At 38.1% G+C, this 141,315-nt stretch overlaps 2 protein-coding genes, 2 long non-coding RNA genes and 1 pseudogene across 11 annotated transcripts; 4 read left to right on the forward strand and 1 right to left on the reverse strand.

The window, feature by feature from the left end:
- The first annotated feature begins 11,973 nt into the window (after positions 1–11,973).
- On the forward strand, positions 11,974–12,468 carry LOC118357208 (10 kDa heat shock protein, mitochondrial). The gene has a single exon (XM_035728624.1). The coding sequence runs from the start codon at positions 12,023–12,025 to the stop codon at positions 12,329–12,331; it is 309 nt and encodes a 102-aa protein (XP_035584517.1). The 5' UTR covers positions 11,974–12,022; the 3' UTR covers positions 12,332–12,468.
- Positions 12,469–35,860: 23,392 nt separating this feature from the next.
- On the forward strand, positions 35,861–50,232 carry LOC113927658. The gene is made up of 4 exons (XR_003521697.1): positions 35,861–35,916; positions 36,021–36,082; positions 45,105–45,211; positions 49,998–50,232. It is a non-coding gene; the product is annotated as an uncharacterized LOC113927658 (long non-coding RNA).
- Positions 50,233–66,514: 16,282 nt separating this feature from the next.
- On the reverse strand, positions 66,515–90,430 carry LOC113927657. 2 transcript variants are annotated; one of them, XR_003521695.2, is made up of 3 exons: positions 90,311–90,430; positions 87,801–87,962; positions 66,515–67,815 (listed from the first exon to the last, which is right to left on the reverse strand). It is a non-coding gene; the product is annotated as an uncharacterized LOC113927657 (long non-coding RNA). The 2 variants fall into 2 exon arrangements; XR_003521696.2 differs by lacking the exon at positions 87,801–87,962 and having other exon boundaries at positions 90,311–90,411.
- Positions 89,237–89,386, forward strand: LOC113928195 (annotated as a pseudogene).
- Positions 90,398–121,346, forward strand: HMGN3 (high mobility group nucleosomal binding domain 3). 7 transcript variants are annotated; one of them, XM_027603649.2, is made up of 7 exons: positions 90,398–90,801; positions 109,212–109,262; positions 115,857–115,886; positions 118,783–118,833; positions 120,209–120,322; positions 120,443–120,542; positions 120,863–121,346. In XM_027603649.2, the coding sequence occupies exons 1-7, from the start codon at positions 90,559–90,561 to the stop codon at positions 120,874–120,876; spliced, it is 603 nt and encodes a 200-aa protein (XP_027459450.1). In that variant the 5' UTR covers positions 90,398–90,558; the 3' UTR covers positions 120,877–121,346. The 7 variants fall into 7 exon arrangements, with proteins under 7 accessions (XP_027459450.1, XP_027459451.1, XP_027459449.1 ...); XM_027603650.2 differs by having other exon boundaries at positions 120,443–120,536; XM_027603648.2 differs by having other exon boundaries at positions 120,443–120,529.
- The last annotated feature ends 19,969 nt before the right edge of the window (positions 121,347–141,315 follow it).

Below are 141,315 nucleotides of genomic sequence, written 5' to 3' on the forward strand. Positions count from 1 at the left end.
GCTGCAGGTTCAGGCCATTTTCTACACCAACTCCCAAATACCTGAAAGTGGTTCTTAAACCTTTCCATGCACAAAAATCACCTGGGATCTTGTTGAAATGCTGACTCCTGGTTTCACACTTAAAACTAGTTTGCCCAGGGATTCAATTGCAGATGATCCTCGGATCCTATTTTAACAAGCAGTGCTTTACTTTTCCCTTTTCTGCCTCCCTAATAGAGCCTATCCACATGGATTTCTTCCTCAGACTCTAGAGTGGTACATTGACCACTGACTTAGCCCTGAATAGTTTATCTTTTTGCACTATTTCATGTGGTTCTATCTCAGTTCTAAACTCTACTGAACACTGCTGGGAGGAACCCCATGGTATAGTAATATGCAATGATAATATTGCATGGCAATTTCATGGAACAAAGACCTCTTGATGGCAGAAGGATGGAGTTATTTATAGCCTTGAAGAGGACTGGAGAAAGAGGCCATGGGAGAAAGCAGTCTTTCAACAAAGGAAGCCCAGCGTGGGGGAAGGGGTGCAGCGTCCTCCTTCAGCACCACTTTGGGTGTGGGAACATGGAGGCAATGTATTAGCAGTGTGGGGCCCCACAGAGCCCGGGCTCCTGGCTAAATTTATCCTCTTTACTTGCTGTTACCTGTAGACTTTAGAGTACCCAACTAGAAAAGGACATTTTATTACATGATCTCTAAAATCCCTTCCGATGCTACAGAGGCTGGGAATTTACTCCTATCTAGGAAAAGTACCAGAAAGATTGGTACACTAAGGAAGTACTTTCTGGCTGTGAAAACTGTCAGTTTTCCTTTGTTCTCAGCTCTCTTTTCCTAATTTCAAATTATTTGCTCATTAGATTTTTTTCCTACATATTTTCTCCCGTTTTTAATTTCTTATGAGAGGCAATGCCATTTGATGTTATACGTAGTTATCCCCGAGACTTTTAACACACGGATATTCTTTCCTGCCACTTCTTGTGAGAAATGCTTCTTTGAAGATTTTTGCATCTGAGAATCTTCCTGAGACATTCTGTTTTATTATCCTGTCTTCTTTTTGCCAATATCTGTAAAACCATTTTCCACTTCATCTCACAATTTATTTCTCTTTTCCATTGCTCTATAAAATGTGCATTTCATCATATAGCCACATTATATAAGTCTCCAGGCTCCTTCCAGCCCTAAAAGAATGTGTATAGTTTCATAAATAAGCTTTTTATAAAGTGGATTCTTCTTATTAGTCTAGTTTGATAAGTAACATTTAAGTATCTTTTACAATACAGATAATGGGGAAGAAGATTACTCTTCAAATTTTCCTTATAATTTCTGCTATGAGTATTTAAGAACTGTTTCTCTTTTCTATCTTTTGTAACAATATATTTTAAATGTTTATTTAGTTTTCTTTGATGCTAAGTATTATCACTTTTTTATTAAGGCAAAATAAAAAAAGTTACAGACAAATTTAAAAGGAAATATATCAATTACAATTCCCTCAGTTTACCACAGAAATTTTCACTCCTGCGTGTTATTGACATGAACATTTTAACAAAATTATATTCATCGCATATGTCTTCTTGTAATCTTATCAGTTATCTCAATCATAATTTTTAATGATTACATAATGTTTCATTGAGTTAGTGTGACATAGTTCCCTTTTTGCACATTTAGGTTTGTTAAGCTATTATTTTTTTGATACTGCTATCATCATCTTCATGCAAATAGGTTTTCATTATTTTAAGATGGTATCTTCAGGAACAGGATAGCTAAGTCAAAAGATAGGAACACTTTGGAGTTTCCTGATAAAAATTATCATATTGCTTTCCAAAATGGGTTGTATAAATTTGCATTTCCACCCTCAGTATAAATGTACTAGTTAAACATAACATTATTCTAAGCAGCTACTCATCTTTTAAAAGATTGTGGTCAAATACATGTAAGATAAAAAAAATGGTTAAAAGGGTACATTTTAAGTGTACAACTCAGTGGTATTAAGTACATTTATAATATTGTACAACCATCACCACTATCCATTTCCAGAACTTTTTTAAAAATCATCCTACACAGAAACTCTGTACCTATTAAACAATTTTTCATTCTTCCCTCCTCCCAGTCCCTGGTAACTTGTATTCTACTTTCTGTGTCTGAGACCTAATCCAGGTACCTCATTTAAGTGGAATCATGCGATATTTTTTCTTTCGTGCTTGGCTTATTTCACTCAGCAAAATGTTTAAGGTTCATCCATATTGTAGCATGTATCAGAATTTCATACCTTTTAAAGGCTACATAATATTCCATTGTATTTACATACTACATTGTGTTTATTCTTCCATCTGTCAAGTATTTGGGTTGCTTCACCTTTTGGGTATTGTGAATAATGCTGCTTTGAACACTGGTGTATAGTGTCTGAGTTCTTAACTTTCAATTCTTTTGAATATATATTGAGAAGTAGAATTGAGGGATTATATGGTAGTTTTATGCTTAACTTTTGAGGGGTACTATTCTCTTAATGGTTAAAAAAAGTTCTGTTTTACTTGGTATTTTATAAGATTGTTTTTTTCACCTATATTGCTTTACATTGCATCTTCTAGGAATTCTATAATTCAGCCTCTGTCCATTTATTAATCCCCCCCCCCCCCGTTTTTCTGAAACTCTGAGTGAGCTCTATGGTGGGCATCTATTCCTTATGCCTGTAGAATCCTTTCCTTTCATACCTGGATTTTCCTTTGGGAACTACCCCTCTTCTGCAAGCTACACTGGTGGGGCATCCAGCATGTCCCTATTCCCTGGCCCATTATATGGCCCCTGCGATTTGAACTTTAAGAATGAAACAAAAATAGAAAATGATGAAAGCTACATTAGGATTCTTACAGCTTCTGAGAAGATTGCTCAGCCATTAGAGTTTGTTACCCTTATTTACACACTTCCCCCATTTTCCAGCTTAGTTTTACAAGCTGCATCATAAAACTTAATTCCAATTTTTTACTATAAAATTGTTAACTAGAACTGGTTTCTATTGTTTATAACTTGACTATATAGTCCTTAGTCAAATTTTATGTAAAATTTTTGCCAGTTCATTTACTCCTTTTAAATTTTAGTTTTGCTATTTATATTATATATTTAGTTTTATTATTTTTACTGTTTAGAAGATTTCAATTTTGGAAATCTTGTAGAATTTTGTGGAATTTTGTAGAATTTTGTAGAATTTTGTAGAATTAAGTTTTTAGATCTTTTTATATGACCTTTTCCCAATGCCTTCAAAGCTAAAATACTAGCTTCCCTTTGTCAGTCAATAATACAATCAAAAGAGAAAGAGATTAATCTGAATCGTTCTAATGTATGCCCATTTTCTATTATTTCTAAGTTATTTTTTTCCCACATTTTCTAGTAGCAAGTGACTTTAGATTTTTTTTTTAAAGATTTTTATTTATTTATTTGACAGAGAGAGCGAGAGAGTATAAGCAGGGGGAACAGTAGAGGGAGAGGGAGAAGCAAACTCCCTGAAGGGAGCCCAATGCGGGGCTCGATTCCAGGACCCTGGGATCATGACCTGAGCCGAAGGCAGATGCTTAACCATCTGAGCCACCCAGGCGCCCCTAGATTTTTTTTTTTTTAATAGTTCCAGCTATCCAGGCTGTCAATGTGTTTGACTTTAGGGTGAAATAGCTACTTTTCTCTTTTGGAGGAATCCATTCCAAAGCTCTTAAGATAGTGATATTCTATATCTATTTTAGGAAGGTAGGAAGTAGTGGAAGCATGTTCATAGCTGTTCTCTTCCTAGTCTTATTTCTTCTTTCTTTCTAGTACAGTGAAGACGAGAATCATATAGGAGGCAAGAGAGTGGCTCTGGATTATAATCTGGGAGATGGAAGCAACGGCGGATGCTGGAAGAGTGCCCTAATCAAGAGCAAGGGCTACATGGGAGAATGTAGAACAGGAGAGCATCAACTAAGGGTAAATGACAAAAATAACAGAGGCTCATTCCTGGGATCATGCTAAGGGTCTAACCTCAGAGTCTAAAACATACGTAATAGCAGTAATATAAAATTTTCTTATCATATGAAATTTTACACTGAAGCTAAATATCTACAGCAGGTAAGCAGAGTGGCTGTTGAAGTCAAGCCTATCTGCTCTCTTCTTATCCTGCAGTGATCCCTGCGATACCCTTGGGACTCTGGGATTCTACAGGACATGATTTGAAAATGAATGGTTTAAAGGAAAAGAGGCATCATACATCATGACAATTTGTGTCAGGAGAAAATGGCTGACAGTAGCTTAAATAACACCTCTCTCTCTCTCTCTGAAGGAGTGTTCATTGGAATAGGGATCAAAGGCACTGAGCCTCAATAGAGGAATTTCATAAATCAGAGTGAGTGGAAGAACTGGCAGGGGAGGGAGGTGGTGGCAGGCATGGAACTAATTCAACTGTTTTCAAAGCATAAATGTGTCCTGTCACCTACTCCCCGGAAGTGCTGGCCACAGACAATTTATTGTGAGTCATCATCATCACAAGACGCCTGATACCTTAGAAGCCCTCAGTGCACTCTTCACACAAATGGATACCAATTCTACCAGATAGCCTACCTCATGTATATACCCAATAATAAATACACATTTGAATTGATTCCCGAGGAAGACTGGGAGAGAAGAATAAACTTTGAATACAATTATGGCAAATTAGAAGAGTTTAAGATTTTCTCCAAGTCAATCAAACCAGGCTAACATATTTAAAGGGAAAATGGCAAGTGGTGATTATTTAACATCTGAGAGCCTGACAGAGGGTTTTGTTTGTACTCTCAGCCAAAGAACTGAATGTTCCATAATGTCACTGAAGAATGAAATGTCATCTGGTGGAATTAATGGCTGATAAATTTAGAGCAAGTCAAAGAAACTATTACTTTGTACCACATTTAGCCAACCTGTGATACCCACTGCCTCAGGAGGTTATAGAGTTGAGCACTGTCATTGGATTTAAAGCAGAATGAATAACGTTATGATTAATAAATGCCAGTTCCAGCTCTTCAAACCAAGATAAAAGGGGTGATTAAAGTACATATTTGAGAGCACAGGCCAATTGCTGTAGGGGTCAGAAGCAGGGATCTTTCTCTTGTAAACACGGATATGGAACTAACTGTACCGAACCCAGGAAGCATTTAACCTCTCTGCTCTAACTAGGTTCTGCCACAGCCCTCCAAAAGCAGAGTTCTATGTGCTTGCCCAGGACAAGGGCTGCTATAGGCTTAAGTATTTAAGATGGTCAGTGCAATGCCTGTGCTGAGCTTCTGCAGCCCATGAGATACAACCAACAAGCGAACACAAGCCAAGACTTTTTCTCTTGCCACCCTTATCTACCTCCACCAGCCTCAAACTGGAATTCCATCCTGCAGACCAAAATAAATGATGGGTCTCCCCCTTCTCCATCAGCTGAGTACTTGTTTCCTCCTAGTCCATTCTGTGCTCTTATCTTTAACAAATGAAGATTCTCTATTTTTGAGCATCTGCTCATGGTTTCTATGCATCCTCCCATCCTGATAATCTGGATTGGATCAGGAAGAAATATGAAGAATCTCTGAACACTTTCCTTTACACAGGTGTTCAAAAATCAAAAGTCAAAAAAATCCGAGTAGGTAATGTGTGTACAGCACCCCAAGGACAAGAATATTAACTTCCTAAAATAAAATCAACATTTATTTTTACTGTATTAGAAGTACACTACAAAATCTAAACAAACAATGGTATTTTGTGTTATAGATGAAATTCAAAACAAAAAATTTAAAAATTTCTAATTCTAATTCTTCTGGATTAGAACTATAAAACTTACTTTTTTTCTAAATAAGATGTATTGTCTTGCATTTCTCTTTGAAATGGACAGTTCAGAATTTGGCCTTAAATCCCTTAATTGGGAACAATATTTAGTTTTATTCCATTGCATAATGGAGAACAGATGTACCCAAATGTAGTTACTTCCAAACATAGTTTGGTTTTATATTTAGAATAACTACTCTCAAGACATTTAAAGAAATCTAATTTTCCAACACCATCATATTCAGCATTCAGTATATGATCCTGCTATATGATTTTATTTGATAACTCTTCATTCATTCTACCAGTATTAATCATGAGAGATGAAGTGAACATTAATTTTCAAAAAGTTTGAAGGAGAGAATCCTGTTTGGAATTGGGTCTTCAGCTCTTACTGGGAAATGCTTATAATGTCCAATTCTGAAAACCAATTTTAGTTTAAAGTATACTTGATTATTGCTTGCCAAAGAAAGAGTTTTCCTAAAATTAAGATAATCAAAACATGTATTTTAAAATTTATAAGCTCTTTTACATTTGTATTAATAGATAACTTTTCATGGTAGCATTACTTATTTGATTCAAAATAGGACTCCATTGAAATTTCTATTGTTTTTCTCAGTTCATTACAATTTCCATCATACATTGTCTTTGGTTTGTTCATAATGTTTTAAATTGCATTCTTTTGACAAAGACATACTTTGCATCTTGCAAATATGTAAGAGAAGCCTTTTAAATTTTTATTTGAATTCCAGTTAACATACAGTATAATATTAGTTTCAGGTGTACAATATAGTGATTCAACACTTCTGTACAACACCCAGTGTTCTTCACAAGTATACTCCTTAATCCCCATTACCCCACCTCCATTCTGGTAATCAGTTTGTTCTCTATAGTTAAGAGTCTGTTTCTTGGTTTGCCTCTTTTTCCCCCCTTTGCCCATTTATTTTGTTTCTTAAATTTCTTAAATCCACATGAGTGAAATCATATGGTATTTGTCTTTCTTAGCATAATACTCTCTAACTGGCAAGATTTCATTCTTTTTATGGCTGAATAATATTCCATTGTGTATGTATGTGTGTATATATATATATACACACACATACAAAAACACTGACTATATAATCAGTGTGTGTGTGTGTATATATATATATGCTGATTTAGCTATTGTAGATAATGCTGCTATAAACATTGGGATGCATAGATCCCTTTGAATTAGTATTTTTATATTCTTTGGTAAATACCTAGTAGTGCAATTGCTGGATCATAGGGTAGTTCTATTTTTAACTTTTTGAGGAAACTCCATACCATTTTCCACAAGGGCTACACCAGTTTGCATTTCCACCAACATGCAATAGGGTTCCCCTTTCTCCACATCCTCACCAGTTTCTTGTGTTGTTGATTTTAGCCATTCTAACCCATGTGAGGGGATAGCTCATTATAGTTTTGATTTGCATTTCCCTGATGATCAATGATGTTGAGCATCTCTTCATGTGTCTGTTGGTCATATGCATGTCTTCTTTGGAAAAATATCTATTCAGGTCTTCAGCCCATTTTTAACTGGGTTATTTGTCTTTTGGGCATTGAGTTTGATAAATTTTTTTAGATTTTGGATACTAACCTTGTATCAGTTATGTCATTTGCAAATATCTTCTCCCATTCTGGAAGCTGCCTTTTAGTTTTGTTGTTTCCTTCACTGTGCAGAATCTTTTTATTTTGATAAAGTCCCAATAGTTTATTTTTGCTTTTGTTTCCCTTGCCTCAGGAGACATATCTAGAAAGAGGCTGTTATGGCTGATATCAAAGAGGTTACTGCCTGTGTTCTCCTCTAGGATTTTTATGGTTTCAAGTCTCATATTTAGATCTTTAATCCATTTTGAATTTATTTTTTATAAACACCTAAGAGTTGTCTTTAATTCAACAAAGAACTCTGCTCTCTCCTACTTTAATTATATTGCCCTCCAAGTCTCTATCTCATTTTCTACTTTTGCTAGAGACATAAGACATAAAACATATCTTATCTCCAGAAAAACAATAGCACAACTATAAGAAAAATGAGAACGGACACTTACCCTCAGTGTCAGGCTCATAAAATAAGAAGTGAGTGCAAAAAACTGGAGAGGGTACCAGAATAAAGGGCAATTACACAGCTTCAGCCAATCGCTGCCTTAAGTGCTGAGAGCCAGTGTTGCTAGAACATCTGAGTATTTCCGACAAGGGCAGATGCCTAGATTTTCTCCCAAGTTTTAAATATAGCTAATTACAATTTTAAAAATACAATGCATATCACTACACACTTAAAAGAAGGGCTATAACTCAAAAGATAAACAGTAACAAGGGTTGGTAAGGATGTGGAGAAACTGGAACCCTCATTACACTCATAACACTGCTGGTCAGAATATAAGATAGTATAATTCCTTGGAAAACTATATAGTTGTTTCTTAAAAAGTTAAAGTTAACATATGACTTAGTAATCCTACTCCTCGAAATTTATCCAACAGAAATAAAATCATAATCCACACAAAGACGTTTTGCAAGAGTTTATATCAGCATTATTTATTATAGCCCCAAACGGAGAACTCAAACGTCCATCAACTGGTGAATTAATAAAGTGTAGTATCCATGTAATGGAATATTACTCAACCATAAAAAGGAATTATCTACTAATATATACTATAGCATGAATGAAATGCAAATCACTATGCTAAGTGAAAGAAACCAGATGCAAAAGACTACACTTTTTTATGTCTTCATTTATATGAAGTGTCCAGAATAGGAAAATCTATACATACAGAAAGTAGATCAGTAATTGCCTAGGGCTTCAGGGATTAGGGGAGCTGGAGAAAAATGGGGAATGACTAATAATGGGTAGGGAATTTCTTTTGAGGATGATAAGGACATTCTAAAATTGATTGTGCTGATCACTGAACAACTCTGTGTATATAATGAAAACCATTGAATTCTAGGCTTTGAAGGGGTGAACAGTGTGGTATGTGAATCATAGCTATAAAATTGTTTTCTTAGAAAGCAAGAAAATGGGAAGCAAAGTTTTAGAACAGGGAAGAGAAAGCAGAAAAGAGTGGGAAACAGCAGAAGTGAGAAACCAAAGCTGGGCATTATATATTGTGCCCTGGTGAGCAGAAGGCAAAGTCTGTCATTGGTGGAATAAATGGCTGATGGGCTTATCCCTAAGTCCACCCAGAGCTGAACGTTTGATTGATATTGGGAGTTAATGCTTGATGGCATCAATAAGGAGAAGGAGCAGCATCAATACTGGCGACCACCATGACTAACCAGCGCCGTCCCTGGCTTTCTGAATGCCTGATCTCACAGAGAGGGAGGAAACCCCAATGATTATGAAAATTAAATGTCCCATTATTTACGTGAGTGGGATCTCACTGTAGATTAAATTTGATTTAGAGGAATGCTGCAATAAAGCTGGCTGAAAAGGCATTGTGATTATCTTATTGATATTCATTCTCTTCCTCACCCTTTGTGTACAGCATGGGGGTCGGCAGAGACTGATCCCCAAGAACAACCCCTGATCAGTCTGAGTCAGCATAAACCCATCTCTTTTGCCACAGTACAGACCTACCTCATATAAAATGTTCTGCTTTGTGATAGAATAGTATATAGTTTTTGAAATGTCAAACCATTTTCAGACAATTTCTTTTACCTACATGAGGCTTTTCCTTTTTATCCTAAAACACACTAAAAATAGAATAATATAAATAATATTTTCAAGATTATGGTTCAGGAGAAGACATGCTCATCAATGTACTCAACACAAACTTTTTCTAGTCAGACAATATCATATGGATCTAATTTGAATTACGTGCAATGTTTAGATAAACCCAAAACAATTGACTTTGCTTATGTGTGCCAAATGAGGGGGATAAAGGGTTTGCCGCTTCAACAACTCTTAGTCTGTTGTGAACATGTACTATTTCCATGTGTTTCAAAGCATTCTTTTGCTTAGTTATTACTTTATCCTAAAAGTGTTTTTCTATTATAGAACTTTTAAGTGCTTTTGGAGTGCAAGATGAACTGAGTCCCAAAAGATTGGATGATTGGATAAAGTGATAAAGGATAAACCCTTACTATATCCCATTTTGTGTATAAATTTGTATTTACTTTCAAATTACTGGAGTTTTGAAAATTATGTAGTTATTTGCATTGTTCAATTGTTATTGGGAATTGGGATAAAATGCATCACAATTTTTCTTTTAAAATTAATGGAAATTTGTTTTCCACTTAATGACTTTTCACTTAACATCAGGGGTTTCAGGAAAGAATTAGTCATAAACAAGGGACAGGTATAAGTGTTTCCCGTAACAAAGTCAATCTGAGCATGACATTTCTTTGGCTATAAAATGTGGTTCAGTGTTTTCATTGAGTTTCATTGGGAATAGTTCAGGAAACTCATTTGATGGTTAGAAAAGGGACTGGCTCTTCCAACCTGAATGTGGATAGTGAAATGTGTAGCTCTGCAAGTAGCTGGCAGCCATTTTGTGACTGTGTCAGGGAGACAGATAGCTTTGGACTGAAGCTGACATCATGAAAGGCAGAGTGGAGAAACAAATAATCCATGGCTTTGAGGATATAATTTATATGCTGACTCAAATGAAGCAGAAAAGTCACCATATTTCTGGAGTTTTTATCTATGTCTCTTTAAGGCAAACTGATCTGAGTTTTGTATAAATTACAACAGAAAGTGTCACAAATTTGGTCTTCCCTTTCTAGAAGTATGGCAGACTACATATGCAGAGAAATCCCTTCAGAAACAAGAAAAATAATACAAAGTAAAATATTTTTAAAAATCTCTCTCAGAGCATAGCTGAGCTAAGCAGGAAGTTAAGAAATGGAAACAGAGGAAACAAACAATGAGCAAGTGTGGTTCCATGAGGATCAGTTGAGCACTGGAGCTGGCCTCATCCCTGAGGGTATCTGCTCATTCTAATAGTCTCATCTGAGTTGTTAACTGGCCACATGTTTGGTGGAACAGAAGCCAAAACCAGGGTCCAGAGCAGAGTAGAAGGTGGGATCAGAGACACTTGCATCAAACCAGAACCACTTGGAGAGCAACACCTAGGTTGGGGGAATAAGAAAATAAATGTGACCTACAGAGGGAAAGATGTTTGTCTCAACCTTCTCTCTGGATAGAGGAGAAATAAAGAAAAAAAGTCCCCTTTGAGATTTCTTAACCACACAAGTCATAGTTACATGGATTTGCCCTGAAATTTATACTGCCTGGAAACAAACTGAAATTTTAGTTTAAAAGGATCCAAAGTTGTAACTTTAGGTACTACAGTTATGGAAAAATGCACTTTAAATGCTGGCCTCTAAGAATTCCCCCAGATAGAAATCCAAGGATTAGGAAATCGCAATAAAAAATTAACACATGAGGTTAAAAGATTAACACATCAGGAAATAAGCACCCAAAGTCAGCGTATATAACAAGAGAAGCAGCTGTACTCTAATAAAAATACTGTTTCAAGACTTTTGAAATGTAGCCAAAAGTTTTGGGTTTCTTTTAATCTTTATTTGTCAGAGAGAGAGAGGGAACACAAGCAGGGGGAGTGGGAGAGGGAGAAGCAGGCTTCCTGCTGAGCGGGGAGCCCAATGCGGGGCTCGATCCCAGCACCCTGGGATCATGACCTGAGCCAAAGGGAGACGCTTAACCAACTGAGCCACCCAGGTGTCCCTGTAGCCAAAAGTTTTTAGAGGGAAATTTAAAGTCTAAAATGCTTATATTAGGAGGGAAAAAAAGCAAAACTCAAAGTCAATTGCATAAGCATTTAAGACATTAGAAAATGAGCAAAACAGACCCAGAAAATGTAGAAAGAATAAATTAAGAATGGAAAAGTATGAAGTAAAAAAAAGATGAGAGGATAGACAAAACCAAAAGTGTTTTTTTGAGGGGAAAGAAAAAAATTAATGAAGTTGACAAACCTCAGGTAAGATTGGTTAGGGAAACAAAAGAGGACAAAATATTAGCAATTGAAAAGGGCATAACTGAAGAGGTAGCAGAGATTGAAATAAAATATAAATAACTCTAATACAACTGAAAAATCAGGTGAAATAAATTAAATACTTTTAAAAGTCACCAAAAAAACCTCAAGATTGGTCCAGAAATAAAAATCAGAATGATTATTAGTTCAAAATTCTCCCTTGCTTCTTGCAGAAGCGGCAGCTCCAGAGCAGAGTACCAACTGCGGCGGTCGGCGTCATGGCAGGGCAGGCGTTTAGAAAGTTTCTTCCCCTCTTTGACCGAGTTTTAGTTGAAAGGAGCGCAGCTGAAACTGTAACCAAAGGAGGTATTATGCTTCCAGAAAAATCTCAAGGAAAAGTGTTGCAAGCAACAGTAGTAGCTGTTGGATCGGGCTCTAAAGGAAAGGGTGGAGAGATTCAACCAGTTAGTGTGAAAGTTGGAGATAAAGTTCTTCTCCCAGAATATGGAGGCACCAAAGTAGTTCTAGATGACAAGGATTATTTCTTATTTAGAGATGGTGACATTCTCGGAAAGTATGTGGACTGAAATCATTATTAAAATGGCATGAAGTGAAGCTGCCCATTCCAGTGAAGTGAAATCTTTCATCATGTAAATAATTTTCATGTCTCTCTTTTATAATAAACTAATGGTATCCAAACTAATGAAAAAAAAAAAAAAAAAAATTCTCCCTCAAAGAAAATAGCAAGACCAGGTGATTTTATAGCAGAGTTCAACAAAATATTCAAAACAGAGATAACTCCAAACCTAAAGTTGCAATTAATAAAATAAAAGGAAGACTCTCCAATTCAGTTTATATATCTAATTTCTCTTGTTATCAAAAAATAAAAGAAAAGAAGGGGGAAAAACAGGCCAATCTTTTATTAATGCAGGAGCAAAAAAAGTTTCTAAAAAAGAAAAAGTGCAAATTTAATTTAGCAATGCATAAAAAGATCATCTGTCATCATGGAGTTGGATATTTTCTAGGAATACAAGTTGACTTAATGTTAGAAAATCTATTAAATAATGTATTACATTAACATATAAAAGAAAATTTATATAATTTCAAATAATGCAGAATAAGTAGTTGATAACCTTTAATAATCATTTTTAAAATAAATTTTTAGTGTGTAAGGCATAAAAAGGAATTTCTTTAACCTGAACACAGTGTATATAAAAAAGTTATAGCAAACATTATTATCAATGGTGAACCGTTATAGTTATTCCCAAAATAACTATTTTTTTTCAACTTTGGACTGAATTTCATAGTTCATGGACCAAGGGGAGAAAAAAATCTCTAAAGATTGAAAATAAAGTCAATTGTCATTACTCAGAGATAAGATTATTAAAATGGAAAACCCAAAGGCATTTACCCAATTATAATTAACCATAGATTTTAGCAAAGTTACCAGTTATAAGATCAATAACCAAAAATCAGTGGCATTTTTGTATACCAGCAACAAGCTGCTAGAAAAATGACAACTTAAGAATATACTACCCATAACGGCAAAAAATTTTAAAGTACCTAGGTAAAGATTCTAACAGAAGTATGCAAAAATAAATGTTTTTGTTTTGGCTTTTGCCATTTGCAGTTCATTCCTTAAAACAAATCAAACAAAACCTATGCTATGATTTAAGTGGGGTTAAAGAAGGGTGTGAAAGTGAAGTCTTAGACTGTCAACGTTTTGTTTTTTTTTTTAAGCTCCACCTTCCATCGGACATCCACAATTACTAGGGTCATAAATCTTTTGCAGATTCTGCAATGCAAATCTGTGTGCTTCTAAACTTCTCCACTGATGGTCTAGCTTTCTTGGATCTGCTACATCAGTTACCACACCCCCAACAACCCAGGTTTCACTGCCTTCTCCTTTCTTTTTCTCCCACCTTTACTATTGTTTGAGAGAGCTTCTGAAGAATATAGAGGTGAGTGTGTGTGTTCAATTCACAGTGGCTTGGTTGTTTTGGGGGTTTTTTTTGGTTTGGGTTTTTGTGTTGTTTTTAGTTTTTAGTTTGTTTGTTTTTTTTTACCAAAGGGCCACTCCAACTTTCTATAAGCACATCCTTGTGGGAAATAGGAATTCAGTTGGAAATCAGACCAATCAGGTATTTATTGGCAACTGAGGAAAGATGATGCTGTTTTTGCAGCAAGACAGGCTGTTCCTAGGAACCCTAACTGTGGACAGCAATTACCTTAACCGGTTTGGCCAACATTCCAAATGCATTTAAACCTAGATTGAGGGTATTACCTGTGAATGAGTTGGGGTCAAATCTGACAAATGGGCTATAGGGGGTTCCAAGGTGTTGCTCTTTGGGGCCTGGTTAAATGTTGCCTTCCCCTCAGGGGTAGGGTGAGAGAATCCAAGGCTGTAACAACTCCCTTAAAAGCATGAGGTTGACTAGTACATGGCGATGCTTTTGTGAGGTGTATAAATAAGGCATGACAGCAGTGATTTGCCCCTTTCCTTTCTCCCTGACCCGGAGAAAAGGTATAATGCAATGACATGCCTTTTAGATGTCCCCGCCTTTGCAACTGATGTTTAATATGCACTGTTTGCTACCCCTCTTCTTTTTTAGGTTTTTCATATTACACATGTACCTTAAGGGTGATTGCTCACAAGTGACACAGTTTCAGAAACACTTTTTAATGATGATTTTAAAAGATAAGTTATAAGAACTTTACTAATTTAGGCTGTGGATCCTTATCTATAGCTGAACAAAATTACACTGTAATTTCCTTCAAAACTTGTAATTCAGCACAGAATCAAATCTCTCCTTTCATCCTCAGATCGTCTGCCTGGTTTCCAGATCCCTTGAGATCAATCTAATCCTCGAAGATTTTCTTCCCTTTAACTCCTTCCTTCTCAGGATCTCAAATCATGAACCTTTTTCTCAGAATCTGTTATTGGGAGTCCTGCAACAAACATTGGACAACATTTTAAACATTAGGCAATTGATCTAAAGACCATTATCTAGGTCTAGGAGGTTAGGATTTTGTTTCTAAATTTATCACAAGATAAAATATAAAAATATTAATATATATCATTGTTCCCAGTTCTTTATAACCTGAGTACTGAAATACTATAAAAAAGAATAAAATAAATGGGAAAGGGGGAAGAGAAGAATGTGAATAATATAAAAGAATATAAAATGACTCTTCTAGAGGAAAATGTAGACAGACTTTTTCAAGAAGCTCCTATCCAAAAAGTGATGTAAAAAAAATCATGAACTATATAGACCCGACTTAATGGAAATACTGACAAAATAGTAAATAAAAATAAAAGGAAGGCATTATTATCCCAGTCAGAGAGATGAGATATAGAAAGTTTATTCCATAGAAGTCATTATTTTAATTATGCTTTATAAAAGCCTTTTTAATGTTCAGAAAAAAATGTCATGCTGCTATATTTATACCTTTAAAAAACATCGGCTTGGCATTTTTTATTGAGCTTGCATTTGTTTCCATTATATCCTCCCTGAAGTCTTTTCCAACTTCCAAAACAAAATTAATTACTCTCTGCTTAAGTTCTCATAGGCCTTTGAACTGAATTTTCTTGTAGGACTTATAGTTAACTGTTTGGTATTGTTCTTCCCTTCTCAGGTTGCCGTGCCTTCCTCTAGGAAAAATATTATGACTGACTGTTAACCTCAGTGCAAAGGTACATAATATGACTAGAAGACCGTTTTCTTTATCCTTTTTTTATTATTGGCTTTTTAATGTGAACATTTAACTGGACATTTAACTTGTATAGTTTATGTCTATTCACCCTCATTTAAAAGTACATTTATCATTTCTTTCATTTAATTAAGATACAATCTCTTACTAAAGTTCTAATTATATTGCACCAAAAGCCATAAAATAAAATGGCAATGGTACTTATTTTCATTTGGTGGTCTTTCTCAAAAACAGAATTCTTTATTAGTATATTACTGTAACAAAGTTCAGTGTCCCAGTAGAATAACAAAAAAAGTCACCTGTACCTTACTATAAGTTCCTTCCACCTGGGGCTTAGCCAATGACAATGGCCTATTTCATTGACCAGTTTTCTACATGTGAAGTATATCTGGTCTGAAAGCATAGGAGAAAAATCTATGCCAAACTTTCAAGTCACAGTTGCTTTTCTTGCACCTCAAAAATTGTCTAAATGGGAGGAATGAGAATGGTAAATTTTTTAATTGCATTTCATGAGAGAAAGAGAGAGAGAGAGAAAGAGAAGGTAAATGACGATGACATTTAAGTCTATTAATGAAGTGTTACACTACAGATCTTAAGGTTTCTTGTCTGGTTCTGGTTTCAACACCTCTGTCATTAACTATATGCTTTGTCCGTGACATTCTACTCTTTCTTAGACAAAAAAATATAAAGGTGTAAGACTAGATGAGAGCCAACATTCTTTCTAATACTTCTGCAGCACTACCACCTTGTAACAAAGCTTTTCCTATTTGTGTAACCAAAGCACTTTGGATGGGGTTCAATCCCTACCCACCCCATATAAAATTCCAGACTACACCAAAGTATTATTATAGGGAAGCTCTAGCGTGTGTGTGTAATCACACTCCATGCCCACAGGGTTGGAAACACAGCTATATCTCATGATATAAAGCAGCTTTGAGCTGGTGATAGGTTAACATTAAAAGGATCAAGGCTTGCTTTGACATGGGCTGACATTCAAAAATTAGATTTAATGTTAACAGCTGGAATGCTCAAGAAAATAAAGAGTAAGTAAGGGAGAGACAAATGGAGTTAAATTAGAGCAAGTGGGTGTTCAAGGCATGATGGAATTATTTTCAACTCAGTTTAGAAAGGTTTCATTGAATAGCTAAAAAAGGTAGAGTTGGCATAAATTCTCAACTATGATTACAAAATATAGAAAAAAAATGCCTTAGGTGGAAATTTTCATCTTTCAAGGTAAGTATTATGCCATTGGAAATTTTTTTTAAGAGAAATGACTAATCCTAGAGCTTTTTTAGCACTTTTCAGCTACATAGCACTTGAAAAACATGCTAATACTTAAAAATCAAGAAGACCTGTTAAGTCTCAGGAGGCAGATTTATTTTCCTCTCATATTTGCCAGAAAATTAACTTACAAGTCTGAGCAGCAGAGGTTATGGTTGATTAAAAAGCTTTTGATGGCTGAGAGGGGGGTGCACTCTGAGGTATATTTGGTGAGCTGTAAGTAGCTGATAAGAACCAGGATGTAAGTATCTCCAAAGTATCCACAAATTCTTTTCCACCTACATGTCTGCACTCAGTAGACCCCCTCCATTAGAGTCACAATGGGGTTTTGGAGTTGGGGTTACGGCTTATTGAAAATGCAAATTTCTGACCCCCACTCCAGACCTCCTGAAACAGCAACTCAGGTGATGCATAGGAACAAGGACCCCAAGTGGTTCTCATGCTTAACAAAGTGAGAAGCACTAGCCTGTTTCTTGACCATTCTCAAGGTTCTCTAGAGTAGATCACTCATTTTCACCGAAAAAAACACTTGTCCTACACTTGGCTGGATGATGGGTATTACCAGAGTTTGAGGTCTTCACTCTAGAAGGTCTAGTAAGTGAGACAAACATAAGAACAAAGATGTGCCCATGTTCATTCTAGTTGAAATGCCTCCATTACCCCCTCATTGTGTAGCCCTGCTAAATTCCTGCCTTTTTATTCTCAAGACTCAATTGTCATATCTCCATCTCCTAACCCCCTAAAGTAAGATTATATTCTCGTTTGGGCCATTAGTTGTACTATTAAATTTACAAGTTGTAGAAGTGCTATTACGGCATTACTGAAACTGTGTCCCCTATAAGACTGCTCATGTGATGGCAAAGAGAATTTCTTCGTTTATCCCTACTTCCTTCCAGAGTGCCTGGGACAGAGTAAATGCTCAATAATTATTGTGTGCTCATAGGGTTCATATAGTTTGGGAAGGCAGCTGAACTTAGAAAAAATATGAATTATGGAGAAATATGAAATTAAAGCACAATAGAATAGTCTTTGAGAGTTACAGAGACCTACGTTGCCTATAGCAGACACTTCACTGCATGCACTGGCAAATTCATTCCTTCTGTGATAAAGGGTGAACCTGGAAATCTCAAGAACTAGAGCAGATAGAAGCTTTATTTCCTTCTCGTTAATAGTTGATTTCTTGGTGCAGGCAGTTAAACATTTGCTAATTAACTCCATGCTTTTAATGATGTTTAAACTTCTAGCCATTACCCTCTTAAAGTCTCTGATAAAGACAAAGATTGTGAGTTTCCATAATAATCCTTTGATGCACATGAGCTATGTGCAAACATAAGCATATGTTTTCTAGAATTGGAAGACTCTAATATTTTTAATTCCAGACTCTAAACCCCCTAGTTTTACACAGTCCTCTACCTACAGGCTTTATAATCTACAGTTTATATTTTATGCTAGTAATTATCATTAGAAATTCTGCTAAATCATTTTTCAGTGACTCTAAGATACACATTTCTCCCCACATTTTCACATGCCAGAAATCAGGATTTTAAAACTGATGTCTTATTTTTAATTAAATATAGCTTTATTCTTATCAGTAGTAGCCCTAAGCAACAAAGGATCTCGAACATTATATCTAAAGCTTGCCAAATATATAGCAAAATATATCTTTAGCACACAAAGCATTTGCTTGTAAGAGAAATGAAGAAAAATATTCAACAAATTTTGTATCTTAAGAATATAGGAAACATAACAATTTCAGAAGTGATTCTATGAAATAGACCACAAAATTTAATGTATATTTTTCTTTTCCCTTCTTACCTGAAGCTATGACTTCGCGAATTCAGAAATTAAAGAATTACTGGAAATTTTTTCCAAATTAAATACATAGACAATTTTTCTTTGGGCCCATGTTAAAAGTACTTGAAAGAGACGGGTGTCCCTAGAAACTAGGAAGTGAGGTGAACTTCGGTAGTTAAACTAGTTAAAATTAACACATAATGGATAGAAGTCACAAATCCTAAGAAATGGTTTAACTCATCCTGTCTGGAAAACTTTGGCAATAGAGAAGTTCAATCAAAGTGACCAGAAAGTAATCACAGAAAGGAAGGACCAGAGCAAAGATGGCCAAAACCAAATGTTTCCATAACTAGATACCATCTTAGGAGGGGAGATTGCAAGGATTCTAGAAAAGGGAAGCCCCAAAGGCAAAAATTTGGTGAATTTCTTGCTCATGGAACAGACACTCTGAGTCTGGCAGACCCGAATATTTTAATCCTGAAAATGTTATCCTTTTGTGGGACCAGGGTAATTCACAAGGCTTCACCATAGCCTCCAAAACTCATGTGCTCGGATGTTTTTCTCACCAAGAATATTCATATCATTGCCACATTAAAAAAAAATCAATAAACATTTTATCAATAATGGTTTTTAGGCAAAAATAATGTACATACCAATGTTAGTACAATGCATCTGATTTAAGGAACATCAAAATGTGAAATGACAACTAGAATGAGGCAGATATGGTAAGCAGAGATTGCTACCTGCTTTGCTCAACATCCAATTTTCCCTTTCTGTTTAGTAGCAAAAATAGTAATTCGGGACAGCAATGCATGCATGCTTTTAAAGACTGAAATTTTGAGACTCTCTTGCACCAGTTACAATCATAAATTCTAGTGAATGTGATATAAGTGAAATCCAGTAAAGATTTGCTTCCCTTCCTCCTTTGTTTTCCTTCCTCCCTCTTGTGCTCCCTGGAATATGGACATAATAGCTGGGGTTTTAGCATCTTGGGCTTTCAATTTTGAAGATGGGAGCTACATACTGAAAATGATGGAACAGAGAGATAAGAGAGTAGGTCCTTGATGAAACCTTTAGGCCATACCAGCACTGGACTGGGTAGCTGCAGATTTCTTTATTATGAGAGAAACAAATTTCTATCTTGTTAAAAGTACTGTATTTGGTAGTTATCTGCTATATGCTGCCAAATCTAACTGGTGTATGTGATGATTCTACTTCCCTGATACCTGATATTAGAAAGGGGTATCTAGGAAAGTGGACATATGTATTACAGTCACTAGAAAGGAATATCTCTCATAATAGAAGAAGCAATTGTTCGGTGGTTTGTGCATTAGTTTCTTTTACCGTGTCTGTTATTGTGTATCATTTCCTGAGAGGCTCATCAATTCTTGAGTGCACTGAAAAAATGGTTTAGGGAGTTCTGCAAAACTGAGGGTTACCTACAAGGTCTTGCCTAATTGGTTAACTGGCCTCTCATTCCCTTCCATCTTCATATTATCAAATTTCTAAACCTGTACAGCTGCTATTATATTTGTATGTAGAATTACATATACTGTGTTCAATATGTAAAATTCTGTACTTCAAGAAAAAGACAGGTGACTTATTTTTCATTATATGAAGGCAAAAACTTACAGAATTCTAAGATAAGCCATCCACTGCTTAAAACAGTACCAGGCACACAATTGCACATCAGTTTATGCTGTGTAACAAACCATATTAAAACTCAGTGTTTTCAAAAACAATTATTTATTTCTCCTTTATGCATTGTTGGGTTGGCTGGGTTTCAGCTGATTTAGGCTGGGCCTAGTTCTAAGCTGAAGGTTTGGTCTAGGCCTGGTCCATGTGTCTCTCCTTGTTGGCTCAAACACTACTTCTGAACTATTTTTACTCACAACACTCTGACACCAAATGTGTGGGTTTTTCCCCACACCAACAACCAGTTCTCCAACTCTCTAGCTGGGTGTCCTACAATTCAATTCAATTCTGATTCTAACTACCTGGAATTAGCACAGACCCAAAGGTTAAGGGTTCAGTCCCACAAGACTGTCCCTAATCAGACACCAATGGAAAGCTTCACATTGCCTCCTATACAGGACAAAGACCAAATATATATTAATTACACTTACCTAAAGTACATTTTTCTCATGACAAAGTCAGGAGTAAAGGCCCCATGTCAAACCTTTGTCTACATCACATCTACTAATATCCCATTTATTGAAGTCATCTGGCTAACCCCAAAGACAACAGGCAGAAAGTATAGTACTCTGCCTACCTGAGTCCATGCCGAGAGTGTAGATGTGCAATACTAGTTCAAGGGGGTAAAGAATTGAGCACAATTATTCAATCCACCACAGTTCTCAATAAAAACTTGTTAGAAATAAAAGAATATGGTGGAAATTATAGCTGAAATGTGTGATAGCTGTCCAACTGAATCAGACATTGCAAATGTCAGATAAATCCCAGGAGATGAGTACAAAAATTCTGAGAACTGTTAAATGTAGAAGTAATCAGGGGCATAGCCATGTTTGGATATTTATGGTTTATTAACCAGAACCCAGCAGGAATGGTGAGGTGAACAAATGAAGACAAAGGAGACATTTGAAAGTCAACAGGGTACTCCAGTGGAGAAGTATACTGACATCTCAAAACAGTAAGTATTGATTTGTTGGTTCCAAATGAATCTGGGCTAGCTACCATCTTAATCCTCTCCTTATCAAAACTTTGTCATTACTTACTGAGAAATATTTTTCCCTATAGAAACACACCTCTGATTTTATGATACTCAAAAACTTGATTCACTTTATGGAATTTATTTTGACAGAATGTATCTACTTTGTTTGAAATAGTATAGTAATGAACCAGATAGAAAACGGAGTCTCCCAAAGTGGTTAAGTAACATCTAGAGAATGATTTAGGCACTAGGAGGAATAGAGATCTATGAATAATCACCACTTGCAGAGAGGAAATATAGCATTGTAATGGAGAACAGAGGCACTGGAGGCATTTATCTTGGATTCACATCCCAGCTCAATCATCTTCAGAAAAAGGGAGTGAATACCTAGTTCATAAGCTGTTAAGGAGAATTTGATAAATTACATAGAAAGTGATGAGAAATGATAAGCACTTAATACACATTAGCTATTTTTGTAGGCAGATGTTTCTATCTTCTCAGCATTTGGTAAATCAGAAAGAGAAGGTAACTTAAAAATTAATGTTGCATATAGGTTGAAATGCTTCTCTAGTGAAGAGATGAGCTTTGACCAATTATACACACACACAGACACACACACACACACAAGTTTTGACATATATATACAGACACAACATATATATAATACAACTATATGTACATGTATCCATACATGTATATCTAGAAATATTTTCAGAATATAAATACACATTTCTTAAATTCTTCTGGCTTTCTCTTTTGGGGAGGAACTTTCCAAAGATAAATAACTTGGCAAGCCTTATAAAAAGTAACTTAGAAAATAATTCTTTGTGTCTCTTGATCAGGTACATTTTAAAATTGATATTGATGAAATTATATGAAAACAAGTAAATAAAAGTTATGCTGATGCTCTCAGTGTTTTAAATGTTATTTTTTTTATAAAATAGTCTATATGTTACCTCTTCTAAGAAGCCTTTCCAGATTTCCTAAATAAACTTCATTCTCCCTCATAATTCCTATGAAATTTGGTTGTGTGCTCATTCAAGCCCTGTTAGTATTAATATTTTAGAAATATATATCCCCCACTAGATTATGAGTTCTGATACATAGGACATCCATATAATAATTGTTATAAGTGACATTTAAATTTTCTTATATAGCTTACAAACGGCCCCTAAATACATTTCTCATTTTTTCTTTCTCACAAAAGCCCTGTAATAGTTTTGCATTCTTGTTAGTACCACATATTAATACTCAGCATGTAATAGACTTTCAAAACTATTTGAGGTTTAATTAAAATTAAAACTGGATTGTGTAGGTTAAATTAAACTGTTAACAATTCCCTGAGTTTTTATTTCCTCTAAAGCAATTAAGAGAGGGAAAGAAGATTTTGAATGCTTTCACTTTTTTATTTGTATGTAACCAAAATGTTCCTTAGATAAAAAATTAAGTATTCATTTGACAATTAAAATTGCATCAAAAAGAGGTACCTGGGTGGTTCAGATGGTTAAGTGTCTGCCTTAGGCTCAGGTCATGATCTCTAGGTCCTGGGATTGAGCCTCACATCAGGCTCCCGGCTCAGCGGGGAGTCTGCTTCTCCCTTTCCCCCTGCCTCTCCCCCTGCTCAATCTCTCTCTCTGTATCTCTCTGTCTCAAATGAATAAATAAAATCTTTAAAAAAATAAAACTGCATAGAATGGCAACATCTAAACCAAGCAGTGAATAGTGTGTTTATGTATGTAGTCAGAACATCTCCTCTTTTCCCTGCTCCTTTCTGATTACCTCGGTCCTGGTCTGCACGGTATAAACTCCCACATCCAGTGTGTACATTATGAGAGAAAGAGTTAAGCCAGCCTTCAAGCAAGTGATTCTGTTGGTAACTCAGGAACAAGTCAGTTTTCCCCATTCAATAATTTTTCCTTTAGAAGACACAGCTTCCTATAACCCTTTGGGGTTCATTTAAATTCTGACATTTCTCTATTGGAAAATGAACCGAAGCCATCAACCTACATTTCACTTCACAGATACCCTTCAATCACTATTAAGTATGGCTGAATTATAATCTCATAAGATAACTATCCCACATGACAAAAGCTTTCTCACCCATTATCCACTCAAAGTCATCTGGTTTCTCTGCCAAGATTTTGCTATTTTCATGAGCAATTTAAAAGTCACTTACAACTCAGAAAATAGTTCACCTCTTACTTAGTTTTAAGTCAGCTGTAAGCAGATTCTATGCTATGTCAAAAACCATTTCTTATTTTCACTGGACTCAGATTGCCAAAACTTCTCTGAAACATAAAAACCATTCAAAATGAAATGGAATAGGAGGGAGGCAGATATCCAGAACTAGATTTTTTTCCCCCTTATCAAAAACAAAGATTGATTAGAGCCCTAGAAGCTAAATATTATTAGAACAAGAGGTAAGACCTCTGGAAAAAGAATAAAAACAGAGTAGAGTTGAGTACCAGAAAAAGATGCAATGAATTAAGAAATGATGAATGGAATTTGCATATAGAGTACATGCAAGAAAAAGAAAACTGAAATTCCAGCTGTAATTCAGACTTTTTTTCCTGTGGACATTGAGGATATATTAAATAAAATTAAAATTCTGCCAACAGTAGTGGCTACATTGCTATAGGCTTCTGATGGGCCAAATCCCAAGTTAGGGCATGAAGATAACAATGAACAGGACACATCCTGGTCACAGCCTGATGGAGACAAATGTGTATGCTACATAATACTACAGAAATCAGAGTGACAAAAATGCTCAAATTGAGGAAATAGAAATATTTTTTTAAAGTGCTAGCAGAGCATAAAAGTGGGAATACTTAATTCAAATTAGGATTAAAGGATCAGGAAAATCAGCATGTAAGAGTTAAAGTTTCATTTGGCCCTTGAAATGAGTAGGAATTCATTTGGTAGGAAAAGGGGGGATGGAAGCATGTGCACATTTAGGAAGCAGCAAGTGGTCCCACATGACTGAATGTGAAGCCAGGAAAACAGGATAAAATACCGAAAAGTAGGTTGAGACTCCATTGAACTAGCAAAAGGTTTAGTACAGTCGTACCTATGCTCTAGAAAGGCCATGTCTGGTAGCATTATGAAGAAATTAGTGGAAGAGAAAGACACTAATAAAGAGATTGAAGCCATTGTAATATTCTAAAATCCAGTAGTGACATTGGGATAAAGGAGGCAATGACTATAGAAGACATTAGAACATGTTTCAATTAGGTTTAATAATTCATGAGCTATAGAAGGTAAAGAGGAAGGAGAAAGTGAAGCTAGGAAGATATTTTATACTTTAATAGAGCTTTGATGGAAAATGAAGTAGCTGTTGGATACATTAATTGGGAATTTAAAAATAGGAAGAAAATAAGGCCTTGAAAAGAGGGGCACAGTACACTAGCAAAAGCAGTCTACAGATCTAATGCAATCCCCATCAAGAAACCAATGTCATTTTTCTCAAAACTAAAACACTAAAATTTGCATGGAACCACAAAAGACCCCAAATAGCCAAAAGCAATCTTAAGAAAGAAGAACAGGGGCGCCTGGGTGGCTCAGTTGGTTAAGCGACTGCCTTCGGCTCAGGTCATGATCCTGGAGTCCCGGGATTGAGTCCTGGGATCGAGTCCCTGCCAAGCAGGGAGCCCGCTTCTCCCTCTGACCCTCCCCTCTCTCATGTGCTCTCTCTCTCTCTCATTCTCTCAAATAAATAAATAAAATCTTTAAAAAAAAAAAAGAAAGAAGAACAAAACCAGAGGTATCACAATTCCAGATTTCAAATTATACTACAAAGCTGTAGTAATTAATATAACATGGTACTGGCACAGACATATAGATCAATAGACTAGAGAGCTCAGGAATAAACTCATATTTTAGGGTAAATTAATCTATGACAAAGGAGGCAAGAATATACAATGGGGGAAAGACAGTCTCTTCAACAAATGGTGTTGGGGAAAATTGGACAGCTACAGGCAAAAGAGTGAAAGTGACACACTTTCTTACACCATCCACAAAAAATAAACTGAAAATGGACTAAACACCTAAATGAGATCTGAAACTGCAAAACTCTTGAAAGTATAGGCAGTAATCTCATAAAAGATGGCCTTAGCAATATTTTTCTTGATCTGTCTCCTAAGGCAAAGGAAATGGGAACAAAAATAAACTATTGGGACTACATCAATTAAGAAGCTTTGCACAGCAAAGGAAACCATCAACAAAACAAAATGTTAAGCAACCGAGGAGGAGAAGATATTTGCAAATGATATATCTAATAAGGGGTTAATATCCAAAATATATATAGAACTCCTACAACTCAACACCAAATAAACCCCAGATAATCTGATTTAAAAATGTGCAGAAGATCTGAATACGCATTTTTTCAAAGACAACATACAGATGGTCAACAGTCACATGAAAAGATGCTCAACATTACTAATCATCAGGGAAATGCAAATTAAAACCACAATAAGATACCACCTCACACCAGCCAGAATAACTAGTATCAAAAAGACAAGAAATAACACATGTTGGCAAAGACGTAGAGAAAAGGGAACCCTTGTACACTGTTGGAAATGTAAATTTGTGCAGCCATTATGTAAAACAGTATGGAGGTCCCCCAAAAAGTTAAAAATAGAATTATCAGATGATCAGTAATTCCACTACTGGGTGTTTACCTAAAGAAAACAAAAACACTGATTTGAAAAGATAAGCACCCTTAATGTTTATTGCAGCATTGTTTATAATAGTCAAGATATGGAAACAACCTAAGTGTCCATCAATAGATGAATGGATAAGGAAGATGTGGTATACATCAACTTAATAGAGACTGCCATAAACCTAGGATGTTATATATGAACCTCATGGTAACCACAAACCCTAATCTTTAATACACAAAAAATAAAGCCAAACATAAAACTACAGAAATTCAGTCACAGAGCAAGAAACAGAAAAACCACAAGAACAAGTAGAAAACAGTGAAAATGGCAAAAAGTACATACCTATCAATAATTACTTTAAATGTAAATGGTCTCAATGTTCCAATCAAAAGACATGGGGGGGGGGTGGGAACAGGAAGACTTGATTAAAAAAAAAAGAGAGAGATCCATTTATATGCTGCTTACAAAAGACTCACTTCAGACCTAAAGACCCATACAGACTTAAAGTGAAGGGATGGAAAAACATTTACCATGCAAATAGAAGGGAAAGGGGGGTGAAGCCAGGTAGCAACTGTTAATCAGACAAAACAGACTTTAAAACAAAGACCAACAAGAGACAAAAAAGGGCATTACATAATGATAAAAGGTTTAATCAACAAGAGGATATAACAATGGTAAATATCTACACACCCAACACTGGAGCACCTAAATACATAAAGCAAATATTAACAGACATAAAGAATAAAATTTATGTTAATACAATAACAGTAGGGGACTTTAACACCCCACTTATATCATTGAATAGATCATCCAGGCAGAAAAATCAACAAGGAAACAATGTTTTTGAATTACACATTAGACCAGATGGACATAACAAATATATACAGAACATCCCATCAAAAATAACAGAATACACATTCTTTTCAATTATGCATAGAACACTCCAGAATAGATCCCATGTTAAGCTGCAAAAGAAGTATCAATAAATTTATGGAGACTGGAATTATACTATGCATTTTTTCTGACCACAACAGTTTGAAACTAGAAATCAATTACAAGAAAAAACTCAAAAATATGTGGAGGCTAAACAACATAATACTTAAAACAAGTAGGTCAATGAGAAATAAATTTAAAAAAAAATACATGGAAACCAATGAAAATGAAAACACAATAGTCCAAAGTATTTGGGATGCAGCCAAAGAAGCTCTAAAGAAGGAAATATATAGTGATATAGGTCTACCTCAAAACAAGAAAAAGCTCAAATAAACAATCTAACCTTACACCTAAAGGAACTAGTGAAGAAAGCCCAAGGTGACTAAAGCAACTAATAAAGATCAGAGCAGAAATAAATGACAGAGACTAAAAAGAAAGAAAGTGAAACCAAAAGCTGGTTCTTTGAAAAGATAAACAAAATTGATAAACCCTTAGCCAGACTCATCAAGAAAAAAAAGAGAAGACCCAAATAAATAAAATCAGGAAAAAGGAGAAGTTGTATGCCAATAAGAAAAATTGTATGCCAATAAACTGGACAAACTAGAAGAAATAGATAAATTCCAGAAATCTATAATCTTCCAAAACTGAATCAGAAAGAAATAGAAAATCTGAGCAGACAAACTACTAGTAACAAAATTGAAACTAATAAACTACAAAAAAAAAAAAAGTCTAGAACCAAATAGATTCACAGCTGAATTCTACCAAATATTTAAAGAAGAGTTAATATCTATTCTCCTCAAACTGTTCTGGGGTGAGGAGGGAAATACACACTCTGAGGCCAGCATTACCTGGGTACCAAAAATACACAAAGACACCATGAAAAAAGAAAACTACAGGCCAATATCCCTGATGAGCATAGATGCAGAGATACTCAACAAAATATTAGCAAACCACATTCAGCAATACATTTAAAGGATAATTAACCACAATTAAGTGGAATTTATTCTGGGGATGCAAAGAAAATTCAGTATTCACAAATCGATGTGATATACATCAATAAGATGAAGGATCAAAATCATATGATCATCTCAATATATGCAGAAAAAGCATTTGACAAAATTCAATATCAGTTCTTGATAAAAACTCTCAAAGTGGTTTTAGAAAAACTATATACCCTGACATAAAAAAGGCTATATATAAAAAAAAAACCCACAGCTAACACCATGCTCAATGGTGAAAAACAGAGCTTTTCCTCTAAGATCAGGAACAAGACAAAGAGGTCTATTCTCACACTTTTATTCAACATAGTACTGGAAGTACTAGCCACAACAATCAGACAAGAAGAAATAAAAGGCATCCATATTGATAAAGAAATTAAACTGTCATTATTTGCAGATATATTATACATAGAAAACCCCAAAGACTCTACCAGAAAACCATTAGATGTAATATATGAATTCAGTAAAGTTGTAGGATGCAAAATTAATACCCAGAAATCAGTAGTGTTTCTATACACTAATAATGAAGTAGCAGAAAGAAATATTAGGGAAAAAAATCAGTTTACAATTGCACCAAAAAGAATAAAATAATCAGAATAAATTTAACCAAGGAGGTGAAAGACCTATAACATGAAATTGAAGATGACACAAACAAATGGAAAGATATTCCATGCTCATGGGTTGGAAGAATATTGTTAAGATGCCCATACTTCTCAAAACAATCTAACAATTCAATGTAATCCCTATCAAAATACCAAAGCAGTTTTCACAGAACTAGAGCAAATAAATCCTAAAATTTGTATGGAACCACAAAAGACCTCAAATAGCCAAAGCAATCTCATAAAGAACAAGCTAGAAGTATCACAATGCCTATTTCCCCTCATTATGGAGTTCTAGGAAATCTGTCCCTCATGGAAAAAAAATTAAAACATCTCATTTAATCTACCAGAGGCTCCACCTTCTCTGCCACACTGAGTGTTTCTAGGAGGCAGTAGTTCCTACCCAGGGCAGGCCACCACCAGGTGAGGGAAGCTCCCTCAGGGGCCTACCACAGGAAATTAACCAAGCTGAAGCGTCAGGGCCTCTCACTTATCCAGGCCCTTCCGATGGTCCTGGGAGGGGGCCCTGGAGGTTCTGTATGTGGAATTTTGTACTCTTTTAATCTTAAAGAAGGAACCCAGCATTTTATAAATTCAAGTCCAACAACACCCTGTATCAGCCTTCACCCACACCCCCACTGCTGCTCTGAGAGCATCTTTTCCATGTTGGGGAAGGAAGCAGCAGCCTCCTGCCTCTCAATCCAGTTTTTGGTTGTGCCACACCATGGCAGCCCCGGGCTTCTCAATTACAACTCTAATGACAGGGGTGGGATTTAATGGTGAACAAGTGCAGGAAGCACATATTGGCCTCCTCTAAGATGGTTAAGTCATTCCATACAAGGTACAATACGATGTTGTGTCTCCCTAATCAACTTGGGCTCTGTATGGAGCCAGGCACCAGTTCCAGTTTTCTCTTCCCAAAGGGTTCCTCTCAGAGGCCTCTGCTCTTCTCACTGCCAACTAGTCTTTGCCTAGACCACCTCAGGAATCAGCCACATTGTAGTGACTTTGAAACTCAAAGTGTCAATATCTCTTTCCTATTCCTCCCCAAAGGCTCCTTGGCCTCTATGCAGATTTGACCAACTCTTTTCCCCTCATAAACCTTCAAGCATAATAATTTTGAAGGGCGGACAGCCAGAAGCCATCTGCCTTCAGAGCTAAGGTTCCAAGTCTTAGAAGCCTAAGGGGGAAAATTGTCTCTATCTACCTTTCCTTCACAAAAATCAATGTCCATTTATGCCAATAAAATGAAATAGGATATTAAAAGGTCTTTTTCTCCCTAGAACAAAGAAAGGCAGCTCCTATAACATCTTTCTAGCTCTAAGTATGTATGTGCTACAACATTTTAAGTACACTGATCTCATTCTCTCTCTCTCTCTCTCTCTCTCTCTCTCTCACACACACACACACACACACACACACATATACACACACTCCCTCCCTCCTTGCACTTTAAAATTCTGCCTCACTGAATTCTTTCCAAAATGACTACATGGATATAAGTAAATTTAATCAGAAGCTTCACCCTATATAAACTAGGGTTACCCACTACCAAGAGCAAGCCTATAGAATCCTGGGACTTGTAAGATTCCTTTGAAGTTCCAAGATACTGCCTTGATTGTATCAAAGACACAGTAGAAATCTCTGGCTTTAAGTACCTGGACACAATCCTTTTGTTGCTGCTATAGATGAAAATGAACTTTAATGAGAACCTGAACATGACCACCTGCATTTAAACCTTGGGAGAAATGTAAGGCATATTCAGGATTTACCTTTATATCAGAAAGGATAGATGTCTCATATTAACTTGTCTTCTAATACAATTAACTTAAATGATGTAAGAGGTCATATTTCATTGAAAACTGATTTTTTCACTCTTGATTTTTCTGGAAAAAGTCCAGAATCTTACCATATTTGATTTAAAAAAATGTTTTTAGGGGTACTTTTAATTTCTCTTTCTCGACATTTAAAAAGCCATGTGGGAATTGACTTTATGAACTATTTTTTAAAAGTTAAGGATAAGCAAACTCTTAAATATTAAAAAGAAACAGTAAAAATCTCAAGAAATTTTAAAAATGAGTAGTTAAGGGGAGACTAACTCTAGAAATTATTAAACATGTTTAAAGTTAGAATAAATCCGTGTGGCACTAACAAAAGACTATCACTAATACATATGAGCTATTGTTTCCAGTGATAATATTATAGGGACTTCCCATAGCCGCCCCCCCCCCCCCCCGCCCCCCATAGCATTAGTAACTTGAGGCTTCTGGACTTCTCTGGTCAGAATTCTCAGCTTAGAGGATTGCATGTGTGCTTTTATACAAGAATATATGTTGAATGACCGGTCCTGACCCAGTTCTTCAGGCTACTGTCTATAGGCTCTTCCTTCTGCTAGTCCATACAGCTCCTAGTGTGAGATTATTTTGCAATTCTCCTGGGGAAATTCATTTTTTTTAAGGACCCTCTTTTGCTTCTATACCAGTCCCTCAGCTCTGTTATCTTGTGATTGATCTGTTTGCTTCTGCTTTATGTTTTCCAGAAACCTCTTGCTCCTCTGGCCTACAGGTCGTGTCCTCCTGGATTTCCAGAGTTTCTGTGTATTTTAAAATACATACTGTCATTTCAATGGGATTTGGGGTGAAGGTGAGGCTTTCAAACGTGAGTTCATTCAGTCTACTTTCTTGAACACTTATGTTAGTCAAATCACCTCCCCAGACACACACACACACACACACCCCCACACACATTGAGTTCTTTCTTTGCTATTCTGTTTTTCTCTGGATAGCTTTTGACATTTTATATCTAATTCTTTAATTAGCTTTTTTTGGCCCCAAATGCCTATTGTCCCAGTATCCTTTATAAAATTATTTGCATTTCTTTTTTTGAAGGAAACTCATGTGCATTTTTATGTTAAACACATGTCTAAAATACAGTAATTGAAAAGGAATTTGCAAATAAATGTGTTTCTGTTTGAAAAAGGAATTTTATGTATAGATCACTACGTATTATATATTATATATACTTGTTTTGGATAGAAATTTATGGAAGGCTATAAATCAAACTGTTAATTGGAGTGTGGAAATGGGAGGAAATCAGAGATAAGGAAGGAATTTCCCCAGGGAAAAGCTCCAGATTGGAGACCATGTGAACTAAGAGAAAAAACAGCCTATAGGTAGTTGGCAGAAGAAAGGGCTAGGACCAGCTGACTCCAGTATTTGCTCAAAAATAAAAACCACAACCACAAGTGCACATATTTGCAAAATGAATATTACTACAAAACAATAGCTAACATGTATTAAACTCTTACTATATATATGTCAGGCACTTACATAAAGTTGTAAGACCTTTATATGTGCTGATTCATTTAATCCCCATAACTCTAGGAGACTGATGCTACTCTTATCACAATTTTAGAGTTACAGAAACAGGCACAGAGTGGTTAGGTCAAGTTTCCAAAGTCACACAGCTGTACGTGGTAAAGTAAGGATTTGACCCTGATTAATCTGGTATTAGAGTCTACCCCTAACCTGTGCTCTACTGCAGAGCCTAAAAGACCATCTCCCCAGTAGACAGCCTGTCTCCTACCCTTCTTATAACTGCCATCACTCCTGAAAGCAGAACCTGTATACCAGTCATGGAAATGGAAAGCCTCATTTTGCAGGGGAAAAAAGAAAATCACCCTGAACATAAATATTATCTAAACATTCATCTAAAAGTATAATCTAGAAATGAAGAGTCACCAAATATTTGAGAAAAACCTACAGCAGAGAAAGCGTGAACTCCAACAAGAATTAACTCCCAAGAAAAGAGTGAACATAGAAAATAAGTGTAATTTGTATTTTCAGAGAGATACAAGAGATTGTGTTCACAAAATCTACACATAAGTCCGTTCTTGGAAATTAAAAACATGATTACCAAAATTAAAACCTGATTAACTATATAACAGAATGAACAAAACAAAAGATCCAATTAGTGAATTGAAAGACTAAGGCATTCTCTCAAAATGCTATGTAAACGCAAGGGTATAAAAATATAAGAAAAAACATTGCGATAGAGTCAGAAGTTCTGTGATAGGCAGAACGATGATCCGTAAAAGATGTCCACATCTCCAGAACCTGTGAATACATACTTTACATGGCAAGAGGGAATTTGCAGATGTGATTAAACTAAATGAAAGGTTTTGAGATGAGATTTTCCTGGATTATGCATGTGGGCCACATGTCATCACAAGGATCCTTATAAGTAAAAGAACAAGGAAGGAGTGTCAGAAGCTTAAAACAAAAATTATTTTACAATTCTGTAGTTCAGGAAACTAAAATGGGGCTCACGGAGCTAAAAAAAAAAAAAAATCAAGGAATCAGCAGAACTGCATTCCTTTCTGGAAGATTCTCTAGGGGAAAATCCATTTCTCTGCCCTTTCCAGCTTCCAGAGCCCCCCCCCCCACCCCATTCCTTGGCTCTTGGCCTCTTTTCATCTTCAAAGCCAACAACAGTGGGTGGAGTTGTTCTCAGACCCTAGCATACTGACTTCCTCTTCAGCTCCCCCTTCCCCATGTGGGAACCCTGGGCCCACCCCGGTAATCCAAAATAATCTCATTATAAGGCCAGCTGATTAGTAAGCTTAAGTCCATCTGATATCTTAATTCTTTCTTGCCACATAATATATTCATAGGTTCTGGAGATTAGAACATGAACCTCCTTGGGGAGCCACTATTCTGCATACTCAAGCCCCACTCCCAACTTCAAGTGCCTCTTGCCTTTATAGTGTAGGTCATTTCAGCCATGCCAAACTTCTACCTTTAAACTTTCACATTCTAATATACCCTTGGAAGACAGGAGTAGATTAGTGTAAGGAGACATACTTACATGTTCTGTCTAGTGCATCATTCAAGGTTATTACAGTCTTTTATAGTCTTTGAGCTAGCTATTCAATTCTGTAAGTTGTAGAAAGCTAAAAAACTGATTAGTAATGCAAAGGAGTCTTATTTATAGAAATGCAAATACTGTCTAGAGGAATGCAATTGATTGTTGCCTTATGGATATTGACCAATTTTGCCAGTTTGCATCCATTTGTCAATTCTTAGCATAACTATATATTTGTTTTCTCTTTGGATTTTCCTTCGAACCAGCTATAGTATTTTATGAATTCTATTATAAATGAATTAAATAAAATTTGACACTTTCAATTGACTCGAGTTCCAAAATAGCTACATCAGACAGATTCTGCCAATGCAATTCTTGTCTAGGTAGGGAAACAGATTCTTTGTGCTTCCCATTCTGCCATCTTCCTAGAATCCTCTGCATTGTTTTTAGCAATTACATTTTGCTGGTACATTTTTGTCTATTTCACCATTTTCCATGTTTCTATGGCACATTGTTCCAAGGGAACTCCTTTTGAACAGGGTCATATTTTCCTCTCCAATCTAAGCATAGAGGAATTTAACCCCAAATATATTATATATTCCTGCAATCTTATGTTTTCTATATAATATTCTTTCTTTTTTGCAGTTCTGTTTGGTTTTCTCCCTTATCTTTTGTTAAGCAGTTGGAATTTTTTCATTTCATTTGTTCTCTAATGGACGAGCACATTTTCTGTGAAGAGCCAGGTAATAAATACTTCTCTGAACCATACGGTGTCACAACTTCTCAACTCTGTTGTAATGTGAAAACAGCCACAGACAATACATAGATGAACATAGCTGTATACCAAAACTATTTTAAAAAAATCGGGAAGTGGGCCACATTTGGCCTATAAGCTTTGGTTATGAACCCCTGCTCTAGTGTTTTCTAAGTTATAGAAACTACTTGAGAGCCATCTAGTGAGTAGACTTCCTCTGATTTTCTTCTATCACCTCCTAATACAATATTAGATCTGTATTGGTCTTTCATCTCTCAATCTCTTTCTCATGTTTTAGATCTGTTAACTCCCCAGAAAATTTTGTTAATGATAGTAATGCATGGACACAGTAACAAATCAAATAGTACAGGAAAACCCTTAATCTCAAATCATATCAGTTCCCACCTACAGATCCTATTTGAACTTTTTTATGTTCAGTTAGCCACTGTATAGTAGTTTTTGATGTAGTGTTCAATGATTCCTTAGTTAAGTATAACACCCAGTGCTCGTCACAGCACACGCCCTCCTCAGTACCCATCACCCTGGTACCCCCTCCCCCAACCCTCCTCCCCTCTGTTTATTTGAACTTTTAATTCTCCTAGGCATTAACTCTATGCTAAATATGTTTGTACCTCTATTTATTGTCTTGCTAATATGAAAGACAGAGGCTTAGTCCATTTTTGTCCTTGTCTTTATTACAATTCTTTCATCTTTTCCCCAAATTTTATTTTATATCTGTGACATTCTCCTTAGATCTACTAATGGTCATTGTAATCCAATCAACTTTGATAATATTTCTTCATTCCACACTTTGTAACATAGAATACTAACACTTATCCCTTCCTTCCGCTTTCCTCACTCTCATCTCTAAATTCCAAAAGTTAGGTACACTATGGGTTTTTCTTTTACCTGATTAATACAGTTAAATTTATATTTCATCCGAAACTCAACCAAGCCTTCCATGCTTCATTCATAGGTTGATTCTAAAACGTGAAAATCCACAAAGATGTATATCTTTGTGTATGTGTGTGTATTATTATGTAATGCCAAGCCAAGCATGGTGATGGTATTATCTTTCAATATTGTGACTCCTAAATCATTTGTAATAGTGATCTTAAAATCAAAGAAATGGATTTTCTTACATTAATTGATTAAAATAGAGGTTTATTTTCCTTTTTGTTTAATGCTCGGGCTATGGCTTTCTTATTCACCTTTTCCATTATATCTCTATCACATCATGCTTTCTTCATACTTTCCATCACACCATATATTCTCATGAGTCCCTTGTCATTTTCCTGAGGTCATCCTTCCTGAGGATCTGTCCGTCCATCTTCCTGCTCCACTCTGTACTGATTGCTCTTTCGGCCTGTTGCATAGTTGTTTTCCTTGCTGCTCTTCTGGACGAAGGTTTCTGTTCTCTGAATCCCATGTTGTTTTCCTCCTGCCTGGTTTGCCCTTACTTCTAATAGAGCACATCCTCCAGAGCAATTACATTTTAACTACTAAAATTCTCTCGTGTTCTCTGGTTGCTCTTTTTCCTAACAATCTTTTATATATTTTTCTTTGCACTATCCCGTATATCAATTAGAAGTTTTCTTTCAAGTTCTGTGTCCTTCAATTTTTTCTGCTGCTTCTCAGGTCAGTTGGCACATTGACTTGTTTATTCATATCAGTCCTCCCTTTCATTTAGTTTCTTTTCCTCAAATATCTCATGATCTTTTGTTGTTCCTTCACATCTATGAATGAGAAACTGATTATTTTTAGCTCGTGTGGGTTCTCCCTCCCTGGATGACAGAGTTGATTGCAGGGCTTATATAACCGGGTGCAGCCTATCCACTGGGAGGCTTCACTTTAGGGCACCTGGGTGTGGAGCAGGCAGGCAAGCTGGAGTTCCCCATTACTAAAATAAGGTAGGCTTTTCTCTGGTAGCAGCCTTTAGTGTTTCTGCCTCCTGAACAGGCTGCCTTATTCCTTTAGTTCGGCTACATTTCTTGCTCATCTATGCCTTCCCCAGGAACATGCTCCTAGGAAGTATATTACTTTCTTTGGAATGTATCTTGGACATTCTAGACTCAGGTTAGTACTGCTTTTCTAGTTGTTCGGGCTCATGTTCTAATTATTAGCCTTTTTATTGCACTAGTACTCAGTCTAGTTCTTGATATTTGTTCACTATTTTTGGAGTATCAGTGGATCTGGTCTTCTCAGTGTTTTCTTCATGCACATATTTTGTGTTTCCTTGACTCTTGTCCATCCAAGCCCACTGATTTCTTTCTTCTGGGTGTTGCAAACCTTGCAATTCTAGTCTGCTGATGGTGACTTTTCTTGCTTGCCAGTGTTGATAGCACTATGCCTACACAAATTCTGTGACTATAAGGGATTGGGATATATATTTAAGTACCGCTTAGTACCCCAATTTGTTCATTCTACTTGAGGCCATTTAGGCTAGTCATTTGCTGGGATAGTTTTAATCTCTTGCTTCAAGCCACAATATTATTAGCCTGCCCTAAAAATGTTACACTGACTTTTTAAGTATATACCTTAATTATATTTTAATCAATTAACATAGGAACTTCTTGTTGTAAAAATTCAACTAATACTGGTAATACAAAGTCCTCCTTGACATCCCACTCCTATGCTAGAGATAATCACTTATCAACTTTCAGTGTTTGCTTGCAAAACTCTTTCTATATATTTATAAAGCTAATAAGAACACCTAGAAAGTTTTAAAATATAAATGTTATGTTAATTTGTTTTGCAATTGTTTAATGATATATCTTAGAGCTTTCCCAAGATCAATAAATATGTATCTACCTCATTCCCTTTAGTTCTACTTCCACAAACATCCCTATACACTTCTACTTAAACATATGGGTATTTAACTGGTCAAGAACTGACACTGCTGGGGCGCCTGGGTGGCTCAGTTGTTAAGCGTCTGCCTTCAGCTCAGGTCATGATCCTAGGGTCCTGGGATCGAGCCCTGCATCGGGCTCCCTGCTCGGCGGGAAGCCTGCTTCTCCCTCTCCCGCTTCCCCTGCTTGTGTTCCCTCTCTCGCTGTGTCTATGTCAAATAAATAAATAAAATCTTAAAAAAAAAAAAAGAACTGACATTGCTGGTGGTAAGGGTATGCATATAAGGTGAAATTTTATTTTACTTGAGTATTCCATTTAGAAAATAAACTAAGAGAATATTAAAAAATAGATGGAGATTACAAGAGGTTAAGAAGTGGTGCTGCACTTATAAAGAGTAAATTTATTCTGAGAATCCAAGCATTTCATTATTTTCCTCTATATTTAGAAAAAATGATTTGACATACTAAAAAGAAAGAAAATCTCCACAAAGGATTTTTATATCTACAGGAAAACTATCTTTGAGGGAGAAGGGATTATATTATCATAGATGTAAAAGTTTCTCAGGAGGATACAGGAATGTGCTGTCTTTTTATGTAGTATAAAATATACAAAATACCGTATGTTTGGGCAACTATATGTAACATTGTATAAAAAGACCAGAACAATGGTGGCTTCCCAGGAGGAAAGAGAATAAAGAAGAATATATAGGAGCTGCAATGTATAATGTTTAATTTCTCAAGGTGGTAAGTTTATGGGCTTTCCTCTATACTTTTTGTGGTCAAACTAAATACAGGTACGTCAAGGATTAGATTTATTCTACTTAATTCCAGTGTGGGAAGATGGACGATCCCATTCACAGGGAAAAGAACATGCTTACCAAAATATAGAAGTCTATAACTCTGGTGCTAAGAAACATGTATCAAGCTAGAAAATACCCAACGAAAGAGGAACACCCAGGTGTAGGAAAAAAAAAAACCTTGACAAGAAACTGTTATAAACTGCTTCATGAAGATTGCCTACAAGTCAGTAGATGGTCCTTATTTATGAGGCTATCATACTTTCTAGAAACTTTAGTGTCTGAATCTTTATATTTATACATGGCTATTGTTATAGGTGTAGTTGTATATTATATGTGTAATTAATAAGCCAACATCAAAGCCCATGATGCACAGATACCCTTAAAATGAGGCTGAATATCTTAGTTTTCCTTTTTAGCACTTTGGGTCCTCTTAGACTCTCATTCAGCAATTGCTGTTTCTTCAACATTACAGACTTCAACCTACTCAACTCCTGATATCTGTAGGCCACATTTTTTTTTAAACCTTTAGCAAAGACCCACAGTGGTAGAAGAGGGTCTTTTTCTTAACAGAAAAAAAGCTCCACTTCCTGCCCAGTGGAGCTTAATCCATCAGTCAGTTCTTGAAAAAGGAACTGACTATAACAGTATTAACACAAATTCCCAAGAACTCAAGGCCTCCCCAGAGAAGAGGCCAACACAATTTCTGGATTGCTTCCAGCACAAATTTTTCAGCCATAGAATATTTTAGAGAATTTTACATGACACACAAGAGAACCACATCTCCCTCACATTTGACCTCCGAGACTCATGTTGTGACATATTATTTATACTTTTCTATTATGTATACTAGAAATGAAAAATCTCAAAATGGAAATTTGGGAACTTGCTGGTCTTATAAAAGCAGAAAACAAAACTGTGGCTAGGTTCTGGTATTGAACTGAGTGACAAAGAAGTTGCCTCTTACGAACTTCAGAAGAGAGATGGTATTTTTATGTGAGTGACTTTTAAGAACCAGCAAATTCTAAGAAGATTGGGCACCCAAATTCCCAATTTTAAGAATATTTTAGGAGAGTAATTTTAAGATTAAAATATAAGTCCACAAACACGTAGCTAAGAACATGAACCCCTAAGATGAGCCAAGAATAAAAAATTACTGATGTTTGACTTAGTTAGCTCTTCTTTCTGACAAGAGATTAAAGCCGCCTGTGAGATTTCTTTGAGTCTGACTCATTTAATTCATTTAGACATTGCCAGCAGAGCAAGCTACAACAAAGCAGATCTATTTTAACAAGCTCATTCCTGGCTGTTCTAATAAAAATAATTGAATTGCTGATTTTGATTGTTTTTAAAGGTACTCAGCATTTGAGTATGTGGCTTCATACAACCAAATAAACAGAGAAATATTTATTACATCATCTTCCCCACAGAATTAACTGCAGGTACCCACACTTTAGATTAGTGTAGTATTGAAATACCTTCCTTGAGTTCAGTTTATTGTAATTGCGCTTTTAAATTAAAACACTTAGGATCTTATTTGGAGCCAGCCCCTGTTCTGAGCACACAGATCTGCGTGCATAAGTGACTACATTGGTGCTAAGCGCATCTATAGTCAGTGGATTTCTCAAGAGGCATCCGTGGCAGCGAAGAGGGAGTCTGTCAACGCGGGTAGCATGGAGAGCTGCAGCAGCAAGCTGGCGACCACAGACATGGCTTTATTCCACCCGAACACGGTTTAAAAAAAAAACAAAAAAACTGAACATTAAAAAAAAAAAACCCAGAGATTCCACATAAAAATTCAGACTTGCAATTCCCTTGAAAATTTATGAGAACTGGCAACAGGGAGCCTCATCCCAAATCAGCAGGAGCTGAGTAGCAGAGTCTCTTCCACCCCGCAGTCTATGCATGTGGACTTCACCAGGCCAGCCTCGCCTGTGGTCCCCATCTGGCCTCTAACACTAGAGCACGGGCCCACGAAGGCAGAGAGTAGAGCAGAAAACAGAATTAAAGGACATATACTCATCCCACAGTTGGCACAAAGAGGATCTTTATATTTGTATATTAGCTAGCTCGCTGGTAAGGCAGACTGTGTGCATCCACTAAATGGCAGCTCTACACAGGTAAATCAAGTAAGCTCGCTCAAGTCACACGTTACACTATACTATAGAGTGGATGTACCCTGTATCTTGTCAAGGGTGCGAGGGAGGAGGTTATCTTGAAAATTGTACCAATTACCTAGAACTTTAGATAGATATTACCTAATTTGAACCTCATGATAAAGTCAGGAGGTAGGTATTTTACACAGATTAAAAAGTCAAGTCAGGCAGTAAAGCAACATACTTGATGTTAAACAATTACTGAGTGGTAGGACCACTGTTCAAATCCAGATCTTGTGACCAAAAAAAAAAACAAACAAACCTGTTTTATCAATTTTACCATATTTTTCCTAGACCTATTCCCCTATAGCTACAAAATAAGAAAGTATTATTCATTTGACTCTCAGATGTATGCACTAATGATATTTGTATGATGTTTGTGATTCTCTGGGGGAATATTGGCTCATAATACAAATATTTCAAGCTTAAAAATGTAGAACTTTAAACAGAACCTTCTTACCAACCTCCCAGTGAGCAGTTATCCTTTCTTTATATTAGTTGGCAGCAGCTGTAACAGAAACCCAATTAACAGTGGCTCAAACACATTAAAAATGTATTTCTCCCCACATGTAGTCTAGGAGGAAGTCTACAGCTGGTCTTGGGGTTGCAAGTAATCAGGTCCTAGGCTTTTTACTTATTCCATTGCCCTAGAGTGATGCTTTCATCCTTCCTGGTATAAGATGGCTTGTCACCACTTTTCCAACCTAGGCACAAGATGGAGAGGGCGGAAGAAAATCTTACCCTTCCGTTGAGAAATAGGACCCTGAGGCTGCACACATTATTTTCACTCAAAGCTCTTTAATAAGAACTTAAGCCATATAGCCACACCTCGATGTAAGGGAGTCTAGGAAACCTAGTCATTAGCTAGAGGGCCATGTATCGAGCTAAAATAGGTGTATGGTAGGAGGAGGGAACCAATACTGTGGGGCAGCCACATATCTTGGGCACAACCTTTAAAACTTCCATAAGGTACTACAGCAAATCACACTTCCCCCTCCTGAAGGGGGCACCCCTGTTTCTTACAACCTGACTTGGCCTGTCCTTCCAGTTGTGTTTCACTGTTAAAGTCCTGAGCCTATTGAAAAGTTCTCCCTAGGTTAGATCTCATATACCTATTTAACTGCATCACTTTCACACCATTGTAAATCAAAAAATTGTAAGTTGAACCACTGTAAGTCATGGACCATCTGTATATTTATGTATATTTTAGTGTTGCCAGATAAAATATAGAATTTCTACTCTAATTTGAATTTCAGCTAAATTATGAATAAAATTTTAATAAGTATGTCTCAAATATTGCATGGGACATACTTACACTAAAATTTTAACTTATTATTTAGCTGAAATCTAAATTTAACTGAACGTCCTGGTTGTTGTTTTGGACTAAATCTGGCACTCCTCATATATTCGTATTGGGGTTACCAGATATCTTTATCTACAGAAATATAAATATAGATATACATATCTCTATGATGTAAGTCATGTCTATTTTAAGCAACTTAACTTCCTGCAGAAACTTCCAAGATGAACTATGTGAAATTATCCTAGGTAAACATAATGATTAGTGATTTAAAATTATTTGTATAAACCAATTAAGTACTGTAGGCCAGTTACCAAAAATGATTATTTTATTTGAATTAAACCATTATGATTGGAAATAGTGGGCTATCAGACTAGTTTTCTCTGAGGCCACTGATAGTTCAATGATAAAACATTAGCATATATCACAGAGGGGTTCATACAAAAATGGGATTAAAAAAAAAATCATTAAGCTACTGGGGAAACAAAGAGGAAAGAAAACCATTTCTCTGTTTTACCCTGCTTAAAATTAACATCTTTCATGCTAAGAGGGGATTCTAGAAAATGACTGCTGCTATCTACCTGTCTACTCCCAACTCCAGGCAACATGCCGATTTTTTGACCTGCTACTCTGACCGACGCAGAGCTGAGTTTTAGCATGGCTTTGGGCTCTGAGGACATCCAGGGAGAGACCCAAAGTGAGGTTTTCCTCTGGGGCTGGGCAAGGATGAGAGACCTGCATCAGACTGCCCAGGACAAGGATGAGAAAGAAGTTTTGGGAAAAGATTGTACCCCAGGGATCTTCTTACCATGGAGAAAAGATCATTCTATGCCCCCACATCAAGAGGTCAGATTCCCTGGTTCCCGAAGCAACTGCCCTCGGCTCAGGTCATGATCCTGGAGTCCCAGGATCGAGTCCCACATCGGGCTCCCCACTCAGTGGGGAGTCTGCTTCTCCCTCTGACCCTCTCCCCTCTCATGTTCTCTCTCACTCTCTCTCAAATAAATAAAATCTTAAAAAAAAATCTTAAAAAAAAAAAGGGCGCCTGGGTGGCTCAGTCGGTTAAGAGGTCAGATTCCCCCCACTAACTAAGTCAACCGAGTGCTGAATGGCTGTGCCAGGTCCTACCATTCCAGAGGCTGGAGGTAAGAAGAGATTGGGATCCCGGTGGCTTCTCTGGGTAGCTGACCTGGACGCTGGCAACCTGGCAACCCTTGCACTGCCAGCCTGTGCAAGCCGGCCACCACCCATCACTCGCCATACTGCCGCAAGCTGGGGTAATGGAGTAGTCAGCCCAGAACAAGTCCGGGATGTAAAAACCCAGCTAAAGCGCCCAGCAGCCAAAGAGAGGAAGAGCAGTCTGGACAAATGCAACTTTCCTGGTGAAAAAGAACTGCTATAGGAGATAGATGAAGAAAAAGGTGTTCAAGAAGATTCAGATGAAGCCATAATTTCCCTATGAAACAATTCAGCACATGAATTGAAGATGATCATTATAGAGTCTAAAAAGAATGACCCAGAAGACTACAGAAGAAATAGTTCAAAGCACAAGCATGTGAAATTGGGAAAGGGCAGGTAGGACAATCTGAGGATAGATTTATAACATCTAGTAGGAACTCCTGGAAGATAAATTATTTGATTAATAGGAAAAAAATTATTGAGCTGAAGAAAGATAAGAGTCTGCAGATTGAAAGAAATTGCTGAGTATTAGGCAGGACTGGTGAGAAAAGGACATGTACCTGGGCATAGTCAGGTGAATTCTTGATACCCCCCCACCAAAACTGTAAAAATTTCCAAGCATAAAAAGTTATCTACATGAAAAATGATAGTACAAAGATAACAAATTGTTATTGTTAGAATAGAACAGACATAATGGAAAAGTAGAATATTCACATTAACAAGGGAGGAAATAGCATAAGGAGTGAGTTGATCAAACCAGCAAAAAGGAAAAAAGAAAACATTTAAAAAAAATAGACAAAGGATAAAATGAAATACATTAAGTATCAATGGACTGATGTCTTCCATTAGAAGTCAGAGCTTGTCATATTTGTTAAAATACAAAACCCAACTGCAAACAACTTGAAGCGATACAGAAAGGTTAAAGATAAAGAGATACACAAAAATATCAAACTAATGCAAATGAAAGTTAAGAGTGAGGATATTAACATCAGAAAAGGTTGATTTGCCATATGGTAAAATTTGCATTTTTGAAATTAATTTTAATAATAAATTGGAAAGCAAATTGAAGGAAGGAGCAAAACTAGATAGAGGAAAAGATACTAAGCAACCATAACTTCAGATTAATTTTGGCCTGTATCAATTTAAAATGGAGAACATTTGTTTTAAAATTTTGGTAGTTCAAAGAAACAAGCAAAATCAAATAGTATTTGATTTGGTGTGGTCCTCAGCAGCTTTAACATCACCTGAGAACTTGTTAGAAATTAGATTTTAGGGCCCCACCCTGGACTCATAAAAACTCTGGCCTCTGGGGGATTCTGATGACATTGAAGTTAAGTAGTCATCAAGATCACTAAGCTGCTTTTTTTTTTTGAAAAAAATTTGTTATTTATCAGAGAGAAAAAGAAAGAGCACAAGCAGGGGGAGCTGCAGGCAGAGGGAGAAGCAGGCTCCCTGCTGAGCATTCCCTCCGCCGATGAGGGACTCTATCCCAGGACCCTGGGATCATGACCCGAGCCGAAGGCAGACGCTGAACCAACTGAACCACCCAGGCTCTCCTTAAGTTGCTTTCTATGACAATTAACTTTTAAGAACAAAAATGTTTAATATTTAATTATGTAACACCCTGTAGCATCAGTTCAAAACTTCAGTGAAAGTCAAATTCTCATAATATGCCAGCTAAAAAATATAAGCAAAAATTGGAAATTAAGGAGAATTGATAAAACTACAATTAGATAGACTTAAATAGAGGTCTTCCAGAACTGGATACACTTACTAGACACATCAGTAATTTTATCTGATATATGTAGAACCTTAAATCCCTTTTAGTAGAGAATATATATTTTCTCCTATAGGTTCATGAAACATTTACAAAATCAATCATGTATTTGGCCAAAGAGAAAAGCTTCACAAGTTTCAAAAAATATATATAGAAAAAAATATTTTCAAGTTATCTTCCTTGACTACACCCCAATAAAGTTAAATTATAAAAGCTTCAGCTTTCGAAAAGTTAATCTATGAATCAAAAATATAAAAAGTGAACAAACTATTGGGAGAGCAATTAGGGAACAGTAAACTCTAACATGCTGAGTAAATTCATTGCCTTAAATGTCTATTTTTAAAGAAAAAAAGCAGAAAAACAAAGAAACCTTGTATTCATTTACCAGAAATTAGGAAATGGATTAGAAATGGAAAAGAATTAAAGTAAAAGCTGAAATAAACTAGAAGACAAAACAAACCAAAATAAAGCAGATAGAGGATAAATAAATCCAAAAGTCAAAAAAAAATTCAGACCTATAAAGTAGATAAACTCTGTGAACTTGATTAAAGGAGAGAGTGGACATGGTAAGCACACACAAGAGGGCACTTGGAAAAATACACAGGATTAAAAATAAGGAGACAAACCACAGATACAGGCATGATTAAAAGAACTATAAGAGATTACTGCTTGCAAGTTGATAACTACAAATTTGAAAACACAGAGGAAGTGAATGATTTCCTAACAAAATATAAGTTACTTAAATTGCCAATCACCGCAGAAGATATCGGGCTGGTGATTAAGAATCTATCCTGGAAAAAGGCCCAAAGACCAAATGGGTTTAATCTTTAAATAACAGATGATTCCGATGTTTAAACATTCCCAGGCCATGGAAAAAAGTGAGGGGGATCCTAATTAATTTTATGAAGTCAGATTAATTTTAATTGCAAAGCCTGATGATTTTTTTTAAAGAACTGCTAGACCCATCTCATTTAAAATTGCAGCTACAAACATTTTGACTAAAATATTAGCAAATAAAATGCAACTTGCTTCTGTCTTAGGTCCAGGTTCCCTGGATAGACTCTGACGTAGAAATATGCCTGCCAAAGGTGTTTTGGAAAGTGCTCTCAAAAACACCACCTTTAAGAAAGTGAGCAATGCAACCCAGGTAAGGAGGGAAGTTGAACTGCAATTCTTTTACAACAGTGGCTTCAGCCTAACCCACAGAGAGCTCTGCACCAGCCATGGAGGGGAGACTGCTCCCAGAGGAGAGACTCAGCTGCAAGCCATCAGCAACCCCAAACACTCCTGACCGCTGAGGGGGAAAGGGCCTCCCGTTGATAACGGCACCTGAGCAGCACACCACAGTGTCCATTAAACTCCCGGAACTTGAGTTTCAAAGGATACTGTATGAACAAGTAGAGTGTATTCCTGATTCCAAGTGTGGCGTGATATTAAGAAATCTATCATCCTTACTCTTTGCATCAATAAACTTTTTAAGTTTATTAAGATGACATAATTATTAGATGCCGAAAAGACATTTGATAATTTCGTTAATTCATCAGCCATTTAGGACACATCTAGTTTTACATATTGCAAATAAGTGAACATATCATCTTCAGATTTATGTGCATGTAATCTTTTTTGTTTCTTGGCTCTCCCTCTACATCTCCACCCACATCAACCCCAGTACAGTAAGCAGAAAATAACTATTATATACTGGCTCTGAGTAGAGATACAGATTTAAATTTGTCTCAGATTTGTTTCAGGAACAAGCATCCTTGCACTATCAGGTTCCCTTTTACATAGGCATGTGTTGGAGAATTTTTAATTTAATTAAAAATGTCTATCTCCAGAGCCACTCTCTAGCTGTGCATTGAGCACACCACCGGTATTCCCTGGAGATAATCAACTCTGCCAGGATATAAATAAAAATAAGTAAAAGCTAGAAAAATCTTCAATGTGTGACCATATGTCCAAACAGAAAGCACGCATCTGAGTGGAACTATAGGTGTAGAAGTAAACTATCACCTAGTTGTCAGAGAATTAAATGAGATCCATTTAGAAATCCCCAGCCAATCCACCTTTATCAATGACAAATATTCCCCCAACGAACACCCCCTCCCCTGCCCATAAGAGATAAAAAGTAGTCTTAAATACGAAAAAAAAAAAATGTATAGAATCTAGGTTCTTGCAGATATACAATACACATTAAAAATTCATCTGGATCCTTACCTTTGCAGATTCCATCTGGTGGCTTTACAGATGGAAAATCTCAATCACTGGAAGGGCTTCTAAGACTGAAAAGCACATCTGGCCCCAAAGATTGCTAGAACCATAGCTTGTCACCTATAGAAGTCACTAACTCTGGAAGCTTACCCACTCTAGGCACAGCTCGGAGGCACATTCTCTGAAAGAGGAAATGGGGCTCCGGCTTTGTGTTTGGCTCCTTGATATCTGTTTGCACCCGCTCCAGCCCAGGTATGGATCCTTAGCACCACTGGTTGTAATTAGGGAGCAGATCTCCTTTCACCTGTTTCCCAGACACAAACCGGGACAATCTGAAACCAAAAGAATTTCTAGAGGCTGCTTGCTCCCAGAATAAGTTTGTTTTCTAGCTTTGACTCCAACTAAACATTCTGTGGTCTCTTCAGGGTGAAGCTTATTTTCTCTTTATAGACGGAGCTTCATGGAAATCCTAATGATAATAGAAGCTTTCTTGATAAATACTGAATCAGGGCCCAATTGAATTTCAAGTTTAATGTCTGCCAAGTTAAGTCATTCTAATAGATTGATCTCAAAATAGACGCAAGATGCCCAGTGTGATCTCAGTACTTCAAGTCTGGTGACAAACACTCCTTTTCCTCTGGATAGTGGCTGAAGGAGCGCCACTAAGAGTTTCTTCTACAGTTTTCCTTTTTTCAATGTTGTTAATTCTAACTAATCCCCCTGCAAATCAGCACATTCTATTTTATATATATACAGCTAAATTCATATGTGTTGGGAAATTTTTAGCACATTGCTGATAACTCGATCCTTTTCCTAGTATTGATACTACATGAAATAGAAAAAGAACAGACCTAAACTGAGTCTAAAATATATAATGTTTGGGATAAATTTTTCTTTGAAGAAATTTTAAAGATCAGGAAGAAAAACAGGTCTTCCTTTTTTTATTTGGTTGTTTGCTTGTTTTTACATAAAAGAAAGAGCTAGCCAGAGTAGACAGGAAGCATTTATTTCAAGCAGTTGAGGTCACCATCCTATTGGACACAGAGGACTGGATTGGTTGAGTCCTTTGGACCCTTTCCCAGCTCTTTATTACATGGCTCATGTGACAAAAGATACTTCTTCACATATTATTCTTCCACTGACAGTGAGAACATTTGTGAAAAAATGTAAATAATTCTAAAGTGCTACAGATCTCCAACTCTTTATAAGAAACAGATTTTTTTTTGGACTTGAGATAATTAATTTCATATTTTCCATCCATTTTGCTTCTACTTTCCCAAGCCTTTCTTTCTTTTCATTTTAATTCCCCACAAATTCTTTGCTGGAAAACTGCAATTACATTTAGCTACAGAGAGATAGATGGTGCATGCATACATTTTTATGTTTTAATGATTCTTTCAGCCCTTTGTTAAATCAGAGGAATACATCTATATTCAACTGGTATAAAACCAAGGTCAGTTTAGTTAAGTTGTAATGTTAAAACAACCCAAAGCACATTATATTGAATACTTCTTGCTAACAACATGATTACCTTGTCTCTATCTTATTCCTTAAAACAAACAAACACAAACCAAAGGAAAAAAAGGAAAACCACCCCACCTCACTTTGCCAATCAGAATAATGTTGTGGCATTGAATTAAGGTAGAAGAATCTAGACGGAGGTTTAGCAATAGTGATTGGCAAGCTTCTCAAAGGCAATTTGATGCTAAAGAGAATAATTGCCACGTGGTCTGGCTTCCATCTGTAGTCCTGCCCTAGGAGGGATTCTGCGGCTATACCCGTACAACCATAGTGAACCAGGGAGTGATATCATATTACCAGCCCTGATCACTCAAAACTTAACCAGTGGTTGTGTTTTATTTCTTTGCCCAAATTGACTACTTTTCTTCATCTGTGCAGATGTTTCCCCATGTTCTTTTCATTCAGTGCTCATTCCTTTCATCTACCCTACACATGTAAAGGATTTTTTCTTCTCAGCAGCACTGGAATTTGTACAGGGGAGGAACTCATGCACAGCATTCTGCATAGAACTGGGAATGGAGAGAAGCGACATTCTGTTTTACTCAGTTGTATGTTAACTAAAGGTGGGTTTGTGGGAATGCTTAAGATTATGGTTGAGGGTACTGAAATAAAAGAGACCTTACCCAGACGATAGATGAGCCAGAAATCAAGATTCCAAGAGAGAATCATGTCATACTTTGAAGTGAGACCACGAGGGTAGAACATAACTAAAGTCTGGGGCAAAAGAAAAAGGAATGCATGGAGTATGGTTGATAGGAATCACAGGGTCCATTAAATACCTTTGAATAAGGCACATCCTTTTGCCAGATACTGACTGCCCATTAATGCTACAGCTGAGTACCACCAGGAGTGATCCATAATTAAGGAGTCCTAAGCCTCAGGGAGAAATATAGATACTTGAGTTTCTCTGTAACATTTTCCTGAGGATTTGTCATGAAACGAACGTGCTACGGGGTCCTCCCGCCACTCCTAGTTTATGATGTACAAACAAACCTTTGTATGGCTTCCAAGGTGCCTATCTCAAGTCATGTCGCTTAATTAAACGAACGTGCTACAGGGTCCTCCCGCCACTCCTAGTTTATGATGTACAAACAAACCTTTGTATGGCTTCCAAGGTGCCTATCTCAAGTCATGTCGCTTAATTGGCAACACAATAGAAACCTTCCAAGGGAAGAGAGGAATGAAGAGAAAATATGCCCTCTCTGTGTCCCTTTTTTGTATGGTTTTCCTTTAGGGTGATAACTCCACTATAAAGACGCTGAGATTTTGCTGCTTTCCTTTCACTTTGCTGGAAGATTTCTCTTGCAATGTCTTCACACAGCCGTGGCCTGGAAAGTGCGCCATGTATTCTTACCTGCTTTTCCCTATCTTCTAAGAGACATGGATATAGGGAACCATGTCTTTGACTGAAAATCAGAAGAACTAATTACCACTCCTAGTTCTATTATTTTCTAGATGTGTAACTTCGAACAAGCCACTTTACAACTCTAATCTCCATTTATAAAATGGAAGAGTTACTAATTCTCTAGTTTTTCAACTTTTTTTTTTAGTACAAGAATCCTTATTTGCAAGTAGAATTTTTATTCAAAAACCCTAACAAACAAAACAGATCAAAGTAGAATCGCTGAATTTGATGTGGGGAAACAGTGGGTGGTATGTGGAACTCTATCCACTTCTGCTGTTAGCCCCTCTGAGTCACTTAGCTCAGGAGACTGAAAACCCATTTTAAAAGCACAAATCTAGAAGAGCCTTTCCAGATCTCTCCACTTGGATGCAGAGCATCTGGCTCAATTTCAATTAGTGTGTATAATGTCAGAGAAAGGAAAGTCAGGAAGTAAAAAACCTTGAAAAATATTTTTAAAAAACATGTTGTTTTTTGTTCTAACAGCAGAAAATAGACTTCAGATCTCTGTAGGAGTATTTGTTAAATAGGCTTGATTTCCAATGTTACATCTCCTGATCACTGTCTAGGTTCGGATCTGTGAGGCTAGCTTTGGAGCACAGACTCTCCCTCAATGCTGAAGGCAGGGATACCCTCTCCCTACAGACTGGGCTTGCCCTGGTGCCCAAGCCCTCCTCAGTAGAGGAGAGACCCATACAAATGAACTTACCCTCACCCCCACCTGCCATTCCATCTTGCATCACCAGGAACTGTCATCCAGAATCCAGTGACCTAACTCTGCGGTGTCCCTGTGTCTCCACAGGTCCTCTCTGTGGCCAGCTAAACAAAGGGCCAGGAACAATATAAGAAAGCTCTGGTACAAAGAAAATAACTTAAAAGGTAATAATTACTCTCATTTCTTGAGCACTAATTGTATGCCAGGTATTGTGCTAAGAGCTTTATTACTATGCACATAATAGCAACAATCCTGCAAGGTAGGTTTTAATATACCCTCCTCACAGGTGAAGAAACTGAGACTCAGAGTTTTTAAAGACACAAATGCAGTATCTAGCACACCACAATGAGCCCTGAGCCTTGCGGTCTCCTTTCTCTGCCCCTGGAGCTATGCTTGGGACACCAGCCTGCTTAGCGAAGACCCAGAGATCCTGACAGACCCTTGCAGCTCTGGATGACTGGTCTCCTGGTCTTTTCCTTGGTGCAGCTGACAAGTTGGTCACAGGGAGACCATCAACCAAAATACAGGCTGTTTATTCATAAAATGATCCGTTTAAAATACCACTAGCTGTTCAGAAAATATCTTAGGTCACTGACTATGATGGAAGGTAATTTACATTATGGAAGCAATCATTTAATCACTGCCATTAGCCAAATGATTACCTATTCAGCTAATTATCTTTTAATTATGTAATTAAAAATTAAACATTTTATTATTCTAGCCAATGCTAAATTCTTTTTTATAATTTCCCAATAAAAAGTATAATTTACTGTATGGTACAATGTAATTTCCTACAGGAATTAAGTTTCATTTTATTTTAATTATAGGGTAACTCTTCTCATAACTACCATGACCTATACCTAACCAATGAGAGAACTTGGCCTTTCAGGAAAATGTAGTTCGTAAAGGCAGTCAGGTTTTTTCAGACGTATTAAGAAAGTGCTGACTTTCCATACAAAAAGATGATACTATCAACCTACCAGTTTCTCAACTAGCTGCAGTTCGAACTCCCTGTGGAGCTAAAACTACAATAACAACAACAAAAACCACCTCTTGCCCAGAGGGCACACCCTGGGATTCTGATTTAATTGGCCTAAGGTGGCACTCACCATGTTCTTAAAAAATCTCTCCAGGTGTGATCCCGATGTGCGGTCAGGGTTGGGAACGAAGCACCAAGAAAATAATTTTAGCCTGTGCTCCCTGTAGCGGTGTTTTGTTTGTTGGGAGGGGGAGGCCGGAGAGGCTTATTGGTAACCAGTCAAGAACCATTATGTTGGGCATGTGGGAGCAGTAAGGCAGAGTCTCAAGGATGAATGCAAAAAAGCCAGACAACCAATCTGACTGAAGGTTTATCACCTACAGAGTTAGGAGTTTGCAATGATAGAAAGGTGAGACACAGGCTACAGGCCAAGATTCTAGATAGTCATACTCAGTATGCCAAATACTCGAGGATCACTTTTCAGGGTCTTGCAGAAGGGTCAGATAGTTTATCTGCTGTGGGACTATGCACCTTGGATCCAAAAGTAAAAGCTACCTGAGTTAATGGACTCCTTATAAAATTCTTGGCCAAAGGAAACCTATGAGTAGATTCAATAGCCATAGTTCAGAACACCGTGATTCCACTCAATTCCTTTCAGTATACGAATACGTATTTCATACCTGCCAGGCCCTGGAGATGATGATTCCATGGTGACAAAGCTGAATGACAGGTAGTTTCTGCCCCAGGGGCTCACAATCTGGTGGTATCCTATATTTTCTGACATTACCTGGAAAAATGATGGAGGAGCCTTGACTACACTGGGTTCAGTCCTGAGTGAGACAATCATGGTTAGGAGGCTGTATTCAGGCACCAAAGAGTTTTCTTTGTCTTTTTTTGAGAGAGAGAGAGCATGTGTGGGTGCACAAGAAGGTGGGGAGGGGCATAGGGAGAGGGAGGGAGAGAATCTCAAGCAAACTCTGTGATCAGCACGATGCCCCATGTGGGGCTCGATCTTATGACCCTAAGATCATGACTTGGGCCAAAACTGAGAGTTGGGTACTTAACCGACTGAGCTACCCAGGCAACCCCCAAAGATGTTTCTAAGAGGAAAGCTCAATGATCACAGTATTCCATATCCTAAACAGTGAAGGTAACCAACCCCAGCAGCTCCAAAAGCATGTGTGCATGAAACCTGAGCACAGAGCTCAAAAGGAGGCATACATGAGTTTGTTCTTTTTTAAAATAGCTTTTTGAGGTATAATTGACACACAGTCAACTGTACATATTTGAAATGTACAATTTGGTAAGTCTGATGCTCCTGAGAAACCATCACCACATTTAAGATAATAAACATATCCATCAGGACGCCTGGGTGGCTCAGTTGGTTAAGCGTCTGCCTTCAGCTCAGGTCATGAGCCCAGGGTCCTGGGATCCAGCCCCGCATCGGGCTCCCTGCTCAGTGGAGAGCCTGCTTCTCCCTCTGCCTGCTGCTCCCTCTGCTTGTTCTCTCTCTCTCTTTAAAACCTTTTAAAAAAACAAACAAACATAGTCATCATCCCCAAAATTTCCTCTTTGCACCTTTGTAATCCCTTCCTCTACCCCACTCTGCATTCTGAAGCAACCATTTATTTACTTTCTATCTATAGATGAGTTTGTATTTTTTTAGAATCTCATGTAAATGGACTGATACAGTATGTACTCTTTTTTTGTCTAGGTTATCAGTCAGCATAATTATTTTGAGATTCACCAATGTTGATGGGGGGATGAATAGTTCATTTCTTTGTATTGCTGAATAGTAGTTCCTTGTATGTGTAGATCACGATTTATTTATTTATTCACCTGTTGATGGGTACTTTGGATACTACAAATAAAGCCACTGTAAACATTCATGTTCACATCTTTGTATGGACATATGCTTTCTTTGGCCTTGGATAAATAAGAGGAAAAATTACCAGGTCTGTGGTAGATGGAGATTTAACTTTCTTAAAAGACTGACAAACTATTTTCTAAAAGTGGTTATACCATTTTATGCTCCCAACTGCTTAGGGGAGTTCCAGTTTCTCTATACCTTAACGACACGACATATGGTCAATCTTTTTAATTTTAGCCATCTTCATAGGTGTGCACTGGCATCTCATTGCGGTTTTAATGTGTATTTCCCTAAGGACCAATGATGTTGAGTGTCTTTTCATGAGCTTAGTAGCTATCACCAATCTTCTTTGGTGAAACATCTATTCAAATCTTTCACCATTTTTTATTAGGTTGTTGTTTTCTTACTATTGAGTTTTAAGAGTTCCACATATATATTCTCGACACACATCCTTTATCAGGAATATGATTTACAAATATTTTCTCCCAGCTTGTGGATTTCAATTTCAATTTCTAATTTCAATGAAGTCTAATTTACCAACTTTTTATTTATGGATCATAATTTTGGTGTCATACCACAGTTTTGATTAGTGAAGCTTTAGAATAAATCTTGTCATCAGGTAATATTAGCCCTCCACCTTTGTTCTTTTTAAATTGTTTTGGCAATTTCTAGATCCTTCACTTTGATTTGAGATCTTATTCTTTTTAACATAAAGGTTTAGTGTTATGAATTTTCCCTTTACATATTGCTTTAAAGGTACTCCCCAAATTTTGACATGTTGTGTTTTCATTTTCATTCAGTTCAAAACACAGTGTCATGTTCTTTTTGATTTCTTCAACCTATAGATTATTGATGCCAGACAAATAGCTGCAGATTTTTCACACATCTTTCTGTTATTGATTTCTAATTTAATTCCATTGTAATCAGAGAACATACTTTATGTGACCTGCCTAGTTTTCAATTTATCGAGACATTTTTATTACTCAGAATATGGTCCACTTTGGTAAATGTTCTGTGTACAACTTGAAAAGAATATACATTCTGCTTTTGTTGGATGTCATGATCTATAAATTTCCCTGTATATGTTTTATTGTCCATTTATTATTAGGTTTTAGGACCAGTTAAAAAGCTAATTAAGATTTTTTGCCATCTCTTTTAGAAAAATGTGATATAATGATTTACAAAAAATATATATATTTGGTCAGCCCCAACGGAGGGGCTGGTTGCCAGGAGGACCATGGGATTAGCAGGTTGGAACTTTTAGTCCCACTCCCTAATTTCTGGGGAGGAGAGAGGTATTGGAGGGTGAATCAGCCAATGATCAGTGACTTGGTCAATCATGACTATGTAATGAGGTCTCCATAAAAAACAAAGAAAACAGTTTTTTTTTATCTTTTTTTTTTTTTTTTTTAGGCAGCTTCCATGCATGGGGAGCCAGTCCACTTCAATGTGCCATCAAGCTCAGCCTCAAGCTTTGCAAGGACAGAAGCTCTTTTACTAGGGATCTCACCTTATGTCTTTTTATCTGGCTGTTGATTCATCTCTTTCAGCCTGTCCTTTAATAAACTGGTAAATGTAAGTACGTACTTTCCTGAGTTCTGTGAGCCACTCGCACAAATTACTCAAACCTAAGGAGGAGGTCATTGAGGTAGCAGCCTGGGGTTTGTGCCTGGCATGCAAAGCATAAAGGGTGCAGTCTTATAGGACTGAATTCTTAACCTGTGGAATCTGATGCTATCTCCAGGTAGATAGTGTCAGAATTGAGTTGACTTCTTGGACACCCTGCTGGTGTCTGAGAATTGCTTGGTGTTGAGGGGGAAAGCCCTCTACCACATTAGAATTGGGTCCAGGAACCTAAAAGAAAAAAAAAAAAAAGAATTTCTACATTATGGACTCAAGACCCAGAGCAGTGTAAGTACAAAACAATGCATATTCTTATCCACCATTCTATGCACCCCCCCATAGTTAATTATGAAGAAAAAGTTAGAGATACCTTAAATGAAAAAAAAATTATGTAACAGTTTTTTAAAATTTTATTTCACGTTTAATTTTTTTTAATTTCCTTGGGGCACCTGGGTGGCTCAGTTGGTTAAGCAGACTCTTGATTTTGGCTCAGGTCATGATCTCAGGGTCATGAGATCAAGCCCCTCATTGTACTCTGGGTTCAGTGTGGAATTCTGCTTATCCCTCTCCCCGCCTCTCCCCTTCCCCTCTGCTCAAGCAGGCTCTCTCTGTCTCTCTCTCTCTCTCTCTCAAATAAATAAATAAAATCTTTTAAAAAATTTCCTCTTGCACAAGGAAAGAGTGAAAGAATACATTCCAAATTATGTTGCATTTATCTCTAGGTGATACAATTTTGGATGATTCTAATTTTCTTCTTTGTGATTTTTTTCTCTCTCTTCTTTTTTAACAAAGAGCATATATCTTACAATCAGAAGAAAATTTCAAAGTATTTTAAAGAAAAAGTCCTATGTCACATAAATATGGGTTCATTAATTTTGAAATTATTTTGAAATCATTACAACCTTATTCTTCATATAATTCAAAAAAAGATTACAAATGTTGGAAGATGGTCAACTTCATCCCAAAACACAAATTAGTAACCAGAAAAGGCAGGATTTATGCAAACTATTCTTGGCTCTCAGGTGTGGTGATTTTCAAAGGTGGAATCAGAATCTACCATAGCTAGTAAGCACATTAAAAGGCACATCTCATATAAAGCTAGAGTATGCCCCCCCCCCACCCCGCCCCGTTCCCGCCGACACACACACATTCCACCTCAGGGCTGACAGTCCCTTTAGCACTCTGGCCCGACTGTGCCTAAGATGGAAAGACTGGAGTTAGTCTTACCAATATCTTCCTACTCTTTCCCTTTCCTTTCCCTAAACTCAGGCACTGCTCCAGATCACCCTGTCACCACTATCGGCTCCAAACTGCTCTCCCTAATTCGCACCCCATTTAACTCTGCTTAGTTCTCTTTGGATTGTCAATATGAACTCAAACTGACCTTTGGGTTGTGATCCAACACTTCATTAAGAAGTAATTTTCAGCAACTGCCCCTTAGTTCCAGACACCAAGACCCCCGGTCAAATGGCATCAGGTCCCACACCCAACTCCAAGCCCCACTGAAGTTTCTACCCTAAAGCCCATCCCAAGCCTGCCTCATCCCCCACAGAGGTGTCAGAAAGGTAGCCCAACACATCTCCATGACTGAGAACTCACTATCTCTAAAGAAATACCTTCCTCTTTAGATAGTTCTGTTTTTTAGAAAATTAGTTGGGATGTGGAGTTCAGATCAGTCTCCCAGTGGCTTCTACCCAGTAGTCCCACTTCTTCATTTTGGGCCCAAATAAGTCTAGTTCCTCTTCCACATGACAATGACCCAGGAATGTGAAGAGCCCTACTGGATCTTCTCTTCTAATACTGTAGATATTTTAAAGCACTCCTTATAAGACATAATCTTAAGATTTTTCCACCTTCCTGCTCTTCCCTAGAACCTGATCCATTGGTCTATAGTAGGGGTAGCCAACTCAAGCGTTTTTGGGAGCTTGTGTGAAAATGTAAATAAGTGAACTTAGGGCTAGAGAGTACAGCCCAGCTCTAAAGTGGGCAGCCATGACTCGGCTCTAAGTGATCATTCCAAGGGGTAGGTGGGCTCAGATCTGCCAGATCTCACCAGTTTTTAAGGGAACCTGAAAATCAAGATCATATGAAGTTTCTTAATTTTAAAAAATATTGACAGTGTTTCATCTTTTAGCTACCACACTCCCAATCCCTACTTCCCCCTGTCTCCCAGGACCAAACAAAGATCCAGCCTGTGGCCACCAGTTTGAGACTTCTAATCTACAGGCCTTTTTAAAGAGAGGCAGCCAGAACAAACTCAAGACCTTAAGGATGGTCTGAGCAGTACAGAGTAGAGCTATTCTAGACCAGTGGTTCTCAAACCAGGTGGAGAAGTGTGGTATGTTAGAACCCCAACCAAAAAGGCTTATTGGAACCTTGGGAAGAGGGGGCTTAACCATGTGTATTTTGAACAACAGTAACACCAGGTGATTCTAATGTCTCCTGCTCCCAGTTAAAAACCATTATTCTATTTTTTGTTCTCAATCTTACTCACTTTTTCTCAAATATGGCTGCACACTGGAATCACCTGGGGAGTTTTACTGATGCCTTGGCCCCACCACCCGCCCCCCTAACCCCAAGATTTTGACTTAATTGGTATAGAGCAGAAGGAGTGGTAAAAATTCCCCAGCTGATTATCATGTGCAATAAAGTTTGAGAACCAGTATTCTAGACACTATTCTCCAATTAAGTCAGTCTAAATCATCTTACCTCTTTTTTGCAACTACTTCATGTTGTTGACTTATATTAATTATCAGCTAGTTCCTACAAATTTTTTTCTTTCCACAATAAATTGCTAAGTTACATTTTCCCATCATGTACTTTACTACTGAAACTTTAATTCTTTTAAAATTTTATTTTATTAGATAGAACATGTGGCTATAGTCATTCAAGATTTTCTCACATCCTAATTTTTTTATGTAATATGTTTTCTATTCTTCTCAGCTTCTCATAGTTCAAACATTTAAGGAGGTGTCTTTTATCTAAGACATTAATTGAAAAGTTGAATACAATGGAGAGTCTCACTTCTCTCTTCTAGGGTCCTCTCTCCAGGCTGATATTGGGCATTAATCAGTGCATTTGGATGTACTCATTCAAATAGTTTCAGTTTGCCTATTTTACTTTTATCAAGACCATATTTATCCATTTTTCATAAAGGATTTATGGAAAATGAGCCCTCCTCCTGACTTTTTTTCTTTTTTTAATTTAAACTCAATTAATTAACATGTAATGTATTATTTGTTTCGGGAGTACAGGTCTGTGACTCATCAGTCTTATATAATACCTAGTGCTCACAACCCATACCCTCCCCAAAGTCCATCACCCAGTTACCCCATCCCTCCACCACCCTCCCCTTCAGCAACCCTCAGTTTGTTTCCTATGATTAAGAGTCTCTTATGGTTTGTCTCCCTCTCTGGTTTCATCTTGTTTCATTTTTTCCTCTCCTCCCCTAAGACCCTCTGCCTTGTTTCTTAAATTCCACATATGAGTGAAATCATATGATAATTGTCTTTCTCTGATTATTTATTTCGCTTAGCATAATACCCTCTAGTTCCATCCATCTTCCTGACTTTTTAATAGTTCCTTGTTGGTCTCCTTTGTAGGTTACTTTTTCTCTGATCATCACTCAAAAATGTTGGATTTCTTGATGGTTCCACTGGGATTCTTGCTTTTCTAATGTACATTCTTTTCTAATATATTTTCAACCACTAGTTGTACACATGGCTGACTGGTCCCATCTTCCCCCTAGGCTTCAGGATATAACTGTTTGCTAGAAATCTCCAAATAGATAACCTATAAGTTCTTCACATCAACATGTTCAGAACTGGTTCATCATCTCTCCCATGCCCAAACTTCATTCTCTCTCTCTTTTTTTTTAAGATGTTATTTATTTATTCATGAGAGACAGAGGGAGAGAGAGAAGCAGAGGGAGAAGCAGGCTCCCAAGGAGCAGGGAGCCCGATGCGGGACTCGATCCCAGGACCCTGGGATCATGACCTGAGCCGAAGGCAGATGCTTAACCATCTGAGCCACCCAGGCACCCTTTCATTCTCTTCCCATACCAACTACTGATAACATGATTTATCTAGGTACCATCCCAGAAATCTCTGAATTATTCTTGATTTATCATACTTTTGCATCATTAAATCAAACATCCTTAAAATATGCCTGTCTCACATCCTGTATTTCTCACATCTGTTCCTCTTTTCAACCCATACCACTACTACCCTAGTCCAGGCACTAACCTCTTCTTGATTGGATTTTATCAGTGTCACCTAAGCCAGCTCCTGGGCTCCTATTTTGACTTACATCATTGCCAAAGGTGCTTTTCTAATTTGCAAATCTAACAATTTTACTACAGCAACTAAAATGCTTCAGTACTTCTCTTTTGCTTCTATAATAAAGTTCAAATTCATCAACTTGGCAAAAATTCCTTCTCTGAACGTGGCCTCAACCTCCATCTCCTGCCATTTTTCACTTTGCACTTTATAAAGATATCACATTGAGTTTTATTCTCCCACTAAACATACTACCTTGTGCCCTATGCCACTGCTGAAACAGATCTCTCTATTTGGAATATCTTACTTCACTAAGGAGCTAATTCCCACTTATACTTTAGTATTCAACTTGCACTTTGTTTTCTTTAGGTTAGTAAACTCCCCACTCAGAGGTCTCTCATCATTCTGAACACACCCTTCTCATAGCAAGTACAACTTTATTTTGAATTATTCCTTTATAGATGTGTCTCTTCTACCCAACAGTTATTCATAGTCACATTTCCTGTGCTTGGCATGTAATACTCTAGAAATGGTGGTTGAATTTTTAGTGAACACCAGGTCTTCAACGTGAACAGCATTTCTCTGATCTGTGTATCTAGTAAACCTGACCCCTTTCCCCATCCCAAAATTGTTTCATTAGATAGTTCTTAGCAAACTCAAGTCCTAGTCGCCATGCTTCTTTACCTAGAGCAGGGATCAGCAAATTTTTTCTATAAAGGGACACATAGTAAATATAGCAAATTTTACACTTAGGAAAAACAGGCTTTTGCAGGCCTTATGGTCTCTGTTGCAAATTCTCAAAAAAATGCTCTTATAGCACAAAAGTAGTCATAAACAAAGGGGCATGGCTTTGTTGCAATAAAACTTTATTGACAAAAACAAGCAGTGGGCTGGATTTGGACTGTGGGCCATCGTATACCCCACTCTTGACCTAAAAGCTTCCAAACCAATTCTTTAAAATCCAACATCTCTCCCCCACAGGAGGCCAGCATACCACCACCATATTTCTAGGGAACTCAGAAATTCCAGCACGTTTTGTGAGTACTCACCACCAACATTTGCTGGACTGCTGAAAATAGCTTTTGCCATCATTGCCAGTAAGGTTGTGGGACAAAGATATTCTTGTGTGGGGTTGAGGAACATAAACATTGATTCACAAAGAGAGGTCACTGAAGATGAAGTGGAACTTGTGATCACCTTAATGCAAAATCACAGACTGCTTCTGGAACAGACAGAATGACATGAAGGATGGAAATTACATGCAGGTCCTGGCTAACGGTCTGGAAAACAAGCTCTATAAAGACCTGGAGCAACTGAAGAAGATTCAGGTGCCACTCCTAGGGCCTTCATGCCCAAGGCCAACACACCAAGACCACTCTGGCAGTGGCCATATCACAAGTGTGACCCCCAAGTCCACACACACAATAAAATGGTCTATGGACCTTGTCTATTAGTAAATAGTTTATACATCTTTTTAAAATCCTACATCAAGTCACTGGCATTGATTATGAAAAATTTCCCTTCCATTCCTTCTACTTGTTAAAAATAGAGACAGTACTTATGCATCTCCTGTAAACTGGCATTTCTACCATTTTTTTTAAAAAGATTTTATTTATTTACCTGAGAGAGAGAGAATAAGAGACAGAGAGCATGAAAGGGAGGAGGGTCAGAGGGAGAAGCAGACTCCCTGCTGAGCAAGGACCCTGATGCAGGACTTGATCCCAGGACTCCAGGATCATGACCTGAGCCAAAGGCAGGCACCCAAACAACTGAGCCACCCGAGTGCCCCTCTACCATTCTTTATAGTTTCACTTTTCAGATTGGATCGACAATGTAATTTGCATATTTTTCACAAAACATTGGGATGCAGTTTATTAGAATTAATAGACTAAAGTAACCAAGTTCTTCCACCTTGGGCTTCTCTTTCTTTTGCTAATGTGTCTCTCCTCTCTCCAGTAAGGAGACAGAAGTAAAACTGAGCTTTAATAGCATGTTTTTTCTTATTTCAACAATAGATCACTGCTGCCGTGATGCCACCCAATGGGCCTACTGCCTCTTTGTTCCTTTTTTTCAATCAAATTTTAAAAGTTATAATTAGTACGTCCCGCATTTTTGCAACCTTAACTCATTTTGATCTCTAGGTTTTTGCTAGCCCTATGTACTTGCTCTTGTTTGTGTACCCTTTCTTCATGTAACACTCCATCTTGTAAAAAGATGGAATCCCTTTACTGCTGTGGAACAGCAGACTATAGAGAATTACAACCTGCAAATAGGGTTTTCAGGTCTAGGGAAAAATATTTAGCGGTCGCAGATGAGGGTAACACACCAGAATTTGGTATCTATAGAATGTCCCATGAAGGCTGGGTTTGTTGTTTTGTTTTGTCCTATTTTTGTTCACTATTATAGTCCCAGGTCCTAGAACAGTGCCTGACACTCACTAAATATTTGTCAAATTAATGAAAATAATTATCAAAGGGAAGAGCAACATTCAGGTGAAAGATAAGCCATGGTATTTGAAACCACCTCATCAGGGATCCTAACAGGTAGGGAAAGCCTTATTATGCAGGATTTTTTTTTTTTTTCAGGATTTGGGTCAGATGCCTGTAGCACCAAGCAAGTCCGCTTGGCCAGTAAAAGGGCTTCCACACTGCTAAAGCATTCAGTATAGAAATGCAGACTGTGGGAAAGAGGAGTCCTACAGAACAAGGAATAGTTCTTTTTTTTTTTTTTAAGATTTTATTTATTCATGAGAGACAGAGAGAGAGAGAGAGAGGCAGAGGGAGAAGCAGGCTCCCAAGGAGCAGGGAGCCCAATGCGGGACTCGATCCCAGGACTCTGGGATCACGACCTGAGCCGAAGGCAGACGCTCAACCATCTGAGCCACCCAGGCGCCCACAAGGAAGGGTTCTTACAAACATGCTGTACCTGGCAGTTTACTCACTTCAGGCCCAGAGGTAGTGGCAAACCCAGTTTTTACATGTGGGCCATGTCACTGTGGTAGCAAACTTGTCTTGAAGCAGATTTCTAGATAGGCAAAAGCTCCTTAAATTCCTTCTGTCTAGCCTAGCTCATGATTCTAACATAAAAATTTGAAATAGAATTTCCTAAAAATCTATTAGTCAGAATTTCTCTTTAGAATCAAAAGCGGAAGTAAAAGCTCTTTGAGAACTTTTCCTGGAATCCCCATTTGCGCCTGAAGAGAGCAACCATACAGTATGTGGCAAACTGGATTCAAAGACGTAGCTAGCAGCTAGCGTATCTAAGATCCCTGTAGAGTAAACCCATGCCCAGTGAAATTTTGGAAGCCTGGGGAGCAGGCAAAGTGGGACCTGGTGAATCTTTAGAGTGAAATTCTAACGTTTGTATTTCTTAAGTTTTCCATTTGCTAAGTGATTTCTTTTAAGTAAGGGTATCTAGAATATAAATACAAAAAAGAAGGAAAGAGTTTCAACAGGCAAAATAACTAGTCAGGTATCATATTGTCTTGCAATCGGCCAAGACCATTTCTTGAGTTAGTTTCTAACTCAGTGACTGCTAGGAGCCAATAAAATTTTGTTAGAAGGGTGAATAAACAAATGAATAAAATAGCTAGTCAATTAAAATAATTTCACCTTATTTTATGTCAACTTATTTGTGTCAGGGTTGGTGAATTAATGTAACTCAAGGTCTTCACTGAAGGGTGTCTTGGTGCTCATTTCAGTCAAGGGCGTAATAAGTGATGGAGTCCCTTCCCAAGGTACAGCAGAATGCTGCTAAAAAAGCAGGTACAAGTGTGATGTTCCATCAACTTACAAAGCTGTTTTTCTCTATTATATTTTTAAAAGGCTTTGAGAAAGACTCTTAAGAAATCTCTTAAAAAATAATATATCATGTATCAAGTATATAATAGTTGAGGAATTTTCAGTGTAGAAAAAGAATGAAAACACAAAGTAATAAAAATCTATTATAAATTATATAATGCTTTTAAATCTATAACTTTTTAATCAAAATGTATACAGACATTTATAAAAAAGTAATTGCATGTATGTAAGAGATATACCATGGTTAAGACTGTAGACTCTGAAATTCAATGGCCTGGGTTTGACTATTATCCATCTGCTAGCTTTGTGATCTTCTGCAATTTCCTTAACATCTCTGACGCTGAGCTTCCTCATCTATAAAATAGAAGTAGCCACTATATCAACTTCATAGCATTTTTGTGAAGACTTTATTTGTTTGTTTATTTGTTTATTTATTTTTAAGTAGGCTCCAAATCTAGCGTGGAGCCCAACGCAGGGCTCGAACTTACAACCCTGAGATAAAGACCTGAGCTGAGATCAAGAGTTGGATGCTTGACCAACTGAGCCACCCAGGTACCCTGCGTTTTTGTGAAGATTAAAGGAGATAATGTATACAGTGGGCTTGGCACAGTGTAGGATATAAAGCACAGTAACCGTTAATAAATGTTATTTTTTGTTACAGACATACTTGATGTAACTACTGATTCACATTTTCTTGGGGTAATTCAATGGCTTCTCAGGCATCTGAAGCCCACAGGTCAGAAAACACTGATAAAACAAGAACTGCAATATGAGGAGCCTTTAGAAAAAATAGTAGAGCTGTCTTGCTACTGAAGAAGCTCGAGCTTGGCACTTGGAAGACTCTGGGAGAGCATTCTCTCCTCAGGAGGTGTGGTTGACAAGTGGAGCAGCCCCTGGAAGGGCCTGTCACCAGGAACAAAGAGCAAACACCATGAACTGGATTCATTCCTGGGGGCTGGTCACTCCTGCTGACAAGAGCTCTGTTGAGACATTTGGTAGTGGTCTGTCCCAGAGATGCTGCTGACTATACACACCAAAGAGGGTGGCTTACAGAAGGATGGTGAAGGAAGTCCAAATATTTGGGGTTTTCTGACCCTCTCTTTCCATCATGGCCTCTCACTTGCAAAGAAGAGCATCAGCTCTGATTCTCCATATTCTCCATGAAACGTCCAATGGCAGTGTGAAAACCCATGCTTTGTCAGGATACCGTCTTTGAGGAGGGTCAGTAATCATTTCCCACCAAGAAAGTTGGAGGCCGGAAACTGGACAAGCAAACCAGTTTAGAGGTTTGATCTAGAATCCGGTCTTTAGGCTTCTAGGGGATTATTCAAGTGTTTGCTCTCAGATGGATGTGAGAGCTTCATTTTCAAAAGCTTAGTAAAACTAGTAATGATGATGCCACTGCTTACATTTACACATAGCCACTGCATCACTTTTATTATAATAATACCTTAGCAAGAACTAATGAGAACAGCTTAGATGATATTAAATAATATAATTTTTTCACCAAGAATGGGAACAAGATTACTCAGTTCAAATCCCTGTCTACCATCATATAGCTTTTGTCTGAGGCTCAATTTTGTCATCTTAAAATGAAGCAGTAGAAGCCAAGGTCATTTCCAGCTCTCAAGGTCATTTCCAGCTCTAACATTCTGACTAGACCACACTAGGATAAAGTCACAGGTATAAAAGGCCAAGACTTGCCATCCCTGTTTCTCCTTTTATGCCTTTGGAATCTCTTCTACTTCACCTTCTTCTATGTTTCAACAGCGTCCAACACCAAGGCATCTCCCACCCTCCATACTGGTAATTTACTAAGGATTTTAGATTGTGGGACAAAACTCCATTCCCAAACCATTAGAGTGATCATATACTCTGACAGTTTGGAACCCCTCAGACTTCACTTAGCACAGTTACTTTAAAACTGGCTACACATACTTTCATAGTCCTGCCCTTGCAATACTTGAGAGTTTTCCTACAACAATGTTAGCGCATAGACAAATATTTCCTTCTTCTGACCAAGAAGGTTTGTCTTATTTTTAACAAATGATCGCTTCCACAGCTAATTATACCTTTTCTATTTCCAACTTTATTTTTTTCTCTGAATTCCTTAATAAGAAAGCATTTTGTAAACACTTCTTTAGATTTGGAGACCACTTGTTCAGTCCTTTCATTTCTTTCTTCTAGATTCAGTACAATTTTTCCCAAATAAATATACTAGTAAGTATAGGAATCAATTACTATATAAATTGTTTTATATATTATTGTTTGATATTAAATGTATGTCTATTTTCAAACATCACAAACTGAACTTGGGGCTTTTTTGGGCCCACAAATACCATTATCACATGGCAAGGTAGAAGTTATGATTAGAAACACAGGAATGGAAGTATATTGTGTGTTCCCTCCCTGCAAAACAATACTACACATCGAAATCACACAATACTTCTGACCTTAGAAGGGGTATCATAGATTATCACCTGCAAGTGGATTAGATATGTGTATGTTGGAACCAGAGATTATAGCTAGGACAAATGGATTGAAGTTAAAGTAGTATTTTTTTAAAGTATAAGTAATATTCTCATTAACTGTTATATGGAAGCTGTTTTATAGGCTCTTCAAACATAACGGATTGGGATTTAGATCTGATGGCCTTCCATTTTGAGGTTATTTTATTCTACTCCAGAACGATTTGAAGGTGGTGATGAATTCTGTTAGTGTTTGGTGAATTGTTTAATAGCTTGATTTTAGAGTGTAACATAAATAGGCTTTCTGATCTAAGAGTCTAAGCCTCAAGGAAATAAGAATGTATTTAAATGAATTCTTAAACCAAATAACAAGTAGGTATTTCGTCTATGTGATTTCATCTTAACATTTTTTGTCAACATAAACACACAGCCTGATACTTTAAGTAAATATGGTTTTGTTCACATGTTGCTTAAGAAACTGAAAATGGGGTAAGGTTTAGCTTCAGATCTGAATTTGTCTAAGGTACATTATTCAGCAACACAAAGACCTGATTTAAGTGCCTAGACCTGTTCACAGGTGGTCTGGAAAGACCAGGTCTTGACTGTTTCTTATTTCAAAAACTGTGGTATGAAAACTCAGCTTCTTGGATATACATTCTCTAAACAATAGAGAGCTTTAAACAGATACCTCAGTTAACCTATTCCATTTTGAGGTCCTGTTCTATGAAAGTTAGTATATCTCCTAGACGTTAAAATAATAGACTGACCTCACTAATTATGTAAACAACACAAATCTTAAAATAGAACCTAAATACACAAAAATTGCATAAACTTTAAGATGTCAAGAGTCAATATTCCCATCACTTCCTCCATGAAGCTCAAGTGATCACCAAAAGCCGACAGGGAATTTCCAGCATTTAATTTTTTTGACCTCCCAAAACGGCAGTTTCACACAGTCTAACCTGATATGAAGTGGAAATACAAGCAGCAGGTGAATAATTTAAACTAGTTGCTCAAAGTACATTTTTCCAGTTGAAGAAAATCATCATAGGATTGGACACATCTTCTAGACACAACATGATCTTTTCAGATCATGACCAAAAGGGGGAAAAACAGAGGTTGAAAGAAACAGTGATTTGAGGATTACCTGGGAATAAGATGAATCAGCTAAGTGAGCAGAGCTGGAGCCCCAACAGCAGGTTGCTCTGATGTAGGCAATGAAATCATGATGCAGCTTGCAAGAGGAGGTGGGACAAACCCTAAATGCAATATTCTGACAGCTGATGGCCAAAGGCTTTTCAAAATCTGGGAGAACCATAAGCAAGAGAAATAAAAGGTCTTCCTGAGGCTATTCAATCAAAGTGATGACCATTGAGGTTGGTAGGAATGCTATTCAACTTACATGTCGCTATTATTATTACTTTGAATCTTAAGCTAACATAACTTTATTATAAGGTTTTTCTAAGAATTAAATGAAATCATGTGATTGCACCCAATCACTGCTGTAAAGTGTCAATTCACTTCACACTCTCTCCTGGCTTCTCAGGGTTTGATCACAGATCTTGTTAAGTGAGGAAGAAGTCTTTATTTATTTTTTTTAATAATTCTTTATTGTTATGTTAATCACCATACATTACATCATTAGTTTTTGATGTAGAGGGAGAAGTCTTTAAAATACAGCCTACAGTGATTACTTGAATAGCCACTAGCAGGTCTGTGTCAAAGGGTGCCAGTCAAATGTAAAAACTGTAACACTCTTCTTTACAACACCATGAAAATATTTATGTTTGCTCCTCTCCTTCCTCAACCAGCATAAATTCTCAACAACAGTAACTTGGCTTCCACCCAGCACTGATCTAAACCAGTCTGATGAATGTCACCAATGACCCCTTGGGTTTCAAATCCCACGTAAACTTCAAAGTGCTGTGCAACATTGGCTTTTTCTTGGTGCCCTCTCTTCCCTCCCTCTTCTGCTGCTTCTCTTTACTGGTTGATTTCTACCTCCTTCCATCTTCCTTTTTTCTGGCTTCCCTTTTAAATGCCAATGCTCCCCAGAGCTCTTAGCTCATTTTCATGAGTTTCTCCATGGCTTTCTCCAAATTCACGACTTCCACTACTACCTATCCATATTCCTATCACCAGTATCACCATTCAGGTTGTCTGCTCCAGCCTCTGGCCTGTAAATCCAACTGCCAAATGAGTAGATCCACTAAAGACACCTCAAATTAAACATGGCTCTTAACTCCCCAACCCTCTGTGTTCCCATGGCACTCTGCTGATGACTTACCCTTGCATTTATCACACTATACTGTTGGGGTGTGAAGAACACATTATTATTATTTTACTGAAGACAGGGACTGTTTCTTATTCATATTAGAATTCCTGCATCAAAGCACTAGCACATGGTAGGCATACACTAAATATGAGTAAGCAAGTACAGGTCTTGTTACTCTGCTGACTTTAACCTGACACAGAGCATCTCCACTCTGCATGGAGTTTTTTTTTTTTCTTTCCTTGACTCCTTGGCAGGTCTGGGTTATGTTTTGGTTACTGGTTTGCTTTGTTTTCAACTTTCTGATTGTTGCTGGGTGATTTCCTTGGAACTCTCCTAGTTGCTATGCTTCACACACTCTGAGATTTCCACTGGTAGCTAAATGGTCACATTTTTTATCAGCCTCTTGAATGGAACAGAGTCTCAGAGAAGCTCAGTTGCAACAACACATGTATTTGTGGGCTCTACCGTGTAGAGAAGGAGTCCGAAGGAATCTCCTTATCTGTGCCCAGAGTCATCCTTCATGTCGTATTTCACCATCTGCTTCCTCAAAAAGGATTTTGCTTTCTCACTGTTCAACACTCCAATGTGAATGTATATTCCAATGGTACTGAATCTACAAATTTAAAAAATAAAGAGGTTCATTAACTTCAAAATAAGTTTTTCTAGCTTTTGTGGATTAAAGTATTTTTGTTGTTTTTCTTTTGAACTTTAAAACAGATATTCTATAACTGACCTTTTGTTTGTTTACCTGTTTTCAATGTCCTTCTACTGAAATCAGAACTGGGGAGAGACATCTTAGATTATTTGCCTTTTACAAACATGCTATAGTAAACCTTTATCTGGAAATGTTGGGAACTATGATATTCTGATTAATTGAATATTCCAGTTACTCCATCCAAAAATATTTCCAAATGCTTTCTCAACCCTGTTCTAGACATCAAGAGAAAATCAGAAGAATTTTAAAATACATTTAGGGGGGTGAAAAGTCTAAGACAGATGTATTAATTTGTGAACAACTTAAGACAACAGTAGCAAACCAGATAAATCCTTAAATAGGCTCCTGAAATGGACAAAAATACTACTATATCCACTAGTCAATTTATTCTCCCACTCTCCAGCATAAGTATTCAAGATTTCTTCACTCTCTTCAAAAAATTCTGATTCAATGCTGTGGCTGCCACTGTTGCAACCCCTAACTTTACCACACTCCTTCACCTTCACTCCTTCCACCTTCCCTGCTCTCATGCCCTTCTCACTTTTCAAGGCTAGCAGCATTGCATCTCTTTGACTCTCTTCTGCCTCCCTCTTCACCTTTGTTTACATTTAGATGTAATCCACATACCATAAAATTCACTATTTTAAAGCATAAAATTCAGTGGCTGTTAGTATGTTTACAAAGTCATATAAGTATCACTGCTAATTCCAGAAATTTTCCATCACCCCAAAAAGACATCTTACACTCCTCGGCAGTCATTCTTCATTCCTCTTTCCTTTAGCTCTTGGCAACCACTAATTTACTTTGTCTCTCTATGGATTTGCCTATCATGGAAATATAAATGGAAACATGTAATATATAGCCTTCTATGTCTGGTTTCTTTCACTTAGTTCATCCACGTGGTAGCATGTATCAATACATCAAGGTTCTTCCCTGTGGTGGCATGTATCTGTACTTCATCCTCTTTACGGCTGAAAAATATTCCATTGTTTGGAAATACCACACATTGTTTATCCATTGATAACAGTGGATGGATATTTGGGATGTTTTTACCTTTTGGTTACTGTGAATAATGCTGTTATGAAAATTCATGTACAAGTTTTTGTATGAACACGTTTTTAGTTCTCTTGGGTATAGATCCAGGGGTAAAATCATATTGTAACACTATATTTAACTTTTTGGGAGAGGATTCCAATTTCTCCAAATCCTCATTAACACTTGTTCTTTTCCTTTTTTATTTCTATAGCTATCCTAATGGCTGTGAAGTAGTATCTCATTGTGGTTTTGATTTGCATTTTCCTAAGGACTAATGATGTTGAGTATCTCTTCATATGCTTTTTGGCCATTCATATATCCAATTTGGAAAAATGTCCACTCAAATTTTTGCCCCTTTCTATTTATTGTTGAGTTAAATTTTTTTCATATATATATTCTGGATACTAGACCCTTGTCAGATTTATGATAAGAAAATATTTTCTCCCATACTGTGGGTTGTGTTTTCACTTTTCTTGATAGTGTGCTTTGATGCAAAAAAAGTTTTTAATTTTTTTTAAAAGATCTTATTTTTAAGTAATCTCTCCACCCAGTGTGGGGCTCAAATTTACAATGCTGAGATCACTAGCCATCACGGAAATACAAATCAAAACTTCAATGAGATACCACCCTACACCGTTAGAATGGCAAAAATTAACAAAACAGGAAACAACAAATGTTGGCGAGGATGTGGAGATAGGGGAACCCTCTTACACTGTTGGTGGGAATGCAAACTGGTACAGCCACTCTGGAAAACAGTATGGAATTTCCTCAAGATGTTAAAAATAGAGCTACCCTACGATCTAGCAATTGCACTACTAGGTATTTACCCCAAAGATACAGATGTGGTGAAAAGAAGGGGCACATGCACCCCAGTGTTCATAGCGGCAATGTCCACAATAGCCATACTGTGGAAGGAGCTGAGATGCCCTTCAACAGATGAATGGATAAAGAAGATGTGGTACATATATACAATGGAATATTACTCAGCCATCAGAAAGGATCAATACCCACCGTTTGCATCTACATGGATGGAACTGGAGGGGATTATGCTAAGTGAAGTAAATCAAGCAGAGAAAGACAATTATCATATGCTTTCACTCATATGTGGAACATAAGCAATAGCATGGAGGACCATAGGGGGAGGGAGGGAAATCTGAAGGGGGAGAACTCAGAGAGGGAGACTGAACCATGAGAGACTATGGACTCCAGGAAACAAACTGAGGATTTCAGAGGGGAGGAGGTGGGGGAGAGGGTAACAGGATGATGGGTACTAAGGAGGGCATGTGTTGCAATGAGCACTGGATGTTATATACAACTAATGAATCACTGAACACTGCATCAAAAACTAATGATGTACTATACAGTGGCTAACTGAACATAAAAAAAAAAGAGCCGCATGCTCTACCCACTGAGCCATCCAGGCATCCCAAAAAGTTTTTAATTTTGATGAGGTCCAATATAGCTATTTTATCTTTGGTTGCTTGTGTTTTTGGTGTTGTCTAAGAAGCCATTGCCTAGTCAAATGTCATAAAGATTTACACCTATGTTTTCTAAGAGTTTTATAGTTTCAGATATTACATTTAGGTCTTTGATTCATTTTGAATTTTTGCATACTGTATGAGAAAGGGGTCCATATTCATTCTTTTGCATGAGGATATCAAGTTGTCCCAGCACTGTTTGTTGAAAAGATTTCTTGCACCATTTGAATGATTTTGGCACCCTAGTCCAAAATCAGTTGACCACAGATGTATGAATTAATTTCTGGACTCTGATTCTATGACATGATCTATAGATTTATGCTTGTGCCAGTATCACATTGCTTTTTTTTTTGATGTAAGGTTTGAAATCAGGAAATATGAGTCCTCTAATTTTGTTCTTCTTTTTTAAGATTATTTTGACTCTTTGTGGTTCCCTGCAATTCCATATGAATTTTAGGATCAGCTTGTCCATGTCTGTAAAAAAGAAAAAAGTTGAAATTTTGATTGGGATTGTATTGTATCTGTAGGTTAATTTGGGTGGTATTGCCATCTTAACAATATTAAGTCTTCCAATCCAAGAGCACTGGATGTCTTTTCACTTATTTAGGCATTCTTTAATTTCTTTCAGCAATGTCAGTTTTCAGTGTACAAATCTTGTGCCTTTTTGGCTAAATTTATTCCCAAGTATTTTATTCTTGTTTATAGTTTTATAGTAAGTGAAATAATTTTCTTAATTTCATTTTTGTATTGTTTGTTCTAATATATAAAACACAACTCACTTTTGTATATTGATCTTGTATCCTGCAAACTTGCTAAACTTACTATAACAGCTTTTCTGCAAATAGAGGCAGTTTTACTTCTTTCACTCCAATTAGATCTCTCTCATTGAACAGAAGTCATAAAAGCAGACATTCTTTGCTTGTTCCTGATTTTAGGGAGAAAGCTTTCAGACTTTTGCCATTAAGTATGATACCAGCTATGGGTTTTTCATAGATATTTATTATTTTGAGGATATTCCCTTCTGCTCTTACTTTATGGAATATTTTTATCAGAAAATGCTTTTTCTTCTATTGAAATGATCATGTTGAGGGTTTTTTTCCCCTTTATTCTATAATACGGTATATTTCATTGATTTATTTTTTATGTTGAAACATCTTTGGATTCCTGGAATAAATCCCACTTGATCATGTTGTATAATTCTTTTTATATGTTGCTGGATTTGGCTTATTAGTATTCTGTTGAAGATTCACAAGGGATATTGGTCTGTAGTTTTCTTTTCATGTTATGTCCTTACCTGGCTTTTGTATCAGGGTAATAGTGGCTTCATAGAATAAGTTAGGAAATTTTCCTTTCTCTCCTATTTTTTGGAAGAGTCTGTGAAGGATTGGTGCTAATTTTTCTATAAATACTTGGTAGAATTCACCAATGGAGCCAAATGGTCCTGGGCTTTTCTTTGATATAAAGGTTTTGATTACTGATTCAACCTCCTTGCTTATTATAGATCAATAACATATTTTCTATTTCTTCTTGAGTCAGTGTTGGTAATTTGTATCTTCGTAAGAATTCGTCCATTTTTTCTAGGTAATCTAATTTGTTTACATATAATTATTTATAGCATTTAATTTTAAGCTTTTTTATTTCTATGAGGTTGGTAAAAATGTCCCCTATTTCATTCCTAATTTTAGTAACTAAATCTTCTGTCTTTATCATGATCAGTCTAGTTAAATATCTGTCAGTTTTATTGATCTCTTCAAAGAACTAACTTTTAGTTTCTTTGATTTCCTGTATCATGTTTCTATTTTCTATTTTATTTATTTCAGCTCTAGTCTTTATCACTTCCACCCTTCTGCTTTCTTTGGGTTTGATTTGCTCTTCTTTTTCTTATATATTAAGTTAGAAGTTTAGATTGTTGATCTGAAATATCCCTTCTTTTTCTCATAGCTTACAGCTATAAATTTTCCTCTGATTACTGTTGTTTTTTTTTTTTTTCGTGTCCCATAAGTTTTGGCATGTTGTGCTTTCACTTTTATTCATCTCCAAATACTTTCTAAATTCCCTTGTGGTTTCTTCTTGGAATCATTGGTTCTTCAGATGTGTGGTATTTAATTCCCACATATGTGTGAATTTTCAAAATTTCCTTTTGTTTTTTATTTCTAATTTCCTTCAATTGTAGCTGAAATAACACATTTTGTATTATTTCAATCCTTTTAAATTTATTGAAATGTGTTCAGTATGATGGCCTAACATATGGTCTATCCTGGTAAACATTCCATGCACACTTGAGAAGAATATACATTCTGTTGTTGTTGGGTTGTTTTCTATAGATGTCAGGTCTAGTTGGTTTATACTGTTGTTCAAATTCATTTCCTTGTTGATCTATTTCCCTATTCATTATGGCAAGTGAGATATCAAAGTCTTCAAGTATTATTGTCACATTGACTATATCTCTGTTCAATTTTGTCAGCTTTTGCTTCATACATATTGAGTCTCTGTTAAGTACATAGATGTCTATATTTGTTGCATCTTCCTAGCATATTGACCTTATATCACTATAAAATGTCCACCTTTCTCTCTAGTATTATAAATTAGAAAACTAATTTTTATTTTTAAGTCTATTTTGTCTAGTATTTGTATAGCCACTACAACTCTCTTTTGGTTACAAGTATCTCATTTCTATCCTTTAACTTTTAACATATTTTTGTCTTTAGACCTAAGGTGAGTCTCTTAGAAACATACTGTTGGATCATTGGGGTTTTTTTAATTTGTTTTTTTGTTTTGTTTTGTTTTTAAATCTATCTGCCACTCTGTCTTTTAACTCGAGAATTTAATCCATTTACATTTAATATAATTATTGATAAGCTAGGATTTACTATCTATAGACATCTAGATAGATAAATTTTATTCTATTCTTCTATTTTGCTGTTTGTTTTATATGTGTCTTTTGTCTTTTGTATTCTTCAATTCCTCAATTACTGCTTTCCTTTGTGTTAAATAGATACTTTCTAGTGTTCTATTTTAATTCCCTTATAGAATTTATCTTTTACTATATATCTCAGTTATTTTCTTATTGGTTTCCTTGGGGATTACCATTAATATCTTAAGGTCAGCCAATCAACAACCTTAAGTCCATCTGTAACCTTAATTCCTCTTTGCCATGTAACATAATTTACTCACAGTTTCCAGAGATAAGGATGTGGAAATTTTGAGGAAACCATTATTCTGCCTACTAAAGGCACCTAAAAGTCAGGATTTGCAGACTTCTTCATTGAATGTTGCCCACAAATACACAATCTCACACACACACACACACACACACACACACACACACACACACACACACACACACACACACAAAGATTCCACAAAATAAACAAGCAAATGACAAACTCCTGGTACTCTCCCAGTGTTTCCATATCTCAGTGTCTCACTGAATCATTTGTTATTGTGTAAACTAGACCTAGGCATTATCTTTCACAACTTCCTTTCTCTCACTCTTTAAATCCCATTCATTATCAAATCCTAGTTGACTTACCTCCCCCCAAATTTTCTGTTTCTGCATTTCTACTTCCATCATCCTAATCTAAACAATTTTTATTAATCTTTTCCTCATTATTATGTCCTAAGAAGCCTTTTTTGACATTTTTTCCTAATTGCCCTATCCACAAAATGTAAGCACCACAAATATATTGTATAGTTATGATTTATATATTTAAAAAAGTAAATATATTAAATACAGTTTTTTATTCACTATAGGATTAAGAATGGCTAAGTAAAATTTTAAAGTTAAAAGGTAAATTAGAAAGCTATCAACATTTAACTTAACTTTAAAACTGTATTTGCTGAGTAACTCTTTTTTAATGAATAAAAAAATTTATTAGCTGTTTATTACAAACCAGTTAGTCTGATTGATGATTTTGAAACACAGTATGTCATTTAAACTTTTATCTACAAGTTTTAATTTTTATCAAACTTGTATATGTACATTGTTTTAAATGTTAAATGAAGCTTACTATGGAAAATAGCAATCCTCTACTTTTATCCCCCTTCCCTTCCCCAATTTACACTAGGTAAATTTTAATGTAATTTACATGCTTATGTAAATTGCAATGTATCAAATATATGCATAAATGCAAATGAGCAATTTATATAAATACATACTAATAATAGACGTGTAATCAAGTTTTTCTTAAAAAACCATTAAATTGTATTTTCCAGGGGCACCTGGGTGGCTCAGATGGTTAAGTGTCTGCCTTCAGCTCAGGTCATGATCTGAGGGTCCTGGGATTGAGCCCAGCGTCCCACACCCTGCTCAGTGGGGAGCCTGCCTCTCCCTCTCCCTCAGCCCTGACCCCTGCTTATTTTCTCTCACTCTCTCTCTCTCTCTCTCAAATAAATAAATAAATAAATAAGTAAATAAATATATTTGTATTTTCTAGCAAAAGTATAATTAAAAACTGAATTAGGGGTGTCTGGGTGGCTCAGTCGTTAAGTATCTGCCTTCGGCTTAGGTTGTGATCCCAGGGTCCTGGGATCGAGCCCTGCACTGGGCTCCCTGCTCGAAGGGGAAGTCTGCTTCTCCCTCTCCCACTGCCCCTGCTTGTGTTCCCTCTCTCACTGTGTCTCTCTCTATCAAATAAATAAATAAAATCTTTAAAAAAAACTGAATTAATTTTTTAATTAATTTCTTAAAGTTATTTTAGTTTTGACTTTGACTTTTGCCTGATATTGGAATATAAAATTCAATTTAATTAGCTGCTAGATACCAATTCTGATAGTGTTGCCCTTTTTTTATCATTTGATAAGATGAAGGATGAGTTAACTTCTGTCAAAATAAATAACATAATATAAACTGCTTTTATGTAATTCTCAAAGCCCAACTCACACACAAAAGCATTAAGATCAAACATAAACAGCATCTAAGGTAGCCCAAAACAGCCCATACCCATGCTCAGACCATCTCTTGTAATATGTATTCAAGATCAAATAATCTTACAAGACAAAGTCCCCAATTACAGCCATCTATTCCCTGTTGTTATGTAGCCCTGATTTTGCATACATTTTGTGCATCATCCAAAAATCCAATGCCAAGGTTGCTCATGTGATACCTCAAAACAACACTAAAACCCAATGAGAGATACTAAATACTGAGGAAAAAGATTTTATCAATCAGAGTTGAGCTTTGGAGGGTCACAAACTATAATAATAATAGCTAAGATATTTTTGCCCCCAAATGAACCAATTTTTGCCCTGTTGGGGGGTGATATCACCCCTATTAAGAGTTCATGGTTGGGGAGCCTGGGTGGCTTGGTTGGATGATCAGCTAACTCTTGGTTTTGGCTCAAGTCATGATCTCAGGGTTGTGGTATCAAGCCCTGTGTCAGGCTCCCATGCTCAGTGGGGAGTCTACTTGGGATTCTCTCTCTCCCTCTCTCTTTCTCCCTCTCTCTCTATCCCTACCCCCGCTCCCAGGCATACACCTCTCTCTCTCTAAAATAAATAAATAAATCTTAAAAAAAAAAAGAGTTCATGGTCTAAACAATCAGCATTTATCACTTGTATTCCTAAAATCATCTCCTAATACCTCTCAATACCTCCTTCTTACCTCTCTGATGTTTCTTTACAATGCTGTCAGAATGATTTTCCTAAACAAACTTTAATCACCCCACCTCCTTCCATGCTTTCAGCAGCTCTCCAAATAAAGCAAAAAAACCTAACAATGCCTGCAAATTATGCATGATCTGGTCCTAGTTCACATCATCTCATATAATAACCTCCAACCCTTTCTGCACACCAGCAACACTGCCCTTTATTTCACTGAACCACCCTCTTGCCACAGAGACTTTGCATGTGCTGTTCTGCCCGAAGACTCTTCTCTGCCTTCTTTGCTTATTTAAAGGCTATTTCTTCAGACTTTTGCTTAATCATTCCTTCCTCAAGGGATCATTTTCTGTTATTCCCAATTTTATCAAATCTACCTTTAATAAACTGTAACATGACCATATCTTCCCTTCAGTGACACTCATTACAGCTGCAATTTTATTTGTTCTGTAAGTTCTATAGTCCCTAAGTTTTATGTCTTTTTTTCACCAGTATCTCCCCAATATCTAGCATAAATCTGGCACATAGTAAGTGCTCAATAGTTTACTGAACGAATGCATAATTGATGAATTGTGTTTTAAAGAACTCAAAAGGTTAAGTAGTTTGAATGAGTGAAAAAAAAAATCATTGAGACCCATACCGTAATCGTCTGCAAAGGCTTGATGAGGCAAAAGTGAAACTATAATAACAAATATAAACTATAAAAACAAGCAATATGACTCTAGACCTTGAGTCTTCTATTAAATTGTATTCCAGAAATCTTATTTTAAAGTCCAATTAAACAAATTGTGTTTGACTGAGAGTTGCCATATTGTCACCTAGGGATGTTATCAAATATAGTAAATGCTAAGACTGTTCCAAATGTAACAACTATTTGATACTTCAGATCACATCCTGAGAACCTACAGTGCCTTAGGGACATTGTTGCAAGCCACAATTATCACAGCACAACTCAGCAGTCACAGATAACACATGCTTGCTTTCAGCGATCTGTCAAAAATGCTGCACCAGTATTCTGCCTCCCAGCCTTCTGCTGTGTCTGGGCTGACGACAATACCCTGGCATACAAGCAGGCACAGAGAAGTAGCTCTTACAAGCCTTAGGGTGTGAAGGCAGCTACTAACCTCTATCCACAGAAAATGGCTTTCATGCCACTTATTGCACAAGCATTTAATACTGTCGATGATGCTGAGGATGGCATTAATGTAGTGAATAGTATGACAGGTTCTAGTCAGAAATTTGGGACTTAGTCTTATTCCCATCACTAACCAGTTGCATGACCTTGGAAAATGCATTTGACCTCATTAGACCTCTGTAGAAATTAAACCAGATGAGAGGTTGAAACACTGACACTACTAAACTCTCCTGCTAATAATTTTTAACCATGGACCTTGTATTTCAAAATGTTATGTCTAGAAAAAAATCACTTAGTGAGCAACAATTGTTTCATTTTTTTGTTTTGTTAAAAATTCTGACAAATCTCTAAGGGGGACTAGGAATGGTGGCCACACAGATGGAGGAAGCTGTGGGAGGCAGAGGGCAGTGTAGGTGATTGGGCCAGAAGGAGATGTCAATTTTATCAGGTAATTAAGAAACAATTTGATGTCCTGTTTTTACAGAACAAAGACCTATAAAACTGAGCACATTAGGGGGAAAAAAGCCCAGCAGAAGTATGATTTTGTCAAGGAATTTTGAAATATTGAAAATAGCACATGACATCTCATTATTACCTTTGTAATTATTCAAAGATCTCAGATTAGACACACTGTACAAGATGATCGCTGAAGTCCCTAGAAAAAGTGCACTCCAAAATGAATTTTTATTAAATGAACTTTGGGAATGACTGACTTCTGTAATCAAGTCAGAGAATTTTTTTAGGAGGCGGGCAGTAATCTCTTTTACATATAAAATTATACGTAAGAAGACAAAAAAATTAAATTATATAGTTCAAGGGAAAATATATTTTTCTTGCAAATATGCACTTTATAAATATTTTCTAGCAATATTTTAAATTTATTTAGATTATGCATTTTCAGTGGGGCACTGTTGCACCAAACAGGACGAAACTTGTTCCTTGGGGAGTGTTAAGAAAGAGTGGTTGAGTTTTGGGTTTTTAGGGGTATCACATGAGCAGCATTGACACTGGATTCATGGAAGGTACCAAATGTATGCCAGGTCAGTTCTACAAAACTATGTCTAATAGAAGGCTGTGAATCAAGGACTTTCTCTTGCTCAATTGTTTGATCTCAAAAATCATATTTCAAGAGGTGGCCTGAACATAGGTACGGGCTGCTGTTGATCTGGTGATGTTGTTCCTCATGCTTTCAGGTGTGAGGTGGAGTTTGAAAATTAAATAAAAATAGTTCATATTTTATAGCTTAACTTGATAAAAAGTATTTGATATGTTATCAGTTATGTCAAGGGCTAAAAAGAAAACTTTCAACAATATCTGCATGATAAATTAGCAGCTAAATTAAAAGTTACATTTTCACACCAAACAACCAGTTTACTAAAAATAATTAAGAAATTTTAAATTTTTCAATAATTTTACTTTTGCTGGAAAGTAACACTTTTGAGTGATTTCTGAAAAAAATTCAGCTACATTGCTATCATTATTATGTATTTATATGTATTGCTAGAATTTGACCCTTCTCTGGAATTTAGTTTCTTTCAGCTTTTTTTTTTTTCATTTAAGAGCTCTCTCTTTTAAAATATGAGTTTCTAAGTTTATGTAATTTTTTTTTCATTTAAGGATGGAAGTGATCATCACATTTCCTATATCCTAACTAGAACAGAATGCCATTTGTTTTAATTTTGCCATTTTGATAAAGGGAGAAATCAATAGTATACAAGGATTTTATATGTTTGATTTAAACCTTTATGGAAGGAGGGCCATGTCAGCATCTGAAATGAAGATTACTTCTTCAGTCTAAAGACACTGATATACTAGGTTACGTATTCTGAAAGGGGTCTCAGTACAGGGAAGTAGCCAAAATGAAATTCTTAGAAATGGGCTACAATGTTGGGGACAATGCTAATTCTTAGATTGTGGGACAAGAGCTCTTCAAATCCTTCCTACGTAAAGTCAGTTGATCCTCACCTTGTAATTAAATTTTTCTCATGGTTTCCTTATAGGGTCAAAAGCAAACACGAAGCTTCGTATTATTTTCTCTTTGGTCTAGCAAGAGATGTTAGTCAAAATAGTGTAAAACACCAGACTAAATTAAAGATCGAGAGATCTTTATGGATGGATGGAAGAGACAGACAGGATTTAAGGGGTTTCCCCTTGGACAGAAAGTGAGTATTCTGTGTGTGAGGAGAAACGTGTGCACAGACATTTGGGTGGTTAAAGAGAGGCACTGTGCCTGAGATGCTAGTGTACTAGTTTTCTATTGCTGCTGTAACAAATTATCATAAACAGTGGCTTAAGACGACAAACTTTATTGTCTTACAGTTCTATGGGCCAGAAGTCCAACATGTCTTCCTGGGTTAAGAATAAGGTGCTGGCTGGGCTCTGTTCTTTTCTGGAGGCTCGAGGGGAGAACCTGTTCTCCTGCGTTTTCCAGCTTCTAAAGGCCATCTGCATTCATTGGCTCATGGTCTCCTTTCTTCTCCAATTTCAGAAGTGGTGGGTTGAGTCCTCTTCACGGGGAACCTCTCTGACACTCCTTCTGTGGTCACATCTGCCTTCTGACCGTAACCAGGAAAAGTTCTCTGCTTTTAGGAATCCATGTGATTATATTGGGCCCACCCAGATAGTCAAGGATAATCTCTCCATCTCAGGGTCCTTACTGCAAAGTCTGTTCTCTGTTTTCACATATTCATAGGAATATCCTGGGAATTAGGATGTGGATATCACTGAGGGACAGTTATTCTGCCTTCCATAGTTAGTTAAACCTCAATATCTATTTTCTTCTTTTCAAAAGTAGAACCTCCATGTTATTTACTGGAGGCAGGGAACATCACTGCTCAGAAGGAGAACCATGCTTCCCAGCTTCCTTTCATATGTTTGATGTGACTAAATTCTACCATGGGATATAAGTGGAAGTGCTATATGCAGCTTCTGGAAGTTGCCTTAAAGAAAGAAAGCACTTCTTTCTTTCTCTTTTATCCTTCCTGCTGGCAAAAATGTACACATGAGGAATAAAGTTGGATCAGTCATCTTGGAAGATGACATAGAAGCTGTATAATGAGGGTGACAGGATGATGAGATAGGAGACTGCATCCCAGCTGATCACGGAGCTACCATATAAACCCTGTGATTTCATTTTTTAAGATTTAATTTATTTGAGAGAGAGAGAGCAGGGGGAGGGGGGATAGGAAGAGAGAGAACCCCAAGCAGACTCCAGGCCAGGACATAGAGCCTGATGTGGGCTTCGATCCCACAACTCTGAGATCATGACCTGAGCCAAAACCGAGAGTCAGACACTGAACTGACTGAGCCACTCAGGCGCCCCTCAACCCTGTGATTTTAATGTGAAGGAGAAAATTAACTTCCACCTTCCTAACTTCTGTTATTAGGGGATTCTGATGCTCAAATGTATTCCTATCAAATATATAGGGTGCAATGACATTGACCGTCCAAAGCATAGAAAACAAGATAAATAGATAAGGAATGAGAAATGAGGACTTGGGATTTCTCCAGGCTTTGGCCAGCTAAAGAAAGAGAAGTCATGGATGTGGCCATAGAAAACAAAACAAGAACAAAAAAACCAATCAAACAAACAAACAAAAAACCTCAAGAAGAAGGTGTAACCAAAGCGATGCAATGGAGGTATAAGGTTCAAACATAGCAGCCTTTTCACTGTGAGAGCCTCTGCTCATTGTTTTTCCCTGTAAACTTTGAAAGAGTAAATTTTAATTTTAAAAGTTAAAACCTTATCAGTTTTCCCTGGGGGAAAAAAAGGACCCAAAAATCTCAGTGGCTTAAAATAACAAAGGCTTATTTCTCATTCACTACATGTTCACTGCAGGTCAGCAGGGAACACTGCTCATTTCAATAATTCAGGGATCCAGGCTGAGAGAAGCTCATCTTACTGTATGCCTCTGTTCATGACAGCAGGAAAAAGAGAGTATGGTGAATCATACACTGACTTTTAAAAATGGTGCTCAGCATAGCACACTACTCACAGTAGCCAGGAGGTAAAAGCAACCCAAAGTCCCAAAGTCCATAGGCGGATGAACGAACAAACAAAATGTAGGATACTCACACAATGGAATATTACTCAGCCTTAAAAAGGAAGAAAATCCTGTCACATGCTATACCATGGATGAACCTCAAGGACATTATGCTAAGTAAAATAAGCAATCCACAGTGACAAATACTGCATGATTCATTCCGTGTATATGAGGTACCTACAGTAGTAAAATTTATACAGAAAGTACAATGGTGGTCACAGGGTTGGGGGGAGGGGAGGTAAAAAGGGAAGTTGTTATTTAATGGGTACAGAGTTTCTAGTTTTGCAAAATGAAAATGTTCTGGGTTTCATAAGAACATTCATGTGAGTATGCTTAACACTACAGAATAGTACACTTAAAAGTGGTGACGATGGTAAATTTTATGTTACGTGGTTTTTACCACAGTAAAAAAAAAATGGTGCTCAGGAAGGACAAACGTCACTTATGTTCACATTTAATTAGCCAAAGTAAGTTTACATAGCTAGGCCTAACTTTAAAAGTGCGAGGAGGAGAAGGGTAATCCCATTAGAAGTAAAACCAATGAACAGTACTGATTATTACCATAGTCTTCTCTTCTGGGCATGAAATAGTTCTTTCACCCTCCCTCCTGCAAACAAAATGCATTTACTCGATCCCTTTTGAGAAAAGAGAACTCGAAATCCCAGTGATGACATCAAGCTCAAAGCCCAGGATCTCTGGGTGATGCACGGTGGTCTTCATTTCAGAGAATACTAGCCTCTAAAACGGGTCCATGTGCATCTCCTCTTGATCCAGAGACCTGACCCTCCCTGTGGTGGAGCAGAATCAGGGTGACTTTAATAAATGCTCTAATGCAATAATCCCTCAATAAAAAAAGGAAGAACGGGAAACACATGGCAGTCACTGGCCTATTATAATTCTGATATTAGACTGAGCAGAAGTTTTAGGCCTCCTACCCGAAGCTGAGGAACTGTCCCTGAATGGGCTTCATGTAGGCTTCCTAGGAGGGGTTCCCCTGGTATTTATCTCCACGGTCCTTGGATCTTCCCTTTGGGAGGTTCCTCCTTTTCCATTATGCTTCTTGACCTTGTCTGAAGTAGGCAGGGAAGAATATATTTATTTGCCTTAGAGGTTGAGCAGTTTTCTCAGCATACTTCTTGTCCAAGGGTCCAAGGGTCGTTTTAAGTCTCAAACAGCCACAGTGGCATTTAATCCAGGTTGGTGCCTCTTTTAGCGGTGAAACCGTCTTCCCAACTTAAACTTGTTTGACTTCTTACCTACCCCCACGTTTCCTTTCTAGACACATGACTCTGTCATATTTCTCTGCTCTCTTGCCCCTGTGCCTGTCTCCCGCCTCCTCCCCCTGTCTCTCTCTCTGTCTCCATCTCTGTCTCTAACCCACTGTTTCTCTCTGTCCTTCTCTCCCTCCTTCCTTCCCTTCCTAATTGTAGGTTCCTTGAGCCTAGCAGTGAGCACACCGTTCCCCCTGGACCACTGTATGTTACTTTGAGCTATTTGGTCCAGTTGAAAGGAATTTCAGGCCAGCACACCCTAATCCATGCTCAGTGATTTGATCCTTGCTACAAAGCTGAGTTTGTGGTGCCTCGTGGTCCCTTGTGGCTCAAAGTATCAATTTTATCCTTTACTGTTTGGGTTGAGAAGCAGTTGCCTTTGAATCCCTGAATTTGCAGACTCTCTAGTCTTTTCTATTTATCATTGCAAACTGACCAATTCTTCTCCAAACATCTCTCTTTCTTGTAACATTGTGCCAAATGCAGTTGATAGCAGCCAATTAAATGGTAGTATTAATGCTTTCAATCTTTTCCCTAAAGTTAGGTATGCCTTCTACCTTCCAATTTACTGCAGGCAACACTTTTTCCAAATGTTTCATCACCAGAAAAATCCATTCCTCCAGTCTTCAGCAAGAGTTTCTTTGATTCTCTCTGACCAGCTCTTAAGCCAATTCCACATATTTTAGGGTTTATTTTATTATTAAAACAGTACCCCAAGCTCTTAGGTTCTATGTCATTTTGGAATAAGGTAGATAATCCTGTGATAACAAATTTCCCCAAATACCAACAGCTTAATTAAAAGGTTTATTTTCACTTATGTCCCATATCCATTGGAGAGGATTTCAAAGGGCTCCATTCACAGTGGTCACTCAGGGACACACACAGACAGTCTGCATCTCAACATCTGCGTCCATAATCATAGATTCAGATGGAAATAAAGCTGGAAATATTTTCTAAACAACACTAATAGAAGCTCCATGGCTCTGAGTTCAGACGCAGGGAACAGAACCTGTTGTATCTAATTTAAGGAGGAAGAGATACATTCAAGGAGTCAAGGGCTTGCGGACAGCTGGGAGGACTAAAGAAACAGACTCTACCTTGAACTTTCAGAAAACTCCCAAAGTCGCACCCCAGAACCAGGTCATCGAAGGAGCTCTGCTTCTTCTGAAGTCAGGACTCCACTAGCGTCAAGACTCCATGAGAATAAAAGTACTTTCTCAATCAGGAAGCCACCATTGCTCCCAGTTCCAGACCACGCCTCACCTGCTCCAGTCTATGTCTGCAGAGCGGATGCAGGGAGTCCTGCCTAGCAAAACCCACAAAGCCTGTGCCTGGGATCTCTGAGGATATTGTTGCAGGAAAAGAGAAAGCAGCAGACACAGCAGACATAGCCTAGTGTGGCCTCCTCCTAATCACCACTCCACAAATCTCATGCTAGTGCATCTAATTGGCCAAATCCAAATCACACCCAGAACCCGAGCTGCTCTGGGATGTGGTTTTTAGATTCTAGCATCGACAGTACAGGGAGGCATACTATAGCAAAGATGGAGTTGAGCCACAAGCCAACATATCCATCCCTTAACACATGGCAGTAGGCCATAGTTTGGGGCAGTACATTCTACAGCAACAATAAAACTTGTTTGTAATGTTTATCTCTGCCTATTTTAAAGTAATTTTAAGAGGTTTACACTAAACATTCATAATCAGGCCCTTAGGGATTCAGGAAAAGTTAAAATTTTTCTGTGTACACTTTTATAATCTATGGGGGAATATAATATACTTTCTTCTTTCTGTATTAGTAAACATTTATTTTTATTTATTTTTTTAATTTAAATTCAATTAATGAACATATAATGTATTACTTGTTTCAGGGTACAGGTCTGTGATTCATCAGTCTTATATAATACCCAGTGCTCATTACAACAGTGATATACTTTCTTCAAACAAAATATGTTAAGTACTATGCTGCAGGCACATGTGCATTCCTACAGTTTATTGTCTCCAATTTTCACACCAATCCTATAAGGTGGTGTATTCGTTAGGGATTATATCCAGCTGCACGTCACAGGCACCCACCTACCATGGCTTGATCAAGCAGGTGCTTATTTTCCATGCATAAAAAGTAGTGGAGTGGTACAATCCAGGGCCAGTACAGAGACCCGCAGCCCTGTCTTTCTCTTTCATCCTTGACTGGTTCCACTCATCCTCTTGGACATAAGATAAATGTTCTACTTCCAGACATTATTACCAACTTCCGGGATGGAAGAAGGAGAAGAACAAAGGCAGAAGGCAGCTGTGGGGCTGGGTCTGCCCCTGCCCTGTCATAGGTGCTATTGATACTACGACCTTGTGACGTCTGCACACATCTCATTCACCAAAACAGCGTTGCGTAGCAATCTCTCTCTGCTGGGGAAGTGGGGAACTAAAGTTTTTGTTTTGCTTTGGCCAGGTCTAATGTCAAAAATCAGAATTCTGTCAGTAAGACCGAAGACTAATGTGAATATTGGGTTAGTGACTAGCAGTGTCTGCCTTGGATCAACATCATTATTGTCATTTTAGAGCAACAAAAAAAGCAGATGTCAAAGAGGTTAAGTAATGGGATGGCAGTTCAATGACTTGGAATTTGAGTTCAAGCCGAATGGCTCCAAATTCAGGGATTTTTGATGAGGATTTATTTAAAGAATAGTTAAAACTTCAGAAAAGTTTTGACATATCCTATAAAGAAGTAAATTGGATTATTCAGAAAGCAAATTTTCAAAAAATTTGTTAAAGGTTCCAAAGACCAGAAGTGGGAGTAGGAATGAGAAAGGGGGGGAAGGATGAGATTTTCTGTGGGAATAACACAATTCCATGCCTCAAAAAAAGCAACAACAACAACTCTGTGTAAAAGCAGCCTTAAAGATTATGGCACTTTTCAGGCTAGCTTAAAGATTATGGCACTTTTCAGGCACTTTTCAGCTACCCACTGCTGGGTAAAAATGTATTGCCTTGAGAATTAGGACAGTTATTAACCAAGCTAACCTGAAAAATCTCCAGTTGCCATACGGTGTTTTCCAGAATGATTCACTTGACTTTCATTTCCCTAAGCCTGGATTTTGTTTATTTGTTTTCATTGAGGAAAGAACATGGTTCAATCTGCCCTGAAAGGCAGGACCACTGTGCATAGTGACAGGAAAGGGGCTATTGGATGTTTCTTGCAAGATCCCAAAGATTCTGAGGTTTGAGGAAATGCAGAAGACATCAGAAATGGGTGGACAAGATCCCCAGCTTCGAAGGCAGGGTGCAGTCCCGTCTGAGAGTGTACTGGCAAAGGCAGTAATCTACAAGAATGTGTAACTCCGTCTGAGAGACCTGCAACAACCCCTAACGAGTTTCTGGCACTTTGCAGCTTGTGGGTTTTCCCCTAAGGGGATGAGTGGTGTCCTTACTTTGCTGTGTCCTCACCATGAAGCCTCAGGAGTCCCTTCCCTGAACTTTCACCTCCTTGTACACGGCTGGCTCTTGGCACCAGACATGCTACCAATCTGGCAGAAAGGGATGGCTGGACAAATGTAGCCCAATCCCTGGTTCTTGCTACTGAGCATGGCTAATTCATCCCCAAAGAGTCATTTGGGAGCCACAAAGAGCAAATTAATTACACTCCGATGAGTTTAAGCAGCAGCAATAAGAAGGAGAGGTAAATAACACAGAGCTTGAACCTGAAAAGGACTGGGGGTGGGAAAACTGTGTAGAACATACATAGGGTAAAGAATCTGCGCACAGATTAAATTTGATTGAAAGTTGGGAAAAACAACAAGTTGGTTCCTGTTAGATCACAGAATGTCCTGGCCCCCTTGCTGTTAATGCAATTACAAGGTATGCTTGTACAATCACTGAAATAATACATTGAAAGGGTGTGGTTTGTGAAACTTTGAGCAGGTTAGGTTCCCTTTGAGGACATGGGGCCCGGGAATTTAATCTTGTCAGGGGCTCAAGGAGCTGCCCAGGGCACTGCCAGCGAAGATGGGAGGAGGTGCTATTCTAGGGATCTAAAAGTGTACAGTTTTTAATGACCCTCCATGCTCCTTACAAGCAGAGAAGAGGAGGGAGAAGAATGCAGAGTAAGCATGTAGTGCCAAGCAAGACTGGAACCGAAGAGAGATGGAGTACTTGTGCTTGCTCAAGAGGAGGTCCATGGTAGGGAAATTTCACCCACAGAATAATGCTCCTTCTCTGGAAGTGTGTTGAGTAGGCAGCAGGCTTTTACAGCATTCGAATCTAAGTACTGGCATTCGGCCAATGGTTGTTGAGAACTAAGGCCTAGCCTAAAACTCTCAAATTCTAGTATAAGCATCGTAGGAGAGGGGCGCCTCGGTGGCGCAGTCAGTTAACTGTCCGACTCTTGGTTTCCGCTCAGGTCACGATCTCAGGGTCGGGAGATCAAGGCCCAAATCGGGCTCTGCACCCAGCACAGAGTCCGCTTGAGATTCTCTCTCCCTCTGCCGCCCCCCCCACTTGTGTGTGCACACTCTCTCTCATAAACACATACATACATACACACTTAAAAGAATCATAGGAGAAACTTGTTTGAAGTGCAGACTCCCAGGTCTAGTCATTAAAAATTCTGATTCAATAACTTGGGCTTAGGGTCTGGGTACCTGCATCAGGGAGCTCCTGTGATTTGAGGTTGCTGGCTCTTAGACCTGGTTACTTTGTAAAAACTATAACATGGTCTCTGCAAAAGTTAGCGTTCAGCAAACCAGAGATTTGACTAATAAAAATACAAACAAAATAAAATATTCCTTTGCCACCTCTTGTCAGTTGTTTTTGATGTTTTGTTATATTCCTGAAATCACTCACCTCTGGAAATCTTTGGCCAATTTGCTGAAGAACAGTTTATTCCAGAATTACAGAGTTATCAGAAGCAACCATAGATTCTAGATATTAATTCTCCAGCAATTTGCCATTAATTAAAGCAAAACCCTGCCTGTGCCTGCCTGAAACAGGGAAGAATGAACAGATCAGGAGGGAGATGATAATTTCCCTTCAAAACTTCCTTTCAAGATTTGAAGATTAAGCACCCTTCTTCAGAGGAAGAAACTGCTGGAACCCCAAATATCCATAAGATTCATTAGGGCTGCGAAGTAGCTTTACTTCACAGTACTACCTATCCTAAATACACCAATACCTATCCTAAAAATACATTTCAAGTCTCAACCCAGAACACTCACACACGCCTCCACGCACACGTGCCCATATATGCACAACTATATACGTACATGTGTGGTGTGTGTTTATGTGGAAATGTATGAAAGATAGAAACATTTTAGAAAACACTACTTACCTTTACCATGTGAAATGCACCCTGATATTTTCCATGCTCTGCCCTTTCTTTTCTTCTCCTTTCTCCCACTCTCTTCCTTAATGATAGTCATGATACCACCAATGGGTTTGCCCTGCTGTTTTGAAAAATGCTGAGGTAGGTATAAGATTCCAACTGTTTTGACTAGGAAAGAAGGGGAGAGGAATTGGAACTGGAAAAGAAGTTTGTTCACTAATTTTTCTTTCTTTCTTCCTCAGGCAGTAATTCCCTTCATTTGTCCACTGTCCATCTTGGCTAAGATAGTCTCCACATCTTGTAGAGAAGACTTTATACTGGCTTAGAGGTTGATGTTTCGAAGCAAGTGAAAAACTCAGCAGAATATACTGATAAACACATGAGTCTTTACTTCTTACCAGGTTGACCTTGCCTCCTCACTGTCTTGCAATGAGGCATGCTCATTTCTGCTCAGTTGTCTTTATCTCCTAACCTGGAATTCTACCTACCCACTAAATTATTCTCTTTGCCTACTCTTTCCTCCACAGGTCTGTGCTTATTTTCTCAGACCTTAAAGCTACTGAAGCTATAGGGAGAACCCTCCATTCCAGAGTGTTCTGCTCAGGCAGGTGCAATCCACTTCAAAGGAAAGAGGATCGATGCTGTTATTCATTTCAAAACTAATCTGTTATTTTCATCACTTGTAAATGAACTAAGAGGCTCAAATGACCCAAGGTTCCCACAACCAACTTTCTTTATCCAACTAGCAAATTCCATTTTCATTGCAACTATTTTATTATGTGCAGTAAAAACATTCACAATTTTGTTTGCTGTTGATTGCTTAGCCTTGAAAAATATAAACTAAAGAAGCCAAATTGTGAGCCGCTTTTCCTCACAGAGGGAAAAATTCACCCTAGACTACCTTTGTTGTGAAACATTTTGATCTCCCTAAAGAAAAAATTTTCGACCCAGATTACAAATGCTACCCAGCATCCTTCCCACACATATCTTATTAAATATGTCTTCACTGGCTTTTTTTTTTTTAACCACCAAGCATTCTGCAAATGAACTCTTTTCCAAGACAACTCCATTATAAATATTATTTTTATGGTAAAATTATTAATCTCAAAGTTTTTATCCAATTCTCAAGCAAAGAACTTGTTTTATCCGAGTTATTTTGAGCATATTGTGATCCACTGAATGCCCAAAAGCAAGAAATCTACCAAAGACAAATCTGTCAAAAGAACCAGTTTGAAAAAGATCCCCTATTGGGGGCAATATGAGCATTAAAAAATAGTAATAATGGCAATAGGATGAAGCATATCAAATATATAAAAATCCATGAGTTCCTAAAGATATTACAAAAAGAAAGTCATTGACCACTTCTGGAGTTTGCTGGGATGTCAGTTCATTATTTTGAAACTTAATAAAGAAAAAAGCCACGCGTTAAAATTAACTACTTGATCGCTTCTCGGCCTTTTGGCTAAGATCAAGTGTAAAATTAACTACTTGATGACATTTAATGCATATTTGCAGCCTCTGCATGACCAAAGTGGTCTTGGCCATGTTTGTGATGTAAGACTTCAATATATTTTCCTATGATGTGAACTTTTGCCTTCTAATATGATTATGAAACCAAGCTTGCCTAATTTTGCTTTTCCTATGATTTCTTAAGAATGAAATTATTCAGTATGGTCTTTTGTATTTGACTTCTTTCATGTGGCATCTTGTTTTTGGCATTTGTTCACGTAGGGATATTTTGTTCCTTTTTATTGCTGAGTATTATTCTATTGCATATGGTTACCACAGTTTGCTTACCCATTCACTAGTGCTTTTCCTGTATCTGCTGAAATGATCATATTTGTTTTTTACTTTATTCTATTAATATAGTGAATTACATCGGTTGGTTTTTAGATGTTAAATCAACTTTGAATTCCTAGGATAAACCTCACTGGTCATGATGTCTTATCCTTTTAAATGTTGTTGGGTTTGATTTACTAAAATTTTGTTCAAGATTTTTGTGTCTATGTTTATAAAGGATATTGGTCCATAGCTCTCTTTTCTTTTGAGATCTTACACTGGTTTTGTTATCAGGGTAAAACTGATCTCATAAAATAAATTCAGAAGTGTCTCTGCAATGTCAGTTTAATGCCTTGCAGAACTTTGAGAAACATTAAATTATGTCTATTTTAAATATATTTATTTAAATATATGTTTCAAATATAATCTGTTCTGACCTTGTTCATTCTTTTTCTAATTTCCATAACAAACATATCCTATTCAACTTCAAGCCTAGTTTGAAGTTGGCTGAATTAGTGAGTGATTTGTAATCACAGATTTTTAGGAAACGAAAGCTAAGTAACTTTTGAGATTATTGTCATTAGATATCTAGAAAGGGAAACTGAGACCTTTAGAAATTGCCACACTCTCCCAGAACAGGATATCTTCTCACTCTTACAGGTCTCCATCACCTAACATTCATTACAAGCCTTTACGGGGTAGGAAACGTATCAAGTGCCTGCTGTGCATATACTTACACTATATAGTTGATGTGTCCAGCCGTACTCTTGTTTCTGATGATAAAGGCCCACACTGTTCCTACTGACAGGATCCAAACAGGGAGCAGCAAAACGATCAAACTCCAGGACCGTGTGGCTTGGGGGTTACTAGTTGAACTGGGCATGCTCAGTCACCAGGCAGATTTTTTTTTTTTTTTCGGTGAAGTGGAAACTACAACAGCGCTTACCGTGTGCGCTGAGGTGGGCGTGCCCTCGTGGAATTTAGAATGTTGCCGCAGCCAATGGGGCCTCGCGGCCGGCTGCCGGGGCTCCTCATTGGAGGAGCGGGGAGGCGAGCGAGTAGAGGGCCCCTGGAGGGAGCCGCGGAGGTGCAGGTCGGAGAGGCCGGGCTACGCCGTGCCCTGCGCGTGAGCAGCTGCAGCGGCGGCATCCAGCGGCGGTGTCTGCAGTTCCAGCCCGTTGCTTTACTTTTTAGCTGCACGAACGTAGTCATTATGCCGAAGAGAAAGGTAAGTCTTGCCAAAAAAGATTCAAAGGCCTTCAAATTGTGCTTACAGCGGATCTTGTCATTGCGGTGGATTGCGCGGAATGCGCTTGGTAGTAACTCGGGGTTTGCGAATCTCTTTGCTTCTCCACGCTTGTTTTCAGATGCCTGTTGCGGACATTCCTCCTTCCCTCTCTCCCTCCCTGCGTCCTCATCGGTTTCTGACTGTTACTTTCTCTCCAGCGACGCGGCTTCCCTTCTTTTTGAACTCATGCTAGCTGGAATGGTTTCCACCTCAAACAACAAGAAGCAAAAGAGCTTTCCATTCGCCCTTCCAGGAGGGGAGTTTCCTCTTTAAAACTGCCGGGTTGTGATTAGTGTGGAGGGAAAGCAGTGATGGGGGCGGAGGGGGGGGGAACAAGTCCATGCATAGGGAGATCGAAAAAAAAAAAAATAAGTCGGGCAGATGTTGGGGTTATTCCCAGGTGGGCCTAGCCCACGGCTGGGCGCGCCGCGTTGGCTCTGAGGCCAAGGGAAGGGAAAGCCATGTTTAAAATAGCACTCACCCCCCTGCTCGCCTCCGCTGCAGACCCGTATGTACCAACTCCCGTGTCAATCAGGGCTGGGGACGGCGCAGGCGGGGCCGGGCGCCCGGGACCTGCCGGCAGTTCGCGGCGGGAGCGGCGCAGTTAGCCACGCGCAGGACGGGACAGCGCCGGTGGCGCCCACTGTGGTTTGCCGAGGAATGGGGCCACCGGGTCCACTCCGGCGACCCAAGCCCACACTCAGTCGGGAAAGGCGGGGTGTGCGTGCTCCCGCGCCCCTCGATACTCACGGGGAACTGGGGACATTTTCGTCCCAGCTTCAGCTCCTTGAGGACTATTACGTCCCCTTCCGCGCGGGCCCGGGACACGAAGTATCGAGCACCGCGCTGCATGTTTCCCTTGGGGTCTGGCCGCGACTGGTCATTGTCTCGGGGAGGGAAGGGAAGGCTTTCCTTCACCCAGAGAAAACCGGTGTGTGGCGGCTGTAACCTAAGAAAATGTTTTGCACCCTCCCACTGCCTGCCAGGAGTGTAAACCAGTGTGTCTTAAATTTGAGGCAAAATTACAAATAATTCCTGCTTTATCAGTTAAAGACTGTGGCCTGATTTGTGTCAGTGAATGCATTATTTTATAAAAATACAGAAGCTTTTGCCTTCTTACCCGCCATTACTAAGAATTGGATGGGAACTTGTCTCCTCCACTTTTTAAAAAACACAACAAAAGTTTGTTGTGGTTTTTTTTTAATCTTAAGAGTTTATTGTGCACATACTGTGAGCTTCGTACTGTGGGAAGAGTTTGACTTGTATTATTTCATTTACTCCTCAGTACATCTTGAGAGGTGTTAAGGCCATTGAACTAGGATTTGAATACCTGAGTTCCCCAACGTTTCACCAACCAATAGCTAGTACCAAAGATTTAGTGGTGGGCGGGCGGGTCAAGTCGAATTTAGGAAATGCAAAGAGATTAGGAACCTGAGAAGATGGATGGCATGTTACGAGTACTAATACTTGAGATTCATTATTTAAATTTGTTTATGAAAATATTGCTTTCCAGGCCTGTTTTACTAGAACTAGGGTATTTAAAATGATACCACCATTTTCAACACTTATCTGAGGTTTAATGACTACGTTGGGAATTCTAGTAGAGTCAAAAGAACCAATCATCAGGAGATGAGTTAGGGAGTGAATTCGTGCCATCCCTTTTCCTGAGAATTATTAGCAAATTTAAATGAACAGTAAGTTAGAAGCTAGCCAGGCGTCCTGGGACTAGGGGCAGACTTGTATACAAGCGCCTGAATGTCATCCCTCAGGACATCAACATGTTCTTCAGAGATGGAAAACCTGTCCTTGATTAATAGGAAGGCTTTTCATTTATACCTGGAGCCCAAAGTTGATACCTGGACAGAAGCAGCCACAAATTTAACGTAGTTACCACGCCATCCCATCTATCAGTCACACCTTAGAGCTGCCTCATGGAATCCTGGAGGTCACTGGAGCTTACTGGTAAAGCCTGCCTAGATGCAAAGAAAAGACCTGAAGACAATCTGTGCCTAGCACTTCCAGAGCTATAAAGCTGGGGCACCTGCTAAAACATTTACATACTACTCCACGTTATTTTTCTTGACTAAAGGACTGCCTGTTCTACGTTAAAAATAAATTTTTTAAAAGTGCCCCTGCGATACTTTTTTGCCATCTTGGCCCCCTTTTTTCAACTTGTTCCAAAAATCCAGAAAAGTTATTTAATGAACACCTGTTTAGGCTGTTCTGCAGAGTAAGATCTGGAATCCTAGCACTGCTTTAATGTCATGGGGATACATAGTTCGCTCTCATGGAGCTTATATTCAATTCATTGAAGATGATAAGAGTAGCAGGCACAAAGCACTTGCGTAACCTTAAGACTATATATGCATATACACATACATACATATATATATATATATATGTTCCAGAATATACAGTTTAGGTATAGATTCTAAATGCTGTAGGATTGATAGGAAAAGAAGGTTGAATTTGGGTGGATCTTACAAGTGTAGGTAGGACTCAAATATATACAGAGAAAAACACAGTCATTTTCTGTTATCAGGCATTTGAATGCCTCTTCTGATTGTATCTTAGTATAAGCAGGCCTCAGTTATACAATTGAAAGGCTGTAATATCCACATTAATATAAAACCTATAAATATAAATATATATTTACATAATATATATTTATATAGTATACATAATTATAAATATATATTTTATATTATATATAATATATAAGTTATAAATATAATATAAAATAAAATCTTTTATTTTCTTAATCATATCTTTGTTTTATCTATATCTTTGTGTCTTTGTGTATGATAATTATATTAAACCAAATGGTTTTTTTTATAACCGGTAGAATTTTTTGAAGCAATATGCACTAAACAGTAAGGAGTTGTTAGTTAACATTAGATCTCTTTCTGAGTTTGCTCAATTTGAAAAAAGTTCCGTTTCCAGTATTTATTACCTAATGGGTGATGGGCCACCCACCACTTTTTAGTAGTGAGTGAGATAGCAGGGAAAATGATAATATGCATGAATGCAGGTGGTGGTGAGATCATGAGTGACTGAGTTCTAGACTGTTCTGGTCAGACAGCCATGAATGCCTGCTGTGGTCACGTTATTATGTGATGATATGATGTTCTACAAAGAGGGATCAGCCAGTGAGCCCTAGAGTCATGGTCCTGGCATGATTAGCAACAGCAAACACATTTTCACATCTTTTTTTTTTTTTTAATTTTTCCAGTACCTCATCACTGGAACTATTGGAAATGTCTAGTGTATCACATCACTAATGAGGCAATTTTCCATGAATTTGGGGTGTAAACATTTGTGTCTCTTTACACTCAAAGGCTTAAGGAAGAAAAGGCTGTCTGCCTCTAGCTTTGAAATTTGAAATTAGGTTTTATCTCTTAAAATGGAGAGGCCTAGTAGTTCTGGGCTTGGCACAAGCAATGCTTAACTCAGAATATTCAAGGTTTCTGATTAATGTTTCAAAAGAATATCACGTGTCATAACACCAGAGACAGACTCTGAAAATGAAAATACAGATGGGTGTGACTTCATGACTTCATGAGTTCAGTATGACAAAAGCCCATTGTTAACAAAATCTAAAAACTTACGAAAAACTGGGAAAAAGTATTTGTATCACATATCACTGAAAAAAGTTTGCTATTTTAAAAAGATAAAAGTCTCACATGTCCTTATGGAAAAGATGTATATCCTTATAAGAAAATAGCAAACTCAAATAGATGAAGTGTTCAGTTTTGCTAGAGATCAAAGAAATGTATATTATTAAGAATAAGGAAATGTGATTTTTTAAAGCCAATTTGGTAAAAAATATTGGAAGTATCATTGCCAAGTGCTGAATGATACTGACACTCTAGCAACAATCAAGCAGTGTGGATGGGAGTACAATTACCCGTTTAAAAAAAAAGGCCTTATTTGAGTATGATCTACTTACCATAATGTCCATTCATCTATTCAAAGTGTGCAAATCAGTAATTTTAAGTAAATTAAAGTTATGTAACATTACCATAATCCAGTTTTGAGCCATTTCCATCACTCTGAAAAGGTTTCTCAAGTTGTTTGCATCCAGTCTATGCTCCCACCCCAGCTCCAGGCAACCACTAATCTCCCGACTCTATAGATTTGCCTTTTCTGGAAATTTTACATAAAAGGAATCAAACAGTACACAGCCTTTTGTGTCTGGTTTCTTTCAGCATAATGTTTTTGAGATCCATACATGCTGTAGCATGCATCAGTACTACTTTCTTTTCTGTTGCCCAATGATACTCCATTGTTTATCCTTTCACAAATGGATGGACATTTGGATTGTTCCAGTTTTCAGTTATTATGAATAATGATGCCGTGAATATTGATCTGTAAGTCTTTCATGGGCATATTTTCGTTTTTCTTGGGAAGTTTCCTAACCATAGAACTGGTGGGCGGTATGACAGTCTGTTTTTAACATTTTAAGAAACTTTCAAACTGTTTTCCAAAGTGATTGGATGAGGGTTCCAGTGTCTCTACATCCTTGCTCATACCTGGTATTGTCACTTTTTATGCTTATAGCCATTCTAATAAATTTAATTTACATTTCCATAATAACTAATGACAATGAGCATCTTTTCATGTGCTTACTAGCGTAATGTATCTCTTAGGTGAAATGTCTATTCAGATATTTTTGCCCATTTTTTAACTAGGTTTTTAGTCTTACTGAGTTGTTAGAGTTCTGTAAATACTCCAAATACAAGTCCTTTATCAGCTGTATGGATTGTAGATACTTTCTTCCAGTCTGTGACTTTGTAAAATAATTTGTCTTAATGATGTCTTTTGAAAAACAGAAGTTTAATTTTGATAAAATCCATTTAGCGTCACGTCTAATAAATCTTTGCCTAATCCAGAGTCACAAATATTTTCTCCTAGAAGTTTTATAGTTTTCACTCTATTATTTAGTTCTGTGATCCACTTTGAGTTAATATTGTATCTAGTGTGAGATAGGGTTTAAATTCACCCTCTCTCGTTGGTTTTGTTTGTTTGTTTGTTCGGTTGGTTTTTTTGCATGTTGATAGCCAGTTTTCCCAATACCAATTGTTGAAAAGACCATCCTTTTCCCATTAAATTGCTTAGGTACCTTTGTGGAAAACCAATTCCATCATAAATGTAAAGGTTTCTTTCTGGGTTCTCAGTTATATTCCATTGTCTATAAGTCTGCCCTTATGTCAGTACCACATTATCATGATTATTATGGTTTTATAGTAAGATCTGAATTCTGGTAGTATCAGTCCTCTACTTTGTTCTTCTTTTTCAAAATTGTTTTGTCTACTATGTTCTTTGCACTTCCATATAAATTTTAGAATCAGCTTATAAACTTCTACAAAAACACCTCCCATAATTTTAATAGGGATTGAATTGAATCTATAAATCAATTTAGGATGAATAGCCGCCTTAACCATCTTGAGTTTTCCAGTATGAATATGAAAGGGCCTAACTACATGTAGTATGCTATCCATAAATGCTTGCTGAGTTTAATTGAGTTAATATTGATATGGTACCTATGTTTGAGTAAAGGCTCCAAAATGACAGGCTTGTACATTTTATTCATTGATTCACTTATTTCATGTTAAATAAACATTTATTGAGCATCACCTTTATGCAGAGTACCATCATGTTGGGAAAATAAGTGAACTGGGTTTTTTCCCAACCCTCTTTGAAGTGAATAAGTAAATGCCCTCATTTTTAAGGATCTTTTAGTCTGATAGGGTAGGTAATATACACATGTAAGTACTTATAATTCATGGCAAGAAATGATAATGAGCCACAAGAAAGGCTATGAGAGTTCAAAGGTTTAGCCAGACCACAAATCCGAAGAAAAAACACTGACAAGAAGTTGTTTAGTTAAAAGGGCTGGAGGTTATAGCTTTTTTTTTTTTTTTTTTTTAAATCTCAGGAGGATCAGTGCTAGTTTATTACAGGAGATCTGTCATTGGTCTTTTCTGTGAAGTCTTGCTTTCTTTGAAGTATAAGGAAGTTAAATTCAAGTCCTGTTAGCAGTTGAGATTACATTGTGTGCAGTAACTGCCCTCCCTCATTAGTAAATATTAAGTGACTTCATGGCCTTTATGCCTTTTTTTAACCACCCTCTTGTATTTTAATGGTGGTTGTCTGACAAGCACCATGTTTCTAAATTAGCACACGTTATTTAATTACCTAATTTGGAATTAACTTTGTAATCTTCCTAATTTGACTTGACCATGAGGTGGTTCTGATGGTTCTAATATCCCATGCCCCTAGTGCAGGTAGTAGAACTATTTGCTGAACAAGTGCATGAGTGAATCATTTTCAAGGGAAGAAAGGAGTAAGTTGAATTATTTCATATATGTGGTGAGGAGGTAGCCTGGTATGGTTCTGACATGTACTGTTTACTAGCTGTATGATTTAGAGGACATTGCTTCACTTCTTCCTAAACTTTGAAATTCCCAATTCTCTAAGACTCAGTTTTCTTGTCTGTAAAACAGGGATACAAATATGTTCTACCTCATTGGGTTATTGGGGGAATTAAATGAGATGGTGAATGCAAAGTACTTAGCATAGCACCTGGTGTGTGTAAAACAGTCAGTGGATGTTCATTATTGCAAAAATGATATTTTCAGTTATTCAGAGAACCACAGTGAAATAGGCTTATGATAAGCCCCATGCTTCCATTTTGTAGGAGGACAAATGGCACACACAGTGGATAGGGAGCGGGTAGATCTCACCCTGCGTGTTTAATTAACTGCAGTTCTAGAAGTAGGTGTTCCAACACACAGATACCAAATGCAGTGTTTTTGAAGGAACATAAGCTTTAACCTGGTGCATTTTTACATGGTTGGTTTTCCTCAAAGAAAAAAATATGTTTAAAAATATCTCCATATAACATTAAAATTCCCTTGGCAGATCAGTTATCAAGTGATCTTCTTTTCCTGTATTTTCCACCTAAAACACTGCTTTTGTTTACACCCAAAGTTAAATATATTCCACTTTCCTGCAGGGTACAATTTGGAAATGGTGACTGAAATAAACACCATTTTAGCTGTCGGCTTTCACAGTACCTAGTATGTTGAAATATGATGTCAGTCTCCTGAGTAATTTAAAAATCAGTGTTGAAGATAACAAACCAAATCAAAATGTTGAATCCCTTTTTCACTGGCTGCTTATTTTTTGCCCATTTCACTGTCTTCTTAGAAGAGTTCAGTCACATCAAGTATTGGTTCCTTGAGTCCTGTATTATTATATCTCGTGGACACATCCAGAACAGGGCCATTTAGACGTGCCAAAGGCAAATACATATTTGATCACATGTAAAGTAAATGATATACATATTCAGAAGTAGGGAAACAGGAAAAACGGTTTTAAATTTCAAAATTGGTTGCAAAATTTAATCCTTTAAGGGAAACCTATCAGTAACAACATATAAATATATTTATTACTATTAAAATTTAAATAGCTACCATTTATTGAATGCCTCGATATACCAGACCTTAGCTATTATATGCTTTATGTTCATGAGGCATCTTATTTTAAACCATGTATGTGAAGCTATTGGGAACAAACATTATGGGAAGTATTATGGTGTAATTTCATATTATTTCATGTTTTATCCTCACAACAGTTATATGAGGCTATTCTCATCTCACAGATAGATAATGACAGCCACGATAAATAACATTTAGATGGCTTCCTGTAACTCAGGCACCGTCTGAGCACTTTGCATTAACGGACGGAATCCTCCCACCACCCACGCAGTAAGGTATATGTACTCTTCAAACTGCCATCTTAAAGAAGGCCCCAGTGATAAGAACTGGCCCAGCCGGGACTGCAGTCCTGGCAGTCTGGCTCCAGAGCCTGTGCTTTTTAACTGCCGAGCCCTATAGCCTTTCTCATACACACAAGAGAATATAAGGATTTGGTAAGATGAAGGAATTCCCCGCAGGTCACGCAGCGAGGAGGTAATAGAACCAGGGATTCTAAGCCAACCTCTTTTACCCAGGAATTTTGCTCTTAACTATTACACCACAGTACTTTCCATAAATGTTTATTTCTGAGAACCTCATGTATTTTTACTTAAACTAAAATGCCCAGTGAATGAAACAAGGAAGAATCAAGAGTTATATAAATACGTGAGTGTTCATTTGATTAAATGTTGTCTTTATTAAGACCTAGGCTGATGCCTTTTTTTTCTAGATTCCAGTCCAAGATACCCAACAAGTCATCATTATCTGTGATCATGCCCTAAGGTTGGTCTCAGGGTCCAGGCATCTGCTCCATTGGAGAGGCACATTACCATGAAGCCTTCTGGGTCTTTCAGTTAACTAATAGATCGTAGGGTCATATACAAAATACGTACGTGCACGGTGTCCTCACCCAAGTATTGATATCTTTGAGTATCGAGAGTCTAAGACTCAGTTATTTTCTCCAGTTACCATAAACTGCTGGATTTACTATTTCCAAGATATATTGTCTTCATTAATTTGTTCTATAGAGAATAACAGGGATACTCCCCTGTGATCAGAAACACATAAGTACCCTGGCATAGTATACAATATATTGAGAGGTTGTAATGTAAATATTATGTTACCATTACTTAGTCATTGGATTTAAAAAAAAGTGAGCAGGTGGTTTTGTTTTTAGAACTCTTCAAATAAGAATAAGAATAAAAGCTTTATAATTTAGAAAACCTTTTGGACCTAGGACCGAATTTATTTTAGGTTCTGGATTACCAAATTAATGTTTAATTACAAAAGTTATTTTTAAGAGGTATACTGTAAGGTGATTCTATTTTAAAAGTGTATTTTGATTATTCTGACCCCATACAAAGGTAAATACAAAGTCTACCCTGAGAGGTGTTGGGTTTCTTATTTGTTTTTATTTTCTCTGTTTCTCTTTCTTTCTTTTTCTTTTTGGGTATAAGCTGTGTTTTTTTTTTTACAATACTGGACAGAATTAGTTAAATTCTACTTTGTGGGAAGTCATGAGTGTTAATCATGGTGTATGTGGGAGATAAGCATACCAAAGATTTGAGGTAATCAAAATGTGAACTTTGAAGACTCCTTCTGAAGTTCTATATGTGTTCCATAGAACACATTTTTAAAAACTATATTCTTTCTACTTCTCATTGCTTTCCTTTACCTCCTCTTAATTACAATTTTTAATTTTTTTATCCCCCTTTTTGTGGTCACATGTCAATCACATCAGACCTCGCTGAATATCAGTTTTGCAAAAATGCAAGGAACATCATAACTGTGTTTACCATTTGCTAGAAATTAATTCATATCTGGGCAAATAGGAAAACGGAGTAACCATCTGGAAAGATCCCTGGTATAAAAGTTGGAAAACTTGGATCTAGTGTGGACTCCGCCTCCTCTTTACCAGGAGAAAGTCACCTGACCTCTTTGAACTTTTATTCTTTGTCTGTTGTAAAATGGGAATGTTAATTAAGGTCACCCATGTATATTCCTACGCTATTGAGAGGACCAAATACAACAAGTAAAAGTCATTGAAAAATGTCAAGCGCTATAAAAACTGATAGAAACGATTTGGTGTTTTGTCTTTAGTTTTAATAGTAAGGTGAAAATGCTTTTATCTATGTGACCATTCAGAAACCCAGAATGGTACTTTTTGTGCATCTCAACATATAGTATTTTTAATGGGGAATTGTTTATTATTATTCCAAGAAGCTCACCAGTGAGGTGGGATAGGAAACATTCCACTACATATTATATGCTCTTCCTCTTGATCTACAGGTTAAAATATTTCCCAATCTGGAAACCTTTTGCTCTTCTGGCATCCTAGATCTGCACCCAATTTTGAAATTCAGAAAACTAACACAAACCACTCTGAGAGGTGTAGTGCTTAAGAGAATGAACTCTGAGCCAGCCTGAATCCTAGGTCTTCCCTTACTGGCAAGATTACCAGCTAGGTAATCTTGAGTAAATTACTTAACCTCCTGATCTCAATTCCTCATTTATAAAACGGACATCATGCTACTTTACCAACTTCACAGGATTGTGGTGAGGATTAAAACATTTAGATCATTGCCTTGCACGTAACTGCAATATGTACATTATTTATTATTATTATTTAGGATCCATTGTTTTGTCCTTTTCCAAGACCCCAGTACCTATAGGCATCCCTATAATATACACAGTGACCCTTCTGCAGTGTGATTAATAAGTACACGGGCAGCTAAGTAAGTCAGGAAGATGAGATCTTCAGGCCCATCATCTTTCAGTTGTACTTGTGAAGAAACTTGGGCAGAGGGAAGTGAGATGTGAGCCAGACCGGAATTCAGGCTTCTGACTTCAGCCAGGTGCTTTCCCATCTGTACAAAACCACTCACACGAAAAACGTAACTCAGGTGGAAGAGACGATTCAGACCAAAGAGATGTGTGAAATGTTTAAGGTTGTTTATTTCATATTAAGGATAAACTTCCATTATTGCATTATATATATTTACGCTAATAAAATTTCACCGAACATCCTAGAACATGGCTTTTTCTTTTACTTTTTGTTATCTTTTATACCTGATTACAATGTGAGGTATTTTCCCTAAAGGTATCCCTCAGGAAAAAAAAAAGGTAGTTTCTATTTATTTCAGTTCATCCAGTCTTTTACAACAGCGTTTTTAACTCAATTACTTTTATCTCTAACAACAAAATAACATTTTGGGAAGACATACTAGCCTGACGTGACCTCAGTAAATGAATTTGGGTTTATAGAAGTTGATGAAATTAATAGACATAAGCAAGGAAGGAGGTAGCAGAGAAATTTAACATTAGTTTGATTATTAACCCTCTTAACGTGATCTCTCAATTCTAAGTATTGGGTTTTTAAAGATTATCTTAAAAAAAGTTATGCAGTGTTGGAGGATCCCAAACACAGACCTACAGAATGAATGAAAAACAACCGTGCTAATGTTAAATAACGATCCAGGTGGCTTAAATAAAAATTTAAATGTGTCTGTTTCATGTGTCCGGTTCATGTGTCATGGAATATTTGAATTTAAGAGAACTACCTGTTATTTAGAAAACCTCAAGAATTTCATGGGTAGGGGTGCCTGGGTGGCTCAGTCATTAAGTGTCTGCCTTCGGCTCAGGTCATGATCCCACGGTCCTGGATCGAGCCCTGCATCGGGCTCCCTGCTCCGCGGGAGGCCTGCTTCTCCCTCTCCCACTCCCCCTGTTTGTGTAAAAAAGAATTTCATGGGCAGTGCCCCCATTTGGGGGGAAAATTAACACTGTGTTAATCAAATAGTTGAGTTATATATTCATTTTAGCAGAAGAGCAGCAGAGTTTGTTATATGCACGTTTCTCTGGGTGGGTTATTTGGATATTTCCTCTGCTAACCAGCTCACTCTTAGACTGCTTCTTTTCTCCAGCCTTGGGTTTGTAACAGGAAATGTAAATTAATTTTTAAAGAAATTTTAAATAATAATAAAGAGGCTTAAAAAAATATTGGGCAGCAAGTTAGAGAAGAATCACCTCAAAGTAATACATTCCCCAGGTTAAAAGAAGTATTTATTGGTTTCTTTGCTTTGTTATATCTGCTCCCAGCTTTCCCACATTAGCATGGACTACCCAGGAGTTGACAATGGATTTGTTCTTTGGCTGCTGGAAAATGGTTACTTGAATTTCATAGATACTCTAGGCTCTCAAGTAATTCACTTAACTTACAAAGCAATATCCCTTGTCACTTAAAACCTTAGAAGAAAATCTCTAAGGGCTGACACTTACCAATAAAGAATTTTTGGATCTTTAATATAAGACCCTGCACTTGTTGCTAAGAATCCTGAGCCTTCCCCTTTCTTGTCTTGTGTGGCTTAGAACGATGGCGCAAGCCAGGTACTAGCCTTACACGTCCCAGCTGTCGGCCACACAGTCAGTGTCTTTCTCCGCACTGATAATCCACAGGCTCATGCCATTTGAATTGTTCCCAAACAACTCTTGAAGGATTTTCCCATCTTCTCTGATATCTTCCTGAGTTTGGACGGAGAAAATCTGGTGTATCACCACCACTACCCTGGTGCCCCTCTATTTGGTGGTAACTGCTCTTTACTGGAAGACAATCAGGCAGTTTTTCCTGTTAATTCCTTATGGATCATCTGTGCAATAAAAATTCCAAGTTTCTTTTCTTGGTTTCCTGATAAGGACTGCTGGTTTGTTTAGTCTTCAGGAGAATGGTTGTGTCCCCTTAGTGCATTTTTTGTGTCCTCATGTGCAGGGCTCAGGCATGTCTGTGTAGGGAAAGAATGGGGATGGTACAGTTGGTCAGCTACTGAAGGAATCCGTCCTTCCCGTCAGCTCTCCTCCTACACTAGCCCAAGGAGCGTTCACATTCATGGGGTCTTGCTCTTGGCTTACCATCTTGCCCACTCCAGTGCCTTCCTATGAACCCAGTTGAAGCAATTATGAATATGTCTTGAACAGAGAAGAAAGAGGCAGTATATAAACCAGATTTATAAGTCATTTAAGAAGTGCAGAAAATGCTGTGGATAAGCCTAGTCATGAATTTGTGTTAGGGCACGGTTAAACTAGACTTAATGGAACAAGTTTGCTTCTAGTCTTTTTTTCCCTCAACATTGCTAATATTTTTATTTGGAAAAAATTTAAATACAGAAAAATCCAGAAAATAATATAACATATTCACTTACCCACCTCTCAAATTTCACAAATTTTAATGTTATCATTTTGCTTCAGATATTTTTTAAATAAAATAACATGTTACAGATAAAGTTGAACTTTCTTTAGAAACATCCCCTTGGTTCCCATCCCTTATCAGCCTCCATTATCATGAATTTGTTGTGTATCCTTCCAGTCCATGATTTTATACTTTTATGATCTGTGTGTCATATATAAATCCTTAATATTGATTTGTGCATGTTTTAAAATTTGTAAAAGTGGAATCATATACATATATTTTTTTTGTTTTTCTCCTTCTGTCACTTGACATTAAAATGGATGAGTATAATTTGTTTAGGTATATTGTGATTACTAATGTATTTGGACTTTTTCTAAGGACTTATTTTATGGTTTTTATTTATTATTTGTCCTTTTCTTTCCTCAGTTTTTTGTTAAAATGTGCTTCATTCCACTCCTCCTGATTTGGAAGTTTATAGATTCTGTTCCTTATGTTAAAAATTTTAAGGACTATCAAAAAAAAATTTTAAGGACTATCTTTAAATTTTAACAAAGTCTAAAATGATTCTGTGTCTGTATCACCCTCAGAACAAAACCAGGACTCTAGCATGCTTTAACTTCTCATCTATTCATTCTGCTCTCATTTTTTGTGGTTATTATGGTCTAGAACTATGCTGTTCAGTATGGTAGCCACTAGCTACATGAGGCAGTTAAGCACTCTTTTAAAAAAAAGAATGAGCTGAATTTTTTAAATTTCAATTTTGATCAATTTAAATTCAAAAACTTGTATTAGATTAAGTTACTGAAAAAATTTAAATACGTTTGGAACAACCTGGATATGTGAAGCTACTATAAACTTTATGAACTCTAAATATAGATCAGGTACTCTGGTGAAAACCTAGCGTTTGAGTGGAGATGTGCTTATGTTAAGTGTAAAGTACATGCTGCATTTTGAAGATTTAGTATCAGAAAGCTTTGTAAACTACCTCAATAATTTGTAAATTGGTAACACATTGAAATGATACAATTTTAGATAGATCCAGTTACATATTAAACTTAATTTCATCTGTTTCTTCACACTTTTTTAATGTGGCTATTAGAAAATCTGGAATTACATGTTATATTTCTGTAGGACAGCACTGGTCTAGGATTTCTATTGAAACTTTTTTAAATGCAAAAAAAAAAAATAGGTATTATTATCTACAAGTAATAGATAATTAGATTTACCAGTATTTCATACTTAATTCATATATACTTTGCTTCCATCTGAATTCATTTTTATAATTGCGAAATTTGATCCATTAGTAACAGGTCCTTATTGAAAGGAAGGTTCTGTTGATGCTTAACTGTCTTAAGTATCTGTATTCTGAGATATCTTTATTTTTCCTTCATTCTTAAATGATAGCTGGGTATAAGGTTCTAGGTTGATAGTTACCATCAACTACCTGAACATTACTCCATATTTCTTACATTTGTAGTTGCTGGTGAGAAGTAATTCTTTGTAGATAATTCATCTTTTAACTCTGATAATTTCTAAGATTTTTCTCACTTTGCTATAGTTTTACTACTTCATGTTTCATTGTATTTATTTGTTTTGTTTCCAGTTTGTTCCTTGGTGTAAGCTTTCAATCTAGAGACTCATGACTTCAGTTTGGGAAAATTCTCAGCCACCATGTCTTTGCCTTCCTACTAGTACCTCTGTTCCTGGCTTCTGAACTGTCTGTTAGGTATATGTGGAGCTTCTCAATTAACCGTGTCTGCTAACCTCTCTTGCATAGTGTTCATTACTTTATTGCTCTTTGTTGCACGCTGAGCTACTCACTCAGCAGTCTATGATAGTTTATTATTTCTTCTGTCCCTGGTCCAGAGCTTATGTTTTGAGGGTTTTTTTCTTTTTTATTTCAATGAGCCTACTTTTATTTTCAGAATCTGTTCAACAAGTTCAACTACCTATTGATTTTTGCCAAAGTTCGTGCCTTCTTGGCCGATTCTCTGTCCCCATCTGGTCACCAGGTGTTCAGTGATCCACCTTCCTGCTGACTTGCCCTCAGATCAGCTCTCAGTGGTACTCCAAACTTCTAGAATCCCTGCTGTGCCTTCCATCTGGCCACCATGTTTGTCTTCCACCCCCCTCCTGGCTCTCAGTTCACTACCCTTGCCACTCGGGTACTGAAGTACCCTCACATATGTGAATGAGACCTTTTTGTTTGACTGTGGTTCTCTACCCTCTTGACCAATCTGGATTCAAACTGGATTAGCACAAGCCTGCTCTGTCCTTGGAAGTGAGACGAGAACCCTTCTGCATTGGAATTCCTCACACTCACCTCATCCTTCCCATCAGCCCACTAGAAGGTTGAAGTACGTCTGAGATCATCAGTGTACACCCCCAATCCCCATTTCCCCCTTTATCTTTATTCCTCACAATCTCTTGGGACAAAAACTTTGGGCTTCTGTTCAGTCCCTTCGTACCATACCCTCCTTCTTGTCCCCAGCCTCATGGCTAAGTGTTAAAGGTGGACAGGGTGTGTGGTAAGACAGTCTGAAATGGTAAGTCCTTCTGAAATTACTCCGTGTTACCCTGTTCAAAAACAGATGACAAGGTTACAGGGAATCTGGATGTGTTCACCTTTAAGGTTCTTTTGAATATAATTTGACATTTGGTAATTTAAAGACTCATTAAGATACATATCTCGTTGCATAACATCTGTATAACTATTCACCATCTATGAAATGCTCTAACATCTCGCTTGGTCTTAAGCATGATGCTTGGGAGTTCAATGTCATTATCATCTGTCATTCACGGATGAAGAGACTCTAGGTAGAGAGCCAGCATTCAAGCCCTTGTCCTGACCTGCATTCATGCTACAGTACCACACTGATCCCAGGGTAAAGATCGTTTGGCTTGTTTCTAAATTTGTTATGTGCTTGTTAATAGAAAGCCCTTATGGCGAGATTGCCAGAGAAACCAGCTTTGCCTTGAGTTGTAACTCTTCACATTTCCACTCTTATATTCATTCATCTGAAGCCATTAACATTTTCAGTTATACCTGTTTTTTTGTGTGTGTGGCGTCTTTCCAGGTTTCTTTTTTTTTTTTTCCAGTTATTTGCATTTGACTTAGGTCAGTGTTTAGAAAGTGATCTCCCAATCATATTGCTGTCAGTAATGCACTGCATAGAATATTGGAAATTATGTCATTAACATCCCTTTTTAACTTTTTTAACGTCAGTTAACATCAGAATAACTGTGTGCTACTTCTTTAAATGCCTACCAGTTACAGGTGGGGGTACCCCAGATTGAACTGGGGTACCAACTGGCCTAACAGGTGTGAATGAGAGCCCAGTGCTTCTTGACAGAGGATCTCATTTGTGGTCAGAGGGTCGAGTTTGTAGCATAGAATTGAGCAAATTCAAATGGTCCACGTATGGACTCTTCAGACGCTCACACTTTGTAAGGTTTTGCTCTCTCCAACTTGGCCGGCTGATACAGCAAGATCTGTGAATTAGAAATTCCTGTGCAAGAGAGTGGGGAACAGAAAAGAGAAGCTCTGTTTCCCTTCATGATAGAGAAGGTATCAGGGAAGAGGGGAAAATGGTTGGTTCATTTGGGAAACAAGAACTCCATGAGAAGCGCCTGGGCAGCTCGGTTGATTAAGTGTCTCACTCTTGGTTTTGGCTCAGGTCATGATCCTTGGGGCGTGAGATCGAGTCCTGCCTCCAGCTCCCTGCTCAGCCGGGAGTCTGCTTGTCTCCATCTCCCTCTGCTCCTCCCCTCGCTTGTGTGGGTGTACGTGCGCTCTCTCTCTCAAATAAATCTGGAAGGAAAGAAGGAAGGAAGGAAGGAGGGAGGGAAGGAAGGACGGAAGAAAAGAAAAAAGAACAGAACTCCATACATGTCTCCATCTCCCTCTGCTCCTCCCCTTGCTGTGCGGGCGCGCGGGCGCGCGCTCTCTCTCTCTCTCTCTCTCTCACTCTTTCAAATAAATAAATAATTCTTGAAGGAAGAGAGAAAGAAAAGAAAAGAGAAAAGAACAGAACTCCATGCATGTCTCCGTCTCCCTCTGCTCCTCCCCTTGCTTGTGCAGGCGTGTGCGTGCTCTCTCTTTCAAATAAATAAATAAATCAGAAAGGGAGGGAGGGAGGGAGAAAAGAAAAGAACTCCATGCACATGCGAGGCTCTGGAGAGAGGTGAGCCGACAGACTGTGGAGAGAGAGGCTGTGGACAGGCTCAGAGAGAACTGAAGGTTTACTAGGTCATCTGCCTTGAAGAAAAGCTTTTGACTTTCTAAAAGACTTTATCTACCTCTGATCTATGTTTTACAGGTTATTTTATAGCCTGTTTTTTTTTTAACTTAGCATTGTCTTATGTGGACTTTCTATGTATTCACACAGCCTATTTTTAATCCCATTGCATTAATAATTACATAGTTTACTTAAATATTTCTCTATTATTTACTAATCATGTGAGTGGTTTCCAGTTACTCCCTATTAAAAACAGTACAACTAAAACAGTATTTTTACAGTCTGTCTTTGAGTCCTGGTTCCAAAACTGGAATTACTGGATCATTATATGATTAGTCCTGTGTGTCTTTCTCAGATTGCCCGTTTGTTCTTTAAAAATATCATATTAATTTACAGTGTCACCAGGCCCACCAAACAGTGGGTTTTATTATCTTTAAAATTTTTTCCTCATTTTATCAGATGAGGCATTACCGCATAGCCCTTTCATTTTGCTCAAGCCAAGCAGTATGCCAAATGTCAGTTTGCTATTTGTATTTTTTCTCTTAGAAACTCTATTCATTATCTTCTGCTCACCTGTCATAGAGATTGGGTAATCACCTTCCACATTTATATGGTTTTAAAATGTATGAAATAGTTTAATTTTCTAATTAGCTTAATCGTTTTCATCTTATTTACTGCCTTTAGCCAATAAAAATATATTGGGATCTGCAGTGTGTCACCTACATCTAATGATATTTTTCCTTCAGTTGTATGCACTGTTGTATTCACATAAAGGAGTCAGGTTTGAGCTGTCACCAGGGTGACAGGTGCTGCCTCAGGGGGTGGGTCAAAATCAGGAAGCAAATCAGCTGGGGTGGCAGGGCGTTGGGCTGTCCGGCCAAGGCTGGGAGTTCGGTAGAGATGCTGGAGTTGATAATGAAAGAATAATAATCCATGACATATTTGTCAAGTCATATCAAGAAGCGGGCTAGAAATCAAAGCGAGGCGAGTATGGGACAAAAATACGCTTTTGTGCTCAGGCTGAGCTTTCTTAGCATCCTGCCCTCATCTTAGAGAAACAAAGTGCCTGGAACGTGTGGTGGTTCCTGGCACCGCTGCCTCTGGCCACTGGGTCTCTGTTCTTTTACTAGTGGTTTAATCATCAAAAATCAATGAAAATGACGTAGGGTGAGTGCACATTAAAAACAGGGGTTCATATCAGTTCTTGCACCACTCCTGTTTTAAGATTAGAGCAGTTGTGCAGATAAATGCTGTGTGTGTGTGTGTGTGTGTGTGTGCGCGCACGTGTGCATGTGTGTAAAATGTATCCTCTTACAAACTTGCTTTTTCTCCACAAAATATCTGTTGACTTATGTGGTCCTGTGAATTGAAATAGCTGTTTTTTTCAAATGTGCCTCGAACGTGTGCTTTCCCTTTTAAATACAATTCATTGAAATATTTTCTTTCTAGTCTCCGGAGAATACAGAGGGCAAGGATGGATCCAAAGTAACTAAGCAGGAGGTAAGTGTATCTTTGACATCCTGTATTTAATTATTTTACCTGGAATTTTTTAATATTGTTAGGATTGTCTACATCTGAGTGAATGCAATTCTGAATAAGGTTGTCGAGACCGCATAAACCAGAGATAAAAGTGTCACTGTGGAGTGTCTCTTGGCCTAGGTAAATTTCAGTTGGGTACACTGGTGCGGCATTTTCCACTTACTGTGTTGTTTATGTTTCTACCTGTCGGTCCTGCTATCTGGTAAAGTGGATACTGAGAATTCCTTCTGGGCAAAGAGCGAGATAATAGGTAAATTCATCAAGGAGAACAAAGTCTGCCTTTCACAGCAAGGAAATGAAAGACTGTTGATTTAATAAATTCTCTGCTCCAATGAGTGAATTATAAATTTCTTTTTTCAATGCTGAGTATTTGCCTAAAAGGAGTCATCTCTAAAGTAAAAAAAATTGTGAAAAGACACACAAAATGTCAAAATATTAAAGTTTTTTTTTAATCAGGAAAATTCTTAGGGCTTAGGATAGTTAATTAGGTAACAATTCAAAGAAACTGTGTATTAAAGGGTATGTGCTAAGGTGAGCACTGTGAATTGGGTAAGAATGATGACTCGGTGAGCGCTGTGAATTGGGTAAGAATGATGACTCACAGACTTGTACCCCTGAAACAAATAATACATTATGTTAATTAAAAAAAAACTGGACTCAAAAAAAAAATAATAAAGTACAGAAACCTCCAAAAAGCTAAGAAATGGAGAGAGATGTTTGCATTTACCCACCGTGGTAATATCATGAACTTCTAAAAGGAGATGGATGAAAAAGTAGCAGATTAGATGCTAACTCTGATGACAGCCATTCACTTTTGCACAGAGCTTTACAGTGTGTAAAAAAACTGCAGCTCTTACCCTTGAGCTTATAAACTAAAAGGGTCATGTGAGAGATAGAAACAGTATCTGGTCATAGATTCTTTGATTGGGTGATTCATACTGTGGTTTAATAATTCAGAGGAGTTTGTCATGATAGCAGAACCCCTCCACAAAACTTGTACAAGGAAATTTGTTCTGCCAAATGGAAAATCTTTAACAGAATCTATAACTAAATTAATTTGAAAGTAAAACAAACAAAACTGCCTGTAACCAAGGCCCCATCATCATTTCCTGCATTCAGTGTCTAACAGTTTGGGAGGTGAAGTTTGTGGTCCCATGTCAAGTTACTAAACAAACACTAGAATCAACCAAAAAATGACAAATGCATGGGTTTTCCTGAAAATGGCAAAATGTAATTTGTAGGACAGTTGGCTAAGTGTAACAAATCTTAATGTAATTTTTAGATTTGGACACAAACCACATTTGGATTTTTCCTTAGGAACTGCTATTTAAATTGATCTGTCAGTCAGAAAACCTAGAAACCATTACACACAATAGATCTTGGATAGTGTAAACAGTCTTTCCAATCCTTCTACACAGAGCAATCAAGCTGGTCAGAATATATGTAGGAGATTCTTGCTTATCAAGCTGTCTTATACATAGTATTTTAGCCTCAGAATTTTAATTATTTGTGTTATTTATATATTTTATATTATTTTAACAATTTATGTTATTATATGTATTATTGCTAACAAAAATTGTTCCTAGAAGAAACTCTTACCCTGTCATTTAAGCCAAGACCAGATTAAAACTCATGATTTGTCTTCAGGACATCAACACAATTGTTTGAAAAGTGAAAAGGTCAGTCATTTAGCTGGTGGGTTAGGGTAAGAACTGTCAGACAGTATATTGATTGATTTTTCCCCCCACTGAATTGACTGAATTTTCTAGTTTTGTCATTGAATATGCACAGGCTTGACTATGGGGAATAGGTATCAAGTTACAAAGAGGGATCCTCTTTTGAAAATCCTCTTCCACTGCCATGATATTTCAAGGGCATGGTGCAGAGTATAGTTTTTGGACAATAAGCGACCACAACAGTATGTTCAAAAGCATTACATTTGGCAGTTTACAAAGCCCTTTAATGTTCATTATTTTATCTGATCCTTACAATAACCCTGAAATGAGGGCAGAGTACATTCATTCCTCAACAGAAAAGTACTGTGCACCTGTAATGTGCCAAGCACTGTTCTAGGCTCTGCAGATTCCACAGTGAACAAAAGAAGCCAAAATCTCTTCCTTCATGGAGCTTCCATTTTAGTGGAAAGAGAAAGAGAGTAAAATGAAATCACTGGATATTTGCTATGAAGAAAAATAAAGCCAGGAAAGGGAATAATGAATATCAGGGAAATGCTATGTTTGATAACAGGCAGATACTATTATTTCCAGCTTTACTAGAGGAAACAAGGTCCTGAGAGAAATACATTATTTCCCACAGATGTCGCAACTTGTGTATTGCAAAACCAGGAAAGATATCTGAGTCTCCTGACTCAAAATCCTCTGTCCTCATGCCACTTTTGTGGTAATCATAAATCTGGTTATCCAGTGCCATTTTTCTGTCCTCTGCATTTCCCCAGCCAAGGCTCTGATATCCATCTTTCCCCACTTCCCAGTTTTCCAAAAAGGTAATTTCTATTTGGCTCCTCATTCGTCTTTTGAAATTAAAAGCAACTTGACTTCTGGCTTTGCCTTCGAGTACACATGGTCCCTGACTTGTGATGGTCTGACTTAACAATTCTTTGGCTTTACTGTGGTGCGAAAGCAATACTCATTCAGTAGAAACCATGCTTTCGGTTTTGCTCTTTTCCCAGGCTATCTTTATGTGGTATGATGTTCCCCTGTGATGCTGGGCAGTGGCTGTGAGCCGCAGCTCCCAGGCAGCCCTATGATCGCGAGGGTCAACAACCCATGCGTGTACAACCCTTCTGTACCTAGACAGCCATTCTGTTTTTCACTTTCAGGATAGTATTCAATAAATTACATGGGATATTCGATACTTTATTATAAAACAGGCTTTGTGTTAGATAACTTTGCCCAACTGTAGGCTAATATACATGTTCTGGGCACATTTAAGGGAGGCTAGACTAAGCTATGATGTTTGGTAGGTTGGGTGTATTAAATGCATTCTCAACTTACGATGGGTTTATGAGGATGTAACTCCATTGGAAGTTGAGGAAGATCTGTACATGGTCAGGCTTAGGAGCATTAAGAAATCTTATAAAGATAAACATACTTCCAAATCCCATTGGAATGGGCCCATATGTTTCAAGCAGTATTCAGCAAAGTCCAGTGATTCTACTTGAATCCAGCTATCCCAGTGAACTTAGTTGTAGTGAAATTAGACTTCCATGTTCTTTTACAACCAGGATGCTAAAGTAAAAGACTCTGTGTCTTTCAGAGTAGCCTTCACCAGAATTTGCTCCAACCCAGGGAGTGATCAGTTACTCAAATGCTTATTAAAAAATTTCATTGTGCCCAGCCCCTATACACGGCAGTGACAAACCCTCCCATATCTTGTCTCTGTAATTCTTGGTGATGTGTCATTCTGAAAGTCTTCTTTCCTCCTCTGAGAACCACTCTTTTGGTGGCCACTTCTCCCAAGGAGTCAGTCAACAAATTGAAAGAAATTCTTACTTTTTTTTTTCCATAGTTGTCCTGCCCAACGGTCCGAGTCTCAAATGAATACTTAAAATGCTAGTGCTTTAAGGAGGAAAAACTGGCAGTCTCGTCCATGTTATAGCCAATAAATACAGCCCGGTCATTTATAGATTTTAAGGCTGTGCAAGCTGATGGAAGCTTCCAGGAAGGTGAACAAACTTGCATGCATAAGCTGCTGCCTGTGAGTGCAAGGTCCATCTCAGCCTCCACTGTTTGCAGTGAAAAAGAAAATCTCTTATGATGGTCACTGGAAAGGGAAATTTGAGAAAAGTCCTTTTTAAATAGCATAGAAAGAAGAGCCGGTAAATTTTAGACAGAAAGTCATGAGATGATTTTACAGTAAAAGATGTGCTTTTTAGAGACGGTTGGTTTCGACAGCCTGGAGAGGCAGACCTTGTTTTTGCATTAATTTCCTAGGCTTGTTATTTTGAAACTCTTGTACTGGGCCTGAATTAAAAAAACAGGGAGTCCTCTGGATCAGAACGGCTTTTGGGCCCCGCAGAATAGTGCTTGCTTGGGGTTGGAGTATCTCTGGAAATCCCAAAGCAGTCTCTGACGTCTGCCTCTTCGGTACGCTCAGGGGTTCACATGGAGATGAAAGGAACTGCAGCACCAGAGTTGGGAAATTCTTCACATGATTTGGCCTCACTTCTATGAGATTTTACTCACGACCACTACTTGGTGGATAGGAAGGCAGTTGTAAGTAGTAGTTAAGTGTATTTGGCCTCTTTTCAGATCCCTTCCTGGACAGTAGCTGAGCAGTGGTCTCGGCACAGCTCCCCTCAAGTTCCCACTACTACACATTTCTGGTGCTTATGCATTCTGCTCACCTCAGCATTCAGGGAGGGCCCCTACTGGGCACTGGAGCTACAGAACTGCCAGAGAAGAGGGTCTTGTGCAGTAGGGGTACAGACGTGAGACAGATGAGGTGAACAGTGAGGTAAGGCCAGTGCCGTACATACGTTGACAGCAGCTGGAGAGGGATTCAGATAAGGTCCGTTCACCCCTCTTGAGCATAGAGGTGGCCATTTTTTCTCTCAGAGTGTCTCTTTCTGAGCACTCTTCTACCAGCAGGGCTTCACCTGGGAGAGGGTGGGGTAGTTCTTGAGGCCATACAGAAGCATCAAAGCTGAGCTCTGTTTGGTAATTAGTGGATGCTCCAAGAACGTTTTGAAGAAGCACAAGTTACTTGCTGGCTGGTTCAATTGCTAATGTTGTCTTTTCTTTGGTGATATCCAGTTCATTGCAGTTAACCATCCTGAGAAAGGCATCACAGGATTTGGGTTCTGGTTCCCTGTGACTCACGGGTGCATTGTCATGAATGCATCCGTGATAATCCTAGCAGACACCATGGTATTTCCTATGGAGCATCTGATCCAGGCACTCCTCCCATACTAAGCGTCGAGCTGTACATCCTCTTACCCTGTGCAGTGAATATATCACAGCTACCACTTCACCTGCACCGTCTCCAGTCTCTGCATATTCTGTTAGCTGGCCTGAAGTCCAGCTCTGCTTTTTTCCCTGAGACCCCAGGGTTAAAATTATTCATGGAGGCCCTGGCCCTTCGTTTCCTTCTGTAGTTTAAAGAAAGATGAATTCAGCTTCCTCCGGCTATTTTCAGGAAGAAAGTTCTTAGATGTGAAGATGGCAAGAAATATTTCTTCCAGTTTGGCCTGCCCAGCTGACCTGCACTGACCTTAGCACGGCTTCAAGAATTCCATAATTCCTTGCAGTCGTGGCACGCGTTCCTACTGACCATTTTTGCTGACCCCCTTAAAACAATTATTTGAAACATTTAAGCTATCGTAATGAGGCAAAGTCTGCATAAGGCAGCAAGAATTAGGGAAAAGATCAAGTTCATTTTTTCAGCACATCCTTTTGAGAATCTACTGTATGTTAGGTGGAACATACACTGTGTTCTGCCAGAGACAGGGCAGTGAGTACAACAGACAAAAAGTATGGAGTATTTATTTCTGGAACACTTAAAGAAAGGCAGTTGTACTTTCAGAATGTGAAATCCCTTGGGGAGCCATCTTTTGCTGATGGTAAGTAGAATATCAGTTCTGTGTGCTTCTTTCTGAAATGCCTACAACAGTTTGGCTATTTTAAATTTTCTTTGCAGTCTCATTTGCTTAATTTGTACTGTCCTCGAAGAGAAAAGATTTCCTGAAAAATACCAATCTCAATCCAGTTTTTCTAAATTTTCTAAACATCCAAATTAAAAGAAAAGATGAGTGAATTTTGGGGGCACCTGGGTGGCTCAGTCGTTAAGCATCTGCCTTCGGCTCAGGTCATGATCTCAGGGTCCTGGCATGGAGCCCCACATCTGCTCAGCCGGGAGTCTGCTGCTCCTTCTCCCCCTGACCCTCCCCCCTGCTCGTGCTCTCGCTCATTCTGTCTCTCTCTCTCAAATGAATAAATTTTTAAAAATCTTTATCAAAAAAAGATTAGTGGGCTTTTTACTCTGTTTAAATCTTTAACATATGCGTTTAGCAGATAAATATAAATACCTGTTACAAGTAAAAGGAAGTCTTTCTTGTTAACTGCCTAAGATTTATCATCATTCTCCTTTCTAGCATAGTAACAAGTCAGAGAACTCCTACTTTTGTTTCTACCCAGTTATATACGTCTTTTTTTTTTGTATTAATGTGTAGGTTTTAGTTCTGTTTGTAAGGAGCAAGAGTCAGACTGGAACTAGTTCTTAAATAGCTCCTCAATGCTCCTATTGTTCGTTTTATCACAAAAGGAGATTATGGGTCAGAACCTAAATTAATCTTCCTTTCTTTTTCTTGCCCTTAGTTAGGAGAGGCCATTTCTTTGAACAGTGTGTCTACACATCTTTAGGAAACTTCCTCTTGAGTATTGTGGTATCCAGGGCACTTGAAGTGCCCACCTGGAGAGGGTAATTGGAGCCATACCATTATAGTCTTTCAACAAAGTCAGATATCAGGAATGAATTTTTAAAAACCAACTTGGTTGGATATAATACGAATACATATTTTTTTTATTTCCTTTGTAGCCCACCAGACGGTCTGCCAGATTGTCCGCGGTGAGTACATTAGAACCCCCTTGTTGTTCTTACGAGTCCATGTTCCCTCCGTTCAGGACAAAGCAGCAGAAGGAAGATTAAGGCATTATTTCCCTTGAGTTTTTTTATTTCTTTTTTGGAAATTACCTGGGTCGGAATTTCTAGCAAACATGACCAGTGTTGCCAAGCAATTCACTTGAGCAGATAGGTCATTGAAAAGTCACACGGCCACCCCCATTACCAAGAACATAAAGCCCAGGAAGTTGTTAGACATTGCTAGATCTCTGCTACAAAAGAAGCACATTAAGCCAAGTCCTACCTCCTGATTCCACATGATGTACTAAGGTGGACAAGAATTGGGAGTCTCCGCGGCTCATGCTTCCATCAGAATGTGCTGAAAGCTATCAGAATCCATGTGCTGTAGCCTCATTTCAGAACCAGAGAATCTTTGGAAAAGTAATGATTCCACTTTGCCACTCAGAGTCTCCCTCTGTGGGTGAGGCCTGGGGAATAGACAAGGGTTAATTAAGATCATTAGGTGTGATCAAGCCTTGGCCATGAACGAGCTCCAGCCCTTCTCACCATGCTGTGCTCCTTGGTGGCTCTCATGCTCCTCCTTGCTGTCCTGCCGGTGTACCAGTCCCCACTCTGCCAAGACAGGTGGTCAGCCTGGCTTGCTGGTGGAGGAATTTGGTTAAAATAGCTGCCACCCAGGCTGCGCACTGAGATGTAGGGAGAAAGGCGTTGGCTTCTTGGTCACCAGGAGCTGCTTGCTACTTTGGCCTTCAGGGAAGCATGGATTCCATCCTCGGCCAACACCTGTGCCTGGCACAGAGCAGGGAATCAAGGCAGAAATGTTTAATTAGGGGCGCCTGGGTGGCTCAGTTGGTTAAGCGACCGCCTTCGGCTCAGGTCATGATCCTGGAGTCCCGGGATCAAGTCCTACATCGGGCTCCCTGCTCAGCAGGGAGTCTGCTTCTCCCTCTGACCCTCTTCCCTCTCGTGCTGTCATTCTCTCTCTCTCAAATAAATAAATAAAATCTTTAAAAAAAAAAAGAAGAAGTGTTTAATTAGGGCACTGACAAGTTCAGAGATATAGCCGAGTTTGGGTTGGGTGAGTCAGTGCTTCACGTGAATCCCAACCTGAGGAAGCGATATTAGAGTCACCCAGAAGATTAAGAGCCGGGAGGTGTGTGTGTACACAGTTAAGCTGGATTCTTCTGCAGGCCCCTCAAGTTGGTGTGCTCTGTCCAATATTAACTTTCACCATGGTTCAGTAGTTATATTTTAACTTTTGTTAGGCTTAACTAGAGATTATACTACAAGCCACTGTAGTCTGTGGATCTCTAGCCCGTTAAGGGAGTAGACCTCCTAAGTCAAATAAAAACCAAAATTTAAAACCAAGCTTTTCCTGAGCACCATGAACTAGCAGTAGAAGCACCTTCCACTGAGATCATTGCCCGTGCTACTGACACAGAGCCTCCTCAGTGGCCAGTGGGTCTACGGACTGCAGAACCTCATCCTTTACCTGCCCCATCAACACGCTTGGATGCTGAATCAGGGAGACGTCTCTCTTACAGAAAACATAAAAGAAAATTATTTGCTGTAAATTGTGAAAACAAATATATGTTAATACAATATATCAAAGCCTGACAACAACACAATTTTTTAAATCCTGAAAATGTAGGAGCTCTGCAAGCTGCTGTCTTTGGGGAATAGACTACAGATTTAGGGTGGTAAGATTAATAAAAAGACCCCTTATTTCTCAAGCCATTTTCTTTTTTTATTTGAAAAGTCATGTCTAACAGCTAGTCTTCTGGAATTGCACTGTCTACAATTTCCCTTTATGCCCTTGATGAACAGGGCCAGATTCAATATGAACCTGAACCACCTAGAGGCATTGCGGAGAAATTTTTCTCCAGAGGGGAAGACCCTGGGCAGTGTTTTCTGCTTAAAAGCCATTCTCCCTAGTGCTCTCAGAGAAGTACACTTATTTTTTTCTAGCTTGATGAGAGAAATATTTGCCCTAAAATAGCCATAGAAAACCAGAAGCTTAAACCCGTTATCTTCCCCAGTGTCCCCACGTGCACCCTGGTTAGGAGCCCTGGTAAGCAGGAGAGGGCTGAAACCCCATATGGAGGGGACCTTGGCCACAGGGTAGGCACTGCTCAGGGCAATGGGGAGGAGAACCACATGAATCAAGAGAAAAATAGTCACTTTGTGGACTCTTTGGCTAAGCATAAGAAAAATCTTAAACTTTGGAAGCTAACAGTGGACATTTTATTATAATAATTGTGTTCTTAATAAAGAGCTCTAGGAGCAAGTGAGCCCAGTGTCTGGTTGGGTGTGAGATTCTTCTCTCACCTTGAGCTGGCATTGGAGAGGTTGAAAGTAGAAGAAGCTTGGCTACAGAACTTGAAATCGACATCAGAGGTGGAAGGATGTGGAAATGATTTTGAAATACTTCACAGGCAGCAGTCTTCATTACCGGATGGGCTTTGCCTGCGATTGTGCTGTGATTTCTAGACTTGTTGGGAAGGCTAGTGTGACCGAATTCATTGAGTCATTTGGCTAAGGGCCTGAGTCATTCCTCTTACTGCTGTGCTGTGATCAAAGGAAGTACAGAGACATCAGAGATGGAAGCTTAATCCTGTTCCTGGAGAGCTACTCTGGACTGGGGAATAATGAGTCGGCTTTTAAATCTCACCTGCTGTTCACTTGAGAACCCAGGATGAAAATAGTTATGAAATGCACAGATCTTTATGCTGTTACCTGATGCTGAAAATAGAACGAAATATTTTTAAATGAACAGAATCAGAGTCAAAATGGCCTGTTGTCTTTTGCAGTCTTACTGTGTGCCTTTTGTTCCTGAGGGTTGTCTTTTTCAGTATTTGTATAATTTAATTTATCTTTGCAGAAACCTGCTCCACCCAAACCTGAACCTAAACCAAGAAAAACATCTGCTAAGGTAAGAGGTGCTCCCTCCCCCATGTTGGCCTTTTTTTAAACAATGAATAAATTATAATTCCATACTAAAAATCATCCAAGGAAAGATCACGTTTACTGATTCAAACTAAACGTACGACTAGGAAAGTGTCACCATTTTTAACAGTCTTTCTCAAAAGGCATAAAGCACAGTTTTATGCTTTACCAGGAATGTGTTTCTCATTCGGTCAGTAAAGGCAAAGGTGGTCAGAGCATGTTGCTCTGAGAAGCCTCATGTCCAAGAGGGGTTTGGTAGCCACACGCTATTCGCGTGGCAGCTCGGAAAGCATGAGGCTGGGCCCTAGCCACACAGTGGCCCGCAGCTCCAGGGGCTGGGGGAGGGGGGCCGGACTTCCTGTAACTGGTCTTAGGCTGGGCTGATGACTCATCATACAATAATTAATACTAGCAAATAATCAACATCAGCAAACACTTACATGGCTCTCCTACTATGCTAGACCCTGTTCTAATTGCTTTTCTTATGAAGCCGTCACATCAGTCCTACTGAGGTAGGTGCACACACCCGGGTTTGCCAATAAGGAGAAAAGCACAGAATTATTAAGAAACATCCCAAATAGCTTTTCTGTGCTCTGCCCTTCAGAGAATTGTTGTGAATTATTTGAAACTACGTGTTATTTGGGGGGTTCCTGGGTGGCTCAGTCTTTTAAGCATCTGCCTTCGGCTCAGGTCCTGAGCCTGGGGTCTTAGGATCGAGCCCCGCAGCGTCGAGCTCCCTGCTCCGCGGGCAGCCTGCTTCTCCCTCTCCCACTCCCCCTGCTTGTGTTCACACTCTCTGTCGCTCTGTCAAATAAATAAATAAAATCTTAAAAAAAAAAACAAAAAAGAAACTACGTGTATTTGTGGCGTGAGTAGATGATTCTGGAGCAGAACTCATTTCTGTGGCTTGTATTAAATTCAGGAACTTTTCTTCACGTGGGGCTTCATTTATAAGCATTTTCTCAGCCTTCTCGTTCCTCGAGCCCCGTGGCCCCATGTGAGGTGTTTCTCTTGCTGGCTTCTTCCCTGGCTTCTGCCTCACCCTTCAGTTCCCACTGCTCTCGGCGGCAGAACCACTTCTCTGTAGCGAGTGAGGAGGCCCACTGAACAAATGCATGAGGAGAATCATCTTTTCCCTGGAAGAGAAAGTCAGTGGACCATCTAAGCAGCCCATTAACATTCTCACAGAGCCTCAGTGTAACTCACTTGAAGCCTTGCAGACTTGGCTTCTCCTTCCCCACCTGAAAGCCACCGTGTTGGCCATGGTTGCGCTCCGCCTTGTGTTTGGACGAGGCTGACAGATTTTCGCTGACCTCACACCCTAACATGCTTTGTTTCCCTGTGCTCTGACCCTCTGTTAGAAAGAACCGGGAACAAAGATTAACAAAGGTGCTAAAGGGAAGAAGGAGGAAAAGCAAGAAGCTGGAAAGGAAGGTACTGCACCATCTGAAAATGGTGAAACTAAAGCTGAAGAGGTACTTTCCATGAATACCTCCCACTGACTGACTCAGTGTCTTAAAAGAAATTGCTCAATGCGTTAGCCGGTGATAGCACGTTCATAATGTCTCTTTTTATTGCCCATAATGTTATTGCAGATCCACATCTCTCGCTCAACTGTTAATGTCTCAACCTCCAGAGGTACCCCACCCAGCACACTGTCAGTAAAGGGGCAGATTGAAACAGTGAGAGTTAAGGGTACAGTAGAAAATTCTGCATGTTTGCAGTGGCTAGAAGCAGATAGTAGTAGTGTGGTGTTTTTTTATCATGAACAGTGGGAGCTTGCAGGTAAAGCTTCTGTGGCCGTTTGAAAAGCAGAAAGCAATCAATGCAGCAAAGTGTTTGCGTACTGTATTCCTGCCTTGTCTGTTTTACACCCAGAGTCGAACTAGGTTTTGCAATAGAGCTGCTAAAAAACAGATGTTCAAAGCATGTGTGTTGGCTGGGTAGACTTTTCTTTGGCTTCTAGTAGGTTTAATAGTAACTGTCTCTCTTTTTTTCCCCTTTCTTTTCCACAGGCACAGAAAACTGAATCTGTAGATAACAAGGGAGAATGAATTGTCGTGAAAAAATTGGGGTTGATTTTATGTACATCTCGGGGCAACTTTTAAAAGCTATTTTTACCGAGTATTTTGTAAATGCTAATTTTTTAGGATTCTACTAGTTGGCATACAAAAATATATAAGGATGGACATTTTATCTTCTCATAGTCGTGCTTTTTGGAAATTTCCATCATCCTCAAGTGAAATAAATACCAGTTTGTTATTGGAAGCTGTGTGTAAGATTGATTCAGCATTCCATGCGCTTGCTTTAAAAATCGAGTCCTGTGCATACTGTGGTGTTTTTACTGTGCGTATTTAAATTTTTCACGCAGTTTTTCTAGAGCAATAATCAGTGGTGCTTTTGTACCTAGGTTTTACGTGATTTTAATGAAACATGGATAGTTGTGGCCACCTGCTGACTATTTGTGGTTTAAAATAAAAGGTTTTCTTGCCTGCAAAATACCTGCCTCTAAGTAGTGTCTTTACTAAACTTGGGCAGTGTTTCATTTTGTTGTTGCTGAAGACGTGAAGAATAGTTACAGTTTGTGCCATAATGGTATCTCTAGTAAGTCAAACAGGATGATTTCTTAGTTGCTGGGCCTTTAAAAATGTTATTATTTTAATAAAACCATCTATGAGTGCTAGCGTGGAAGAATTACATCTAAAACACTTGATATCAGAAGTGCTCAGCAATGATCACCATATAATAAACTTAATAAAACACTACTGTTTAAAAGGTCTTTATAAACAGAATAGAGTTCTGTTAAACCAGAGCTGGTGAAAAACCATGAACTAGGGCTGATCCTTGAAAATCTGTCACTTTTGGGGCGCCTGGGTGGCTCAGTCATTAAGCATCTGCCTTCGGCTCAGGTCATGATCCCAGGGGTCCTGGGATCGAGCCCCATGTCAGGCTCCCTGCTCAATGGGGAGTCTGCTTCTCCCTCTCCCACTCCCCTGCTTGTATTTGTGTGCTCTCTCTCTCTCTCACTCTCTCAGATGGAAAAAAGAAAATCTGTCACTTTCAAAGTACACTGAATCACATTTTACTAAAATACTTTCCCATTCGTTGAGGACTTCACCATTTTGAAAGCTCCTTACCCAGCATGACCACATTTTAGCCTTGCGTCAACCGGAGAAAGGAGGTGGCATAGTTGATATTAGAGCTCCTTTCTAGGCTAAGAAATAGGGACTTGGATATATATGCCTTCAGGAATGAGAAAAACCAGGATTCGAACCTGGTCTTTTGAATTTTAAACATAGCCTATCTTGGTCTGTTCAGGCTGCTGTAACAAAATACTACATTTTGGGTGTCTTATAAATAAGAGAAACTTAATTCTTACTTTTCTGGACACTGGAAGTCAAAACTGAAGGTGTCAGCATGGTTAGGTGAGGGCTGGCTTCCAGATTGTGGACTTCTCACTATGTCCTAGCGGAAGGGGCTAGGGAGCTCTCTGGGCCCTCTTGCCTAGGAGTGGTAATCCCATACATGAGGGCTCCACTCGCATGGAAACACCTCCCAAAGGCCCCACTTCCTAATACCATCATCTCTGGGGGGGTAGGACTTCAATGTAGGAACTTGGGGGGGATCACCAGCATTCAGACCATACCGGGGTCCTCTTTTGGGAAGGACATAGGACTGCCAGGAACAGAGGAATCACTTTGTAAAGTAATTTTTTATTTCTTTTCATTCCTGAGAAGTTTGGAGACTGCATGAGCACCCCAGGAAAGCTGAATTCTAAGGATTCCTCTTAGATGAAGATTTGAATCTTTTAAGATGGAAAGTAGCACCTGCACTGCTCAGGACTCTTGCAACCAAGGCCGTTGTTCCTCAGGGCCTTAGCGTATATCGGAGGGCTCAGAACTTGTATAATTGTCCCAGGTATGTTGTGAATCAACTGCATTTGCCAGCCAGCCATAGTATGTACAGAATAATCTTAATCTGTTCATAGTTGTTTTTGGCTTCTGATTATAAAATGTACAACACCACTTTTACCCAAAGGAAAATAGCTGGTATCCTGTGAATACTTTATGAAAATATTTTCAGTGTGCAGTCAGTACACAGTTGAACTATATTGCTGGCTAGCTACCAGTTCACAAATGCAGTATGAACTTATTAACAGGTCTACTTTTTAAACAATGACAAAAGTGCTACAGGTGATTTTTTTTTTTTTAATAGACATAACAGTTGTACATGGAGAAGTCAAAGTCCTCCTCTCTCCCACTCTTGTGTCCTAGAGGTAACACCACGCACTGTTTTCTCTGTGTGTATATTGTGTGTGTGTATATATATATATATATATATATGAACATACATGCACATGTAACTTTTAAAGGAGCAAATATTATATCCATTCTATTTTCAACTTATTAAACCAGTAATTGGAGATAAAGATTATTTCTAATACTGCAGTGCTACCAGTGATACTGCAATAAATATTCTTGTGCACAAAGCTTTTGCCTACTTAGATATTTCTACTCAACTAGACGATTTCCTGGAAGTGGAATGTCTACGTCAAAGGGAACGTACATGACATTTGACTATTGCCAAAAGTTGTACCCATCTACTTCCATCAACAGCATATAAATGCCATTTTATCTTACCTTTGCCAGCACTCTTCTTTTGGTCAGCCTGGTAAATGAAAAATAATGCCTCACTGCTTTAATTTTAGATTTATTACTAGTAAAATTGAACTTTTTATATATTTAATGGTCATTTGAATTTCTTCTGTGAATTATGAGGTTTTTCTACTTTTCTGTCAGGGATCAGTGTGTTTTAATCATTCGTGAAAAAAATATCATTATTCACAATGACCACTAATGCTATTACTTTTATTCAAATACACAAAGATCAGGGATTCTTAGGTCATTGGTATGTGTCTATTAAAGTTTATGGGTATTGGGGCACCTGGGTGGCTCAGTCGGTTAAGCATCCAACTCTTGATCTCAGCTCAGGTCTTGAGCTCAGGATCATGTGTTCAAGACCCACATTATTAAAAAATAAAGTTTATGGGTATTATCATTACCATTTTAACAAAGGGCAGACAGCTACCAAAATAACATAAGAGCCCCATTTTGGTTCCCCAAAATTTGATCTGATGGATACACCGCCTGAAAACAGATGGAAATTTTGGTCATACCCATGACTGCCACATTGCTTACCCCAGCAGTGCATTCATACATGTTAGAAAGTGGCACACTACATCAAAAACTAATGATGTAATGTATGGTGATTAACATAACATAAAAAAAAGAAAGTGGCCTCCTTCTCCAAAACATGTCTGCCAATCTGATGGAAAATCATAACCCTATGAATCTACAATGACTCGGAGTCATTGGCATCCCCTGTAGTTAAGCAGTGCACTGCTTGTATGATCTTATGTGCTACTCCTAACATTCTCCCTGGACTTGGCCCCATGGATTGTGGTGGAATAAGAGTGGGCTCAGAGAAAAGTGGCCCTGAAATTCCCATTTTTAAGTTATGTGAAAAGATAATCAAAGTCAAGATCCACTGGTCCAACAATAGGTGAACTGTCCCATAAAATCTCGAATGTACATTTACATAATTAAGGAATTTGAAACAAAGTTATGAAACAAAGGCTTTTTTTCCTGTCCCCAAATTTTAGGGGACTTCACTCTTGGCTCAGGGTACAAGTGCTACCCTTTTGCCTGTCCTGGCAGGCATAGGGAAGTCATCTCAACTTTTAGCTATCACATAATATGCTAACATGTCTTCTGAATGCCTTTCACTTAATCATGAGTTCCAAATTTTTATTATTATATTCTATTTATTATTTTATTCAGAACGTTGATTTAAATCTCCCAGAATAATTTTAATGATTAAGATAATAAATAGTGGGCACCTGGGTGGTTCAGTCAGTTCAGTGTCTGCCTTCAGCTCAGGTCATGATTCCAGGGTCCTGGGATCGAGTCCCACATCGCTTCTCCCTTTGCCTTTGCCTCTCTCTCTGTCTCTCAATAATTAAATAAAATATTTTTTAAAAAGATAATAAATATTTATTTAATGCCGTGTGATAAGTACTTTACATAATTTACAAAATACAAATACAAAATGTATTATTTTAATGTTCCCATCCCCTAGTAAAAATGAACCCAATTTTCCAATGCCAAATAGAGAGCTCAGGCTTATTTAAAACTATAAAGGGAACTTTGTGATTATCTCTTCTTCGTGGGAGAAGAGAAAGTCTTTGAAATCCAAGTTTTAAAATGATATTTATGTAAACTTCATGACTTTGAACTAAACAATGGTTTATTAGGTATGACAAAAAAAGTAGAAGCAACCAAGTAAAAAATAAGCATCACAAAAATTTCAAGAAAGAAAAAAGCTACAGAATGGGAGAAAATATTTGCAAATCATATCTGATAAGAATCTAATATCTAGAATATGTAAGAAACTCTTAATGAATTGGAAATAAATTGGAAATAAACTTGGAAATAAATTTTAAGATGGGCAAAGGATTTGAAAGATGTTTCTCCAAAAACGTACATCAGTAGCCAATATGCAAATGAAAGGATGTTCAACAATTAGTAATTAGGAAAATGTGAACCAAACCATTACAAGATACCATTTTACATGCACTAGCATGACTTTTAAAAAATGGAAAATAGCAAGTGTTGGAGAGAAAGTGGAGAAAGTAGAGCCCTTTTTCATTGCTGGTGGGAATGTAAAATGATGCAACCTCTACAAAAAACAGTTTGGAAGCTCTTCAAAATGTTAGAGAGTTACTGTATGAGCCAGCAATTCCACTCCTAGGTATGCACCCTAAAGGATTGAAAACAAATGTTCACACAAAAGCTTCTACGTGAATGTGAATAGCAGTGTTATTTATAACAGCCAAAAACTGGAAACAATCCTGATGTCCATTAATTGATGAGTGCATGAGCAAAATATAGTAAGTATATCCATACAACGAAAAATTATTCGGTCAAGAAAAGGACTGAAATACTGACATGCTACCACATGGGTGAACCTTGAAAACACCATGCTAAGCGAAAGAAGGCAGTCCCTCCAAACCACTGATTATATGATGTCATGTGTATGAAATGTCCAAAATGGGCAAATTCATGGTGGTAGAAAGTAGATAACATGGTTACCAGGCACTGGAGGAAGGGGAGAGTGGGGAATGGCTGCTAATAGGTACAGAGTTTCTTTTTTGGAGTGATGACAATGTTCTGGAATAGTGGTAATTGTTGCACAACCTTGTAAATACACTGAAATGCACAGACGTGTACACAAAAAAACGACATTTGCAAGGCAACTGTTAAGCACAGGACTTGGAATCAGGAGGTCTAGTTTTAAGTCTCAGCACTGTCTCTCTAATTGTGTGAAACCCGACAGGTCATTTAACTTCTGCCTCTCAATTTCTCATCCTCAAAATAGAATTAATATCTGTTTGACAAAAGCTGTTAGGATCAAATGAGACAGTCACTGTGAAATCACTTAGTGCAGTGCCTAAAATACAGTAGGTTTTCCATAGATGCCAACTGAACTGAAGTTGGATGAATACAAATGAGCCGAGTAGGCTTTGATGAGTGTATATCATGTATGTTCGTTTTAGGCAGTCAGCCTCCAGTCAGTCTCCCTTGAACAGTTTAAAAGGAAGAATTGTCTTCCACTTAAAGAAGGCAATATAGTGTAATGGTTAAACTTATGAACTCTGAAATCAGACTGCCTGGGTTCAAATCCTCTTTGTTACTGGCTATGTGACCATGGACAGATTACTCAATCTCTCTACACTCTGTAGATCTTAGAGTTCCCATCTGTAAATGGAAACAAAAATAGTACCTACTGTCTAGGGTGTTGTAAATGTTAATGGTACAGAGTTAATTGTTCAGGAAGTATCATGTTTGGTTAAAACATGAAGATGAGATGTTAGGTCCTTGAAGGAAGGGATCACTGTCTCGTTCTCCTTTGTGACACAGTAGAGGCCCAATGAATGTGGGCCTTCCAGAGAGAGGGAAGAACCAAGTTCAGGGTTGTTAACCATTGCTATATCCATCTCCAAATTAAGCTAATTGGATGGTGTAACTCAAATATACAAAACAATTCTGGCCAGTCTTCCTTGAAATTAACATAAAAATTAAACCATCTTTATTTCACTTAGTTTGTACTTAAGCTAATGACTTTTAAAACACCACTACCATAACTTTAAGAACATTTTTCTGTTGGTTGTGGTATTATTCTTATAACAATACCTGTTTAAGCTGTGTACTCATATTTTTGATTTAGACCCAGCTTCACTTTCCTAGAAAAATACACCACTGCACGATATGCAATGCCTTTATTTCTAGGTCACAAAGCACTTAACAATTAAACAGGGAATATATACTTAGAGATAAATACACCTGGACCTAGGTTAATGGGTCTTGTTGAGTTCCTTGAAGCCAAATCATCAACTCTGAAGAGGGAAAGAATCCCTGAGGTCATCTAGTTCCTCTCTGATGTGGCTTAGATTCCCCTTTAAAGCAGGACAAGCAAAGAGTTCCTCACAGATCTGGTCATAAAGGAGTTATCCCTCAAACAGCTCTGAGACTTAGAAAGTACTTTCTTATTGTGGAGCCAAGATATACCTTTCACCAGATCCAGGGACACATAGAACTAACGGATTCTTCCCCCAGCAGTCCCTCAAGCATCTGAAAACAGCTGTTATATTGCCTCAGAAACACCTTGGTCTCTCTCACACATCCTTATGGATTATAGTCAGAGGACATAGACCTTTTTAAAAAATGTTATGCATTCATATTAGTCTCATAAGTTCAGATGGTTGAGAAGTGGAAGCAGAAAATTTTCAAAACAATGACATTAGGTTGAACTACATGAAATGCCTATCTTCTACAGACCTTCAAAAACAGTGATTTCACATGGTTCAACCTATACTTCTCTTCAGTTTTTTCCCCCTTATGGAAGCTTGATTAATGAGTTCATCCTGATCTCTAATGTTTACAGGGCAAAAAGCACTTCAGGACTGCACCAAATACCGTCTTCCAGATTTATCCATTCATCAAAAATATATTGAACATCTACATGCTGGGCATTTTGTTAGGCATTAGGGATTCAGTGGTAAGAAGGTCAGTGTCCCTACTTAAGGAGCTTAGAATCTAGTGAGGAAGCCAACATTAATTACTTAGTAACACAAATAACTGTATTTACAAGAGCCATTACAGAATTCTAATCTCTTCATGGTAAGCCCTTCATGTAGGTCCTATAACGGACTCCATTTTGAGAAAGATGTTAGCCACAAACAAACCCACAAGAAACTAAGCTAACTTACTGAATAGCATTTCTAAAGTATTAATTCACCTGGTTGCTATAAAGTGTGAAAAATGACAATTTGTGCTTGGCCTAATAAATGTTCAGTTGCTCTTCCAGGAAATAATTGGTCCTGAGTTCTTCTCATGGCTCTTCTACTGATGTCTTTTTGACTACAAGACTCCAGTCACTTAAATTGTGGGTGGAATTTGAATGACTGGACAGGTGAAACAGATTTTTGAAGGAGTGGAGGATGGGAGGAGAGTGGCCTCAGAGTTGGGAATCACAGAACTGGATTGACCTTTGTGGGCATCTGATGTAGCTTTCTTCTTAGAGCCTAGTCTCCTTTGAATTCTGAAAAAATTGCTTTTTTTTTTCTGCCCAGGTTTTGAGGTCTTTTTATAGTAGGCTCCAAATCAGAATAAGGGGATTTAAAAAATATATGCTTACTTTTTGTGATGGAATTCAATTTAAGAAATTGATCATGAATGAGGCGCCTGGTGGCTCAGTCAGTTAAGCGTCCAAATCTTGATTTCAGCTCAGGTTGTGATCTCAGGGGCATGAGATTGAACCCCGAGTCTGGCTCTGCACTGAACATACAGCCTGCTTAAGATTCTCTCCCACACCCCTCTCTCTCCCTCTCTCAAAAAAACTAAAGAAATTTTTAAAAAAGAAGTTGGTAATGAATCATACTCTTAAAAACTGGTTTACTGAGCACATACAAAGTCCCAGAAGCCACACTGACCTAGCAACTGTTACGCAGCTAGTGTTCTGAGCACTTTGCTACAGAAGTACTAACAAACCCAAAAAGAGATGGGAATTTTGACTTTGCTCTTAGAGAGAAAACAGGCCTTGGCTATATGCATTTCTGGATTTTGTTGTTGTTACAAGAAGTTGAATACTGATTCATCAAAACGGACCTTCAGTAAAATCCTCCATTAATCAACAACTGTTGAATGTCTACAATGTGCCCCACGGTGGACAGCCACAAAAGAAAACTTTACTGACCTTTTCTGTCACAATGAGTTTCTTTTCCTCTGCATTCTCATAGCACTTTTCCTGACCTATGTTTCGTACTTATTTTACTTGTCTGGTACTGTAAAATGATGTTTTCTTGTCTATTTCCTCAAGTAGAATTTGAGCATCTGGAGGCAGGGAGTTTTTCATCCTTATTCTCCGAAGCACCTAACTGGTGCACAGTACATAGTAGTTACTTAATGAATATTTACTGAAATGTTTAGGCAGACTAAATTAAAAGTCCAAACTGTTCTCTCCACTTTCAAAGTACTACTGACCCCAAAGGAAGGCACAACTATGGTACATAAAAGAAAAAAAAGACTCTAGCGTACAATATTAAGTGTTAAATGTGTATAGTTCAGAACTATCTTGAGCAGCTGTGGGAAGGTTCAATGGTGGGGAAAGCATGGAGGTTCTTGATTTCTTAAGGAGGCCTGGATGAGTCAGAGAGGAGCAGAAGGACCTGTCAGACAAGGGAAGAGCTTTTAAGAAGGCTAGTGTCAAATATATCTGTAATAGGTTTCATCTCAAAAAACTATGTTTTGGATACCTGAATAGGTTGGTTCACCATTGCCTGCTTCCATTTCTTCTGTAAAATGATTGGGTTGGACTTGATTAATGGCTTGCAAAAAACCATTTTCAAAGCAGTAAGATACCAGTAATTCTCTCTTGATAGTGGTGGGGGAAACTGCAGGAGGTGTCTGACTCACCCTCTTGACCATCACCTCATCCCTTGGGGTGGCTCCTAATGTTCATTGATTGAGCCCATGGAACACAGTTTGAAGACTATTGAACCAGGGGTTCTCCGAAGGTCTGGGTGACAGGATGACCCCTCCTCCCCACTATCAACTTGCACAGTTTGTCCAGAAAGATGGAGTTACATAATGGCTGGAAGAGAGGGTTGATGGTGGGAAGCAGAACTGAGACTAGGAACATGAATCACTCAGCACTGTGCCTAGCACACAGTAACAACTCAGGAAATGTGATGTAAATGTATGGGGGAATGTAATATTGTAGGCTAGGAATGTGAAATCTACGTGGTCATAGAAGCACTGAATGGCAGTCACCAGTGTTTGGACCTGATTCAGCAAGAAACACGGAGCCACTCTGGATTCTTCTTCCACAGAGAGAGACAGGATGAGCACAGTGTCCAAGGAAGAGGAGTCTGGCACTTAACTGGGTCCCTCAATTACCCTATATTTTCCCTTTAATTAGAATATTGTCTGTATATTGCATTTTACAGAATTATTGTTAGTTTTTTAAGGTGTAAAATGATATTATAGTTATTCTTAGGAAATACATGCTGAAGTGTTGATAACTGCAACATTTTCAAATAATTCAGATGCATACACACACGTATACATATCTCCAACTACATAGATACAACAAATATGACAAAATATTAATTGTCAGATCTAGTGGTAGGTATACAGGAACTCCTTGTACTATTTTCTTCTGTATGCTTGCATATTTTCATAATAAAAAGTTGGAAAAGTGGGGAAACAATGTTTTTCTTTGATCTTCTTACAAGAGAGAACAATTAATAATAATAATGATACCAATACACATTAAGAGAGTGCTTATTCTGTGACAGGTTGTGAAGTAAAAAATTTGGCATGACCCAAAGCTCCTGAGAAGTAACATTTAAACTCTTGGAATTTCCCAAGTGATAGAAGTGTTTTTGTTATTCCTGGTGGGCCCCGTGGGCCTGGGTATCAGCCCAAACTGGGACGGGAGGGGTCCCTCCCTGCCCATTGATTGATGGGCAATCAGTCAATCAGCCATGCCTATGTAATAAAACCCCAATAAAAACTGCACACCAAAGCTCTGGTGAACATCCCAACTTGGCAGTATTCCATGTGTACTATCTACACATTGATACCAGAAGGGTAACACATCCTGAGGAAAATGGACACTTGGCCTTTGCCTCCACCCTATGTGTCTTTTCCTATAGCCTGTTCTAATTTGTATCCTTTCCCTTAATAAATCATAACCATGAGTGTAACACACTTTTAGTGAGTTCTGCGAATCCTTCCAATCTTACCACATTATCAACCCTGGGAGTGGTTTTGAGAATCCCTCGAACTTGCAGTTGATCTCAGAAGTGAGGACAGTCTTGGGGATAGTACTCAGAGATTTTGCAGCTTGGCCAACACCAAGCTCGGACATTGTCCTTAGTACTTCTGTACAAATATTTAATACTCATAACCTAAGCATTAAGGAATTGGAGTAGGACCTATGATTTGGCCGATTTCACAGATAAGGAAACCTAGGAACAGATAACTAATTTGCCCAAGATCATACGGTGAGTAAATGCTGGAACTGCAACCTAAACCCTGGCAGGCTTTAGAAGAGCTAGTGCATCTCGTTGATAAGGAAACAAATCTCCATCAGGAATACGAGTGAAAAGAATTCCAGAGTACATAGGTCCAGGGAGCTATGTAGGTTGAGTCCTGTGTCCTCATTCTCTAACTGCAGAAATGTAAAATAATAATAATGGGCCTTCAGAATGAACACCCTGAGGCACAGCAAGACACTGCCCCGAAAGAAAGATTCAGTGATGTGTAATACTACACACTTTGTTTTCTAAGGCCATTAAGTGGACTAATTAATTTTAAAAAGAAGTCCAAGAGTTCTAACAGAATGGGCTTTCTCATAAACTTTCCCCTTATCCAAGCAGCAAGACCTCCACATTCCCTGACCAGTCTAGTTAATAGGAGGCCTGCTATAAAATTTCAGTGGCATGGAAAAAATGCTTTAAAAGAGAGAGCTGTCCCACACCTCTCTCCACTAATTGATAGTTGACAATAATCCAAATCCAAATGACATGTGCTTCAGAATTCAAAAATAGGAATGGCAAAAATTTCAATACCCTAAAGAAATTATATGAGGAATGATCTATCTAACAAGTGAAGCTCCTATATACTCTTCTTTTGCACAATTCAAAATGCTCCAATTCGAAAGGTCTAATTTTAACAAGCCACAAATTCCAAGACTTTGCAAGCACTTTGGTAATTTTATAAATCAACTAGCTGAATATGCGTTAAATTTTAATCAAATTGTTACAAAAGCTTCCAGACAAATGGTACTATATAGGTGCAAGCAGAAAGTGTTGAATGACTCTCTGCGGTAGTCACCAAAGTTGGGCATTTGCTCTTTGAATATGTGCATTGATGTGTGAACAATGCCCTTACACAGGTTGTGAGGATGCTATTCTTCTCTTGCCACCCCCAAAAAGCCTGGAGGTAAGCAATTCACTAGTGGGGGAAAAATTAGGCAATGCCAAGAGTACATAAAAACAAGAGAGATCCAAGAGATTAAACCTCTGGTGCTGCTTTATTCTGCTAACTGGAGCCTAATGGCCAAGCGAATCTCTTAAGAGGTTTTAGTTCGTGCCCCTCTATGGAATTCCTTAAGTGGCTTATGTTTCATCTAAAACAAAACCCACAACTCCAAACAATGTGCCTTGAGATTATGCTTTGCTATGATCTCTACTATAATTATTTTCCGATTTTTTCAATCATTAAAAAAATTTGATTCTATACATAATTACGCACTGTCCTAAAACCTTATGTAGGAAAAAGAGAAACAAAACAAAGAAAAAAAACCACACCACCACAAGAAAACAGGAAATGGTGTTTACACATTGATCTATAAAATAAAATAAGGTGCGTATAGCATAGGGATGTTGTGAAGATTAAGTGAATTAATATTTTTAAAGGGCCTAGGACAGTACCTGGCACATAGTAAGCTATATAACTTTGTTTAATAACAATTTTTTAACACAAGCAAAAGAAACTTTTCAGGCACAGGAAGAGTAAAGTGAGTGAACATCAGAAACCTGGCTTTGTCCTCTTTATAAGTAATTAAGTACCATGAGGCTGTTTTAGAGGCAGAGAGAATTGAGGTACAGTGGGAGAAATGTGTTTCCAGCAAGTCTCAGCTAAGTGTGTTATTCCTTGGTTTATTTTCATTCTGTGAGTTTTTTGATTCTGCATACTTTGAAGTTTGCCTCAAGGGAAAAAGTTGAATTGGGATTCTTTGTGACTAGAATCTTTGGCCTGGAAGGTTGGCACCTTCAACTGTTTCTCATGCCAAGCCTTTGAGATTCTATTCCCGTTCCAAAAGCTGACAGGAGCTTCCTTGCAAGTTTTTCAAAAAGAAATGAATGAGACTAAACTCCAACAGATTTCTGCCTTTATGGACCCTTAACTAGCCTAATTAGCTTGGTGAATTAGCAGTACGAAGGCCAGAATGCAGAGTGCAGCAGGCCCCAGCGCTGGGGTTGGAGACAGAGGAGGTCCCACAGATCCGAAGCGAGACCAGTCCTCCGGCCAGTGGGGGCCACTCAAGAAAGGCTGCCCGTGAAAGGACTGCAGAAAAACTGCTGCCATCTTTTGGCTGATTGCACAGGAACATGGATTTTGAACTATGAGCCATGCAAATTTATATCCAGAAAAAGGTTTTGTAATGCCAAACCTCCATAGTGAGCATAAGATATTACATCAGTTCTACTTTGGGCTTGAAAAAAAGAAGGACAATTTTAAGGTGGTTCTGAGTAGCTCTGTTCCATCCCCAAAGGGAGGGAGAAATGACTGACAATGGAATGCGCCATTGAGCAGTGACAGAAGGGACCCAGGTCAAATGCAAAGAACTTCCAGGCCTTCTCAGAACAGTTATACTAGATCCGGTCAGCCCCACCCAGTTTGTATAACAAATATTTGTTAACACCCCCTTTATTATCCTGAACTAATGCTTATAGATAATATACCTACAGGCATAATTTTAAAAACTCAATATGCTGGGACGCCTGGGTGGCTCAGTCAGTTAAGCATCTGCCTTCGGCTCAGGTCATGATCCCAGGGTCTTGGGATAGAGCCCTGACATCAACATTGGGGGCTCCCAGTTTAACAGGGAGCCTGCTTCTCCTTCTGCCTGCCGCTCCCCCTGCTTTTGTGCTCTCTCTCTCTCTCTTTCTTTGGCATATAAATAAATAAAAATCTTAAAAAAAAACTCAATATACTGTTCTAACTGCACAATGCAGAAGAATTTAAAAGAAATTTATAATAGATGATTTCTACGTGTAAATGATCATGACTTAACAAGAAGACATAATGGAGTAGATGCACAAAATAAGTTTAGCTATAAGAAAAATATATATTTTATTATATAATTATATATTCAGTGAATGAGCAACATACTCCCCTTATACTGGAAACTTAGAAACCAGGGTTAAATAAGTTTAGAGTATGCGTGGACTCACCGGTGGTAACAGCTGCAGCCGTACTGGAGACTCTAAACACTCCAATGGTGTTGCCGTTGGTGATGGGGTTTTCTGAAATGGTGCACAACACTTGTTAAAGTTCCAAACTAAGCACAATGTTCAAAACTGTGCAAAAGGTATTCAGAACATTCAGTGTGTAGGGGCACATGGGAGGCTCAGTCAGTTAAGCCTCCGACTCTTGGTTTCTGCTCAGGTCATGATCTCGGGCTGGTGAGATGAGCCCATGTGGGGCTCTGTGCTGGGTGTGGAGCCCGTTTAGGATTCTTTCTCTCCCTCTGCCCCTGCCCACCATCACCCCCCTCTCTTAAACAAAAAAAATCACAAAGAAACTTATGAGCAGGTTTTTTTTAATCTACATGAATGTCCAGTGGGGACATGAGAAGGTCGTGAGAGATGGAGGACGATGCTACGCTGTGTGGGACTGTTCACACATTGCAGGATGTCCAGCCATCCCTGGTCTCTGCCCAGGAAATGCCAGTAATTTCCTCCAGATCCATTTCACCCACCTCCCGGCTTCTGGTCATTGTGACAACTAATGATGACTCCAAGAAAGACCAGAATACCCTCTGAGGGCATGGGATGGCCTCCGTTAAGAAACACCAGTCTAGAACCTTAGTAACCTCTCAGTAAAGTCAGGATGGGGATGAATCTGGGTGTGAGGTCAGGTCTTAAGGGGTGCGGCCTCTGCTCTTGTTTGGGGGCCTGAGGGCATGGAGGGTGCAAGATCGCAAATAGGCTTCCTTCTCCGTGTTTCTCCCTTCCAACTTTTCAATTTTAGTGTACTTTGTTTTTTTAAATCAAATGTTTTAAAGGTCAAGTAGGACCTAACAGTTAACCTGCTACACACTTCTCCACCAAGCCCTTTCCCCAAGGGTATATACTTTCAGGTATTTCCTCTGGTATTATGCATCCATAATTCTAAATAATGTGTTTTTCTCTCCCTAGGGATTGATGTTTTAAATCATAATATTTTTAAATTTATATATAATTATAACAGATTATAATTATATATAATTTTTGCATATATATAATTATATAATTAAATAACTATATATTATATAATCTATACAATATTATAATACTATATATCATTAAAATCATTTATAATCATAAATGTCTATTGGCTTTCAAGTAGGGAATATAAACTTTCATGGCATATGTACAGCATATATTAAAATTAAACTACTTTCATATAGTGTTTTAAAATTTACAAGTGAGTTTTCACACGCATCATTTCATGTAATATCCTCACAGAAGTTGTTTGTTTTTTTTTAAGATTGTATTTATTTATTTATTTTATAGAGAGTGTGTGAGTGTGAGGGGGGGAAGGGGCAGAGGGAGAGGGAAAGAATCTCAAGCAGACTTCGAGCTGAGTACAGAGCCCCATGTGGGCCTCAATCTCACGACCCTGAGATCATGACCTGAGCTGAAATCAAGAGCTGGGCATTTAACCCAATGAGCCACCTGGGTGCCCCCATCCTCAGAGAAGTTCTGATTGGGATTCTGTTAGTGTCGTTCTCATTTAAAAGATGGGAAATTGCAACACAGATAAGTGCCATATCCAAGATCTTGACTATAACATAACAAAGACAGGACCCCCCAGAACGTTTGCTCTTAATAGACTGTTGTTTTCCACCTTGCTTCAATAGCTTCTTTGTCTGTGGAACTCTTCTGCTTAGATTCCCTTCTGGCAGAAACTCCTTCAAGGCCATGTTCCCATGGCACCTTCTTTCTGAAACTTGACTGACCCTCCCCAGGCAGATTTTTTCACTGTGTGTCCCCAGCACTTTGTCCATGCTTCCGTCATAGCACTCATCACAGTGAATCATAAGTTATCCTTTTCACACTGCCTGAAGTTGGATCATGAGCTCATCAAAGCCCTGGGCAGCTCCTACTTCCTCTTTTTGTCCCCAGAGCCTGGTAGGTCGTCAGGCACATGGAAGGTGCTGGTTATCCAGGAACGTGAAGAGGAATCTTTGTGCTGGGACCTGTGCTAAGTGCTGAGTACACAGGTGACCAGAACAGAACACATTCCCTGGCTCCAAGCCTCCAGTTTAGTAAATATGTGAATGCTTGAGTGCTACTTTCTGAAATGATAGAGGAGAAATGATTTCAAGAGGAAAGCCACAGAGACTGAAGTCCTCTCAGATTTGGCTTGCTTTGCACCTTAAATCTTAAAAGATTAGCCAAGACAGACTGAAAGAGATACGTATGGAGGACAAACTAGAATTCATAAGGTTTTGAAGATCTTGAAAGAGGAATAGAGTTAACGAAAGAGGAGATCAGTAAACAAGAACAAAGATGAAAAATGATTTTTGGTGAACAGAAGTGATTTATAAGTAAGGCCAGCAGGAGAAGTTTACATTAATCGAGATGAGAAATTATAAATTTGTGGATTGATATTTTATCTGGAAGAATTTTGAATAGATTTAACAATAGAGAAAATATCTTTGGCTTTCTAGGTGGTCAAAGACAAAGAAGAGGAACAATTTAAAGAGAGAAGCCTTCAGTGCCAATATAAGAGAGAAGGAGTAAGATTTAGCAATAAATTAGTAATGGATATGAAATTGAAGGGAGTTTATTAAGTTATCAAATCAAATGGTATTGAGAAATTATGAAGTAAAAAGAGTAATTTTTTCATTGTCCAGTTGACTAAGAAGTGATGGCAATAAACACCTAGGAGAAATTACAACAGGTTATATATAACATACAGGTTATATCCATAAATGCTATCAAAAGTTATTTGACTTGACAATCATGCATTTCTTTTCTTTTTCAGCCTAAGAAGGAAAATACCCTCATAAATTTCAGTAAATAACCACAGTTGCAAAAAAGATATTTGGGGAGTACTATGTTAGCCAAATACTCTATTTCAAAGAAAGAGTTGGTATTTGTAAAGAATAGTAATAATAGGCATAATAATAGATACATACATGTGCTAGGCCTTGACACAAACTTGTCCTAATATTCTGCAAAGAAGTTTTAGTGAGAAAACTAAAGCAACTTTCCTTTGGTCACATAGAACAGCTCAATAGAGGACACCTGGGTGGCTCAGTTGGTTAAGTGTCTGCCTTCAGCTCAGGTCATGATCCCAGGGTCCTGGGATAGAGCCCTGGCATCAGCATTGGGGGCTCCCTGTTTAACGGGGAGTCTGCTTCTCCCTCTCCCTCTCCCACTCCCTCTGCTGCTCCCCCTGCTTGTGCACTCTCTCTGTCAAATAAATAAACTCTTAAAAAAAACCCAAACAGCTCAATAGATCTGCTGTGCCAGACACTGTGCTAAGAATTTTATATATATTGTGACCTCTGTTCTTCATAATAAATCTAAGGAGAAACTATTATTCTTATTTCATGGGTGAAGAAACAGGAACTTAGGAATAATTCTTGCCCAAAGTTGGAAATAAAAGTTGTAGGAAGAATCTCATTAAAGTCCACCTGGTTCCTCTCTTGCATGTGGCATCCAGCAATTCTTCTTGGACAGTATGATGCATATCAGTTCTACAAGGGTGTCCATGTAAAAATGAATTATAATTTCCAGAAAATGCTAGTTAAACAAACTCTCTTTGGTCAAAAAATCATAATCATCATTGATGACAAACATCTGCCATTCTCAAAAAGAAGCCACTTCAATTTTCATTAATGATATTGAGTTGTGTAAATTCCTCACAGGAGGCAAGTTAATGGCCACTTCAGATTCAAAATAGGGGCTCAATAAAAGGAAAAACAAAAGAAGCTAATTTTTGTGGCTTCCATGCAAAGCATGTATTAAAAAGGTAATTTATAAGAAAGGCAGACTGAATGAATTTCAGGTTGAAATAATGAATGTTAAATTAGGCTTTTAAATCTTAGAGGAAGTTTCAGAGTGACCAAGTGTAATTTTGCTTTGTTCCACATTTTCTTCTTTTATATTAGCATTTGTTTTAGAATAGCCAGCTATTTATCTTTAGCTGGCTTCTGAAACTAAACAAATTGATTTAAAAGGAGAGAGTTTTAATAAAATAACCCTGCTCCTGATGCATTTGTATCTCCACCCACAACATCCTCACGGAGTCCAAGAGCTAAAGAGTAACTTGGGGTTATGCCCTTTCGGGACCAGGTGAAATGGCAATTATCAGTGTAATGGGGTCAGCAGAGGGCCAAATAGCTTTTCCTGAATTAGCATGTGAAAGGAATGTGGGCAAATTAACTGTGTCTGACTAAACTCCACTTTATTTGCTGCTGGGGACATACTGCTAGAGCCAGATTCATCTCTAAAAATGGAACGCTTCAGGGATCCTTTAAGAGTTCATTTCACCTTCTTGGTCATTACTCTGCCTAATAATAAAACTCAGGTATCTAGTACTTACGTATATGGAGCTTTAGTGCTTTACATCTGTTATTATTTCATTCTTACAATAACCCGTTGAGATATTGATTCCATCAGGATTCACTCCAAAACAAAAGAGGAACCACTCTAAATATTTTAAACAAGGTGAGATTTAATGCGGGGAATTGGGTGTTTACAAAATTGTTAGATGGGCTGGAGGCGTGGGTTCTAGACGGACCGCCAGAAGTAATTCCCAGAGAAATACAGATCTGGCCTACTAGGAGAGCAATTACCTTCACAGTCACTGAAGCTAGTAAATTTACAAACCATGTCCCAGAACAGGAATCCAAATTCAAAAAGCTGCTACCACTGCCACAGCTTTTGACACCCAGGCAGCTGGAAAAAGAACACTGGAGCAGTGCTGCAGATGAAGACTCCCGCCTCCAGGATTTTTCATGCCAGCCATCAAATGGTCGAGTGAGAGGGAAGGATGGCCTCCTCCTGTCTGCCTTCCAAATTTCAAACAAATCCATCTAAATGAATGGGACCTAAATCACAGCCAAGCCCCTCACTGTGAAGGAGTTTGAGAAATGCAGAATTTTAGCTTTTCAACCTCTGCAAGAGAGGCAGGACCCAAGGATGGAGGTAGAATATAAGCAAGGTGAGCCACATTTCTTAGTCCAGGTGGGGACTGCATTACCATCCTCATGCCCCCTTTTAATAAAAAGGAAACTGAGGAACAAAGAATTAAGCCAGTGGCCTAAGGTGACACCAAGGCAGTCTGCTCCTAAGCACGGGGCTCCTAAGCACGGGGCTCTACCGCCTTCTCATGTCAAGTTGTGGTCCTTTGTGCACATAGGCTAAATGAGAAGTCCGGCAACATTGCTCACCAAAGTGAAACTTCTTTCAATGATAAAAAAATTTCCACGAGGCAGATCAGGAAAAAGCCAATGCTATAGTAACTGTACTGTTGGATTCTTCCTACCTTAATAATACTAAACAAAATCCACTTAATCAGATAGATCCAGCAAAACTCTTGAATTTTACTTTTTCAGAACATCTGACTTTTGATTTAGGTACTATTAGATGCCCTTGAAATGGTGTTTCAGCTTGGAGAACCAGGAATAAACAGATCTGACCCCAGATGAATCCCCATTCGTCACTAAATTTAAACCCAAATCTCAGAATTTACCACTACAATGTGACAAAGAACCTCTTCCAGAGACAAAGAAATCAGACCTCCAGAGAACAACAGAAAATATCGTTTATCTCCTAGCCCAGAGCTGGTGTGGCTGAGACATTGCCAAGTGTTTATCAAGCCCATTTTAACTTCCGCTTGGGCCCCTTTGTGTTAGGCTGGGGCATATAAGTTCTGGTCAATGGAAGTTCGGAAGTAATGAGGTACATTATTGCAGGCCTGGCCACCCTTCTGGGATGACCAGGCCATGTGTTGACGATGGTGGGGGTCACAAGATAGACGGAACCTGAGCTCCTCCTGAATGACTGTATTTTAGGGGAGTATCCAGTAGGGCGTTACTCTCTGGATAGCGTCAATTTCATGGCATTTTGCCTACCTTCTCCTCAACATCAGACTTTTTTTTCAAAAATTCATTCAAGTATTTCCATTCCTTTTCTTTGCTTCTGCTTCTCAGACCAGGGCAGCAAAGCTGCACACAGTGTTGGAAAAGGAAAAAAAAAAAAGCTAAAATGGAACCAGAGAAAAAGGACTCTACCTGAAATTGCTGGACCTTTAAAGTCCTTTGATTATGCCACCCCTGGAAAAAGTAGCCCCTTCCACATGCTGGAATCAGATCACTGGAATGAGCTCTTCTCCTCCTGGCGTGGGAGCAAGCAGGATAGGAAGACACAAGGGAGAGAGGACATGTGCTCGCTTTTCTGGGGACCACTGGTGATCACAGCACAGGATGACACGGTGAGGGTCCCCTTCTGTACACCAAAGGCATGTAAATAGGCAAAACCAGATTCCACACCCCCTAAGAAGAAAACCCTAATGTTCGTTAAAGCACCACTTATATACAATAGCAAATACATTCATTGTAGATCACTTTTAGCTGTTCATTAAACCAAATTCCCTGGGGACATTTTATGTCAATGCTTTGGAAATTAGTCCTTGTTACTTTATGTAATTGAAAACAATAAAGCTAAGTGCTTGTTATACTCTTCTGTAATTTGAAACAGAGACTCCCAACCTCAGGTCCTATCTCCAGGCCCCTCAGTGGCCTCAGAGATAATGAGGGGCATCTGTGCATTATTTTTATTATATCAGAAAACCTTACAGAAATGGGACATTTAACTTAAAGCTGTGTGAACTAAATAAAATGTCAAGTTTCTATTTTTTTGACTGAGACTGTATCAGCTTAGTACAATAATTGATCATCTCAGAGGACAATTGATAGTTGAACATCTCATGCTATCTGCTCATGCTGAATAGCAGTCATTTAATGTCTTTGATTAATATAAACTCAATAAGACTTTCATAAAGAGCAAACTTAAAGAAATAGGCTCCATGTAGGAAAAATTATTAGCAGTTTAAGA

This window comes from Zalophus californianus, chromosome 7 (genome assembly GCF_009762305.2).
Source record: "Zalophus californianus isolate mZalCal1 chromosome 7, mZalCal1.pri.v2, whole genome shotgun sequence".
In the NCBI taxonomy this organism is placed as follows: Eukaryota; Metazoa; Chordata; class Mammalia; order Carnivora; family Otariidae; genus Zalophus; species Zalophus californianus.

Coding starts and splice junctions, on each gene's coding strand:
- LOC118357208 (XM_035728624.1), top strand. CDS start 12,023: ATGGCAGGGCAGGCGTTTAGAAAGTTTCTTCCCCTCTTTGACCGAGTT.
- HMGN3 (XM_027603648.2), top strand. CDS start 90,559: ATGTTGCCGCAGCCAATGGGGCCTCGCGGCCGGCTGCCGGGGCTCCTC. Junction 90,802..109,211: donor TCATTATGCCGAAGAGAAAG/GTAAGTCTTGCC, acceptor TTTTCTTTCTAG/TCTCCGGAGAATACAGAGGG. Junction 109,263..115,856: donor CCAAAGTAACTAAGCAGGAG/GTAAGTGTATCT, acceptor TTTCCTTTGTAG/CCCACCAGACGGTCTGCCAG.